Raw genomic sequence first — 122,605 nt, 5'->3', positions numbered from 1 at the left:
CTCTCTCTTTCTCTTTTCTCTCTTCTCTCTCTCTTTCTCTCTTTCTTTCTTCTTTCTTCTCTCTTTCTTTCTTTCTTTCTTTCTTTCTTTCTTTCTTTCTTCTTTCTTTCTTTCTTTCTTTCTTTCTTCTCTTTCTTTCTTTCTTTCTTTCTTTCTTTCTTTCTCTCTCTCTCTCTCTCTCTTTCTTTCTTCCCCCCCCCTCTCTCTCTCTCTCTTTCTTTCTTTGCCACACTCGGTGGCGCTCAGGGGTTATTCCTGGCTATATGCTCAGAAATAGCTCCTGGCAGGCACGGGGGACCATATGGGATGCCAGGATTCGAACCAACCACTTTAGGTCCTGGATTGGCTGCTTGCAAGGCAAACACTGCTGTGCTATCTCTCTGGCCCCTGTTTTTTTTTTTAATACAATTTTATATATAAAAACAGACAGCAAGTTAAATTTCACCCAAAATATCTATTTGGTCTCTGTTTTTTATTAGCTCCTCTGTGTGGCTATTATGTATGTTCAAGGTTGAAATTTTGTCTATATCAGTTTAGAGAACACAACTTTCTTTGGAGCCCAATAACTTCTCACTTCCTCCTCCTCCTCCTTCTCCTCCTCTTTCTCCTCCTCCTCCTCCTTCTCCTCTTCCTCCTCCACCTCCTCCTGTTGTTGTTTTTGGGTCACACCTGGCAATGCTCAGGTTACTCCTGGCTTCACAACATTCCCATCATCAATGTCCCAAATCTCCCTCCTCCCCACCCGACCCCCACCTGTACTCTAGACAGGCTTTCCATTTCCCTCATACATTCTCATTATTAGGACAGTTCAAAATGTAGTTATTTCTCTAACTAAACTCATCACTCTTTGTGGTGAGCTTTCTGAGGTGAGTTGGAGCTTCCAGCTCTTTTCTCTTTTGTGTCTGAAAATTATTATTGCAAGAATGTCTTTCATTTTTCTTAAAACCCATAGATGAGTAAGACCATTCTGCGTTTTTCTCTCTCTCTGACTTATTTCACTCAGCATAATAGATTCCATGTACATCCATGTATAGGAAAATTTCATGACTTCATCTCTCCTGAGAGCTGCATAATATTCCATTGTGTATATGTATCACAGTTTCTTTAGCCATTCGTCTGTTGAAGGGCATCTTGGTTGTTTCCAGAGTCTTGCTATGGTAAATAGTGCTGCAATGAATATAGGTGTAAGGAAGGGGTTTTTGTATTGTATTTTTGTGTTCCTAGGGTATATTCCTAGGAGTGGTATAGCTGGATCGTATGGGAGCTCGATTTCCAGTTTTTGGAGAAATCTCCATATCGCTTTCCATAAAGGTTGAACTAGACGGCATTCCCACCAGCAGTGGATAAGAGTTCCTTTCTCTCCACATCCCCGCCAACACTGTTTATTCTCATTCTTTGTGATGTGTGCCATTCTTTGTGGTGTGAGGTGGTATCTCATCATTGTTTTGATTTGCATCTCCCTGATGATTTGTGATGTGGAGCATTTTTTCATGTGTCTTTTGGCCATTTGTATTTCTTCTTTGTCAAAGTGTCTGTCCATTTCTTCTCCCCATTTTTTGATGGGATTAGATGTTTTTTTCTTGTAAAGTTCTGTCAGTGCCTTGTATATTTTGGAGATTAGGCCCTTATCTGATGGGTATTGGGTGGATAGTTTCTCCCACTCAGTGGGTGGTTCTTTTATCCTGGGCACTATTTCCTTTGAGGTACAGAAGCTTCTCAGCTTAATATATTCCTATCTGTTAATCTCTGCTTTCACTTGCTTGGAGAGTGCAGTTTCTTCCTTGAAGATGCCTGTAGTCTCAATGTCCTGGAGTGTTTTGCCTATGTGTTGTTCTATATATCTTATGGTTTTGGGTCTGATATCGAGGTCTTTAATCCATTTGGATTTTACCTTCGTACATGATGTTAGTTGGGGATCTAATTTTAATTTTTTGCAAGTGGCTAGCCAGTTGTGCCAACAACACTTGTTGACCAATAACTTTCTTCTGATACTTGTTTCTCTGGCCAGTTTTCCACATACTATTTATTTATTTATTTATTTATTTACTTTAGAAGTTTAGATCTGGGGATGGAACCCAGGACCTTACAAATGCAAGGCCAAGTACTCTACTAGTGAGCTATATCCACACCTGGCCCTTTCCATCTTTTTAAACTGCTATTTTGTGCAGCTCAATTTTTTTTAAAAAGCAGTTTATTTATTAATTGACTGGTTTTTGGGCCACACCTGGCAGTGCTCAAGGGTTACTCCTGGCTCTGTGTTCAGAAATCACTCCTGGCAAGCTCGGGATGCAAGGAATCGAACCAAGTCTGTCCTGGATTGGCTGCATGCAAGGCAAATGCCTTACCACTGTGATATCTCTCCGGCCCCATCATTTTTTTAATAGAAATTTTAATCGAATTACCATGAAATACATAGTTACAAAGTTATTCACTATTAAGTTATAGTAAAAAATGTCTAGTACGGGCCCGGAGAGATAGTACAGTGGCGTTTGCCTTGCAAGCAGCCGATCCAGGACCAAAGGTGGTTGGTTCGAATCCCGGTGTCCCAGATGGTCCCCCGTGCCTGCCAGGAGCTATTTCTAAGCAGACAGCCAGGAGTAACCCCTGAGCACTGCCGAGTGTGGCCCCCCCCAAAAAAAACCCCCCAAAAATGTCTAGTACTCATCTATTTATAGTGCACCTTTCTTGCCACCAATATCCCCAGTTTCCCTCCTGCCTTACCCTTATCCATGCATGCCTCTATGGCAGACATCTCTCTCTCTCTCTCTCTCTCTCTCTCTCTCTCTCTCTCTCTCTCTCTCTTTTCCTTTTAGGCATTGTGGTTTGCATGAAATATTGTTATATAAGGGGTATCATGCATATCACTTGACCTCCTTTTAACAACCAGTTGTGATCCAGAGTGATCGCTTCCAACTCTCTTTGTCATAGTGGTCCCTTCTCTACCCAGTTTTTGTTGTTTGTTTTTGTCTTGGGACCATACCTGACATGCTCAGAGCTCACACCTATATTAGAACTCAGAAGTCACTCTGATTCTTGGAATTGAACCTAGGTTGGCTGTGTGTAAGGCAGGTACCTTACCTGCTAACCTGCTATATTATTGTTTCAGCCCTCTTTCTGCAATTCTGGAATTTCCCATGTCCAACATGTTGGTTCAATGTATCTATCAGCTCTGTAATTCTGAAAAACCTTTCCTGTTCACTTCTTCTCTTAGGTTTTTGAGTACTGAAGGGAACTTTACAGTAATTTATGACTTCTTATTGTATAGAGTCCTCAAAGCATTTGTTAATATGAGATTCCTATCCCATTTATTTGTTTGTTTTGCATTTTGGGCCACACCTGACAGTGCTCAGGGGTCTTTCCTGGGGTACCATGTGGTGCACGAGATTGAACCTGGGCCTCCTGTATACAAAGAAGTCCTTGGAATTCTCTCTCTGGTTCCTGATTCATATCTTTCCAATCATACATCTACCAATAGCCTACAGCTTGTTTTAATCTTGTAGCTTTCTTTCCTCCTGTATATATTTATTTCTTGTATATATTTAATTTTGTGTCATAGCTTAATTCATACTTTCCTCCTATTCTCACCAAATTTATCCCACTCTAGCTACTATTTGATTCCTTCCTCCCTCCCTCCCTCCCTCCCTCCCTTCCTTATTCCCTCCCTCCCTCCCTCCCTTCTTCCTTCCTTCCTTCTTTACTTTCTTCCTTCCCAGGTATTGCTACCTATCTCTATAACTCTTTTTGGTTTTGGGGCCACATCCCATGGTGCTCTAGGATTTCTCCTGACTCTACTCAGAGCTCACCCCTAGTGGAACTCAGGGACTGTATATGTTGCTGGGGATTGAACCACACACAAGGCCAGTACCATACTTGCTGTATCTTCACTCTAGCCCCTCTATTCACTCTATTCATTTACCACTAGCTAGAATTATTTCCTTCTACTCTCTCTACTCCTTGAATTTGCTTCTCTTCATTTTCATTTCCCAGAATATCATGCTCTTTCTTTAACTCTTTTTTTTTTTTTTTTGGTTTTTGGGCCACACCCGGTGACGCTCAGGGGTTACTCCTGGCTATGCGCTCAGAAGTCGCTCCTGCTTGGGGGACCATATGGGACGCCGGGGGATCGTCCTAGGCTAGCGCAGGCAAGGCAGGCACCTTACCTCCAGCGCCACCGCCCGGCCCCAACTCTTTTTTTTTTTTAAAGCTTCCATTGCCCTGCCTTTTTTTTTTTTTTTTTTTTGCTTTATTTCTCATTATTTGAGGAGAAAAGTTAGGTTCTATGTTCTGGTACTCAGGAAGCTTTTCCTGGCTTTGTGTTTAGGAGAGACCCCCTGGCCAAGTTAGGGGAAGTAGAGGATCAATCTGGAGTCAAAAACATGTTCCCCCATATCATCTCTTGGTGCCCCCCCAATAGACACTTCTGAAGATTTCTTTGTGTTCTTTCTCTTCTCTCTCAATTCGGTGTTGTCATTCTCTGTAATCAGTCTCTTCCAGGTTACATCCACCTTCTCTTTCAGACAGGTATCTTGGGAATTCAATGGCATTAAGCATGTTTACTTCAATGTACCATCAACTAATCCAACAACTGAACTTCAGCTTAACTTTATTTTGAATTTGTGATTAATACCCTTTTCTGTTATTGATACTATCCAAAAACCTTTGATAGCATAGCTTCCTTTCATTCCATATCAAATACTTAGCAAGCCTTACTGATTATTCTCTTGCAACAGTACTTGTAGCAAGGATTTTTGTTTGTTTGGTTTTGGGTCACACCCTTTAGTGCTTTGGGGTCACTCCTAGCTCTGTGCTCAGAAGTCACTTCTGGCAGGCACAGGGACCATATGGGATGCCAGGATTTGAACTACCATCTGTTCAAATCAGCTGCGTGCAAGGCAAATGCCCAACCACTGTGCTATCTCTCCAGCCCTAGTAGCAAGGATTTTTCTTTCTTTTTTTTTTTTTTTTTGGTTTTTTTTTGGGTCACACCCAGCGGTGCTCAGGGGTTACTCCTGGCTGTCTGCTCAGAAATAGCTCCTGGCAGGCACAGGGGACCATATGGGACACCGGGATTCGAACCAACCACCTTTGGTCCTAGATCGGCTGTTTGCAAGGCAAACGCCACTGTGCTATCTCTCTGGGCCCTAGGATTTTTCTTTCTTTTTTCCACACCCCTTTCTTTCTTTTAAAAAATTTTAAACACCGTGACTTACAAAATTGTTCATAATACAGTTGTTTCAAGCATTCAATTTCCAATATCAAGTCCTCCACCAATGTGGACTTCCCTCTCTACCAATGTTCCCAGTTTCCCAACCCCTCAAACTTGTCTCATAAGTAAGCACAGGAACAATTACTTGATCTTGTTTGTTACAACAAAATGATGGATGATGTTATTAAAAAATAAATCAGGGGCTGGAGAGAGAGCATGGAGGTAAGGTGTTTGCTTTGCGTGCAGAAGGACGGCGGTTCAAATCCCGGCATCCCATATGGTCCTCCGAGCCTGACAGGAGTGATTTCTGAGCATAGAGCCAGGAGTAACCCCTGAGCGCTGCCAAGTGTGACCCCAAAAAAACAAAAATAAAAAATAAAAATGTCGGGGCCAGAGAGATAGCATGAAGGTAAGGCGTTTGCCTTTCATGCAGGAGGTCATCAGTTCGAATCCCGGTGCCCCATATGGTCCCTTGTGCCTGCCAGGAGCAATTTCTGAGTCTGGAGCCAGAAATAACCCCTGAGCACAGCCAGGTGTGACCCAAAAACCAAAAAATAAATAAATAAATAAAAATGTCATGTGAAATATTTGAAACATATACTAAAATTAGTTATTTGAATTTCAAATTAACCTGGTCAATTGTTTTGTTATTGTTGTTTTTACAACCAGAGTTGGTGATGTCAGGACTCTTGGCTCTGTGCTCAGGAAGTACTCCTGGATGGGCTCAGGGGACCAAACAGTATGCCAGGGATTGAACCTGGGTTGATTGTGTGCAAGGCAAGCACCTTACCCGCTGTACTATTTCTTCTGCCCAACAAGCAGTATTCTTATTTGCTAACTCAGGCAACTAGAGATACTTAAAATATGCCTTATATGCAGTGTATCCTTTTTTTATTGGGGGGGGGGCACACTTGACAGTGTTTAGGCCTTATTCCTTTTCTGTTACCAGAAATCATTCTGCCAGAGTTTGGGGAACTTTCTGAGGTACCAAGTAGCAAATATGAGTTGGCAATGTGCAAAGCAAACTTCCTCTACCTGCTGTGTCTTCACTATATCTATGAGAATACAGCCATTTGTGTTTTTCTGGGGCTACACCAAGTGATGCTCAGGGGTTCCTCCTGGTTATGTGCTCAGAAATTGCTCCTGGCTTGGGGGACCATATGGGATGCTGGGGGATCAAACTGCAGTCACACCCTACCACTTGCATCACTGCTCTGGCCCCTGCCATTTTTTTTTCCCTTGGGTCACACCTCGTGATGCTCAGGAGGCACTTTTGACTTTGTCCTTGGAGTCATTCTTGTTAGTCTCAAGTGACCATGCAGTGTTAGGGACTCTTGCATGGAAAGCATATTTGCAGATTTATTGTGTCAACTCCTGCTACTGCAGATCAGCATTTCAATGAACTGAAAGAACTGCTCACCATAATGATTAATAGAAAACCTTTCATATGTGTGTGTGGGGTGTGTGAGCCACACCTAGCAGTGGTTTTGTGGACAAAATAGTAGTACTGGAGATTCAAACCTGGGTTGGTGGACTTCAGAGCTAGGACCATAGTTAAGGCTTGCATGTGGCTGATTCAGGTTTGACCTCCAGCATCCCATATGCCCCCCCAAGTCCTACTAGGAATGATGAGTGAAGAGCCAGGATTAAGTCCTGAGTACCATGGGGTGTGACCCCCAAACCAAACAAACCTGGGCTGGTAGAATGCAAGACAAGCGCCATAACCCTTGCGCTATTTCTCTGCCTCCAAAAAATTGTAATCATTTAAAAGAGTAGAAATATGGGGTGGGAGTGACAGTACTAGTAAGTAGGGCATTTGCATTGAAGATGGCCAGTTCAGGCTCAATTCCAATTCAGGTTCAATTCCCTGCATTCCCAAGCCCACTGGACTGATTGCTGAGAGGTCTAGGAATAACCTTTGAGCATCACTGTGTGGCCCCTAAACAAAACAAGCCAAAAAACCCTCAACAATATAAAAGAGTAGAATTAGTAATTCTTTTTTTTTTTTTTTTTTGTGGTTTTTGGGTCACACCCGGCAGTGCTCAGGGGTTTTTCCTGGCTCCGTGCTCAGAAATTGCTCCTGGCATGCACGGGGGACCATATGGGACGCCGGGATTCGAACCGATGACCTTCTGCATGAAAGGTAAATGCCTTACCTCCATGCTATCTCCCCGGCCCCAGAATTAGTAATTCTTAATATTTGTAAGCTCAAACTGAATCAATAACTGAGTTCATAGTCAATTTCTGCTTTCAGTTCCTCCTTCTCTTTGTTGCTATTATAATAATCTGGGCTAAGCATGTACATGGGCGGAGTAGCTTTGGTCTTGGCAGTGGTGCTTACACATTACTTAGGTGCGGTGTCCATTCACACCTGCTTGTCTTCCCGAGCTCAAAATTCTGTTGTGGCTCTACAGATTCCCCCAGGATGGTGCTTGATGCATACTGCTGGCATTGGGGACTGAACTCCTGTTCTTAAGTTTGCAAGACAAGCTTATGACAACAAATCTCGGTCTTAGACCCTCCACAATCAATTTCTTAATCTTTACTTTTGCCAAAAGCAGGAAACCTGAATTCATGATGAGCTTGTCAGGTATACAGTATTTAACAGTTATCAGATCATTAGTATTAAAATCATCCATTAGTATCGAGGCTATTATCAAGGAGACTTCCTAGCTGAAAACAGCTTCCAGCTTCAAAAGTTAAATCTTGCAAGTTGTGAGAGAACAGCTATTGTATTTAGGAACAAGTTGTATTCAATTTTGAAAGCATTTTCTCCATTCAGCTGCAACAGTTAGATGTGGTTTAAAATATGCGCAACAATGTCACTTTTTATTTTCTCTGATGAACATTTTCATTATTGGGAAATGAGCTCTTGACGATCCAAGCAGTTGCATAACAGTCCATTTTCTTACCAAATCCTGACACTTTGCCCTTAGAATAATAATGAAAAAAGGCATTAATTTAACTTTAAAGTATTATGCTCAGGTTAATGAAAGAATAAAGGGGGCCGGAGAGATAGCACAGCCGTAGGGTGCTTGCCTTACAGGCAGCCCACCTGGGACGGACCCGGTTTTGATTCCAGGCATCCCATTTGATCCTGTTCCTATCAGGAGCGATTTCTGAGCACAGAGCCAGGAGTAACCCGAGCGCTGCTGGTGTGCACCCCCTAAAATAATAAAAGAATAAAAATATCACCCAGATAACGATCTTTGGAAGCCTGCTTAAAATTAAATATGGTGTTTGTGTTATTTTATAATTAAAAAAAGCATTTTCATTCCAGCCGTTTTTATTTTTTGGTTTGTAAAGGAGTTTATAATTCTAGCCTTTATTTATTTAATTTTGGTTTTTGGGTCATGCCTCCTGCCCGGCAGTGCTCAGGGGTTACTCCTGATTCTATGCTCAGAAATCACTCCCGGCAGGCTTGGGGTACCATATGGGATGCTGGGATTCGAACCACCGACCTTCTGCATGAAAGGCAAACACCTTACCTCCATGCTATCTCTCCAGCCAATTCTAGCCTTTATTAAAAAAAATGTGAGATTGGGGCTGGAGAGATGGCAAGAAGGTAGGGCGTTTGCCTTGCATGCAGAAGGGTGGTGGTTCGAATCCCGGTGTCCCATGTGGTCCTCCGAACCTGCCAGGAGGGATTTCTGATCTTAGAGCCAAGGCTGAGTGTGACCCAAAAAACAAACAAAACGAAACAAACAAACAAAAAAAAAGTGAGAGAATGTTCTCCTTTACTGGTCTCCAATATCAGTGTTGAAGGTTCAGTCTTCGGCCATTTGCCCAATTCTCAAGAATTATACTTATTGTCTGCTGGCATTATATTAGAGCTTGTACTACTTTATTTTATGAGTAGTCAGAATCAGAATGAATGCCAACTTACTTTTTTAAACTTTGGGCCACATCCAGTGGTGCTCAGGGGTTACTCCTGGCTCTGTACTCAGGAGTTGCTGTGGCAGTGCATGGAGGATTATATGGGATACCAGGATAGAACCCACGTTAGCTGCAGGCAAGGCAAGCTCTTTACCCCTCTGTACTATCAATCCAGCCCTCAATTTAGCTTTGAGTAGAACACAAAGTAGGTTGGCTTTTTTTTTTTTTTTAAACAGTGTTCATTCTATAGCCAAAGCTACAATACCATCAGTTTTAAAACCATTATCCCTTTTGGATTTTCTCACATCTTATATTTTAAAAATTGTATTAATTTAATTTTTGGTTTAGGACTATACCCACTATACCATAGAAAACTATTCCTGGCTCTGTGCTTAGGGGTCACTCCTGTCAGTCGTAAGGGGAAAGTGTATAATTTTTTTTTTTCTTTTTTTGGTTTTTGGGCCACACCCGGCGGTTCTCAGGGATTACTCCTGACTATCCTCAGGAATAGCTCCTGGCAGGCATGGGGGACCCTATGAGATGCCGGGATTCGAACCAACCACCTTAGGTCCTGGGTCGGCTGCTTGCAAGGCAAACGCCGCTGTGCTATCGCTCCGGCCCCTTTGTATATAGTTCTGGAGTAGGGACAGAGTAGAATCTAGGCTGGTATGTGCAATTGGTAAATCCCCTATCCACTGGTTCCATCGCTTACCAATTTTTAAAATAATGAGCTATTTTTAATCTTCTTTTTGGTGGGGGTTCGGGTCACATCTGGCTATCCTCAGTGTGTGCAAGGCGACTGTCTCACCCTCTGCATTCTCTGTCCAAGCCCACACACTGGAATTTTTTTGAATGTTCTCGTTAAATTTATTTGAAGCAGTGATCACCGTGTTGCAGTAAAAACGAGGAAATGGGTGGAACCCTGCCAGATGCAAGACTTACCTCCCTCCCACGCCATTTATTAGCAGGGTGGATTTGCTTTGACTTTCCTCACCCGTTGTAAGGACAAAAATCTACCTTCCAGTAGATTGTCAGGATCAAGTAAACATTAAGAAAGCAGTGTGGGGAGATAGCATAGCGGTAGGGCATTTGCCTTGCACGAGGTTAACCCAGGACTGATGGTGGTTCGATTCTCGGCACACCCATAGGGTACCCCCAGTCTGCCAGGGGTGCTTTCTGAGTGCAGAGCCAGGAGTAACCACTGAGTGTTCTTGCATTAAATAAATAACGATGGTGCTGGATGGCAATGGATGGAGAGATTCTTCTCTTTGCCACCCCAGGCCACGTGGCTTCGCATCCCCCATTTAGCCAGCGGGTTCCAAGTTAGGCGAACGGCGTAATCAGACTCACAGGCAGGCATCAGGAAGCAACAACTTTATTCATGCCCTATCCACCACATGTGTGTGGCCTACTCATAACCTTTCAAGCACAGCAATACTTTGCTAGCCCTGCGTCTTATCTCCTGTTAGCCATCTTTCCTTTTGGCTCCATGCTGGTCAAAGATCAGAACACAGAAACCCAAAAGCCAGAGCGCCCAGCAGCGCAGAAAAAAAGGCCGAATCCCCTTGGTCCAAGGCTTATCTAACTTTTCCAAGACCCCTCCCAGGAATGGGCAGGGTCTTGCAGGTACGGTAACACCTAATATTCAGTTTCCAAGACCCCTCCCAGAAATGGGTGGGTCTCAGGTAGCTACACCCAGATCCAGGGTCTCAGATAGGTACACTACAGAGTGTCACTGGGTGTGATCCCCAAAACAAACAAAAAGTGGTGTGGGTAGTATCGCTTATGTTTAGAAAATGAGGGGCCGAAGAGATAGCATGGAGGTAGAGCGTTTGCCTTGCATGCAAAAGGACGGTGGTTCGAATCCAGGCATCCCATATGGCCCCTGAGCCTGCCAGGAGTGATTTCTAGAGTGCAGGGCCAGGAGGAACGCCTGAGTGCTGTCGGGTGTGACCCCCAAAACCAAAAAACTAAAATAATTCATTTCAATCCTGCAAACTTCTCTACAGACAAACTCGTGGCTGGGTGCCTTCCAGCTCCTCAAGGCGACGTCGGCATTGGGGAATCCAACTCCATCCTCTGTCCAGGCCTCTAGTTGGGTCTCTCAGGAGAGGGCTGAATGCTCAATCAGACCCTTCGCCTCTACCAGGCCATGATGAGGTGAAGTTTCTCAGAGCCCAGACCTTTAGGCGAAGTTCCCTCAGGGCTGGTGCTTGGAATGGTTGTTCTCCTACGTTGTTGGCCTTGAGGAATCCAACTCCATCTTTGGTCCAGGCTTCCTGTTGGGCCCTCCAGTTGGGTCTGTTGAGGAGAGGGCGAACACTCAGTCAGACAGACCCTCGGCCTCCACAAGGCCATGATGAGGTGCAGTTTCTCAGAGACTCGATCTTTAGGTGAAGTTTCCTCAGGGCTCGTGCTCGGAATGGTTGTTCTACGTCAGCCGGCCGGTGAGTGGCTCCTGACTTGCCCACAGCAGACAAACTCCTCATGGCTGGGTGCCTTCCAGCTCCTGAGGGCGACGTTGGCCTTGGGGAATCCATCTCCATCCTCGGTCCAGGCCTCCTGCTGGGCCCTCCTGTTGGGTGTCCGGAGGAGAGGGCAAACTGCTCAGTTAGTCCCTTCACCTCCCCCAGGCCATGATTTGATGAAGTTTCTCAGAGACTAGACCTCAGGGTTGGTGCTTGGAATGGTTGTTCTTGTTCGTGCTGGCCTTGAGGAATCCAACTCCATCCTTGGTCCAGGCCTCCTGCTGGGCCCTCCAGTTGGGTCTGTTGAGGAGAGGGCGAACACTCAGTCAGACAGACCCTCGGCCTCCACCAGGCCATGATGAGGTGCAGTTTCTCAGAGAATAGACCTTGAGGCCAAGTTCCCTCAGAGCTGTGCTCGGAATGGCTGTTCTCCTAAGTTGCTGGCCTTGGGGAATGCAACTCCACCCTCCGTCCAGGCTTCCTGCTGGGCCCTCTTTTGGGTCTGTTGAGGAGAGGGCGAACCGCTCAGTCAGGCCCTTGGCCTCCACCAGGCCATGATGAGGTGCAGTTTCTCAGAGACAAGTTCCCTCAGGGCTGGGAATGGTTGTTCTGCGAGTGACTCCTGACTCGCCCACCCGAGACAAACTCCAGCTCCTCAAGGCGACAGTGTTGGCCTTGGGGGACCCGACGCCATCCTGGGTCCAGGCCTCCTTTTCGGTCTCTGAGGAGAGGGCTGGAAGCTCAGTCAGTCTCTCGGCCTCCACCAGGCCATGATGAGAGCGAGTGACTCCTGACTTGGCCACACCACACCAGCTCATCATCATGGCCTGGTGCCTTCTAGCTCCTGAGGGCGACATGGTTGGCCTTGGGGGACCCGACGCCATCCTGGGTCCAGGCCTCCTTTTCGGTCTCTGAGGAGAGGGCTGGAAGCTCAGTCAGTGTCTCGGCCTCCAGCAGCCAGGCTGAGGTGCAGCTTCTCAGCGCTGGACCCTGAGGCGAATTCCCTCAGGGCGCGCGGGGACCGTCCGCCGTGGCCAGGCCACGCCACGCCACGCCACGCCACGCCAAGTCCTCATGGTGGAGCCTTCCGCGCAGCCCCTGGGGGCGGCTTCGGGGGCCGGGGGAATCCGACGCCATCCTGGCTCCAGGCCTCCCGCTGGGCCCGCCGCGGGGCCTCTTCGGGCGGGGGCTGGACGCTCTTCGCCTCCGCCGGGAGGACAGGACGAGGGCGAAGTCTCCTCAGGGCAGGCGCGCGCGCTCGCACGGTCGCCCTCCTTCGTCCGCCGGCGGAGCGACACGCTCCGGAGCCGCGGTGGAGGCGGCGCGCCTCTCGCTCCTCCCGCGGACGCCGGCCCCGCGCCCGGCCCTCCCATTGGCTGGCTCCCGCGAGGAGGCGGGGTTTAGGAGAGGACACGCCCCTCGGTGGGCGTGGCCTCGCGCGCCGCCGCAGGACGTCGTGGCCGCCATCTTGCGTCCTGTGGCGGCTTTGGCGGCGGCTGAGGCGGCGGCGGCGGCGGTGGGGGAGCGCGGCCGCGTTCGGGGAGCGAGTCTCCTCCGTCCGGACGCCTCCCGGCGGCCACGGCGGCCTCCGCGCCCGGCCATGGCGGCGTCGGCGGCGAACCCCGGTGAGGGCGGGGACGGCCGGGCGGTGGGGGCGGGGCGGGGCGCGCGGCGTGGGGGAGGGGCGCCTGGGGGAGGGGCGGGGGCCTCAGTCAGCGTCGGTCCGTGTCGGCCAGCCAGCGTCAGTCAGCTTCAGTCAGAGTCAGGCAGTGTCAATATCAGTCAGCCAGCCAGCGTCACTCAGCGTCAGTCAGCGAGTTGGCATCAGTCAGTGTCAGTCCGTCGGCCAGTGTCAGAGTCAGCCAGCCAGTGTCAGCCAGCTTCAGTCAGTCAGTCAGTGTCAGCCAGTGTCACAAGCCAGTCAGTGTCAGTCAGAGTCAGTCAGCGAGTTGGCATCAGTCAGTGTCAGTCCGTCAGCCAGTGTCAGAGTCAGCCAGCCAGTGTCAGTCAGCTTCAGTCAGTCAGTCAGCCAGTGTCAGCCAGTGTCACAAGCCAGTCAGTGTCAGTCAGAGTCAGTCAGCTTCCGTGTCAGTCAGCCTGCATCAGTCAGTGAGTTAGCATCAGCCAGTGTCAGTCGGTCAGCCAGTGTCAGGATCAGCCAGTCAGCCTCAGTCAGTCAGCGTTGTCAGCCAGCCAGTGTCAGTCAGTGTCAGTCACTTGAGTTGGCATCAGTCTATTAGCTAGTGTCAGCCAGCCAGTCACTTGGCATCAGTCAGTCCAGCCAGTGTCAGTCAGCCAGCGTTGTCAGCCTGTCAGCTTCAGTCAGTCAGCATCAGCGAGCTAGCATCAGTGTCAGTCAGCCAGCCAGTCAGAGTCAGTCAGTGTCAGTTAGCATTCTCAGCCTGTTAGCTTCAGTCTGTATCAATTAGCATCAGCCAGCCAGTCAGAGTCAGTCAGCCAGCATCAGTCAGTGTCAATGAGTTCGCATCAGTCAGTGCCAGCCGATCAGCCAGTGCCAGTATCAGCCAGCCAGCATCGTCAGCCTATCAGCTTCAGTCAGTGTCAATCAGTCAGCATAAGTGTCAACCAGCCAGCCAGTCTGCACCCGTCAGTGTCAGCCAGCCAGCATCGTCAGTCAGCATCAGTCAGTGAGTTGGCATCAGTCAGTGTCAGTCAGCTAGCCAGTCAGTCAGCAGCAGTCAGCCAGTGTCAGTCAGCCAGCGTCATCAGCCTGTCAGCTTCAGTCAGTGTCAGTGAGTTAGCATCAGTCAGTGTCAGTTGATCAGCCAGTGTCAATGTCAGCCAGCCAGTCAACATCAGTCAGTCAGCGTCAGTCAGTCAGTGTTGTCAGCCAGCCAGTGTCAGTCACTGTCAGTGTCAGCCAACCAGCGTTGTCAGTCAGCATCAGTGAGTTGGCATCAGTCAGCCAGTGTCAATCAGCCAGTGTCAGTATCAGCCAGCCAGTCAGTGTCAGTCAGTCAGCGTCAGCCAGCCAGCCAGCCAGCGTCATCAGTCTGTCACCTTCAGTCAGTGTCAGTCAGCCAGCATCAGCCAGTGAGTTAGCATCAGTCAGTGTCAGTCGATCAGCCAGCCTGCCAGTGAGCATCAGTCAGTCAGCATTCTCAGCCGGCCAGTGTCAGCCGGCCAGTGTTGTCGGTCAGCTTCAGTGTCAGTCAGCTTCAGTCAGTGAGTTGGCATCAGTGTCAGTCAATCAGCTAGTGTCAGTATCAGTCAGCCAGTCAGCATCAGTCAGTGAGTTGGCATCAGTGTCAGTCAATCAGCTAGTGTCAGTATCAGTCAGCCAGTCAGTCAGCATCAGTCAGTGTCAGCCAGCGTCAATTGATCAGCCAGTGTCAGCCAGCCAGCCAGTCAGTCAGCATCAGTCAGTGTCACCATCGTCAGCCTGCCAGCTTCAATCAGTGTCAGTCATGTCAGTCAGTGAGTTAGCATGTGTCAGTCGATCAGCCAGCGTCAGTGTCAGCATCAGTCAGTCCAGCCAGTCAGTGTCAGCCAACCAGCATCAGTCAGTCAGCCTCAGCCAGTCAGTGTCAGACAGCAAGTCCGCATCAGTCAGAGCCAGTCAATCAGCCAGCCAGCCAGTCAGCTTTAGTCAGTGTGTCAGTCAGTCACTGGGGTTCTGGGACTCGCGTTAGCTCTCCGAGGCGAACATGCCACGTAGGCCTCGTCTTTTCTTTCCTCGAGGCTTGGCGGGCTGGCGTGGTCAGTTGCCCCGGGCAGGCCTGGCGAGGGTCAGGTCCAGTCCTGGTTCCAGTTCGTTCTCTGGGAACCAACAAACAGACAGTGGGAGCGTGGAATGTGAAGTGTGGAGCTAGAACAACCCGAAGCCGGCCAGAGAGAGATGGAGGAGTGGAGGTTGTGGAGAGCCAGTCCCGCCCTCCACTGGCTTGCACACCGCTGTCTGACTGAAAGGCCACTTTCCTCAGACGTCTGCGTCTCACTGGAGGAGGCCTGCCTTAAAGAGCTGGCCGACCCTGATCTCAGTCATTCTCTTTGAAAAGTAGGATTTCCCCCCTTCATTCCTTTCTCTGAAGACTTTTTCTTTTTATTGAAGACTTTATTAAAAAAAAAAAGAAAGCACAGGTGACTTTACTTCCAAATTCACAGCTCTGCCCACGTTGAAATAGAAATCAGATTGTTTTCTGGCCCCTGAGAGATTTATTTTGCAATGCTGACATTTTGCCGTTGGATCCTTGAAATTTACTGTCTTTCTACTAGTGTTCTGGTACTTAAAGAAAATGGGTAATTGCTCCCATATTACTGTTTTTTTCCTCCCCCCAAAGGTTACTCCTGGCTTGCTCAGGGGACCAGGTGGGATGCCAGGATCGAACTTGACCCTACCCATTGTACTAACCCTCTACCCACTGTACTGTTGGTGGCCTACACCCTGTGCTGTCACTCCGGCTCCATCATGTCAGAGTTTTTGAAGTAAAAATTTTAGAGACATAGGTGATAAGATTAGTGGTTAACGGTTCTATTACAGGAAATGCTGAGTAATAGACTGTTGGGAAGATGCTATTATAATGGCAAGCCTGACCTGTAGTAAAATAACCTGTTAACTAGGGAGCAAATAAGGCTTCGATTTTATAGTACCTTGCAAACTACTTATATAACCCGAGTCAAGCTGCAAAGCATTTCTCTTGAGATTTGCCCTAGTAAATAAATTTGATGAAGCTTTTCCCCCAGCAGTACGGGTAGGGCTGATTTATTTTTATGTTGTTTTGTTTTCTAAACAGTAATGAGAAACAACAATATGTGTGTGTGTGTGTGTGTGTGTGTGTGTGTGTGTGTGAGAGAGTGTGTGTGTGTGAGAGAGAGAGAGAGAGAGAGAGAGAGAGAGAGAGAGAGAGAGAGAGAGAGAGAGAGAGAGAGAGATACCAAGTGGTGCCCTGGCTTGCTCCTGGCTCTGTGTCAGTGCTACTTGTGGTGGGCTGGGGGTAGACTATTTGGGACATGGGGATTAAAGCTAGTCAGCCATTAGCCATAATCTCCTACCCGTTGTACCGTTGTTCCCACCCTCATGGTATGACAGTTTCTGGCCATATTTTCATTAGCTGGTCCATATCAACTTCAAAACCTATAAACGTATAATGTCGTTTATTTCTGCAGAATTCTTGTCTAATAAAACATTTGGTTCATTGCCTTTTGAGCATCTGTTCTGCAGTTTTTAGATTTCTTTTTTGATGTTGTTGGAACTTCTATTTGAAGTTATTTGATCCATGATCAGTACCTGGTAATCAAATTAGAAAACTTATATTCACCTTTCATTTCCTTTGTGTTCCTTCATTTCAAAAGGAGGAGATTATAGAGGGATTGTGAACTTTTAGCAGCCTGTCAAAGTTTTGGAAAATGAAGATCTTGAATGGAAATGTACTGTGTTTTCTGAAAAGAAAGTAAATGGTTTTGGGTGCAGAATTCTGTATTACATGGTCAAATTTTTCTTTTGTGCTGGTGGGGGAGGTGAGGATGGGGAAGTTGGGTGTGTGGAGTGGAGTGGGAGAGACTGGGGGGCACAACCCAGCCAGCCGTGCTCGGCGGTTACTCTTTGTTTAGTGCTCAGGGATCTCTCGTGCTTATTCTCAGGAACCATCTGTACACCAGGTTTGAACGTGGCATCCTGCAGGCACATTATGTGGCACACCAGCCAATTGAGCTTTCTAGCGACCTTATACTTATCTTCTAGAGTTTTTCCTTCTTTTGTCATCATTGATTTCAGCTTTGCCATTTTAGGGCTATAATCCCTAGTACCTTGAGTTTTCCCTACGTGGTTTTCTGCTCCTGGCTCGGTTCTTTAGGTGGCATGGTCATGAGTTACTGGAGATTGAAACAGGATTTCCTCTGTGCAGAGCTTGGCCTCGCCCTTGAGCCCAGCCCCTCTACTTTTGTCTTATTTTTGGTGTTAAGGTTTCCCTGTTACCCTTCTTAAGGGGGCGAGGGTTAAGGTATTGGTCAGGGGCTACTCCTCTCTCTTCTCAGGAGTGACCTTAGCAGTGCTGAAGGAATCCTATGGGGGCTGGGAAGAAAATATGGTTATTTCATAGATTTCTATTGTATATTTACAAATACATTTTTTTGGTTTTGTTTTTTGGGCCACACCCGTTTGCTGCTCAGGGGTTACTCCTGGCTAAGCGCTCAGAAATCGCCCCTGGCTTGGGGGGACCATATGGGACGCTGGGGGATAGAACCACAGTCATTTCTTGGCTAGCGCTGGCAAGGCAGACACCTTACCTCTAGCGCCACCTTGCCGGCCCCTACAAATACATTTAACAATTATTTAACTTTTCTTCCTGAACTTCATTTAAGTTAACCCTCAGATTTAATAACACTGCTTGCTAAGCATATTAATTGGATTTAGAAACTGTTGGTGGACCTTCAGTGTTTGCAGGCTATCTGTCGCTAGATCAAAAGAATAATTTTTCTAACCCCAGTGGCGCTTTGGGGCTACTCCTGGCTCTGCACTCAGAAATACTCCTGGCAGGCTCGACAATATAGGATGCCAGGGATCAAAACTAGATCTGTCCTGGGTAGGCCACGTGCGAGGCAAACCCCCTATCGCTGTGCTATCTCTCCCGGCCCCAGCATTCATATTTTTATATTCTTTTTTTTTTTTTTTTTTTGGGTCACACCTGGCAGTGCTCAAGGGTTACTCCTGGCTCCACGCTCAGAAATCGCTCCTGGAAGGCTCAGGGGACCATATATGGGATGCCGGAATTCGAACCAATGACCTTCTGCATGAAAGGCAAACGCCTGACCTCCATGCTATCTCTCTGACCCCAGCATTTATATTCTTTTTTTTTTTTTTTTTTTCGTTTTTGGGTCACACCCGGCATTGCTCAGGGGTTACTCCTGGCTGTCTGCCCAGAAATAGCTCCTGGCAGGCACGGGGGACCCTATGGGACACCGGGATTCGAACAAACCACCTTTGGTCCTGGATTGGCTGCTTGCAAGGCAAACGCCGCTGTGCTATCTCTCCGTGTCCAGCATTTATATTCTTTAACACTGATTCTTACCATTGGAAAGTCGCAGTGGGTGGGTGAAGCCTTAGGCTTTATCTTTGTTATTTGTAGAATGCTAATGACTTCAAGGAGCATTTTAATTACTTAAAAATCTTAAAAAATATTTTAAATTATTCATGTGATTTGTAATATGTTGACTAAGTTATTGATTGGAAAGAGATCAGGTATTTGACTTACTGTTAGAACAGTAAGCCAGAGATTAGAGTTGTTAAGAATATATGTATTGGGGCCGGCGTGGTAGCGCTAGAGGTAAGGTGCCTGCCTTGCCAGCGCTAGCCTAGGACAGACCGTGGTTCGATCCCCCGGCGTCCCATATGGTCCCCTGAGCCTGCCAGGAGCAACTTCTGAGCGCATAGCCAGGAGTAACCCCTGAGCATTACAGGGTGTGGCCCAAAAACCAAAATAAAAAAAGAATATATGTACCATGACTTGAGCTTGAGCTTGAGACTGTGGTAGAGGGCAAAGAAGGGAAACTTAAGTTTGTGGCAAAAAAAAAAAAAAAAATTAATATGGGGTAGGGTGGTTGCCTTGCTCATGACTGACCTGTGTTTGATCCCCAGCACCAGCAGGAGTAATTCCTGACTGCAGAGCCAGGAGTAAGTCCAGGGCATTGCCAGGTGTGACCCCTGTTCCCCGCAAAACCAAATCAAAACAAAACATATGGGGAGAAGATAGTACAGTGAATAAAGTGCTTGCCCGGCATGTGGCTGTCCCTGGTTCTATCACCTGCATCCCATACGGCAGGGGTCTCAAACTCAATTTACCTGGGGGCTGCAGGAGGCAAAGTCCGGGTGAGGCAAGGCTGTATAAGGAATTTTGCTTACCGAATATTCGCAATAAAAATCGCATTAGTAAGAAAAAATGTTTAATGTGATTTTTTCTTACTAATGCAATTTTTATTGCGATTATTCGGTAAGCGAATAATCGCGAATACTGCGATATTTGAAGGCTGGCCACGGGCCACAAAATGTTGTACGGAGGGCCACAGACGGCCCGCGGGCCGTGAGTTTGAGACCCCTGCCATACGGTCTCCTGTGCCCTCCAGGAGTGATTCCTGAGTTCAAAGTCAGGAATAATTCATGAACACCATTGAGTGTGGCCCCAAACCAAATATATATGAATTTACTTGATTTTTTTTTACTTAAGTTATATCTTTTTTTTGGGGGGAGGGGCTATCCTTTAGATCACACCAGAGGCCTGACACATGTGAAGACCAGTACTCTACTGCTGATCCATCTTCACCCATGACTTACAGTTTGAACAGCTTCAGTTAGCAAAACACCTAGCCTTACTTTTATTTGCTTTATTCCAAATATGAGAAAATGTGTAATTTACCTTTGTTTTTCATAATAAAGAAAAATGTAGACTTTATGCATTGTGAAATTAAGAGGTCAAATAATAAATAATTATGTCCTATTACAAGACCCATTTAAACTACTTTCTTTTTTTTTTTGTTTTTGTTTTTGGGCCACACCTGGCAGTACTCAGGGGTTACTCCTGGCTGTCTGCTCAGAAATAGCTCCTGGCAGGCACGGGGGACCATACGGGACACTGGGATTTGAACCAACCACCTTTGGTCCTGGATCGGCTGCTTGCAAGGCAAACACCGCTGTGCTATCTCTCCGGGCCCTAAACTACTTTCAAATTGTATTTCCATGTACATTTTTTTAAAACCTAGGTATGCAAATATATGTATATATATATATATATATATATATATTTTTTTTTTTTTTTTGATTGGGTCACATCCAGTGGCACTTAGGGCTTACCCCTGGGTCTGTGCTCAGGAGTCACTGCTGGCAGTGCTCAGGGAACTATATGTGGTGCTGAGGTTGAACCCAAGTCAGCTGTATGCAAGGTAAGCAAATTCCTTACCTACAACACTATCTCTGCAGCCCCTAAATTTATGATTTAACATTGTAATTAGAACTTAAGTGTCATGGCTAAAGAAACTGTGGTACATCTATTCAATGGAATATTATGCAGCTGATAGAAAAAAAATGGAACTCACGAAATTTGCTTATATGGATGGATTTGGAGACTATTATGTTGAATGAAATAAGGTCAGAGGGAGAGAGATAAGCACAGCATAATCTCATATGTCAGATTTAAGAAAAATAACAACAATTTAATAATAATACCCAGAGACAATACAGACCGAGGGGTGGAAGGACCAGCCCATGGTAACAAGCTTATCACAAAGAGTGGTAAGTGCAGTTAGAGAAATGACTACACTAACAGTTACCATGACAACGATAGAGAAATACACCTGTCTTGAAGACAGGCAGGGGGTGGGTGGAAGTAGGAAATGGGGGACAATGGTGGTAGGAAAGTTGCACTGGTATAGGAGTGTGTATGCATTTTATGACTGAAAAGCAATTTCGAACGTGTTTGTAAACAAGGTGCTTAAATGAAGAAATTATATATCAAATGAACGTAAGTACCATGAGCAGTACCTTTACTTTCCTTGTTTATTCTGGTGTTGGTTTGATTGCTTTGGTCGTGTGTGGTGTGAGTAAGAGCTAAAAAATGTTTGTTGAACAAATGAGTAAAGTTAAATTGCAACATTGGAGGTTCGTGTCTTTATTCATGGCTAACATGGGATATCTTTGGGTTTTTTTGGGGGGGGGCACACCTGTTTGATTCTCAGGGGTTAAGCACTCAGAAATTGCCCCTGGCTTGGGGGGACCATATGGGACGCCGGGGGGGTTTGAACTGCAGTCGCGATCTTTCCTTGGCTAGCACTTGCAAGGCAGACACCTTACCTCTAGCGCCACCTCACCGGCCCCAGATATCTTTGTTTCTATAAATCACTTTTTATTGAAGTACATGGACTTTCACGACTACTAAACCTACTTTTCATAGATACATCATTTCAACAGCACACTTACAACCAAGGTTCCACTTCCTTCCACCAATGTCAAATGGGACCCCACTTCCTTCTCCGGTGTAACCTCAGTTCTGTGGACAGAATCTTCAATTCTGTTGACTTTGGCCATTTGTGTTTACTTTGTTGTTACATTTGCTGTTGACTCTGCACTCAGAAATTACTCCTGGCAGGCTTGGGGGGACCATATGGGATGCAGGGGATTGAACATGAATTGGCTAATGCAAGGCAAAATGCCCTACCTGCTGTGCTATGGCTCCAGCCTCACATTTGTTGTCTCACATCTGGAATAGGTTTGTTACATTTTTTATTTGAAAGTATTTTAGTGGAAAAGTACATTAAAATTATCATTTGTCATGATAGGTGGAAAGTATATGTTACATTGGTCATCTGTGCCCACTCTTTTTGTTTGTTTGATTTTGAGCCACAATCGACAGTGCTCAGGGGTTACTTTTGGCTCTGCACTCAGGAATTACTCCTGAATGTGCTGAGGGACTACATGGGACGCAGAGGATCAAACCCAAGTTGGCTGCATGCAAAGTAAGTGCCCTACTTGCTGTACAGCTTTTGAAACATTTTTTTTTGGGGGGGAAGGGGTACACCCAGTGGTGCTCAGTGGTAACTCTGGCTCTGCATTCAGGAGTCATTCCTGGTGGGCTCGGGGTACTGTATGGGATGCTGAAAATTAAACTCTGGTCAAGGTATGTGCCCTAAATACTGCCTTGTAAAGCTTTAAGAGCTTTCTGTTTTTAAACTAGGGCCAGAACAGTAGTACTGTGAGTGGGTGTTCACCTCGCATGCAGCCGAGTGGGCTTAATCCTCAGTGTCCCCTAAGCACAGCAGGCGTGATTTCTGAGTACAGAGGCAGAAGTAAGTTCTGAGTAGCTTGGATTTGGGGTGTGGCTCAAATTTTTTTGTTTTATTTTGTTCTGGGGTCACACCAGTTGGCGTTCAGGGGTTACTTCTGGTTTTGCACTCAGAAATTATACCTGGCGGGCTTGGGGGACCATGTGGGATGCTGGAGATTGAACCCGGGTCAGCTATGCAAGCAAGGCAAATAAATGTGTACCCACTGTGTTATATTCCAGGACCTCCCTCCCCCCAGTTAATTTTAAATTGGGTCTGTGGTTCCATGCAAGGGCTTGAGGCTCAGTTGCTCAGATCCAGTGCTTCTGAGGCTACCTGGGGTCATTCCAGAAGTGCTTAGTGGCTTTCAGGATGAATCCAGCAGTGTTTGGACCTCGAATTGCTTAAGAGACCATATGAGGGGCCAGAGTGATAGCACAGTGGCAGGGCGTTTGCTTTGCACATGGCCAACACAGGACAGACACCGTACTGATTCTCGGTATCCCATATGGTTCCCCGAGCCTGCCAGGAGCGATTTCTGAGCGAAGAGCCAGGAGTAACCCCTGAACATAGCCGGGGTGGCCCCAAAACCACACACACACACACACACACAAAAGAGACCATGTGATACTAAGATGGAACTAGCTTCAGCCACATGAAAGGCATGTGCCTTAACCGTTGTATGTGCCTCTGGCCTTTTCCTTTCTTTTAAATTTTTTTTATTAACACACATGAGATACAGAACTAAAAAGTTGATAATTGTGGGACCGTGAGTGCACAGAAGGTAGGTTGTTTACCTTGCATAGATTCCCATATGGTCCTCTGACCCTGCCAGGAATAACCCCTGAGCACCACTGGTGTGTCCCCCAAATGAAACAAAACAAAATAACAAAAAAAGTTGTTGATACTTGAGGTTTAGTCACACAATGTTTCAACACCCATTCTTTCGCCAGCTCATTTCCCGCTACACATTTCTTCTGTCCTTAAAGGAGCCCTTTTAATACTTTTTGCAAAACTGCTTTCAAGGCCATGAAATCTCTAAGTTGTTGCCTGTCCATGTATTGCTCTCTCAAATCTGAATGATACTGTAGCTGGGTAAAATATTCTTGATGAGGGAGTGTTCATTCCATTGAGTTTTTGTGTTATATCCTTCCATATTCTTCTGTTGTGTAGAGGTTCATTTTCTAGATCTGCTGTCCATCTCATGGGCTTGCCTTTTTAAATTTCTTTTTTGAGCTTGCTTGCTTTCAATATTCTATCTCTTATCATTAGCTTTATCGTTAAATTTTTTTTATCGAGTGCTCACTTTGGCATCACATATACTAAAATTGGAACGATACAGAGAAGATTAGCATGGCTCCTGCACAAGGATGACACGCAAATTCGTGGAGTGTTTCAATTTTTTTTTTGGCCACACCCGTTTGATGCTCAGGGGTTACTCCTGGCTAAGTGCTCAGAAATTGCTCCTGGCTTGGGGGGACCGTGGATTGAACCGCGGTCCTTCCTTGGCTAGCGCTTGCAAGGCAGACACTTTACCTCTAGCGCCACCTCACCGGCCCCAGCGTTCCATTTATTTAAAAAATTTTTTTATTGAATCTCTGGGAGATAAAGTTAAAAGTGTTTGATGGTTGAGTTTCAGTCATATAATATTCCAGCACCTTTATTAGTCCATTTCCCATGACTAGTTTTCCCAGTTAGCATCAGTGTTATGAAGAGTTCTTTTTTTTTTTTTTTTTTTTTTTTTTGGGGGGGGTTTTGGGCCACACCCAGTAACGCTCAGGGGTTACTCCTGGCTATGTGCTCAGAAGTTGCTCCTGGCTTGGGGGACCATATGGGACACCGGGGGATCGAACCGCGGTCCGTCCAAGGCTAGCGCAGGCAAGGCAGGCACCTTACCTTCAGCGCCACCGCCCGGCCCATGAAGAGTTCTTCTATGTTGTCCATATACTTTATGGGTTTAGGTCTGATATCAAGTTCTTTATTCCATTTTGATTTGATTTTTGTGCGTGGCATTTTCTAGAAAGAATTCTTTTTTTGTTTTGTTTTGCACATAGCTGATCAGTTTTTCCATCACCACTTGAAGAGGCTTTCCTTGTTCCACTTTATTTTTTGTTCTATTATCTGATAATATTAACTGTATATCTCAGGGTCTTTTTCAGGATATTCAGTTCTATTCCATTATCTGAAAGACTATTCCAATAGCATGTTTTTAAATTACTGTTGCTTTGAGTACAATTTGAAGTTGAAGAAGATGCCCTCACTCTTCTTTTTCCAAAGGTTGTTTTAGCTGTTGGGTATTACTATTACTTCAGGAGTTGCTCTTTTCCTCCCCTGCCTGTCCTCACCCAGTAATAGTAAATATACCAGTAGATCAGTGTGAAATTTGATGAGGAGCTGTTTGATGGCCTCATACTTGGCTTTGTGCACTCAGAAGATTTGGATCTGGGTCCATTGAAATAGTGAAGGTCAGGTGAGGAGGCTGCTGGAGCCTCACCAGAGAGAGGGATCCCTACCCAGCCCTGGTACTAAAAGGGCGTTGGTGTTAATATTGAATATCTCTGCTATAATTAAAAATAAATGTTGAGCTAATTTATAGTAACTAATATCTTAACATTTTTATGCCTTCTGTTCTAAATATGTAATCTCACTTAATCTATGTATTATCTCATTTAATTTTAAATCTTGAGGATTTATCATATATACTGAAGATATAGCTCCTGGTAGGCAAGTGGGGGGACCATATGGGACACCGGGATTCGAACCAATCACCTTAGGTCCTGGATCGGCTGCTTGCAAGGCAAACACCGCTGTTCTCTCTCTCCGGCCCCCCAAATTGCCATTTTTTAAAGAAATGTTTGTATTTGACAATTTAACATATGTTGTAAGTATAATCCAGTTAGGACTAAAGTCTGTCGTCCAGGCTCTTCACTTTGTTCCTGGAAAGAGTTTTCGAATAAATCAAAGAAGTAAAGTACTGAGGTGGGAGCCATAGAACATGTGATTGCTTTGCACGTGACTAACCTGGGTTTGATCCCCGGCATCCTTAAGGTCCCCTAGCACTCCCAGGGCTGAGCACAGCCAAGTGTGGCCCAAAAAAGCAGTAAAATAAAATAAAATAAAATGAATTCCTTCCTCTTAAAAAAAAAAGTACTGAAAGTAGTTTCTAAAGAGAATATCATTGTTTCTAAGTGAGGCTGTTTACGAAAAGTAAGGGCACATCTAAGAGAATAATATTCAGCCTTTTCTTTCATAGCTATAAACTGGAAAATAGGAGAAACTTTTTTTTGACTTCCTCTTGGCCAAGACTAAAAGAAACCAAAGTAGGTGTTCTCACCCCACAGCACTGTAACTTCAGAACCCTGCATGGTTCTGCTGCATGGTTGGGGAAGTTTTTTTGTTTTTCGGGCCACACCCATTTGATGCTCAGGGGTTACTTCTGGCGAAGCACTCAGAAATCGCCCCTGGCTTGGGGGGGACCATATGGGATGCCCGGGGATCGAACTGTGGTCCTTCCTTGGCTAGCGCTTGCAAGGCAGACACCTTGCCTCTAGCGCCACCTCGCCGGCCCCATGGGGAAGTTTTTGATGAACCTTCAAGAGGTTTCAGTGAAAAGGCTCTGATCCACAGACTGCAGAATCACAGACCAGTATTTCTAGATCAGAAGTTCTCATTATTTAAGCTACCACCCCTTTTTAGGAAAAAAAAAATATCACGCAGTAGTCCCTCCAGCCCCCAGTTGCATTTGAAGCCATTACCAATACCCTTCTGGATGGATAGTTAGTTCTGGTGCTTAGGTAAAAGAGTGCTATTATGCACAAGTTTCCCAATTATATTGAAATGGAGTAAATTAGACGGGGTGGAGTGTAGATGGGATTTCAGAAAAGGAGAGTTTTGGGGTGATGATTTCCTGGAGTCAGTATCTTTCTTGTGTAACCTTTGCAGTTGTAAACTGGTAAGATTTGGGTATAATTTTTTACCATATAAGTGTTTTGTAATGAACAAAATGAATCTGAAAGTTGTCACTTGAGACTTATCTTGAATTTATTTCTCCAGCTGCTACTTGGGGGGGGCACATCTGGCACTGCTCAGGATTTACTCCTGGCTCTGTGCTCAGGGATCACTCCTAGAAGGGTTCTGGTTCTCCCTAACTCTTCAGATTTCAGCTGGTCTCAGCCTTATTGCTCTCACCTTTTGAAATATCCAGCATCAGTAACACATTAACTTCTGTGGCAAAACATTTTTTTTGGGGGGGTCAAACCTGGCAGTGCTCAGGTTATTCCTGGCTCTGCGCTCAGAAATCACTCTTGGCAGGCACAGGGGACCCTAAGGGATACTGGGATTTGAACCACTGTCCGTCCTGGATCAGCTGCGTGCAAGGCAAATCCCCTACCGCTGTGCTTTCTCTCCGGCCCTGGCAAAAACATTTTTAAGATTCCAGGCATTGTATGTAGACTGGCAAAAATTGGATCCAACATTTGAAAGGGGGATGGTGATGTTGACATCAAGTAAAAGGTAAATCTTTGTAAAAGCTTCTAGATATTTGCTTAGGGGAGTGATAAAAAGTTGTGGTTGTTTAACTTTGTGATGTCTTCACAAAGGGATCTTTTCCCGTAAGAGGCAAAGTTTTTTTTTTTTTTTTTTCCTGCCACACTGAGTGCCTGAGTGGTACTCAGGCATTACTCCTGGCATTGTTGGGGAACTATATGGAATGCCAGGGATTGAGCCAGTTTGGCTACATACAGTTTGGCTACAAACACCCTATCTGTTATGTTACCGCTCTGTCCCAAGGCAAAATTTTTTTATTCTTAACCATATAGGCCAATTTTTTTTTGGCCTTTTTTTCAGGGGGCACACCTGGTGATGCTCAGGAGTTACTTCTGGTTATCCGCTCAGAAATAGCTCCTGGCTTGGGGAACCATATGGGATGCCGGGGATCAAACTGCAGTCCATCCTAGGTTAGTGCATGCAAGACAAACGTCCTACCTACCACCTGCTCCACCGTTTCGTTCCGGTCCTTTTCCTTCTTTTCTTATTCTTTCTCTTTCTTTGTCTTTCTCTTTATATATCATCAGTGCTCAGGAGGTCTCAACTCTGCTTAGGGGAGAGTTGCTTCCTTTGGTGCTAAGGGGGCCATATAATCCTGGGGATTGAATTTAAGCCTGCAAAGCATGTATTCCCGAACTATCTAGTCCCAAAGGTTAGTTTTTCTCACACTTCAGGATAGGTAAATGAAAGTGTTACATTTCACTGTGTATTTATGATTGATTGTACTTTTTTGGAGCATAAAATGATTGTGCGTGAGATACACACATTTTAGACACAAGAAGATAGACAAAATAGGCCATATTGGGCAGGTAAGAATGTGCTTTGAACGTGGCCAATGTGGGTTTGATCCCCGGCACTTTGGCACTTTGTATCATTGCCTGATCCCTTCCTGGAGTGAGACCGGGTGCAGAGCCAAGAGTAAACTGAGCACAACCAGGTGTGGTCCCAAAACAAAAGCAAAAAACAAACAAAAAAAATTAAACACAACAAAAAAACCAACCCCAAAGAAGTGGCATATACACAAAGGAAGTCTGTGTAGTTCCAAGAAAGAGCAAAATCATGCAGTTGGCCCTCAACAGCTTTGTTTTAGTTTTATTTTCAGAAAAGAGAGTGATATGTTTGGGAGTTTCTGGTCTATTTTATTTCCATACTTCTATTACTTCCAACTTTAAATCTGTCACACGAATCTTTTAATCTACATTCTCTTTATTCTGACTTAAAGGTATTTAGTTTTATCTTGAATCAGATTGGAAAGTTTTATCTTGGCATTCGAGGCCTTCTCATAATTTTGCATCTGCCATCTTTCTTTTGAAATTTGTGTTTTTCCAATAGTTCTCTTTTGATATTTTTATACTTCCCTTTCAGATTTGCTCTTTTGGTGGGGACACACTCAGCCTCGCACAGGGATTACTCCTGACTCTGCGCTCAGAAATGTTCCTGATAGGCACTAGGGACCACATGGAATGCTGGGATTCAAACCACTGTCCACTACCTACCATGCCCTACCACTGTGCTATCTTTCTGGCCCCAAGATTTGATCTTTTGTTTTGTTTTGTTTTGTTTTTGAGCCACACCTAGTGACGCTCAGGGGTTAACACCTGGCTAGGCACTCAGAAATTGCTCCTGGTTTGGGGGGCCATATGGGACGCCAGGGGATCAAGCCACGGTTTCTTAGGCTAGCACTGGCAAGGCAGATGCCTTAACCACTTGCACCACCACTCTGGCTCTGATTTGCTCTTTTTTTTTATGGAATGCCTTTTCCCTTCTCTTTACTTATGTAGAGACTTCACTTTGTTTGACCTAACCTTTGGAAACTTCCTGCCTGGCTGTTTGGCTATTTGCTTGTTTCCTTTTGTTCTTCCTTCCTCTTGAGTACTTCATCAGTACAAGGAACAGTACAAGATTTTAATTCACCCCAAGTTAAAAAATCATCTCTTCTCTCTTGAAATTCTTCTACTCTTCGAGTCTGTATATTCTTATTATTAGAAATATAAACTTTATTTGCTTATTTTTGGTTTGGGGGCCGAACCTGGCAGTGTTGGGACCTATTTCTGGCAGTGTTCTGGAGATCATGTCATGCCAGGGATTGAACTCTGAGCTCACAATGCTAAGTAAACATGCTGGCTTTCTTTTTGTTGTTGTTTTTGGGTCACACCCGGCAGTGCTCAGGGGTTCCTCCTGGCTCTACGCTCAGAAATCGCTCCTGGCAGGCTTGGGAGACTATCTGGGGTGCCGGATCCGAACCACCATCCTTATACATGCAAGGCAAACACCCTACCTCTGTGCTCTCTCTCTGGCTCCAAACATGCCAGCTTTCTGAACTTAATTTTTTCCGCAATGAAAAACAACTGCCCTTCCAGTGCAAAGCAAGTGCTCCCTGACTGCAAAGCAAAATGTGGCCACCCTTCAGAACAAAACAGCAACTCCCCCAAAATTAATAGCAACAAATACTGACATTTGTCAGTCTTACTAGTAATAGAGAAATTTACATTGAACAAAATGATATTTTGGACTGTTTGATACTTTATTGAAAGAAACTTCCTATTGAAGCAAAATGGGTAAAGTTTTTTGATTTGTTTCTGGGCTATGCCTAGTTGTGCTCAGGGCTTACTCTTGGCTTTGCACTCCAGAATTATTCCCTGCTCAGTTCAGCTCTGCTCAGGAGACTATATGGGGTACAAGGGATAAAATACTATATGGGGTACAGGGGATAAAATGCTGCATACACCCTCCCTACCTTCTGTATTATCTTGTTGGCCCCTAATGGGTAAAGTTTTAAAATGTGCTTTTATGGAGAGAGAGGGAGAGGGGGAGGGGGAGGGGGGAGGGGGAGAGGGGGAGGGGGAGGGGGAGGGGGAGAGGGAGAGGGAGAGGGAGAGGGAGAGGGAGAGGGAGAGGGAGAGGGAGAGGGAGAGAGGGAGAGGGAGAGGGAGAGGGAGAGGGAGAGGGAGAGGGAGAATTTTCAAAGTCTAACTTTGCATGCTGGATGGATCCCAGGGTTTGATCATTAGTACCACATGGCCTATTTGGTCCCTCTGAGTAGTACCAGATGTCAAAAAAAAAAAAAAAGCCCCCAAATCATTTTCAGAAATTTGTTATAGAGAAATACAGGTGTGGGGCCAGACAGTACAGTGTGCAGGATACTCACCTTGCATGCGGATGACTTGGGTGTCCCCAGCACCCTGAGCTTCAGCAGTTGTGATCCCTGAGGCAGAGCCAGTCAGTAATAAGTCCTGAGTACTGTTAGGTTTATAACCCCTCCAAGGATGAAAAGCATTATTTATGACAGAGATAGTATAAATGTCATATGCTGTTTAGATTATAAAGTACTATATAAATATTAAAAAGATTGGGGTAGGGCCTAGAGCAGTGGTACAAGTGCTAGGGTGTTTGCCTTGCACACACTAATCTAGGATGGACCATAGTTCGATCCCCCAGTGTCCCATATGGTCCCCCAAACCAGGGGCGATTTCTGAATGCATAGCCGGGAGTAACCCCTGAGCGTCACTGGGTATGACTCAAAAAGCAAAAAAAAAAAAAAAAAAAAAAAAAAAGATTGAGCTAACATTTACTGACATGGCACATCTTTAAGATATGTTGTTGGAAAGAAAATATTCAGAAGACAGGGCTGGAGCGGTGGCGTAGCAGTAGGGTGTTTGCCTTGCATATGACTGACCTAGCGTGGTTCGATCCCCGGCATTCCCATATGGTCCCTTGAGCCAGAGCAATTTCTGAGCACAAAGTCAGAAGTAACCCATAAGCATCACTGGGTGTGGCCCAAAAAACTGTTAGACAAAACAAAACAAAAAAGAAAATATTCAGAAGAATTGTAGCATGAACTCCCCCTTTTAATATAAATTTTTTATTTTTACTTATTTAAAAATTTTTTTTTGGTTTGGGGACTACAGGGCTTACTCCTGTCCCTGTGCTCAGAAATCATTCCTGGCAGGGTTGGGGGACCATATGGGATAGTAGGTATCGAAACCAGTTTGGCTACATGCAAGGCAAATGCCCTACCTGCTGTGCTTTTGCTCCAGACCTAAAAATTTTTTTTCTTTTTTTTTAGATTTTTTGGGCCACACCCAGTGGCGCTCAGGGGTCACTCCTGGCATGCGCTCAGAAATCGCTCCTGGCTTGGGGGACCATATGGGACACTGGGGGATCAAATTGCGGTCCGTCTTAGGGTAGTGCCAGCAAAGCGTAGATGCCTTACCATTCTGCACCACTGCTCTGCTCTGGCCAGCCCTAAAATTTTTATTTTTATATTACCATGTACTAATACACATAGTAGAAAGAAAGAGGGTTGAGAATATTTGTGTGAAAATATTAGTTCTGGGGGCTGGAGAGATAGCATGGAGGCAAGGCATTTGCCTTGCATGCAGAAGGATGGTGGTTTGAATCCCGGCATCCCATAGTGTCCCCCGAGCCTGCCAGGAATGATTTCTGAGTGTAGAGCCAGGAGTAAGTAACTGACCCCGGAGCGCTGCTGGGTATGACCCAAAAAACAAAAACAAAAACAAAAACAAAAAAAAAGAAAGAAAAAGAAAAGGAAAGGAAAGAATGAAAATATTAGTTCTGGAGAGAGAATACATTAGGGGAGGCATTTGTCATGAATGTAGTGTGTCAGCTGCAACCATTGCCTGAATTGCTGGCTTTACATGTGGTTTCGAATCAGGACTAGTTCCTGAGCGCTGTCCAGTTGACCCAACCTTCCTCACAAAATAAAACGAAAATACTTAAAAAACTGTTTATAGTGCTCGCTTCGGCAGCGCATATACTAAAATTGGAACGATACAAAGAAGATGAGCATGGCCCCTGCGCAAGGATGACACACGAATTTCATGAAGCGTTCTATATTAAAAAATGTTTATAGCAATTATGCATGGGGATGAGTGGGTTTGAGGTCTTACGTCTAAAACTGCTTCTGCGTTACTTGGAAATTTTTAGAAGTTTTATCTTTTCAAATGAGCCTGAGCACTGCACGTGGAGTAGCCCATAAGCGGCGTCATAGATAGCCCAGGAAACAAGTGGTGATTATGATTTGAAAGATTGAGCTAAATTCTTTAAGATCCCCCTTATGTAACACATACAACTGACTTTCTTTGTGTGTGTGTGTGTGTTAAGGAAAAAACAATGGCATTAATTGTGACATTTAATAAATAATAATTTATTATGTAATAAATGTATTTAGTAATAAATAATAAAATTTATTCAACAATTTATTAATTTAATAGACAGTTAATTATGGCATGTAATAAACCTTCTCTAGTTGTTTCGAGCTACTAGGACACAGGTCCCTCCCACTCCCTTAATCTCAGCTCTGCTGCTGGAGAACTTGGCTTTGGCAACGATAGGTTGCTTGGGAGCGGACCCTTCCCCACAACTTGGTGGTAGCCCAGTTGTGCCGTATCATTGATGGAGCCGCTCCAGGTTTGTGTTTGGCCGTATTACTGCTCACTGACCATGGTTTCAGAATTTGTCAAGGGTATCCAACAGTTGGGCAGGAGTTTTGATTTCTAAGCGGCAATGCCTCTTACCACTTTCCCACAGTAACCTGGATGATACTTGTTACAGTCAGTTGTGTGGTAATGTGCAGACATGCGTTACCTTGATTGCTTCTGGTGCTCACCTACGCAGCTGGAGCTCACACAGCCCCTTACTTTTCAGATTGTTAGTGTAGATGGCATGTTGACTGGTGAGACAAACGAGCAATATGGCTTTTTTTTATTTCTTAGGTTTTACAACCATAAACTGGTGCCTAGTGGGAGGGTGGCTGCTCCCAGATTGGTGTTCAGAGGTGATGGTGATGAGACCCTACACTTAGACACACACTCACACACACACACACGCACACGCACACGCACATACACGCACACGCACATAGGATCATTGGGCAGAGGCAGAGAGATAGCGGTTTGAATTGGAATAAGTATTTTGCCTGCAGGATGCCTGAGTATAATTCCTGGTACCGTCTGGCTCTCCAAAACACTGTTGAGGAAACAAGTGAGCGCAGACCCAGGAGTAGCTTTTGAACAATGCTGGCTATGTGTGTGCAAACACCTCTCTCTGCAGGTAGGATCATGTATTTATGTATCATCTGGTTAAAGAAGTAGGACTGGAGCAGTAACACAGTGAGTAAGATGTTTGCCTTGCATGTTTGCATGTGGCCAACCAGGCTTTGATCCTCGGATCCCGTATGGTTGGTGCCCTGAGTCTGCCAGGAGTAATTCCTGAGCCACACGGTCCCCTGGTTCCTCCAGGACGGATCCCTGAGTGCAGAGACAGACAGAAGTAACCCCATTTCCCCCACCAAAAAGAAACATTTTCACTGTGGCACAAACTGACAGAATTAAATGTTGCCATTTTAACCGTTTAAAAATGGACAGTTCAGTGACTTCAGTGTATCCACAGTGTGGTGCAGCCATTTCACTTTCGCTTCCACAGTTTTTTGGGGGAAGCACGCAAACTGAAATTTGCATCCATTGAATCAGTTCTCTGCAAACCAGCACTTGACTGTTTCTTTTATAAATGGATTACTGTCACAGTATCACTTCTTTTGTGACTGCCTTCTTTCACTTGGTACTATAGCTTCAGGACGTACGTACCTATATTGTAGTAGACTGGAGAATGTCCTTGATTTTTCAAGACTCAGTAATAACTTACTCCATTCCTCTTGCTGCATATAGTGTGTGTGTGTTTGGCCATGTTTTGGGCCGGAGATTGAAGCCAGGATCGCCTGCAGGACAGGCATGTGTTATCCTGTAGAACCACATGCTCTGCCCTGACACTACAGTTTTTGCAAGCTCTTTAGTTGCCAATGGACACTTAGGTTGCTCTTTTCCTTTCTATTGTGAATATTGCCCTAATGCTACTAAGAACACGTTGAACTAGTATCTCTTTGCTATCGCAGTTTTAAATTCTTTTGAGTGTATATCTAGAATTAAAATTGCTGAACCATGTAATGATTCTGGTTAGTTTTTATTTTTGAGGAATCTCCTACTTTCTATATTGATCACACCATCTTATTTTACAATCAGTAGTGGACATGAGGGGCTTGGAGCAATAGTACAGTTGGTAGAATATTCGCCTTACACATGGCTGACCTGAGTTCAACCCCTGCCATATGTGGTCCTCAGAGTACTACCAGAAATGATCCCGAGTGCTCGCTTCGGCAGCACATATACTAAGATTGGAACGATAACAGAGAAGATTAGCATGGCCCTTGCGTAAGGATGACACGCAAATTCGTGAAGCATTCCATGATTAAAAAAAAAAAAAGAAATGAACCCGAGTACAGGGCCAGGAGTAAGTCCTGAGCATCATTGGGTGTGGCCATGAAATGGAAAAAAATAAGTCCCACATCTTCCAACACTTTCTTTGTTGTTGATGGTGACACACTTAATGGGTGTCAGAGGTGATTCTCAGTTTTAAGTTGTATTTTTTTTTTTGAGCCACACCCATTTGATGCTCAGGGGTTACTCCTGGCTATGCGCTCAGAAATCGCCCCTGGCTTGGGGGACCATATGGGACCCTGGGGGCAGACACCTTGCCTCTAGCGCCACCTTCCCGGCCCCTGAATTTGTATTTTTCTAGTGAGTAGTGATCATTAAACTTTTTCAACTCTCGTTGGCTAGTCATTTTGTTGAGCGTGTGTAATATCTATGTTCTTGCCCTTTTTTTTGGCACACTGATGGTGGAGCTCAGAGCTCATTCCTAGCTCTCTCTTTAGGGATCATTTCTAGCAGGTTTGGGGGATAATATGTGGTTCAGGGGATTGAACTCAGATCAGCCACATTCAAGGAAAGTGTCTTATTTGCTGTATTACTTTCCATTTTTTTTTTAATTTCCAGAGGGAGAAAAAGCATTTTTTCCCAAATCTTCATAGAAAGGAGTGCTACTTTATATGTTCAAAATAAAGAAAATTGGGTCTAGAGAGAATTTAATAGGTTAAATTTATGCTTTGAATTTTGCAGGCCTGTGTTATGTAGTTTACACCATAGAATCTCAGAAGTGCCAGAGCCCTGTGCACAGAACCCCAAGTACCACTGAGTGTAGCCCCCAAACAAACAAAATGATTCCTATAAATATGGGCAAGAAAAGTAGTATATTACCCTTTATGACATTAGCATGATATATTTGTGATTTGCAAATATCTATAACATTCCATTTTTGTTTTGTTTTGTTTTTGGGTCATACCCTGCAGCACTCAGGAGTCACCCCTGGCTCTGCTCTCAGAAGTCGCTCCTGGCAGGCATGAGGAACCAGTTGGGATTCGAACCATTGTCTGTTCGTTGTGCAAGGCAAATGCCCTACTGCTGTGCTCTCTCTCAAGCCCCACATCCCAGTTATCTTGAGGGGGTGGCAGACACCTGGTATCGCTCAGGGCTTGCTCCTGGCTTAGTGCTCAGGGATCACTCCTGGCGGGATTGTTAAACCTAGGGTCAGCTTGTGTCAAGCATTACTCTGCCCTTTGTGCTACCTCTCTGGCCTCTCATGGTTGTCTTTTGTTTTGCTTTATTTTGTTTTTGTTTGTTTTGGGGTCAGACCTGCAGTGCTCAGGGGTTCCTCCTGGCTCTATGCTCAGAAATTGCTCCTGGCAGGCTCGGGAGACCCTATGGGATACCGGGATTTGAACCACTGAACTTCTTCATGCAAGGCAAACGCCTTACCTCCATGCTATCTCTCTGGCCCCTAATGGTTGTCTTTTAAAATATTTTTATCTGTTTTGTGGCCTCACTTAGCTCTGTACCTGAGGTACTTAAGGGTATTTGAACCAGGGTCCAGATCACCAATGATTGTCTTTTAACTCTGTTGATAGTATTCTTTGATGTTGATAGTGTTCTTTGATACAGTTTGATGATAATTTGTTGATAGTTTGTAATTTTTTTGATAGTGTGTGATTTTGAAGAAATCCAATCTATTTAATTTTTGTTGTTTTTGGTATAATTAAGAAATTACTGGACCAATAAATGGTACAGTGGGTATGATGTTTACTTTTGTAAGGGTTCAGTCCTGACCAAACCATGCTGGGAGTGGTCCCTGAGCTAGGAATAAGCTAGGAATGAGCACCATCATGTAAAGATCTCCCCCCACCAAAAAAAACAAAAATAGGGGCCGGGCGGTGGCGCTAGAGGTAAGGTGCCTGCCTTGTCTGTGCTAGTTTAGGACGGACCGTGGTTCGATCCCCCGGCGTCCCATATGGTCCCCCAAGCCAGGAGCGACTTCTGAGCTCATAGCCAGGAGTAACCCCTGAGCATCACCAGGTGTGGCCCAAAAACCAAAAAAAAAAAAACCCCCAAAAAATAAAAAAATAAAAACCACCAACAACAAAAATAATGTAGAAGAAATTGCTAAATCCAGATTTTGGAGTTTATCTTTAGTGTTTTCTTATGAGACTGCTATACTTGGGGCTGGAGTGGTGGTGCAAGTGGTAAGGCATCTGCCTTGCCCGTGGTTCAATCCCCCAGCAGCGTCCCATATGGTCCTCCAAGCCAGGAGTGATTTCTGAACGTAGAGCCAGGAGTAACCCCCTGAGCGCTGCTGGGTATGACCCATAAACCAAAAAAAGAAAAAAAAAGACTGTTATACTTTTAGCTCTTAGATTTAGCCCTTACGTTAATTTTGTTTGTTTGCTCTTGGCTTTGAGATTACATCCTTCAATTCTCAGGGTTTACTTCTGGCTTTGGCTCAGGATTGCTTTTAGCAGGGCTCGAGGAACCAATCAGATGGGATGCTGGGTACTCAGTGGCCAATTCACTGGACTCTGGCCCTGATTTATGTGCTTCATTTTGAGGTGGTTTTTTATATATGATGTAAGGTAAGAAAAAAACATTCTTTTGCCTGTAGGTACTTGCTTTTCCTAGCACCATTTTTGGTTCATTTTAGGTGATTTTTGTTATGATGTAAGGTAAGATAAACATTATTTAGCCAGTAGATACCAAGTTTTCCTAGTACCATTTGTTGGAAAGATTGTCCTTTCCCCACACGTGGTCTTGGTATCTGTGTTAAAGATAATTTGATCTTGGGGCCAGAGCGGTGGCGTGGAGTGGCATCTGCTTTGCTAGTGCTAGCCTAAGACAGACTGCAGTTCAATCCCCTGGCATTCTGTATAGTCCCCCAAGCCAGGAGCAATTTCTGAGCGCATAGTCTGAGTGTCACCGGGTGTAGCCCAAAAAAACCTCCCCAAAAATTGTTTTTTTGATCAAGAATGTTAATTTTTAGACTCTGTTCTACATGTCTGTCCTTATTCGTGTTCCATGCTATTTTGATTTTACTGTAGGTTTGTATGGCATCCTTATTTTATTTTCATTTTTTGTGATAGCAGTAAAACCCAGAACATCAAATAAGTGAGACAGCTGCTTTGCGGTTGGGCTGGATCCCCAGATCCCCGCAGTGCAGTTATTTAAACCAGAACTTCCCAGACTTGTTTGGCCCACCACTCCCTTTGCAGGAAAAAAAAAAATCTCTACTGCCCTTCTGGAAATAGAACTTTAAGAAAGCAAACAGAAAGCATCTCTTTACATTGTACCCAAAGCTACTTTAAACCTGTTGAATAGTTTCGGCGTGTCCCCCCCCCCCCTTGCCCCATACAAGAATGCCAGATCTCTCACTTTAGGAAACACTACTTAGTGGTGGGTATAAAGAATATTCAGCAAGGTCATTTCCTTTGCATGTGGCCAATCCTTTGCTTGTTTGATCCCAGCACCAGGAGTAACCATTAAGCACTGCTGGGTGTGGCCCCCAAAGCAAACAAACTAAAAGAATATCTAGTATTAATGGTATTTTGACGGGCTAGCAGGGGTCTCAAACTCGCCAACATTTTGTGGCCCTGCCCTAGAGGAATCTTTGTTTTGTTTTGTTCTAGTTGTTTGGGTCACACCCCCAATGTTCAAGGCTTACTACTGACTTTGCACTCAAGGATCGCCCCGACTTTGCCTCCTGCGGGCCCCAGATAAATTGAGTCTGAGACCCCTGGGAGCGATAGCACAGTAGGTGAAGCATTTACCTTGTGTTCTGCTGACCAGGTTTGATCCCCAGCATCCTCTATGGTCCTCTGAGCCTGTCAGGAGTAATTTGGAGTGCAGAGCCAGGAGTGACCCCTGAGTGCCTCTGGGTGTGGACCAAAAACCAACTGATGGGAAACTGCAGTGGAGAAGAAATTTTACTTCCAATTGCATTAAGGATCATAAATGTAGAAAATATGTAGAAGAACGATGTTCGAGAGGGATTTAGCTCGGTCGGTGAGTGTAAGGCTTAAATGTACGAGACTCGATTCAGTGTGTAACACCCTCCATGTCTCCCCCAAATAGAAGAATTTTTTTTTTTTGTTTTGTTTTTGGGCCACACCTGGTAACGCTCAGGGGTTACTCCTGGCTATGTGCTCAGAAGTTGCTCCTGGCTTGGGGGACCATATGGGACACCGGGGGATGGAACCGCGGTCCGTCCAAGGCTAGCGCAGGCAAGGCAGGCACCTTACCTTTAGCGCCACCGCCCGGCCCCGAATTTTTCAATCTATGTGAAGGGCGAGGGATGTTAGTCAAAGCACATGCTTTGCCTGTGAGACGGGGGTTCTCAAAGAGAACGGCATGGTGAAGAGCCCCAAACCATAAAAACTCATGTGAAGACATGGCGGCATTTTATTAAAGAACATTAGAAATGATCTTTTGTGTTTGTTTGTGTTTTTATTTTTGGAGGTTGGCACACCTTTCTGTGCTCATGGGTTACTTTTGGTGTGTGTGTGTGTGTGTGTGTGTGTGTGTGTTGTTTTGACCACATTCGGCGGTCCTTAAGGTTACTCCTGGCTCTGAGCTCAGAAATCAGAAATCACTCCTGGCAGATTCGGGGGACCATATGGGATGCTGGGGGTTGAATCTGGTTTGGCCGCATGCAAGGCAAATGCTCTGGCCCCTCAGGGCTTACTTTTGACACTACCATCAAGTGATTACTCCTGTGGCAAGCTTGGGGAACAAATGGAATGTTAGGGCTTGCACCCATGTCAGCTGCCTCCGAGGCAAGCAACTTACCCCTGTGTTATCTGTCAGGCCCTAAGCTCTGAATTGGTATTAAAATAAACATGTTCTGTTCCTAGATGAGTGTGGGGAGAGAAGCCGGGAAATAAGGAGATTTCTGCAAGCTGGCCTTGACTATAAAAGAAAGTCTCTGTTTAGAGATGTGTCCCTGCTGTTTTGAGTGCAGGAGAAAGTTTCCAGGTCAAACAACCTGATAGGCTGATAGTGCCACAAGCATTACAACCTATATCTTCATATACTTCCTGATTTAATGATGCCATGGGCATTGTAACCGCTATCTTTGCATACCATCCAAGTCAATGATACCATGTACCTTGTGACCGTTGTCTCTGCATACCATCTTGTTGCGGTAATGTCTAAACTCTTATTACCTACGTTCTCTTCACCCTAAAAGCCTTGTCCCTCCCTTCAATAAACGAAGTCCATTGCTCTGACAATGTGAGTGGTCTGTGGCTCACAGTCTTCCCCTCTCTTTCCCGAGTCTGGCCTGGAGGCCATAGGCTGGAAGAGACCCTTACCCACCCTTGCATCGGCCAGAACCCTACATATGGCGCCCAAGTAGGTTGTCCTGATGACACCTAAAAGATGAGATAATAAAATATAATGCTATTATGGGGCTGGAGAGATAGCATGGAGGTAGGGCATGTGCTTTGCATGCAGAAGGAAGGTGGTTTGAATCTCCGCATCCCATGTGGTCCCCTGAGTTTGCCAGGGGCGATTTCTGAGCCTCGAGCCAGGAGTGACCCCTGAGTACTGCTGGGTGTGACCCAAAAACCGGGGGAAAAAAAAGGAAAGAAAAAAAATGCTATTGTTATTTAAAAATTAACATTCAGGGGTGGAAGAGATAGCTTAATGGACTGAGTGCTTACTTCGTGCTCAACTTGCTCTGCAACACATAGGTAGTTGCTCCAAGCACTTCTGGACGTGACCCAGGAGACCAAGTTGGGCGTGGCCCTTCAGTACCACCCGTGCGGGGGGTAGGGGGGTGGGGGGGCCCTTATAACAACAGGAACCATAAAAGCCATCTGGAGACGTCTAAAATAGGGAGACGCCTTGCAAGCACAGCCAGGCTTGTGAGACTCGTGGTTGGGATTCAATCACCGGCAGTAACTCCTGCGCTGCGATTCGGCAGCACCGTGGTTCGGGAACCCCAAAGCCACAACAAAGCGTGTGATCTCTAGCATACTGTGACCGAGTCTGTGCAGGCACCGTAACCGAAGCACGTGAACTTTTACTAAAGTGTGCACCAAGCAGTTGAGTATATGTGTGGACTCCAGCCATCATAACAGCAATAAAGGCAAAAGGAAGGAATATAAAACATTCATTTCTCATTTTTCTAAAGGAAAGCCCAGAATGCAGCGTTTGGTTGAATGCTTATTGTATCTGTAGTGTGGTTTTTTTTTTTTTTTTTTTTTTTTTGTGGTTTTTGGGTCACACCCGGCAGTGCTCAGGGGTTATTTCTGGCTCCACGCTCAGAAATTGCTCCTGGCAGGCACAGAGGACTATATGGGGTGCCGGGATTCGAACTGATGACCTCCTGCATGAAAGGCAAACGCCTTACCTCCATGCTTTCTCTCCGGCCCCCTGTAGTGTGTTTTTTTAAAAGACCCTCGAACTGTTCTTGTGGGGGAGTGACTTTACCACAATATGTTCTCAATAGCAGTGTATAAGTGATAAAGATTGTCTGTGTTCTTCATAGCCTCTGAGATATATTTCTTCCCCCCCCCTTGTATTAATGATACCAGTTATTAAACTCAGGGCCTCACAAATATACAGACATCTCAGACCTCTTTGGCAGTATCTGGTATTTTTACTTAAGCTGTTATTTTTTTTTGTTTGTTTTTTTGAGCAGTATATATGTATCTTGTGAGTTTCTTTTTTCTCTTGCTCCCTCTTCCCTGCCCCTCATTGTGGTTTTAAAATCAAAACTTTTTTCAAGGCTAATGATGTTGAACATCTTGTCATATGCTTTTATTTATCATTTTGTATTTCATATGTATTCAGATGTCTCTTTAGGTCTTTTGCTCATGTTCTTCTAATCAGTCTGATGTGTATATGATTTTTTCTTGCTGTATCCATGAATACTTCTCAGGGATTTACTCCTGTTGGTGTTCAAAGGAAAATTTGTGGTGCCTGGGTTCAAGTCAGGGTTGACGACAAGCATTGCGGTCTTAACTCCTGTTTTATCTGCTTTTTAACATTGAGTCTTTTTTTTTTTTTTTAAATATTCCTTTTTTGTTTGGTTGGTTTTTTTTGGGGGTCACACCCAGCAACACTCAGGGGCTACTCCTGGCTCTGCGCTCAGAAGTTGCCCCTGGCAGGCTTGGGGGACCATCCTGAATCAGCTGCGTGCAAGGCAAAGGCCCTACCTCTGTGCTATCTCCTCGACCCCCATTTTTGTTATTTGTGATTGTAGTTCTCTCTCATACTTTCTTTTTTTTTTTTTTTTTTTTTCTTTGGTTTTTCGGCCACACCCGGCGGCGCTCAGGGGTGACTCCTGGCTGTCTGCTCAGAAATAGCTCCTGCCAGGCACGGGGGACCATATGGGACACCGGGATTCGAACCAACCACCTTTGGTTCTGGATCGGCTGCTTGCAAGGCAAACGCCGCCGTGCTATCTCTCTGGGCCCTCTCATACTTTCTTGTACTTTGCTGACTATCTGTCCCATTGCTGTATTGAGCTTATTGAATTTCTCACAGTGGTGTCACTAAAGTCAGTTGTTGAGGATTTTAGGGCTGACTGGTACTGGCAGAGCCTTCTGTGCTACTGCTTTTTGCTCATTGGAGTTGGTGGGCTTCTCTTGGTCATCCCTGCTGGTTTGCTATGCTTCTATACTGATGGTGGCTCTGTCCCTGGAGATTAGGCTGTGATTATTTTTTTTTCCCCTGTGTATCTTCAATGAGGATAACTGTGAGCAGTGTGAAATTGAGGAGGAGAGCTATCCTTGAGTTCAGGAGATGTGGTGCTGAGCCTTCTAATATGGCAGAAGTAGGGCATGAAGACTGCTGTGACTTGTCTAGTAGGAAAGGGTGGGTGGGGAATCTGCCTCCATTCTGAGAAGGGTCCAGAGATGCTGGCTGGCAGATTCGTCTCATCTGGAATGGGAAGGAAGCAGTGAGAGAGGCTCAGTAGATTCGTTGGGTCATTCGTTCCATAGTCATTAGGGGCCTTTGTTTAAAAATGTGCCTTTCTTTTTGTCTTACAGAATTGACACCAGATGTGCCATCCCTTGGGTCAGCCATTGCCTCCGGGAACTCTGGGCCTGGGACTCAAGGTGGAGGAGCAGTTGTCCAGAGGGCTATTAAACGCCGGCCAGGGTGAATATGATTAATGTGTGTCACAAATGTCTTCTATAAATCACCCTAATTCGCTGTGTTGCTCAAGCTTCTTTGTACTTTCTAACCTTCTTGTTTTCTTCAACTGGTTATGTAATAACGTTGCTGTCCTATAACTTTCTTTAGGCATTGAAATATTTTTGCTTACATAGAATTCATATATTTTTGTTTTCTAATTTAAACTATTGTCTTTTGGGGGGTAGGGTAGGATTTGGGCCACATTATGGAACTCAGAAGCTACTCCTGGCTCTTTGTTTAGGTATCGTTCTGTGGTGCTCTGGGAACTGTAGTAGACTAGAAATTAAGCCAGGGTCAGCTCATGTAAGGCAAATGCCCACTGTACTGTCTCTCTGGCCTTTTGACATAACCATACAATAATTTCATTTGACATCTAGGGTACGATGTTCAACTACGTCAGATATTCTCCCTACGCCCAGCTTTCTATTTTCCAGTCAGCACAATTCCACAGTCTAAATATAGCTTAGAATGTCATTTTCATTTCTATTCAAGTTTGGTATTAGTCAGTCATTGAGTTTTTTTGCCCTGCCACACCTGGTGGTGCTTAGGGGTTACTTCTGGTTCTGTGCTTAAGAATCACTCCTGATGGGATTGGGGGTGTCTTATGGAGTGCTGGGGAAATAACCTTGGTCAGCCATGCTCAAGACAAATGCTGTACTATCTCTCTGGCTCTAGAATTTGACAAATTGATTTTGTTCTGTGTGTTTAAACAGTGTAATACAGCCTTTTTTTTTTTTTTTTTTTTAAGCATTTTAGTGGTAGGTGGTGTTTGTGGAGCTCCCAACTGTGCCCAGAGCCCAGAAGTTAATCCAGTTATGCTTTGTGACACATGTGTGTTGACTACGCAGTGCTGCTCTGGACAGGCAGGTGGTTCAGTGGCTACCAGCACCACAGCAATGGTGCTTACATTACATTGGATGAGCATGCAGTAACAGAGATTGAATTTTGGGGCCTGTACATACAGGATTTGCACTCTATACCTTTTAACTAACTTCCCTGGCCTCTTAAGCTTTTTTAAAATTTATGTATTTGTTTGTTTATTTATTTTAATTTTTTGCCACACCCAGCAGCACTCAAATTACTCTGGCAGGCTCAGTGGACCTTATGGGATGCGGGGAATCAAACCCGGGTTAGCCATGTGCAAGGCAAACCTACTCACTGTGCTATTGTTCCTGTTCTAAGTATTCTTTAAAATCAGAAATCTTTGAGGTAAACGATTATGACTATCTTTTGTTCAAGATTTTACTTTTGTTGCTCTAAATTTGTGTCTGCTCTTTTGTTTTGTTTTGTTTTGTTTTTTGGGGTCACACCCACCACACTCATGGGTTACTCCAGGCTCTCTGCTCAGAAATCACTCTTGGCAGGCTCAGGAGACCATATGAAACGCCTGGGTCGGCTGTGTGCAAGGCAAACGCCCTACTGGCTGTGCAATCTTTCTGGTGCTGTCTGCATTCTTTTCTTTTTTTTTTTTTTTTTTTGGTTTTTGTCCATACCCGGTGACACTCAGCTGTGCGCTTAGTCCGGCCTCCGTGTGTCTACATTCTTAAAATTATTTTTTGCTTATAGGATACAAAAATCAGTAAGACAATCCTTTAAGTTGTCTTTTTTTTTTTTTTTCTGGTTTTTGGGTCACACCTGGCAATGCTCAGGGGTTACTCCTGGCTCCACGCTCAGAAATCGTTCGTGGCAGGCACAGGGGACCATATGGGATGCCGAGATTTGAACCAATGACCTTCTTCATGAAAGGCAAATGCCTTACCTCCATGCTATCTCTCCAGCCTCAGGTCTTTAAGTTGTTTATGTTCTGACACTGATAATCATTACACACATAAATATAGTAGGTTATAAGTTTGCGAAAGAGGAAAAAAATATATATAGGGCCAGAGAGATAGTACGCAGGTAGGACATTTGCCTTGCATGAAGCTGATCGAGGTTCAGTCCCTGGCATTTCATAAGATTGATTCCCCTGAGAGCCCACCAAGAGTAATTCCTAAGTACAGAGCCATGAGTACCTCTGAGTGTTGCCCCAAAAGAAAACAAAAAACCCCGACTGTCTCATCTATCTAATCTATCACTCCTGTTACTCAAGTATATAGAAACACCACAAATTGAGTGGTAAGATAGGGAGAGGCTGCAGAAAGGATACTCTTTTATGGTCTTCTTGATTTTTGTTTGTTTGATTTTGGTTGTAGTTTGATTTTTGGGCCATGACCACCTGTGCTTACTCCTGGCTCTGCACTCAGGGATCACTCCTCATGGGGCTAAGGGACCACGTGAGGTGCAGTGTTAAAGCACGTGCCTGTGTGCAATCTCCCTGGTCCGTCCCAGATACTGTTTGATCCTTTGATCACTGGTGCAGCCCTGGAGTCCCCTGAGCACTGCTGGGTGTGACCCTGCATATCCCCCAGACGCCTGCTGCCTCGGTAGTCTGCGTACTTTCCAATACTATGGAACCTGAGCAGAATCACACACTTGGGCCTTTGCACTTATCTGCCAGAATCACTGGGAAGGCTCCCAGACTGCTAGATCACCACTTAGGCATCATTTAACTAATACTACATCCAGTCTTAAAAGTTTCTTCCCATGGGGCCGGAGAGATAGCATGGAGGTAAGGCGTTTGCCTTTCATGCAGAAGGTTTGTGGTTCAAATCCCGGCGTCCCATATGGTCCCCCGTGCCTGCCAGGAGCGATTTCTGAGTATAGAGCCAGGAGTAACCCCTGAGCACTGCCGGGTGTGACCCAAAAAACAAAAAACAAAAAAAACAAAAAAAAAAAAAAAACAAAAAAAAAAAGTTTCTTCCCACCAATAGTAATGCAAGAGTTATCCCTGTTGGGGCCGGGCGGTGGCGCTGGAGGTAAGGTGCCTGCCTTGCCTGCGCTAGCCTAGGACAGACCGCGGTTCGATCCCCCGGCATCCCATATGGTCCCCCCAAGAAGCCAGGAGCAACTTCTGAGCGCATAGCCAGGAGTAACCCCTGAGCGTCACAGGGTGTGGCCCAAAAAAAACCAAAAAAAAACCGAAAAAAAAAAAAAAAAAAAGAGTTATCCCTGTTAAAATGGGGAGGTGAGTAACATATGAAGACTTGCTCTGTCTCCGGAGCAAGGATATTGTTCAGTGCTAAAGTGTGTACCTTGCACTTTGAGGTCGGGGTTCCGTTCCCAGCCCCACACAAAAACATGCTGAGTCTCTAAGATCTTTAGCCGTTTAACTTGTCTTTTGAATCCTAGGGTGAATAATACGTAACATAACCAGGGTTTGAGATGGATATTCCCCAAATTGAGAAATGATATCCTCACTCACCCTATCTGGAACTAACCAGGGGGTCTGAGGGGGAGCACATGCAGAAAGGTTGGGATGGGTTTGGACGGAAACACTTGAATAACTGTTTCTGAAAAGAAGGCATTAGGCCAAATAAGTTCAAGTTCTCATCTTGGATAACGTGAGTGTATCTTGGGAATTTAATTTTAGTCTGTTCTCTCAAATGATAATGTTATGGTTATATATTAATAAACAATATAAAATGTCAAAGTCAGGATTTGGGCTGGAGAGATGGTACAGAGTTAAGGTGCTTGTCTTGTTCATAGCCCATCAAATTTGATCCATGGTACCACCTATAGTCAGTCTCCCAAGCACCACGAGGAGTGATCCTTGAGCACAGAACCAGGATTAAGCCCGGAGCCACCTACCAAAAACAAAACCAAAATTACGGCTGGGGCCAGAGTAATAGCACAGTGGATAGGGTGTTTGCTTTGTGCATGGCCGAAGCAGTGACCCAGGACTGACGTGGTTTGATCCCCAGCGTCCCTGAGCCTGCCAGGAGCGATTTCTGAGTGCAGAGCCAGAAGTAGTAACTCCTGAGCACTGCCAGGTGTGCCCCCTTAAAAAATAGAGTACTGCAATTAACATATCTGTATGAAAAAATAATAGTATGTTGATATGTTGCAGTATAATAATATATTATGGTATTGAGAAAAAATAGAAAAAATGTACTTATCAGATTTCTCTGGGTGGTAGAATACAAGAAAATATATTTCTTTTGTTTTTAATTATTTCTGGAATTAAAAATAGCTTGTTGGAGGGGCTGGCGAGATGGCACTAGAGGTAAGGCGTCTGCCTTGCAAGCGCTAGCCAAGGAAAGATTGCGACTGTGATTCAATCCCCGGAGTCCCATATGGTCCCCTCAAGCCAGGGGCAATTTCTGAGCGCTTAGCCAGGAGTAACCCCTGAGCATCAAATGGGTGTGGCTCGAAAAAACAAAAAAACAAAAAATAGCTTGTTGGTAATCAGGAAAATTTATTAAAAGAAGTAATAGAATTTCTTTTATAGAAAGATTAGAACATATGGCAAGTTAGAATAGCATTAGTCTTGCTATTCAGAGTTAATGCCCATCAGTTGGTTTTACAGTATAGTTTGTTCTTTATTCTGTATGTACATTTATTATAGCTATAATCATATTTCATGAAGCCTGGCTTTATCACTTGTGTACGATAATTTTTTGAATATTTTCATATTCTTTATAGACAGTAGCTGTATAAAGAATGTACTTTATTCCTATTTTGGTTCATGCAATCTTTTTTGGGGGGGCGAACCCAGTGACGCTCAGGAATTACTCCTGGCTATGCATTCAGATATTGTTCCTGGCTTGGGGCACTATATGGGACGCCAGGGGATGGAACCAAGGTCTATCCTAGGTCAGCATATGCAAGGCAAATGCTCTACCACTTGCGTCACTGGTCTGGCATCAGGTTCATGCAATCTTTTTTTTTTTGATTTTTGATTTTGGTTTTTGGGTCCCACCCAGCAGTGCTCAGGGGTCACTCCTGGCTCTACGGTCAGAAATCGCTCCTGGCAGGCTCGGAAGACAATATAGGATGCTGGGATTCGAACTAGCACCCTTCTGCATGCAAGGCAAATGCCCTACCTCCATGCATCTCTCCGGCTCCAGGTTCATGCAGTCTTTTTTTTGGGGGGGTGGTTTTGGTTCACACCCGGCGCCGCTCAGGGATTCCTCCTGGCTCTCTGCTCAGAAATTGTTCCTGGCAGGCTCGGGAGACCAAATGTGATGCCGGGATTCGAACCACCATTGGTCGTGGGTCGGCCGCTTGCAAGGCAAATACCCTACCGCTGCGCTATCTCTCCAGCCCCGAGGTTCATGCAGTCTTAATTTTTTTGTTATTTTCTTTTTGAGTCACACTGAGGCTACACTCTGGGATCAGTCCTGGAAGTGCCTGGGGTAGCATATACAGTGCCTAGGATCGGACTTGGGCCATTTGTGTACAAGGCAAGTGCCGTACCTATTGTACTACCGTATTTGCCGGCGTATAAGACGACCCCCTCATTTTGCAGTTAAAACATAGGTTTAGGCCCATATTCTCTGTATCAGACAGAACATTCCTGTGCTGCAACTGTATGTCCCACAGTGAGCCAATCCCAACAAGCAAAGGTTCCGAGGTTCTACTGTCATAGACTTCCTCTCGGACTCTGGCCCACCTGAGCAGACTTTTGACAGTGTAGATTCGGTTCCAGAACAGTGTCTTATTTGCATGTATCAAAAGCCTGCTTGGATTGGCTGAGTCAGAGAGGCGGTCCGAGCAGCCTGACAGTGATTGGTGCAGGATCGGGTTGGGAAATTCGTTTTGTGGCAATATTCAGACAATTTTCGTTTAGCGGCATAGTGAAACATTTTTCGGGATATACTCGGTGTATAAGACGACCCCCGATTTTTTGTTTCAAAAGTCGTCTTATACGCCGGAAAAGACGGTACTTCTCTAGCTACAGAAGTTTTCTTTGCGGGGGCGGGGGTTCATACCCAGTGGCACTCAGGATTTACTTTTAGCAGAGTTGTGAGTCAAATTGGATTGGCTGTGCAAGGAAGTCACCCTTCCTGCTATACTAGTCCCCTGACTCCTTAATGCCATTTTGGGATTATTTTTGGACCACCCCTGCCAGTGTTCAGGGCTACTCCTGGCTCTGCACTCCGGGATCACTCCTGGTGGCTTCAAGGACTGTACAGTGTGCTGGTGATCAAACCCCGGTTGACTGTGTGCAGGGCGAATGCCCTTTCAACTGTACTGGTGCTGCAGCCCTCCATATTTAGATGGTTTTTAAGATTTGGTTCCTATGTAGTACCTCGATGAACATCTTACATGTACGATTGTTTAGTTTACTCTTTTATTTTATTTATTTGGTTTTTCGGGCCATACCCGTTTGATGCTCGGGGGTTACTCCTGGCTAAGCGCTCAGAAATCGCCCCTGGCAGGCTCAGGGGACCATATGGAATGCTGGGAATTGAGCCCATGTCTATTCCAGGTTGGCCTATGTTGTATACATTCTTTCCCTGTTATATATATAAACTTTCCTTTTCCCCCTCCCTTGCTCACCACTTTACAAATTTTTTCCTTCCTTCCTTCCTTCCTTCCTTCCTTCCTTCCTTCCTTCCTTCCTTCCTTCCTTCCTTCCTTCCTTCCTTCCTTCCTTCCTTCCTTCCTTCCTTTCCTTCCTTTCTTTCCTTTCTTTTTTAATGTATTTATTTATTTATTTATTTATTTGGTCACACCCCTTTGATGCTCAGGGGTTACTCCTGGCTAAGTGCTCAGAAATCGCCCCTGGCTTGGGGGAACCATATGGGATGCCGGGGGATCAAACCGCAGTCCTTCCTTGGCTAGCGCTTGCAAGGCAGACACCTTACCTCTAGCGCCACCTCTCCGGCCCCTAGTTTACTCTTTTATAACAGGTCCATAAAAGTCTTAATGGGTACATGTTAAGATTTGGAAAACAAGCAGATGCTTTCAGGATTGATGCTACGTGCTTCACACCTAGAGATCACATTCAGTAGATAGCACTGGATTAAGGTGGTAACATAAGTAATATTTTCGCTTAATAGAGAATAGGTAATTGGTACACCTTGCTTATCTGTTATCTTCCCCAATTCTCAAGTGAAAATGACCTATTTCTGGGCTGTGAAGATACTGTTGAATCCCTGGCACACATAGTCTCATGGGCATCCCTGGGTGTGGCCTTGGCAGACCCTGAGCACCATCGGTGCAGCACTGGTGGTCTCTCGCACTATACACCGAAGCAACACCAAAATCTCCATACACTCGCCCAGACCACTGGTCTGGATGATTGAGAGTTAATGGGAAGGGCCCCTCAGGTTGCCTTAATACCAACAGCCACTCCGGTGCCCACCAAAATTAGTTGCTACACTAAATATTTATAGTATTTGTGCTTTCCCCTTCTTACTTGTTTTATATTTGTAGATGTCTACGTAGAGTTGCTTGAGTGCAAAACTTTTGTGTTACTTCATCTTTTGAATGTAGAACCTCTGCTCTCAATGGTACACATTGTACCATGGAGAACATGGTTTGAATGTATTATCATGATTTTTCATTGTTTCGTTTTGGAGCCACGTCTAGCAGTGCTCCAGGGTTACTCCTGGCTCTGCTCTCAGGAGTCACTATTGGCAGGCTCAGGAGATCATATGGGATGCCAAGGATTGAATCTGGGTCAGCCACATGCAAGGCAAACACCCTACTCGCTGTGCTCCAGCCCCTGTAGCATCATGTTTTTAATGTAGCACCTATTCCATACTTAGTAGAAGGAAAGAAACATAATTTGGGGGGAGGGGTTAGGGCCACACCCGGCGGTGCTCAGGGGTTACTCCTGGTTGTCTTCTCAGAAATAGCTCCTGGCAGGCACGGGGGATCATATGGGACACTGGGATTTGAACCAACCACCTTTGATCCTGGATCGGCTGCTTGCAAGGCAAACGCCGCTGTGCTATCTCTCCGGGCCCAAGAAACATAATTTAACTTTATGAGATTTTCATTTTGGGACCATATCTATTAGTACCCAGGATTTACTGCTGGCTCTGCACTTGGAGATCGCTCTTGGTAGTTCTTAGGACTCTATGTGGTGCTGATCTTGTGGTGCTGAGGACCAGACCGGGCCAGCTACATGCAAGGCAAGTAAGTGCCTTATGTACTGTACCATCTCTCTAGCACCAACTTCCTGAGATCTGAAGTTGCTGTTTTCTAATGTCACTGGGGTGGGGGCACACATGTCATGCTCGAGGCATATAATTCTTGGCTCAGGAGTTACTCCTGATGGCGTTCAGTGGCCATGTGAGATGCCAGAGATCAAGCCTGGGTCAACTGTGTGCAAGGCATGACTTCTACCTACTGTACATTCTCTCCAGCCCCTTTAGTGTCATTTTTGAATGAAATTTTCAGAAAACGGGTAATATAAGTAATATAGACAATAAAGATGAAACACAGTCATGAATTCTTCATACTGTCTCTTTTTAGCCGTTTGTGAGTGAATCCCTGGCCCTTGAATAGATGTTCTAGAATTCTAAATGGTAAAATAGTGTTCAGCTGCTTCATTTGACTCAAGTGAGGTAGAGGTGTAATAGAACTCTCTTCCTTTCATTCGCTTAGGATCAGGGGTCTCAAATTCAATTAACCTGGGGGCTGCAGGAGGCAAAGTCAGGGTGATCCTTGAGTGCATAGTCAGTAGTAAGCCTTGAACATTGGGGGGTGTGACCCAAACAACTAAAACAAAACAAAACAAAACAAAAAAAGATTCCTCTAGGGCAGGGCCACAAAATGTTGTATGAAGGGCCGCTTGAGGCCCGCAAGTTTGAGACCCCCGGTAGGTTTTCAGTTGATGTGAGCTGAGACTGTTTAATTCTTGTGTACTATTGTAGACTTACAGTATTTCTTGTTGGATTTTTCTAGGTTGGATTTTGATGATGATGGAGAAGGGAACAGTAAATTTATGAGGTAAGATTAAAAATTTCTCTAGTCTAGATCTTTATTAAAATGTATTAATTTGTGATATTTATATTTCCGATGTGTAATATTTTAGTCTTTAGATCTAACAAGATGCTTCATTTTAAGACCAAAAATTAATATTAATTTAATTATTAATTATATTAATATAAAGTTAATATTACTTTTTACTATATATATATATATATATATATTTTTTTTTTTTTTTTTTGGTTTTTGGGCCACACCCGGCGAAGCTCAGGGGTTATTCCTGGCTTTCTGCTCAGAAATAGCTCCTGGCAGGCATGGGGGACCATATGGGACAGGGATTCGAACCAACCACTTTTGGTCCTGGATCGGCTGCTTGCAAGGCAAACGCCGCTGTGCTATCTCTCCGGGCCCTTGCTTTGTTTTTTAAATAAGAAAGTACTTAGAGGGGCCGGAGAGGTGGTGCTAGAGGTAAGGTGTCTGTCTTGCAAGCGCTAGCCACGGAAGGACCTAGGTTCGATCCCCCGGCATCCCATATGGTCCCTCCAAGCCAGGGGCAATTTCTGAGCGCTTAGTCAGGAGTAACTCCTGAGCATCAAACAGGTGTGGCCCAAAAAACCGAAAAAAAAAAAGAAAAAAAAAAGAAAGTACTTAGAATCCTTGACTTTTTTCCTTGCAAAATTGAAAATGTTTCTTAGGTAGTACCCACATTGCAGAGTAACATTTATTTGACAACTGGAGCAGTTGTACACAGGTATTTAGGGGCTGGAGTGACAGTACACTCTTGCATGTGGCCAGCCTGGGTTCGATTCTGGCATCCCAGATGTTTCCCTGAACACCACCAGGTATCATTCTTGAGTGAAGAGATAGGAATAACTTCTTAGAGTTGCCAGGTGAAGTCTAAAACAAACAAAATAGTGGAGAATGCCAGCATGAAAGTCCTGGTTCAGTCCTTAGCACCCCATATGGTCTCCAGCCTGCCAGGAATAGTTCCTGAGTGTAGAGCCAGGAATAATCCCTGAGCATCTCCAGATGTGGCCCAAAACAAGCAAAATAATGGGGGCGGGGACTGGAACAATAGCACAATGGGCCTTGCATGTGGCCTACCAGTTTTCAGTCCCTGAAATTTTTTATGGACTCCCTGAGCCTGCCAGGAATAATTCCTTAGTACAGAGCCAGAAGTAACCCCTGAATATCTCAGGATATGTTTCCCCCAAAAAATAATAAAGAGGAGTCAGAGAGATAGTACAGAGATTAGGGTGGTAGCCCTGCATGTGGCTGATCCAGGTTCGATCCCCAGCATCCTAGATAATCCTCTGAGCACTGCCAGGAGTAATTCCTGAGTGATGAGCCAGGAGTAAACCCTGAGCATTTCTGGGGTAGCCCCAAAACAAAACATAGAAAGACTCCTATCAAAATTTTTATATAATTGCCCAAATTAAATTTTTGCTTACTAATTATTTTTTTTGCCACACAGTTCTGGCCATGAGCTCTCCCACTGGTCCATATTTATGACTAATTGAATTTAAAAATATATATTTTATCACAAAATTTTTTTTTTTTTTTTTGGTTTTTGGGTCACACCTGGCGGTGTTCAGGGGTTACTCCTGGCTGTCTGCTCAGAAATAGCTCCTGGCAGGCACGGGGGACCATATGGGACACCGGGATTCGAACCAACCACCTTTGGTCCTGGATCGGCTGCTTGCAAGGCAAACCGCTGTGCTATCTCTCCGGGCCCTTATCACAAAATTTTAAACAATCTGAAACTATATTGTTCCTTTCAGAGTCCATCATAACATATATAAACTGATACTCTTCCTATTTTAATTTTGATGTTATATGCTCTTATTTTAAACTGGTTATCATTATTTTTATAATGCTCAGTAAAGTCAATGACATTTATCATTTTTTCTTTTAATAGTCGTGTTTACAGTTAAAACCTTATATTCCTAGCTTCTGATTAGTTGCTGAATATTCCTTGAACCAACCAATAAGTTATTCAGTAGTATTTTGTTTATCCTCCCAAGTGTTTTCTTTCTTTCTTTGGTTAATTTCTACTTTCACAGCATTGTGATCCAGTAAGATATTTTCCATGATTTCTACTTTTGTGAGCTTATAAACTTGTGGTTATGTGTCTTGGCTTTTGGCTTATCCCAAGTAATGTGCTGTGTGTGCTGGGGAAGATTGTGAATTTGATGTTTTGAGTGTGGAGAACATGGTACATGTCTAGTAATTCCTCCGCAAATTTTTTTGAAATGTAAAAGACTTTGAAGTTACAAAGATAACCTAATACAAAGTGAAGTTACAAAGATAACCTTATATCCATTATGATGGACACATACACACAAACACACACACACACACACACACACACACACACGCGCACACATGCACACAAAAATGGTGACCTGTGAGGTTGTGTCGAAACTGGACCTCTTGTGGCCGATTAGTGGGATGGTAAAATGGTGCAGCCACTATGGAAGACAATGTGGGCATTCCTGAGCAATGAATAAGTAGAAGTATCAAATGATCCAGCAGTTCCACTTACACGTGTCAATTAACAATAGTTTCTTGGAGAGATAATTGTATACTCGTTTATTGTATTATTTTCCACCAAGAGGTAGAAGCAACGCAGATGTTGAATCTTCTGCTTTGATAAAGGAGAAGATCCTCTCGTCTGCTGCTGCATTGATTAACCTTGAAAACTACGCTAAGTGAAATATGCCAGTTACAGGCTGTAGAGAGAGCACAGTGGTAGGGCGTTCGCCTTGCATGCAGCTGATTCAAACAGACGGTGGTTCGAGTCTCAGCATCCCATATGATCCTCTGTGCCTGCCAGGAGCGATTTCTGAGCACAGAGCCAGGAGGAACTCCTGAGTGCTGCTGGGTGTGACCCAAAAACCAAAATAATAATAATAATAATAATAATAATGATAATAATAATAATGATAATAATAATAATGTTGTGAGTATAGTTAGCATTATTGAATGCTGCACTTTAAAATGATTAAGATGGTAGATTCTGTATTTATTTCTTTTTTACCACAATTAGAATAACCAGAATCAAACTGTTGCTCTTTGGAGTGTGATGCTGACAAGCTTTCATCTCTGAGTCACCTCATGAAAAAAATTTATTTTATTTTGTTTCATGCACTGTGGTTTACAATACTGTTAGTGGTAGCATTTCCTGTGTGTGAAACATTCCACTCCACTTTCTCCAGCAGTGCTTGCTTTCCTCCACCATTGTCATCTCTCCCCCTCCCCACCCCACTTGTGGTAAGCTTTCTAGCGGAGATCAGTTCTCAATTGTTATTGCCTGTTGGGCATCTGTTGCTCCTACATAGGAGAGAGATTCTGTGTTTGCCTCTGCCCCTCTATTTGATTTTATTCTCTAGATCCATCAATGATTATACGATTTCGTCCTTTCCTATGGCTGAGTAGTACACAGTTCAGTTATGTGTGTGAATACACACACATACACACACACACACACACACACACACAGAGCATAGTTTCTTTGCTCAGTTATAAGATCTTAGACACTTGGGTTGTTTTCAGATTTTGGCAAGTTTGAATACTGCTGCAGTTCACATAAGATTGTAGGTGTCTTTTTTGTTTGTTTTTGTTTTTGCGCCACACCTAGCTCTGCACTCAGAAATCGCTCCTGGCAGGCTCAGGAACCATATAGAATGCCGGAGATCAAACCCATGTCTATCCCTGGTAAGCTGCATATAGGCAAATGCCCAACTACTGTGCTATTGCTCTAGCCCCTGTAGGTATCTTTGGATCCTTTGGGGTAGATGCCAGAAGTGGAAATGCTAAGATGCTAGGTCATATGGTAGCTCAGTTCTTTGGTTACTGGTTTGTTGTTTGTTTTCAAATTGTCCACACCTGGTAGTGCCTAGGAATTAGTCTTTGCTCTATACTCACAGATCATTCCTAGTGTTGCTCAGGGGCCATATATGTTGTCAGTGAACCTGGACTGGCATTATATAAGGCAAAGCACTCTACTATGGTTCGCCTACTACCCCTCTGGTCCGTCAATTCCTAATTTTTTGAGAAGTGTCCATAGGATTTTCCAGCTCTGTACTGGACTAGTCAGCACTATTCTAAGATCTGATAGTAAGGTGATGCATGAGACTTTAGGAATCTAGTAAATGATAGTTGTGGGGTTATTGGTATTCTTTTGGTCATGTGTGTTTATATATATTTTGGGGGTGGAATGTCCCCCAAACAGTGCTCAGGAGACTCGGCCTCTCCTGCCAATTCTCAATCTACCAGGTCAGTCACCCAGTGCCTGAGGCTGTAGAGCTACTCTAGCTGTGCTGGGGATTACTTGGGCCACACTGGCAGTTCTTAGGGGTCTCTAGGGCTGTACCCATGATGGTCAAATAGCCTTAAGTTGCCAACTTCTAGAAGAAGTAAAGCTTCTCGGTTTTAAAAGTTCTGCAGGATGCTGTTCTTTCTGTTGATTTGGAATGCTTTGCCATTGACTTTATTTTTCCTTTTGGTGGCCTGGGAAAAGGGGGTGGTAGCCTGTTGGTGCTGGGGAGCCATTCCTAGGAATGCTCAAATGATCCCCATGACCATACCAAGGGATCCCACATGCAAGCCTACCCTCTAACCTCTGACTGTCTCCTTGCTTTTGTTGACTGATTTCTCTTCCTATTGAGTATTTTTGTGTCTAGTTTTTATTTTAAATTGAAATGTCCATGGTATGTCTGTCTTACGCTGCTCCTTTTGTCCATTAGGTGTGATGATGATCAAATGTCTAATGATAAAGAACGGTTTGCCAGGTAAGGTGGTAGATGACTCTATTCTACATTGGGGGGCCAATTCATGCATTCTGAGTTTAATTTTATCCCAGTGAGTTAATTTTTCTGTTCATTCTCTTTCCTATTCTGAAAGAGGATGACATGGAATTACTATTTTTAGATAATATGACTTCAGTTATTATAAAAATCAGGGCTTCCTATATGATATTTACTCACTGTGTTTTCAGGATGTCCACAGGGATAGATCTGATAGGGATTTATGGTTGCATTTGTCACTAATAGGGGTTTGCATAATCTTTTAATGATTTCCTCTTAAAAGTAGTAACCAGGGGGAATGTAGAGAGTACAGTGGTTAGGGAACTTAACCTGACCCGGGTTCAGCTCCCGGTACCACCTAGGAGTTGGTTCATCATACTGTTAATGATAGGGTTTTTGCATAACACAGTCCACTAGAGTGTCCCCTTCCCTCTAAGAATTGATCTTGAAAAATTTTAAGACTGAAAGGTTTTAAGATTAACGGGGCCGGCAAGGTGGTGCTAGAGGTAAGGTGTCTGCCTTGCAAGCACTAGCCAAGGAGTCCCATAGGGTCCCCCAAGCCAGGGGCAATTTCTGAGCACTTAGCCAGGAGTAACCCCTGAGCATCAAACGGGTGTGACCCAAAAAAAAGAGATTAAAATATGATATTATTCATAGATATTTGGGAAATCACTTTTTTTTTTTTTTTTTTTTTTGTGGTGGTGAGGCACAACCAGCAGTGCTCAGGGGTTACTCCTGGCTCTGTATTCAGAAGTTGACTCTTGGCAAACTCGGGACCATATGAAATGCCAGAGATCTGGGTTGGCTACGTGCAAGACAGACCAGGTGCCCTCCCTGATGTTCTGTTGCTGGGAAATCATCTTACTAAGCTAATAAAATAGCATTTTATTAGTGAAATTTAAAAACATGTGACATGTATTGTTTTAGTTTTTATTTGTGCGATTTATGTATACATGGATGGATTTCATTTGTAGCTATTAGGATGGGGCTGGAGAGATAGTACAGGGGTTCAGAGATTTTCCTTGCAACCCCAGCCAATCCTGGCCTTGGTCGACCCTTGGCAGATCCTAAAGTAATTTCTGCACCATACAGAACGGTCCTCTGATCATCGCTGGGTGTGGTTCTTCCTCCCCACACCCCTGCCCCCCCAAAAAAAACCCTAGAAATTTGAGTAAATAAGAGATGGGGAATCTCGAATAGTAGTATTCGGCATTTTAGCACCTTAAATTTTTAATTATAGCCTTTAAGATAACAGCTGTAAGATACAAGATTCGTTAAGCTGATTCATTTATATATTTTTTGGAAAATCAGTGGAGGATTTTGAGGAGCTATAAATATATGAATTTTCCCAATTGTTTGGAAAAATGAACATTTATAACTTGTTAAAAAGTTTTAGTAACCTGACAAACAAAATTTTAAGGTTCTTAATATCATAAAGTTCCTGGTCTCTTCAGTATACATAAATGTATATGTGGTTCATTATTGTTGTCATTTTGTCTCTTTGTATCCTATGATAAATTTATAAATTTGTGTCATTTGGGGGGCTCGAGTGATAGTACAGCACGTAAAAGCGTTTGCCTTGCTTATGGCCAACCCAGGTTCAATCCTTGGCATCACATGTGGTCCTCTGATCATAGCCAGGAGTGATCCCTGAGCATAGAGCCAGGAGTAAATTTACCCTGAGCACCAGCAAGTGGCCAATTCCTTGTCATTTTTAATAGTTTCTCAGTTTGTTAGTGCTTAGGTAAGGGGAGATTTAAAAATCTCTTTATTTCTATATTTCAGTGGAATTGGTTACTGATAGACTGATCTTGATGTTGCTTCAGTTGCCACCAAACCAAGATCTTTGGAAATGTCATGGTAGTCCATTTGGGCTTAGTGCGTGCGTGCGTGTGTGTGTGTGTGTGTGTGTGTGTGTGTGTGTGTGTGTGTGTGTGTGTGTAAGAATTGTACTTTGTCAACCTGATTACAGTTGTGTAAACATTTATGGTAGTCCATTTGGGCTTAGTGCATGCTTGCGCGCTTGTGTGTGAGTGTGTGTGTGTGTGTGTAAGAATTGTACTTTGTCAACCTGATTACAGTTGTGTAAACATTTATACTTCTGTTGTACAAAGTTTTTGCACCTCCATTCACCATCAGCATTTTGCCAAAGCTCCACCTCCTTTACCTTATGTTACTTCTTCTCTGGAGAAGAGTTGGGGATCTGGGGTTCCAGTAGGCAGAGCTATGAAAAAGTGACTGAATAGAAATGAGTTACTTTGGGATCAAACCAGTGATAGGAGATATGGCAGAAGTCTAATTCTTGATTGTATTTATGTAGTTTCTCCATTGAAATCTGATTTATTTTGTCTGAAGTATGCAGGCATTTTTGTTTATATATGAATTGTATTTGCAATCACTTATTTGAGAATTTTATTATGATTTACTCTGATTTTTTTATTACACAAAAGCATATGTAAATAGTTATTTTAATATTGGGAAATATGTGAATGGTGTCTTATGTAAATGGTATATCTTTGGTCTCTGAAGATTGGTTATCAGGATTGTTTTCAGATTGTGTTAATTTCTAATGTGCCTTGGCTTTTCTTTCTTGTTACCTGTGTGAGTTACTTTTCCTTTTTCCTAAGAGATGACATTGTAGAGTTACAGTCAGGCTTTCTGTTTATATTTCTCTCTCCTCACCTCCTTCTCTCATCTTCCCTTTCCTTCTCCTTTCCCCCTCCCCACTCTTCTCTGCATCTGTTTTGTTCTGTTTCCTTTTCTCTCCCCTCCTCTCTTCACCCCTCTTTCTAATCTTCTGCTCTTTCTGTCCTTCCATCTTTCTTCTTTATATATATATATATATTTTTTTTGTGGTTTTTGGGTCACACCCGGCAGTGCTCAGGGGTTATTCCTGGCTCCATGCTCAGAAATTGCTCCTGGCAGGCACAGGGGACCATATGGGACGCTGGGATTCGAACCGATGACCTTCTGCATGAAAGGCAAACGCCTTACCTCCATGCTATCTCTCCAGCCCCTCTTCTTTATATTTTAATTTTAGCTTAGTTCATTAATTCTGTTTCTAGGTCGGATGATGAGCAGAGCTCTGCGGATAAAGAGAGACTCGCCAGGTAGGAGAATGGTGTCGGGAGCATGATGGAGCAGATGTGGCTGCTTGTTCTGCCCTTTGTCCCACTGCTTTCGTCTCTCCTCTCTTTATTTTTCTTATTTGTGCCAATAGAGAACAAGAATGTTCAGAAGATTATATATAATGGGAATTTTGGTTTTCCCATCCAATTCAGAAAGTGGGTATTTTGAGGGACATTACATTACAAAAGAATCCCAAAAAAGGTGTTATTGGTTTCTTTTTTTTACATTTTTTTCCTTTCTTCTTTATAAAGACATAATCTTAGAGTGAAAACTTTATTTTTTTTTGTTTTGTTTTGTTTTGGGGTCACACCCGGCAGCACTCAGGGGTTACTCCTGGTTCTAGGCTCAGAAATCGCTCCTGGCAGGCTCGGGGGACCATATGGGATGCCGGGATTCGAACCACCATCCTTCTGCATGCAAGGCAAAAGCCCCACCTCCATGCTATCTCTCCAGCCCTAGAGTAAAAGCTTTTAAAGATAATATAATTGTGCCAGTTGAAGCCTAAGCTGGGAGATATTTTTCTTTTTTATTCTATTACCAAATATTTAGATTAGTAAATCACATATCATACTCATACATATACCATACACATCACAATATACATAATAAATCACACATACCACGTCCTTGTTTTACCAGAGAGCCTTATTTCTGACCCAGAAGCACTCTTACCAGAAAAGTAATCCGTGCTCTTAGTTTTCAGGTAGTCCCTGCTCTCTGCTTTAGTAGCCCAAGACCCTTCTGTAAGTGTGTGCTCTTGTTCCAGTCCTGGATTCATGTACTGCATCACTATTCTGGCAATGCAAGGGCATTGCTTCTCAATTTTTTTCCAAGCTTGTTTGCAAACTGTGAAACACACCCCCCTTCTCCTACCACTTGGCCTCCTGTCTTAAGAAGTGACACCCTCCAATTTAGTTTTAACCTGTGACCCTCCCTTGAATATCCTAGGGGTACCAGATGGCCCTTGGTTAAGAAATGCTATTTTAACATCCTTGATAAGCCTCTTGGACTTTAGTGTCAGAAATTTGATCCTAAGAAGTACACTGCTTAGCACCAGGAATATATTTGTTTAAGCAGAGTAGCTAATGGCAGATCCCCTGTGGTGCTAGCCCTGTGCCGTTTGTCCAGTAGATTCGAGTTCAGGACTTCCAACACTGTGTGTCACAATCACTCGCAGGAACACCTTGGATACACACAGTTAGTCTTGAATGAATTTTTGGTCTAGCACATACACAAACTTTTGACTGTTGCCATTTTTTGGCGATTCATGTTGTGGTAAGTCACCTCAATAGGGTCACAGCCCGTAGTTTAAGAAGCTGGACTGGAAAGCAATCATTTCCAGCTTTTCGCACCTGCAGACTGGTGAAAATAGGAGAAACAAACATAATATTATTTGTTGAAAGAATATTATATCATTAGAAGTGAGCCGGACCGATAGTATAGTACGAAGGGCACCTGCCTTGCCTACAGCTAACCTGAATTCAATTCCCAGCATCCCATATGGTTCCCTGACTAATGCTAGGTGTGATTCCTGAGTGCAGAACTAAGAGTAACCCCTTGGGTGTGACCCAGAAGCGGAAATAAAAAAGACCCCCAAAACTGTCATCATCCAGGGCCATATGTGTGTGTTCAGTGGCGTAAGTTTTTATGGGCTGGCAGGAACTTTCTGCTAACTATGCTGATTTGCTTCAGCTTTTGTTATGACATGATACTTGTTAGTAATGTAGAAATACTGAGTAAGAACTGTTATGCCCCAGTGTTTTTGTTTTCTTTTGGATTTAATTTGGGATGACCACATTATTCCCCTCCCCGCTCCCCCCACAAAAATTACTTTTGAAATATGACACCACCTCTGTCTTTTTATTTTTCAGCTGAGCCACAAGCTGTTTTACTGCTATTTAACCTCATGTCTCATACTCTTTGACTTTTTCAAAGCTTGGAAAAGTTCTTAATAACTCCTTTTAATTTACTAAAACATTTATTATTTATTTGTTTTAAGTCAATAAATACACTGTGCTCAGCACTTAACTTCTTGGGTCTATGCTTAGGGATCCCTCTAGCAGGTCTTACATAGGAGCAGGAATCAAACTTGGGTCCATTGTGTATGAGGCAAGTATCTTATCTAGTCTAGCCTATACTGATGACATTATTTGGGGAGGGGGGTAATGGGGAGATGACTGTATGAGCCACATCTGGCTGTGCTTAGGACTTACTCCCAACTGGGGTGGCTAGGACTTACTAACTTCTTAAGCTTTTTCTTTTTTTTTCCTTCTTAATTTTGGGCCACACTTGGCAGTGCTCAAGGGCTTCTGGTTCTGCACTCAGTAATCAGTCCTGGAAGTGTTCCAGGGATACAGGTGGTGCTGGGCTGCAAGCATGGGTCTGCTGCATTTGAGGCAAGTGCCATGCCCACTGTACTAAAGCTCTGGCCTCGCTAATGTTTTTGCTTGATACACAAGGTTGTACTCAGGGATTATTCCTGGCAGGGCCAGGGGTCTCAAACTCAATTTACCTGGGGGCCGCAAGAGGCAAAGTCGGGGTGATCCTTGAGTGCAAAGTCAGTAGTATGTAAGCCTTGAACACTGGGGGGTGTGACCCAAACAACTAAAACAAAACAAAACAAAAAAAGATTCCTCTAGGGCAGGGCCACAAAATGTTGTATGGAGTGCTGTTTGTGGCCCGTAGGCCGCGAGTTTGAGACCCCTGGCTTAGGCCATCTGGATGCTAGGGATAGAACCAGCTTGGCAAGCACGTTACCTGCTGTCATATCTCTCCTGCTCTACTAATTTCTTTTGTTTGTTTGTTTGTTTTTTGAGCCACACCTGGTGACGCTCAGGGCTCTGCGCTCAGAAATCGCTCCTGGCTTGGGGGACCATATGGGATACGGGGGGATCAAACCACAGTCTCACAGTCTGTCCTAAGCTAGCACGAGCAAGGCAGATGCTTTATCCCTTGCATCACCTCACTGGCCCCTCTCACTAATTCCTTCCTTCCTTCCTTCCTTCCTTCCTTCCTTCCTTCCTTCCTTCCTTCCTTCCTTCCTTCCTTCCTTCCTTCCTTCCTTCCTTTCCTTCCTTCCTTTCCTTTCTTTCCTTTCTTTTTTCGTTTTTGGGTCACACCCGGCAGTGCTCAGGGTTTACTCCTGGCTCCACGCTCAGAAATCGATCCTGGCAGGCACAGGGTACCACATGGGATGCCGGGATTTGAACCAATGACCTTCTGCATGCAAGGCAAACACCTTACCTCCATGCTGTCTCTCTGGCCCCTCTCACTAATTTCTTAACTTTTCTCACAAAAGAGATGTGTTTGATTGTCATTTTAATTTTTTTTCTTTTCTTTTTGGGGGCTGGTTTTTGGGCCACACCTGGTGGCACTTGGGTTACTCCTGGCTGTGCGATTAGAAATTGCTGCCGGCATGGGGCCGGAGTGGCGGCGCAAGCGGTAAAGCCTTACAGGGTCAACCACGTGCAAGGCAAACAAACGCCCTACTGCTGTGCTGTCTTTCCAGCCCCTTAATTTTCTTTTTGTTTTGACAGAAAACTTTTGCGCAGATAGAATCCTTAAGTGATATGCAAGGAAAATTAAAAAGATAAAACAGCTCCAGTAGAAACAGAAGTATGTGTAGCGAGTTGTTTAGCCTCTCCTTGAAACGTCCCAGTGGTGGGTACTTGGAACCATCGGACTTTTCGAAAATCGAGAAGCTACTGGAGTTTTATTGTTATCACTGTTTTGTTGGGGAGTCTCCCCAGTGGCGTTCAGAGGGCCTGGTGCCCCTGTGACTTTTGCACAGCTGGGCTGGAATTTCAGTGCAAGGGTCCAAGGAGGCAAAGCTGCTCGGGCCGTGGGGTGCTGGAGTTGCCCAGGTCATGGCAGGTGCCTCCAGAACTGCTCTCCGGGGTGATGGTGGCTTCTAGGCTGCACCTCGCAGTGCGTGGGGGACATGTACCAGGAATCGAATCTAGGTTTAGGTGGTTGTTAGATATGCTAACCTCGGTACTGTCTCCTGGTCCCTGGATCATTATCTTTAAGCGTGATGCCATTTAGTCTTGATTTTGGAGGGAGGGATTTTTATTGGAGGGGTCTGATTCACTTTGTTCCAAACTGATCACCCCCAAGGGATTGGTGGATTGGCACCACAGACAGATAGAAAAGGTGCTAACTTTGTACATTGGTAAAACAAATGAAACTCCCAAATCTTCCATTTCTGCCTTTCTAGTGCCTCAAATAAAAAGAAACTTAAGAACAGACAGTGTACAATGCTAAGGAAATCTGTGCTCTCAGTTCTTGCATCAACTGCTGGACAATTTATCATAGAATACACATTCATTTTATTTTCACCCTTTAAAAATGGAATCAGTAAATAGGAGTCAGCCAGGCTAATTATTTGTTCCCTTGTAACTTCAGTGACTAAAGTTGTTTCACACCTCAAACTCGCAGTTGTAGGGGGTCACTCTAGTGGGTGACTTCGACTTCTTGCTCCACGCTCATCTTCAGTGGTTTTTTTGTTTGGTTTGGTTTGGTTTTTGAGCCTCACCTGGCGGTGCTCAGGGGTTACTCCTGGCTGTCTGCTCAGAAATAGCTCCTGGCAGACACGGGGGACCATATGGGACACCGGGATTCGAACCAACCACCTTTGGTCCTGGATCGGCTGCTTGCAAGGCAGACACTTCTGTGCTATCTCTCCGGGCCCATCTTCAGTGTTTTTTAAGTGAGTTATCTGGGCCCTTTTGAGCCAGGGATCCCACGCAGTGGAGCTCTGGGGATAATTTTGGTGCATGTGGGTGGGTTGGTGACATCAGGGTTTGAACTTTTAGCATGGAGCTTGCCAGTAGGCCTTTGTACTAAGCCATCTATCTCTCTGTGTGTGTATATGAGAGGGAGAGGGAGGGGGGGAGAGAAGGGGGGTAGAGAGAGAGGGAGAGAGAGAAAAAAAAAAGAGAAAGAGGGGAGAGAGAGGGGAAGAGAGAGGAGAGGGAGAGGGAGAGGGGAGGAGAGAGAGAATGTTAGTTGGGCTATATCTGAGGGGCTAGTCTTGATGCTTGGGGTTTTTTTCCCTGCCAGTACTTGGGTGACCATGTGTCCCAGGAGTTGGACCTGTGCCTCCTACTTGTATTGTAGTTTCCAGGGCCTAGATGGAATTTCAGGAATCATCTTGTTCTCACACTGCCTTTTTAATTTCTACTTCGTGCTTGCTCTGCATGAGGTTGGTAGCCTTGCTCTAATTTCTGAGACTTGAGTCTTGGTAATGCAGTTCTTCCAGCAGCTCACTTGGCATCCATCTTACTCGTACTCCTAGACAGCCAGATGTGACCACCTGGATGGGCTTCTCTTTTTTCTATGCAGGGAAAATCATAGTGAGATTGAACGGCGGCGACGGAATAAGATGACAGCCTACATCACAGAACTGTCAGACATGGTACCCACCTGCAGTGCCCTGGCTCGAAAACCAGACAAGCTGACCATCTTACGTATGGCAGTTTCTCACATGAAGTCCTTGCGGGGAACTGGCAACACGTCCACGGATGGCACCTATAAGCCATCTTTCCTCACCGACCAGGTCTCTGGCATGTACAGCTCTGAGACATTCTGGAATCTATTGAATATTGTGATCTTTTGGGCGTAGATGACCATAATTCTGAATAGGGCATTATTTTGGAGACAGCAGAACTGAGTCTGTAGATCTCAGCTCTTATGGAAAAACTCAGGCCATAGGAAAGTGAATTTTGATTTCTGGCCATGACATTACTACCATTACAACAGTGAGAAGTAGATAAAAACTCTTGGAGATCATTTATAATGTAGTTGTATGTGTTTTTAAAAGCATATAGGCACATGCATATGTGTATATATGTATATTCAGAAAGTTTACATGTACTTTAATGCCACTCAGGAATAGAGCATTCATGGTGGAGAAGAGTGGCATCATGGGAGAGGATATGACTGTGGCCTTTATCGACTTTAGGTTCCAGAAAATAAAAGGAAGTTTTCTTCCCCTGTCCGGACCTTTGCAAACTGTACCTGGCTCCTAGCTTGGCCCCCGGTTCATGAACTCAGCATTGCCTCAGAATCTTGCTAGGAAGCTAGTACTTCACTTCTGCGTGTCTCACAGAGAGCGTCACACCATTCGATTCTTAGCTCTAGTCATCGAGCCATACAGTGACATACAAAACTAGTTGTGGAAGAATTAGATTGCAGCTGGAATGATGACAGGGTCGAAGACACTGACAGGTCTTTGGAACCAGGCATAGTCTATCTAACAGTTTGTTCAAAACAATACATCTGGTTTAGATAGCTTGGACAGGAGAAAAGAGTAGGAGCCAGCTGGTTACTGCAAAGAACTCACAGGCAATAGGAGTGGCACAAAAAGTAAATGGAAAAAACACCCGCTCGCTGTAAAGTGGGAAAGCAGCGAAGAAGCCCCACGTGTAGTGAGCAGAAAGGGGTGGCCCCGAAGACTCAACCAGTAAAACCACTTTATGTCCCTCTGATAAGGACATTAGAAAGGATATGTTAAGAATGTTCAGTGAACTCAAAAAATCAATGAGGTGGTCAGCCAATAAAATAAAAAAGAGGATGGGGCTGGAGAGATAGTCTAATGGTAGGGCACATGCCTTGCATGTAGTCGACCTGTTAACCTAGGTTCGATCCCCAGAATCCCACATAGCTCCTTGTGCACTGCCAGGAGTGGTCACTGAGCGGAACCAGGAGTGAGCTCTAAGCACCGATGGGTGTGGCCTCCAAACCCTTAACAATCAGAAGAGGAAACAAAAATTCATTTCTTATCCCCAAACACCTTTCAGTTGTAGTGATAAAAGGAGTCTGACTAGCAATTACTGTTGGAGGTGGACTGTTACTTTTGATGTATGATAAGAAAAAATAAAACAAGCAAAAAATATTTCCAACCTTTTGGAAACTGAGTAGGAATATGTCGATGGAAAATAAAGATGAAAGGAAAATGCACATAAATACTTTTTACAGTAAAGCTTTGTGGCTGGGGAAAGAAATGGGTGGAATGTATGCTTTACATGCATCGAGCTCTGAGTTCAATCCCTGGCATCAAATACCCAGTACTGCTACGTGTGGCCTTGCCAGACCCCAAGTCTATAATGCTGGGTCCAATGCAAAGAGAGATAGCATGGAGGTAAGGCATTTGCCTTTCATGCAGAAAGACGGCGGTTCGAATCCTGGCATCTCATATGGTTGCCTGCCAGGAGCAATTTCTGAGCATAGAGCCAGGAGTAACCCCTGAGCACTGCTGGGTGTGACCCAAAAACCAAAAAAAAAAAAGGAGTAGCTTCTGGGTCTGCTATTTTGTATATGCCTCCCCCCTTTTTAGAAATAGTCAAGTCTAGGGAGGTAGATTTAGGTATAATTTCATAATTGGGAAGAATGACTGATTTATTAGAAAGAATATAATGTGAAAAATGAATTTAAGATAAAACATTGAAAAGTATAACATTGAAAGGAAAAGGAATTTGGTGGAATGTAGAAGGAATGTTGAGAAAGTAAGCAAAAAGAGTATTGTCATAGAAGTTAGGAGAAGATAAAATGTAAAGGATAGAATGAATAAGGCTGTTAGATTCTACAGAGGGGTTGAGTAAAATCATAGAACCAGGAAACAGAACTTGAGTTGGCAATGAGAAACTTAATTTCTATAGTTCATGGGGCCAGAAAGATAGCACAGTGGTAGGGTGTTTGCCTTGCACGTGGCCAACCAAGGACAGATGGTGGTTTGATTTCCAGCATTCCTTATGGTCCCCTGAGCACCACCAGATGTGGACCCCCCCCCCCAATTTTTTTTCTATAGTACAGTTGTTTCACTTGAAGACTGCAGTGGGATTGGGAAATAATGTAAAATAAAAGAATAGAATCAGTTAATATCACATTGCTCTTAATATAAGCTTAGCACTGAAAAAGTAGCTAAGTAAATTTGGGGAAAATTTACACATATTTGATCATGTTTCTAGAAAAGGGAAGAAAATAGGGGTTTGAGAGCTAGTATAATCTTAAGTCACTTGTCTAGCTTGCATGCACTTGTGGCTGTATTTGGTCCTCCAGCACTGTCAAGTGTGCCACCGCTCCCCCCCCAATAAAATCAGTAGTTATTTTAGAATGAGGTCTACTAAGAGACTGGAGAGTTTGGTAAGGAACTTGATTGTTAATAGTCTTGAGTCCTGAGATAAAGAAGAGGAGATAAGATAGAGAGACAGGAAAATGTTATACCAAGATGATCTCATCATTGAAGATGACTTTATTTAGGGTGCAGATCTCAGTCAGACAGGAATCAGCAACTATTGCAGAGATAAATAGATGTATACAGCCTACAATGTCACATATCTTCATGAGTAGTAAGTAATAATTGGTTTCTGGGTGATCAGCATTAAACTTGCATTTCCTTTTCTTGGACAGGAACTGAAACATTTGATCTTGGAGGCAGCAGATGGCTTTTTATTTATTGTCTCATGTGAAACAGGGAGGGTCGTCTATGTGTCTGACTCTGTCACTCCTGTCTTGAACCAACCACAGTCTGAGTGGTTTGGCAGCACACTCTACGACCAAGTGCATCCGGATGATGTGGACAAGCTCCGTGAACAGCTTTCTACTTCGGAAAATGCCTTGACAGGTGGGGATGAGATGAGTAAGAATTGAATGAGAAGGACCTGTTTGGTTTTTATATTTTTTCTTGAAGTGAAAAAAAATGTTTAACTCTTTAAATTGTATTTTATCCCTAGAAGATGCTTTATTGGCCAGATTTGCATCTTTAACATCGCAAAGATGTAAAAAAAAGAAAATGTTATTTTAGTGATAATGTTGGTTCAAAAGTTTGCTTTTATCTTTATATTAATGTAAGTAAATTAGTAAAACCATAGGTATAGTAATAGTTTTCCCCTTTCTAAGTGAGTTAATATCTCATTTTTCCTTTGACTCGTATGGGTGATTGGTTACCTGGCATTGTTTCTACCTATTTGTGTTTAACTCTGGCTTTGTACTATATTATGTGACTATAGGTTTTTGCAGAAGAGGCCTGTGGTTACCTGTGTGTAAATATGTAATACATTTTCCCCCTTCGTTTTTGTTTTTGGGCCACACCCAGTGCCACTGAAGAGTTACTCCTGGTTCTATGCTCAGAAATCAGTCCTGGCAGGCTTGGGGGAACCAGATGGGACCCCATTGGATGGAACCTGAGTCAGCTTTGTGCAAGGCAAATGCCCACTGTGCTATTATTCCGGCCCCAAGATTTTTTCTTAAACTCAAAAGTTGTCTGTTTTCTAAAGGGAAAGAATACTTTTGACTTAGGCACATGTGTGTTTTTACAGCAGATAAGTTTTATTTTTGTTTTTTGAACCATGACAGTGAATGTGTGTAAAAGTAAAAATAGAGAATTGTTTACCAACTCTACTTTCTACACCTATGTTCCTTTGTACAGAGTTAATTACATAACTTTTGCCTTTGAACTTAGGAGTAAAATTTGATGGGAATTTAGATATTTATGTTCAAAATTTTCATCTCCTTGACTTACTATAAACAAGAAGATTGGAGACATGAATAGAACATTTAGTTTGTCTCCAGTATTTCCCCCACTCCACACACAAGACTGCTTTCCTGACTGATCTTCACCTTTTTCAGGGCGTATCCTTGATTTGAAGACAGGAACAGTGAAAAAGGAAGGTCAGCAGTCTTCCATGAGGATGTGTATGGGCTCAAGGAGATCATTCATTTGCCGAATGAGGTGAGTGTCAGGGGGAGGATTTTGATTTGATACAGGAACTATTAAGAGTTGAGGGCTTGGGCCCGGAGAGATAGCACAGTGGTGTTTGCCTTGCAAGCAGCCGATCCAGGACCAAAGGTGGTTGGTTCGAATCCCGGTGTCCCATATGGTCCCCCGTGCCTGCCAGGAGCTATTTCTGAGCAGCCAGCCAGGAGTAACCCCTGAGCAACGCTGGGTGTGGCCCAAAAACAAAAAAACAAAACAAAACAAACAAACAAACAAAAAGTTGAGGGCTTAATTTCTTTTCTTCTTTTTATGGAGGGACCCCCTCTCAGCAGTGCTTAGGGATTACTTCTAGCTCTGTACTCAATCATATGGGATGCTGGAGATCGAACCTAGGTCAGGTGCATGCAAAGCATATGCCTTGCCCACTATACTATTTTTACACCCCTGAAGATTTAATTTCTGGTCAGTAATTAAACCTGAAGCTGAACTTCAGTTTAATTATACTTAACTCCCAAATAATTCAGATAACTTTGTTGTGGGTTTTTGTTTTTGTTTTTGTTTTTTGTTTTGTTTTTGGGTCACACCCGGCAGTGCTCAGGGGTTACTCCTGGCTCCATGCTCAGAAATTGCCCTGGCAGGCACGGGGACCATATGGGATGTCAGGATTTGAGCCACCGTCCTTCTGCATGCAAGACAAATGACCTACCTCCATGCTATCTCTCCGGCTCCCAATTTAGATAACTTTGGTGAGAGAAATAATATTAAGCAATATCCTTTTATGCCAAATCATCCTAATAGGTACTATATGTCTATATCATTTCCTAGAATTGCCCTAGAGATTGACTTCATGGTAACTACTTTGTCAATTAAAGAGAAAAAACCTCGGGCCTGGAGAGATAGCACAGCGGTGTTTGCCTTGCAAGCAGCTGATCCAGGACCAAAGGTGGTTGGTTCGAATCCCGGTGTCCCATATGGTCCCCTGTGCCTGCCAGGAGTAACCCATGAGCGTTTTGGTGTGGCCCAAAAAAAAAAAACAAAAAAAAAAAGAAAAAAGAAAAAAAGGAAAAACCTCTAAGAAATTAGCTAATCAGGGGGCTTGGTAGTACTGATGGTAGTTCTCTTGATTTCTGACTGACCCAGGTTTAATGTCTGGCATATCCCATCTACTGTGTTTTTTGCTCTATAAGACACACCTGACCATAAGACCCAGATAGTTTGAGATGCTCTCCTCTCCTGCACTCGAGCTTCAGCTCCCACTCCCAGCGTCATTTGCTCTATAAGAGGCATCTTTTTTGGGGGAGAGGGGTGGAAGTGTGTCTTAAGGTATGAAAAAACACGGTAGTTCTTCATGTACTGCCAGGAGTAATTCTTGAGTATAGAGTCAGGAATGACTCCTAAACATAACTGGGCGGATTCTAATGTAAAACTTAAAAGAAATTAATTTATCAGGATTTCATTGGTAATTTCTGATATAAGGTTCTATTTTAAATCATAGCATTTGGTCTCCAAATTTATCAGGATTTCATTGATAATGTTCGATACAAGATTCTTTTTTAAGTCATAACATTTGGACATCAAAATCTGTTTTTTCCCATTGCCTCATAAGACAACTTCAGTGTACTTAGATTTTTCTACATTTTGAAGAGTGAAAATTTATGTATCTGCTTTAGTAGATAGAAATTACATATATTTTAGGATTTTAAAAAGTATTTTGTACGCAGGTAGGAAGGACACATCTTAAAGTCAGAAAGTAAGTTCAGGTTGTGTAATGGAAATTGCATTATATTTTGAAGATGCTAATTAGGAATAATGAATTAGATGTTGAGAAAGTTTCCTGGGAAAAGTACAAAATTTAGTATTAAGTGGACATTTTATCTATTACTTTAAAGAAACAATGAGAAAATAGGATGGGATGGAGTGTTGTAGTACTTGGACACAGATAATACAGAGACATTGGCAGGAGAAAGATAAGTAATAGAATATCGTAAATGAATTGAGTTCATTTTTGAACTGGAGTCAGCAAACCATTCTTTTTTGTTTGTTTGTTTTGTTTTTTGGGTCACACCCGGCGGCGCTCAGGGGTTCCTCCTGGCTCTATGCTCAGAAACCGCTCCTGGCAGGCTCAGTGGACCATATGGGATGCCGGGATTCAAACCACCATCCTTCTGCATGCAAGGCAAGCACTCTGCCTCCATGCTATCTCTCCGGCCCCAGCAAACCATTCTTAACTATCCTGGAATACGCCTTTCCCATTTGTTGTTTGGCTGCTTCAGTGCTAAATTTAGTAGCAGACTAGTTGGAACAGATTATAAAGCTGAACATATTTACTCTCTGGGGGCCTAGAAGTGAGCCCAAAGGGTAGTATGTATGATACCTTTGCGTATGCTGGAGGCTTGAGCCAGCACCACATAGTCTCCTGAGTCCTGCTGGGTATAGTCCAAAAACAACAATAAAAATGTATATGTAGGGGACAGAGTGGTGGCTCAAGTGGTAGTGTGTTAGCACCTTGCACGCGCTAACCTAGGACAGACCGTGATTCCATCCCCCGGCGTCCCATATGGTCCCACAAGTGAGGAGCGATTTCTGAGCACATAGCCAGGAGGAACCCTTGAGCGTCACCGGGTCACCGGGTGTGGCCCAAAAAAATGTATATCTAGTTCTTTATAGAAAAGGGATACTGGGATCTTCGCATTTGAAGGGCATGGGCATGTTGATACTTTTATTTCAGTTCCTAGACAGTTGCTAGAAATAACACACATGGCTTCTGTTTTGATGGACATTGGTAGCATGATCATGCACCTAGTTGTCGTCAGCTTGTTCCTGACTGGCCTTTATGGATACCGAGTTTTTTGTGTGGTGTCATTGCTTTTAATGTTCGTTGATTCTTTGGAACAGGTGCGGCAACAGCTCTGTGGATCCCGTCTCCATGAACAGACTCAGCTTTGTGAGGAACCGATGCAGGTGAGGTCCCCAAGGGGCAGTCAGGCCGGTACTGAGGCGTCCGTCTCATTCGGCACTAGATGTCTTGTAGCAGCCTCATCCATGTTCTTCTACCTCCTGGTTCCTTTATTTTTTCCCTTCCTGTTACTTCCTCCACTTGACCTACTGATTCCTGCTGATTTATCCGTTGCTTTGCTTAGGCATATGTCAAAACTATGGTGGCCAATTTGGGGTGGAAAAGCCAAAGAAATAGTTGACTAAATTTCTAAATACCTCAGTACCTTAAAAGTCCAAGTTCAGGGGCCGGGTAGGTGGCGCTGGAGGTAAGGTGTCTGCCTTGCAAGCGCTAGCCAAGGAAGGACCGCGGTTCGATCCCCCGGCGTCCCATATGGTCCCCCCAAGCCAGGGGCGATTTCTGAGCACATAGCCAGGAGTAACCCCTGAGCGTCAAGCGGGTGTGGCCCAAAAAAAACCAAAAAAAAAAAAAAAAAAAAAGTCCAAGTTCATCAGCTGACATTGCCCTTTACCTGTTAGATTGGTCAGGGTTCACGCCTCTCCTTCTTGCAGGAATGGGCTTGGATCTGTGAAGGATGGAGAGCCTCACTTCGTGGTGGTCCATTGCACAGGCTACATCAAGGCGTGGCCTCCAGCAGGTAGGAAAGTTGAATAGCAATGGATTTATTCTCTGACATCATGGGTTCTTTAATAGTCCAGACACGTTCAATAAGATATGTGGCTGGAATAAGAGTACAGAGTCGTGCTTGCCTTGCATGCTACCAACATGGTTTTGATTCCCCTCCATATGGTCTCCCAAGTACAATCAGGAGTAATCCCTGAGCCAGGAGTATCCTCTCAGCACTACTACCCAGCATGACCCAAAACTTAAAGAAAAAGATTTATTTGGTATCTTGCGACTTAGAGATTTTCTCTATTTTGTTTGACATCAAGTTGTAATCAAAAAGATACAAAGAAACCAGGGATGATCTTTGTTTTGGGTAAAGCCGAGTTGTGAATTGTGAACCATGGATTCATGACCAAGTTTCAGTCCTAAAATGTTTCAACACCGTTTTCTTCACCAGAGCACATGTCACAAGTTTCCCTCCCTTTCTCCCTTCTTCCATATTCTTTCCCTAGTTTGCAGTACTGGACAGAATATCACTTTACCCTTCTCTGAATGGTTTTTAGTTTTCATTTGTTTGTTTGTTTCTTGCTTTTTGGGCCACACCCGGTGACGCTCGGGTTACACCTGGCTGTGCGCTCAAAAATTCCTCCTGGCTCAGGGACCGAATGGGGTGCTGGGATGGAACCGAGGTTTGTGCTGGATCTACTGCATGCAAGGCAAACACCCCACCGCTGTGCTATCGCTCCCGACCTTGGTTTTTATTTCAGTTTTTAGAAGACTCTCCCTTTTATATGGAGAGTCTTCATGTTACTGTGGCCTGGTGTCTGTTCTTCAGGGAAACTCTTCTGGCAAAAGGTTTAAATCAAGGTGTGAGCAAATGAACTTTATAGAACTTGAAGTTAAACAGAATGTTTGAAATGTGGTTGGGGTTCTAAGATCCCCCCTTGTTAGCTGGCTTCTCAGGCTGAGTGGATAACGGAAAAATGAACTGGCTTGTCACGACTTCCAAATCTTAGCAGCTTTTTTTTGCTCTGATTATGATAGAGGACGTAGGGGTTCTGGGGAAATTGAGAGTGGGTAAGAGAGTTGGTAAGAGATTAAATTTTGGGTTAGAAAAATGCTGGGTATTCTGGCGCTGTTATTTAGTAGTTGCATGATTCTAGGGGAGGTGGGAAGCAGGGATCTGGGAGGGGCAACTCAAAAGCTGTCAGGAATTGCCAAGACGCTCATTCGTTCTGAAGTTCATGATCAGAGATACAGTTTACCCATCACACTGCCATCTACGATGGGCCTCTCTTCAGACTCCAAGTGTTCAAACTTTAAGTTTAAGTTAAGCTTGGCGAGGCCTGAGATCTCCCTCTTCCCAGAGATGTGGCTCTTCTGATGGGCAGAGAACTTGTAAGTTGGCCCAATGTCGAGCTACAGCCCCAGGCTCGTTTGCTTTGTGGCGACTTGGCTAATGTGGGCACTGGCCACCGTTCCCTGAGCCTTTTCATAGGATCCCATGTCCTCTCTGAAGCTAAGATTAGGAGAAACATGAGAACAAATAGGAATTTCCACTGCAAAAGACTCTCCAGGTTCCCTTAAGCAGTGCTTCTCAATTATTTTCTGTCATGCCTCCCTAGGAAGAAGAAAACATTTTTGCACCCCTACCCCCACGCGACTGTAAATAGTATCTTTATTAAAAAAAAAAAAAAAAAAAAGGGCCGGGCGGTTGCGCTGGAGGTAAGGTGCCTGCCTTGCCTGCGCTAGCCTAGGACGGACCGCGGTTCGATCCCCCGGCGTCCCATATGGTCCCCCAAGAAGCCAGGAGCAACTTCTGAGCGTATAGCCAGGAGTAACCCCTGAGCGTCACAGGGTGTGGCCCAAAAACCAAAACAAACAAACAAACAAACAAACTTTAACCTGCAAACCAAAAATATATAAAATAATTTGAGCTGATTTTTGAATCAGAGGCGACGTCTGGATTAATGGCTCCAATGAGCATGTTTTGCAATGCACAGCTTTTCGAAGCGGGGTTTGAAGCAGGACACAGCAACTCTCAACTCCAAAAACATACAGAGACATAAACACAGGGTTTAGCTTATTAGGACAGTGTTTGCCGAGGTCAAACGTGCCCTCCTTTACAGAGCCCTGCGCCCCCCTCTGGGAGCGCATCCCACTATTTGAGAAGCACTGGCTTAGAGCAACCTGTGTAAGAACAAGCTGTGACCACTCCTTAGGGAGCTGCTGTTGGTAGCTGCTGCACACTGGGCCCCAGGAACCATTGGCATAACTTAAGGGAGTTGTGTATAATTTCAAAGAACCTTTCTCATGTAATTTGGAAGTAGTATATTAAATATATGGAGTGAAAATTAGATTTAGGGTGCTGGAGAGATAGCACAGCCGTGGGGCATTTGCCTTGCATGCAGCCGACCCGGAAGGAGCCCAGTTCGGTTCCTGGCATCCCATACGGTCCTCCAGCCTGCCAGGAATGATTTCTGAGTGCAGAGCCAGGAGTAACCCCGGAGCGCCGCTGGGTGTGATCCAGAAACCAATCAATGAATCAATAGTTTCTTTTTTAAAAAAAGAAAGTTAGACTTAATATAAGGAAAGTACAAAAACTGATAATAAATATAATTAATACATTTTTTATTTAATGTCATTTAACCTTTGTAACCTTTGTAGTTCGTCGCATTAAATCATACATTTGAAACCTTTCTGTTTTGTTTTGTTTTTGAGCCATACTGGTGTTGGCATTAATCTTTGTTGCTATTAATAAGTTGTTAGTTTGTTCTGGGTAAAAAAGACAAAACTAGAGAAAACCTGACCTTTTTATAGAAAGACATAAATATCTGCTGCTGTGTAATTAAAAATTTGGCCTATTTATTTTAAAAGTAATAGATTGTAATATTTAAAATAAGCAACTATTTAAGTCATATTTAAAAGTAATAGGAGTGATAGCTTAGTGCACCAGAGCACTGGTATGCAGGAGCCCTGGGGCTGATGGCTTGCACTGCATGTGTCCCTGACCATGTATGACCCGACGACCAAAATAATGTTTTTTAATTTTTCAGTTTACTTTATTTAAAGAACATGCATTATATAGTTGACCATACACATTTGTTTGCAGATAAGTGAGAACAAAATCATTTTAAAAGTAAGAATAATGTTCTCATAATTGAAAATAAAAAATTTAAAAAAAAAGTAAGAATAAAAAGAAAAAAGGAAATAGAAGGGAAGAAAGAAAAAAAATAGGATAGTGACAAGTAAATTTGTGAAAACTATTTATCTCCAATGAGGTCATTAAGACGTGGCAGAAGGTTTAGTGAGCGCTTGTTGCTAGCTGACCATTCTGTTGTTTTATTTACTTACTAATATTAAGTGACCTCAGCGACACACTGGAATTCCTATGGGGGTGAGAGCATCAAAGAAATTAAGTTGTTCAGGAACTCAAAGCACTATATATTGTGACTTTTGTGCGGTGTGTTCTCAGTTGCCAGTTCTCCCAGAAGTAAGAGAATTGGGAGGGTGGGTTAGGGGTACCTACACTCACTCAAAAAAGGCCCTTGTGGTGCTTGAGGCCACATATGATGTTAAACTGAAATCGATTGTGTAAGTACTTTATCGTACTATCTTTCCAGCCCTGACCAGCGTTGCTTTTTAGACTACTTCTGAGTCAAATCTTCCCTGTTCAGTCTTTAGGTTTGGTTTTGGTTTTGGTTTTGGGGCCATACCCGGTGGCACTCAGGTGTACTCCTGGCTATGCACTCAGAAATCACTCCTGGCTTGGGGGACCTTATAGTATGCTGAAGATCGAACTCAGGTCCATCCTGGGTCAGCCACGTGCAAGCCAAACTTCTACCGCTGTGCTCTTGCTCCTGCCCAACTGTGCAGTCTATTAATATGATAATATATATGAGTATATACAAAATTACTAAAATTGTTCGTGGCTGAACTATACCAAGATCTCATTAGACTGAATGCAGAGTGTGTTTCGCATGCAGAAGATTTGGATTCGGTCCTGACAACGCACAATTGCCTGAGCGCTGCTGCTTTGTTATGACTCCAAAACACTATTGGTATAGACAGTCCTCTGTAGTTGCTTACTTTTTTGTTCTTATTATTCATCACTTTATTCCTAGCCTCTTCCTACATGCATGCGCCTTAAATTTTTACTTACCTGACTGTATTTGAGTCTGTTAATTCTTTGTCTCCACCTTCCTGAAGGTGTTTCTCTTCCAGATGATGACCCGGAGGCTGGCCAGGGTAGCAAGTTTTGTTTAGTGGCCATTGGTAGATTGCAGGTAGGTGTACATTTTTCATGTTTACATAATTAATGACTGTCAGTTTAAAGAAGTCTTCAGGACTTGTTCATGTTACTTTCCTTCTACTCTGAATACTAATGAAGATGCCTCTACATTTTCCTGCGTTTGTAGTTGTCGACTATATTCAGAGTTGAATCACTTCTCTGTGGTTTGAAAGATCTGTGACTAGAGAAGGGAATTCTTTTTTCCCTATATCATTTATAGATTTATATACAGTGCTGAATTTTCTGCTCCCAGTTTATTTCTTTCGCTTTGAGAGAAAATTCATTTCATTCTGATTTTTGGTAACAAGAGAGAAGTGGAATTGATTGCTTTATTTCATAAAAATAAATATTTCCTAGGGCCAGTAAGCTTAAAGGACTGGAGCACATGCTTTGCATGTACCTCGTTGGATGTAGCTGATGTACCTTATTGGGAATCCCCTTCCATCCTACACCACCTTGCCAGCACTCCTGGTTGTGAACCCCCTCTCTCAAAGCAAAACAAACAAAAACATTTCTTGGTTTCTTAGGACTATAATTTTCCAATTTGAATAAGGAACACCACTTATATGAAGTAGGTGAGGGCCCGGGCAGTGGCGCTAAAGGTAAGGTGCCTGCCTTGCCTGCGCTAGCCTTGGACGGACCGCGGTTCGATCCCCCGGTGTCCCATATGGTCCCCCAAGCCAGGAGCAACTTCTGAGCACATAGCCAGGAGTAACCCCTGAGCATTACTGGGTGTGGCCCAAAAATTAAAAAAAAAAAAAAAGAAGTAGGTGGGTTTTAGGTTAAGTGATTTTTTAAAATATCTTTTCTTTAGAAGGCTGGTAAATGGCACTGTATATAGCTAGACCTCCCTCATTCATGGCCTTTCAGACTGTGGTTTATTTTTTCCTTTGTGGCTAAGCTGTGAAAGCTTGAAAATATCTAAAAACTCATAAGTCTTTGTGAATGGTCTTGGGGAGATGGGAAGTGCAACTGTAAGAAAAATGCTGTCATTGTATCTCATTTTTATATCTTTACATTCAGGTAACTAGTTCACCCAACTGTACAGACATGAGTACTGTTTGTCAGCCAACAGAGTTTATTTCTCGACATAATATTGAGGGGATTTTTACTTTTGTGGATCACCGTTGTGTAGCTACTGTTGGCTACCAGCCACAGGTGAGATCTGGACCTATGATTACACAGCTGAGATTTAGGCCTCTTTTCCTTGCCTATATTGAGATTATTTAGTCATGTAAATGAAAATATAACTATCAATTCAGATTTATATCCAGGTTATTGCCCTATCTAGGTAAATATGATCAAATATTAAGGTAGGATATTGTAAAACTAACTGGTGGGGCTCAAGTATGAAGATATATTTTTATTATTTATATGAATATGGATACTAATAAATATAAAGTTCTCACCAAAATGACTAATCAAAATGCTGAGAACACTGTGGAGAGATTGGATGTGTCACACTTTATTGACAAATGTGTGAAATGGTGCAACCTCTTTAAAGAATAGTTTGGCTGGGGCTCAGAGCAATAGTAGAGTGAGTAGGGTGCCGCCAATCTGGGATCAGTCACCCCATATGGCCTTCTGAGCAAAGAACCAGGGGTAACCCTGAGTTCTGCCAAGTGTGGCCCTAAAACAGAACAAACCAAAAATGTATGGTTGTTTTCTAAAAAGCCATTTTGTTCCCTTTTTGCATGTTTATTACTATATTTATAATCGCCAAAAAGTAGAAAGAAATTTAAATGTCTATTACTGTTGAATTGATATAAAAACCAATACATTCATGTTAAAATACTGATGAGTGCCAGAAAGAATACAGAGGGTCTTGTGTTTACCTTGCACGCAGCCAACTTCTCTTTGACCCCCTGCATCCCAAAAGGTCTCTAAGCCCCACTGGGAGTGATCCCCTAAGTGCAGAGCCAGGAGTAAGCCTGAGCACCGCCAAGTGTGGTCCCTTGCAAAATTAAAATAACAAAGTAAAAGTAATCTATCAGAAGCCACACTCAAATGACTGCAAGTATATGATTCCATTTATACATTTCTAGAAAAGTGCAAAACTGAGGCAAGCAGTAAGCAGATTGGTAGGGATTGGCAGTTGACTAGGGATTTGGGGGCAAGAGTTGACTATAAATGGGGACAAGGGAATTTTGAAGGGCAAGAACATGTTCTAAAACTTGATTTACTAGTGATTGCACAACTATATATTTACAGTAGTCATCAAACTATATTTTAAACGACTGAGTTATGTCAGTTATACCTCCAGTCTATAAAATAATGCAGCCAAGAAAAATGTACTAGGGCAGGAGCGATAGCACAGCAATAGGGCGTTTGCCTTGCACGTGGCCAACCCTGACACCTGTTTGATTCCCGGCAACCCATATGGACCCCTGAGCCAGCCTGAGTGCCGCAGGCTGTGACCCAAAAATAAAAAAAAATGTATGATATTTTGAAAAAGAAAAATCCTATAGGCATAGGCATGAGGGATGTCCAGCACAGGATTTGGTCCTGGTACATGATAGACAGACATGTGTGCTTCTCATTGGCTCCCACAACCCATCTGCCTATACCATGTACAGCCTATAACTGATGTTATGAATATCCAGATGGCCTTAGCAGGACAAAGGTTCCCCACCCTTATTCAAGAGGTATAGTATACTGCATTTTTTTTTTTTTTTTTTTTTGGTTTTTGGGCCACACCCGGTAACGCTCAGGGGTTACTCCTGGCTATGCGCTCAGAAGTTGCTCCTGGCTTGGGGGACCATATGGGACACCGGGGGATCGAACCGCTGTCCGTCCAAGGCTAGCGCAGGGAAGGCAGGCACCTTACCTTTAGCGCCACTGCCCGGCCCCAGTATACTGCATTTTTGGTTGCACCCTTCCACCCCCATATTCATTTTTAATTCTAGGATAAATGAAATCCAAGTTCTCTCCATGTGAAAGTATTGACGTTCTTCTCTCTAGGAACTCTTAGGAAAAAATATTGTAGAATTCTGTCATCCTGAAGATCAGCAGCTTCTAAGAGACAGCTTCCAACAGGTAAAATTTCTATCTATTTTAGCACTTAATCTGTTCACTTAATTTTAAAAAATCTGTTGCTGTGTTTTTGGATCACATCTGGTGGTACTCAGGGCTTACTCCTGACTTTGCATTCAAGGATTACACGGTGCTCGATAGACCATATGTACTGTCTGGGATCAAACCTAGGTCTCATATGTGTAAGGACTACTCCTGTAGCACATTTTGAAATTTGAAGAAACAGAAAAAAAAAAAAAAAAACTACTTGAAATTAGGAATCATGTCCAAGATACTCCCCTTTTAAGATAGCACCTCTTTTAAGAGCTTCTCCAACTGCCATTGGCTGCTATTGGCCACAGAGACCTATAAAAGCCTCCCTCCCACGATTTCTGAGCGCACAGCCAGGAGTAACCCCTGAGAGTCACCGGGTGTAAACCAAAAAAAAAAAAAAAGAAGCCTCCCTCCCCAGGAGGCTGAGAAAGGTCTTGGAGCAGTTAGTTCAGGCAGTTGAAGGAGCAGTTTCACTTTGCTGGGCAGACTGTTTCCACTCCTGGCAACAGCTCTTCTCCCTGATGTCAGCTGTGTCTTTTGGACTGGTTGCCCTTGATGTTGAACACTTGTTTTCCCATTACCTGGCCCTCAATCTGACCTTACCCCGGTTCCAAACCCAGCTCTGTCTCCCTCTTTCTCCCTCTCCCAGCCTGGGGGTTTTTAATAGGCCCCTGGGCTTCTCTATTAAAAACGCTTGAAGTATCTTGTGGCGTCCTGCCTGCAAGATCCTCACGGACCCTGGTAGTGCAGGTCCTTGTCTGGCAGTTGGCTCTTGCACCTACCCACTGTGCTGTCGCTCCAGCCCCTATAGGTGCCTTTTTTTTTTTTTTTACACTTTGCCAACTTCTTTTTAAAAAATTTTTTTAAATATCTTTATTTAAACACCGTGATTACAAACATGACTGTAGTTGAGCTTCAGTCACAAAAGGAACACCCCCCCCTTCACCAGTGCAGTGTTCCCACCATCAGTGCACCCCATCTCCCTCCACCCAAACCACCTGCCTGTATTTGTGACAGACATTCTCCTCCTCTCACTCATTAACATTGTCATGGTTGTTGGTGTTCTAACTGCACTCACCCATCCTTGAGGTGAGCTTCATAACATGAGTGAGTCCTTCCAGCCCTCAAGATGCCTTTTAATGTATGAGTTCACTGCTTATTTTAGTTGCTGATTGCCAGATTTTGATGTCTTTTTAAAGACTAGATGAATTCATATTTTAAAAATATTTTATTTGCTTTAGAACATTATTTTTAATAAAGCTTGTTTTCTCTTTAATTCCTTTCCATTTTAGCTACTGTAGTGCTGTTTCATACTTGGTTTATAACACTTTTATATATCTATTTCAAAGATACCTTTTTCTTTGGTTTTTGGGCCACACCCGGTGATGCTCGGGGTTACTCCTAACTATGCGCTCAGAAATTACTTCTGGCTTGGGGCATCATATGGGACACCGGGGATCGAACCAGTCAGTCCTAGGCTAACGCAAGCAAGGCAGATGCCTTACAGCTTGGCACCACCGCTCCGGCCCCATCAAAGATACCATTTTATTGTTTCTCATTAAAGGGGGCTGTGGGGACTGAACCTAGGGCCTCATACATACAAGGCTTCAGCCCTTTATTATTGCCAAGTGTCATACTTTTCCTGCTAAGATTATATCTCATATATAATATATTAGATATTAGATATATCTCTATATCATATATATGTATTTTTCCTTACATGCAGATGTTTATATCTGATTATTTTGTGTCATGTAATATATGTTGGTTTTTTTCTTTTGTGTGCATGTGTTGTATTTGTATTGAATCCAAGTGTCATGAACTCAAAGCATGTGCTTTGCCTCTGAACCACATTCTTAGCTCTCTTTTGACTTTATGCTCTTTTTATTTTTTTTTGGGGGGGGGGCACTCCCGGCGGTGCTCAGGAGTCACTCCTGGCTATCTGCTTAGAAATAGCTCCTGGCAGGCACGGGGACCATATGGAATGCCGGGATTCGAACCAACCACCTTTGGTCCTGGATCGGCTGCTTGCAAGGCAATTGCTGCTGTGCTCTCTCCAGCCCCCTAAAACATAAAACACATCAGATCAGAGAGATATCCCTCAACAAGTCAAATGCATGTTTGAATGCAAGAGGCCTGGGTTCTATTCCTAGCACCACATGGTCTCTAGAGCACTACTACTAGAGACCCCTGAGCACACAATTGAGAGTAGTCCAGAACACCACTAGTGTGACCACCCTTCCCCCCCAAACAAAACCAAACATATAATCGGTGTTTGTTACCCGATAACTCTAAAATTAAAGTATAAAAGTATCAGCTGCTAATATTTTTACTGAGTCAGTTTGTAGGGCTAGGATTCAAAACCAAGACCTCATGCATCCAAGGCATGCTCTCTACACTGAGCCATATCCCACACCCTAACAGTACATTTAGTTCTTAGGGAGGGAGAGTCAAAAGTTGGTTTTCTATTTTATTAGACAGAAACTAAAAGGATCTAAAATTGCTTTCTTTTAAAAGACAAAATCAGCAAGACTCCTTTGTGAGTGCTCTGACAATAAACGCCCAGGTTTGGGGTAGGTCGTTAGAATTTCAGGAACAGCATGTAAACAGTATTAAAGATTGATTGAGGGGCTGGAGCTATATAGCACAGCAAGTAGGGCATTTGACTTGCAAGTGATCAACCCAGGTTTGATCCCCAGCGTCCCACATGGTCCCCTACGCTTGCCAGGAGCATTTTCTGAGTGCAGAGCCATGAGTAACCCCTGGATGTGGCCCAGAAAACAAAAAAATTTTAAATACAATTTGCTTTATAAAGTTACATCAGCATATCTTTGAGGAATTTTTCAAGGGAAATAATTATTACTATTGTTTGACTAGAATGGAAAAATAACTTGGAACTATGATAAAAAAATATCTATTTAGTAACTTAATTTTCACCCGGTTTTATAATAATTTCAATGACTAACTTTTATTCAATAAAATTATGTCATTTCAGTTTTAGTAATACTGAATTACTACTTTAAGGACAGTAGCACAAGAATCTTAGGAACGTAGATATGCGAATTATTTTTTCCGCTAAAGGAAATACTTTCTGGGTTTCATTGATAGTATGAAAACTTTTTCAGGTGGTGAAGTTGAAAGGCCAAGTGCTGTCTGTCATGTTCCGTTTCCGGTCCAAGAACCGAGAGTGGCTCTGGATGAGAACCAGCTCCTTTACTTTCCAGAACCCTTACTCAGATGAAATTGAGTACATCATCTGTACCCACACCAATGTGAAGTAGGTACCTTACAGGCCTTTCCAGGGTCGGGGTTTCCCTTGGGCCAAGTTAGCTTAGCTTGGTCAAGCTACCTTCTCCTTGTCTGTTTCTCTAGTAGTAAATACTCGTTCGGAGATGTGACGGTTTGTATTTCAGTTTTAGGTTTTAATCCTTTCTAGAAAGAATCTTATTTCATGTGCCAGTTTATTGACATATTCATATGAGGTCAGTATTAACTATAGGCCACTGGGGAGATATTCAGTTTCATTCCATACCACCACAATAAAGTAAGTACCATAGTAAATTGTATTGGTTTTCCAATGCATGTAAAATTATGTTTACACTATACTGCAGGCTATTCAGTGTTCAGTAGCATATGACTAAAAAAATAAGAGGCATTTCTTTATTTTTTTTATTTTTTTTTTTATTTTTTTTTTAATTTTTTTTTTATTTAAACACCTTGATTACATACATGATTGTGTTTGGGTTTCAGTCATAAAAGGAACACCACCCATCACCAGTGCAACATTCCCATCACCCAAGTCCCAAATCTCCCTCCTCCCCCCCCAACCCCCGCCTGTACCCTAAACAGGCTCTACATTTCCCTCATACATTCTCAATATTAGGACAGTTCAAAATGTAGTTATTTCTCTAACTAAACTCATCACTCTTTGTGGTGAGCTTCCTGAGGTGAGCTGGAACTTCCAGCTCTTTTCTCTTTTGTGTCTGAAAATTATTATTACAAGGGTGTCTTTCATTTTTCTTAAAACCCATAGATGAGTGAGACCATTCTGCGTTTTTCTCTCTCTCTCTGACTTATTTCACTCAGCATAATAGATTCCATGTACATCCATGTATAGGAAAATTTCATGACTTCATCTCTCCTGACAGCTGCATAATATTCCATTGTGTATATGTACCACAGTTTCTTTAGCCATTCGTCTGTTGAAGGGCATCTTGGTTGTTTCCAGAGTCTTGCTATGGTAAATAGAGCTGCAATGAATATAGGTGTAAGGAAGGGGTTTTTGTATTGTATTTTTGTGTTCCTAGGATATATTCCTAGGAGTGGTATAGCCGGATCGTATGGGAGCTCGATTTCCAGTTTTTGGAGGAATCTCCATATCGCTTTCCATAAAGGTTGAACTAGACAGCATTCCCACCAGCAGTGGATAAGAGTTCCTTTCTCTCCACATCCCCGCCAACACTGTTTATTCTCATTCTTTGTGATGTGTGCCATTCTCTGTGGTGTGAGGTGGTATCTCATTGTTGTTTTGATTTGCATCTCCCTGATGATTAGTGATGTGGAACATTTTTTCATGTGTCTTTTGGCCATGCGTATTTCTTCTTTGTCAAAGTGTCTGTTCATTTCTTCTCCCCATTTTTTGATGGGGTTAGATGTTTTTTTCTTGTAAAGTTCTGTCAGTGCCTTGTATATTTTGGAGATTAGCCCCTTATCTGATGGGTATTGGGTGAATAGTTTCTCCCACTCAGTGGGTGGCTCTTGTATCCTGGGTACTATTTCCTTTGAGGTGCAGAAGCTTCTCAGCTTAATATATTCCCATCTGTTAATCTCTGCTTTCACTTGCTTGGAGAGTGCAGTTTCCTCCTTGAAGATGCCTGTAATGTCCTGTAGTGTTTTGCCTATGTGCTGTTCTATATATCTTATGGTTTTGGGGCTGATATCGAGGTCTTTAATCCATTTGGATTTTACCTTTGTACATGATGTTAGCTGGGGGTCTAAGTTTAATTTTTTGCAAGTGGCTATCCAATTGTGCCAACACCACTTGTTGAAGAGGCTTTCCCTGCTCCATTTAGGATTTCCTGCTCCTTTATCAAAAATTAGATGGTTGTATCTCTGGGGAACATTTTCTGAGTATTCAAGCCTATTCCACTGATCTGAGGACCTATCCTTATTCCAATACCATGCTGTTTTGATAACTGTTGCTTTGTAGTACAGTTTAAAGTTGGGAAAAGTAATTCCTCCCATATTCTTTTTCCCAATGATTGCTTTAGCTATTCGAGGGTGTTTATTGTTCCAAATGAATTTCAAAAGTGTCTGATCCACTTCTTTGAAGAATGTCATGGGTATCTTTAGAGGGATGGCATTAAATCTGTATAATGCCTTGGGGAGTATTGCCATTTTGATGATGTTAATCCTGCCAATCCATGAGCAGGGTATGTGTTTCCATTTCCGTGTGTCCTCTCTTATTTCTTGGAGCAGAGTTTTATAGTTTTCTTTGTATAGGTCCTTCACATATTTAGTCAAGTTGATTCCAAGATATTTGAGTTTGTGTGGTACTATTGTGAATGGGGTTGTTTTCTTAATGTCCATTTCATCCTTATTACTATTGGTATATAGAAAGGCCATTGATTTTTGTGTGTTAATTTTGTAGCCTGCCACCTTGCTATATGAGTCTATTGTTTCTAGAAGCTTTTTGATAGAGTCTTTAGGGTTTTCTAAGTTGAGTATCATGTCATCTGCAAACAGTGAGAGCTTGACTTCTTCCTTTCCTATCTGGATTCCCTTGATATCCTTTTCTTGCCTAATCGCTATAGCAAGTACTTCCAGTGCTATGTTGAATAGGAGTGGTGAGAGAGGACAGCCTTGTCTTGTGCCAGAATTTAGAGGAAAGGCTTTCAGTTTTTCTCCATTGAGGATAATATTTGCCACTGGCTTGTGGTAGATGGCCTTCACTATATTGAGGAAGGTTCCCTCCATTCCCATCTTGCTGAGAGTTTTGATCAAGAATGGGTGTTGGACCTTATCAAATGCTTTCTCTGCATCTATTGATATGATCATGTGGTTTTTATTTTTCTTGTTATTGATGTTGTGTATTATGTTGATAGATTTACGGATGTTAAACCAGCCTTGCATTCCTGGGATGAAACCTACTTGATCGTAGTGGATGATCTTCTTAACGAGGCATTGAATCCTATTTGCCAGGATTTTGTTGAGGATCTTTGCATCTGCATTCATCAGTGATATTGGTCTGTAATTTTCTTTTTTGGTAGCGTCTCTGTCTGGTTTAGGTATCAAGGTGATGTTGGCTTCATAAAAGCTATTTGGAAGTGTTTCTGTTTGTTCAATTTCATGAAAGAGTCTTGCCAAGATTGGCAGTAGTTCCTCTTGAAAAGTTTGATAGAATTCATTAGTGAATCCATCTGGACCTGGGCTTTTGTTTTTCGGCAGACATTTGATTACTGTTTTAATTTCATCAATGGTGATGGGGGTGTTTAGATATGCTACATCCTCTTCCTTCAACCGTGGAAGATTATAAGAGTCCAAGAATTTATCCATTTCTTCCAGGTTCTCATTTTTAGTGGCGTAGAGTTTTTCAAAGTAGTTTCTGATTACCCTTTGAATCTCTGTCATATCAGTAGTGATCTCTCCTTTTTCATTCCTGATACGAGTTATCAAGTTTCTCTCTCTCTCTTTCTTTGTTAGGTTTGCCAGTGGTCTATCAATCTTGTTTATTTTTTCAAAGAACCAACTTCTGCTTTCGTTGATCTTTCGGATTGTTTTTTGAGTTTCCACTTCGTTGATTTCTGCTCTCAGCTTTGTTATTTCCTTCTGTCTTCCTATTCTTGGGTCCTTTTGTTGAGCATTTTCTAGTTCTATTAGCTGTGTCATTAAGCTACTCAGGTAAGCTCCTTCTTCCTTCCTGATGTGTGCTTGCAAAGCTATAAATTTTCCTCTCAGTACTGCTTTTGCTGTGTCCCATAAGTTCTGAGAGTTTGTGTCTTTATTGTCATTTGTTTCCAGGAACCTTTTTATTTCCTCCTTGATTTCATCTCGGACCCACTGGTTATTGAGCATGAGGCTGTTTAACTTCCAGGTGTTAAAGTGTTTCTTCTGAGTCCCTTTGGAGTTCACAAATAATTTCAGAGCCTTGTGGTCAGCGAAGGTAGTCTGCAAAATTTCTATCCTCTTGATCTTATGGAGGTATGTTTTATGTGCCAGCATGTAGTCTATCCTGGAGAATGTCCCATGTACATTGGAGAAGAATGTGTATCCAGGTTTCTGGGGATGGAGTGTCCTATATATATCCACTAGGCCTCTTTCTTCCATTTCTCTCCTCAGGTCTAGTATATTCTTGTTGGGTTTCAGTCTGGTTGACCTGTCCAGTGTTGACAAAGCCGTGTTAAGGTCCCCCACAATTATTGTGTTGTTGTTGATATTATTTTTCAGATTTGTCAACAGTTGTATTAAATATTTTGCTGGCCCCTCATTCGGTGCATATATGTTTAGGAGAGTGAATTCTTCCTGCTCTACGTACCCCTTGATTAATATAAAATGTCCATCTTTGTCCCTTACAACCTTCCTGAGTATAAAGTTTGCATTATCTGATATTAGTATGGCCACTCCAGCTTTTTTATGGGTGGTGTTTGCTTGGATAACTTTTCTCCAGCCTTTTATTTTGAGTCTATGTTTGTTCTGACTATTCAGGTGCGTTTCTTGTAGGCAGCAGAAGGTTGGATTGAGTTTTTTGATCCATTTAGCCACTCTGTGTCTCTTAACTGGTGCATTTAGTCCATTGACGTTGAGAGAAAGAATTGTCCTGGGATTTAACGCCATCTTTATTTCAAAATTTGGTGTGTCTTTTGGGTAGTCTTGTCTTAGATTAGGTCTTTCAGTTTTTCTCTTAAGACTGGTTTTGTGTCTGTGAAGTTTCTGAGCTGTTTTTTGTCTGTGAAACCATGTATTCTTCCATCAAACCAGAAAGTGAGTTTTGCTGGGTATAGTATTCTGGGTGAAGCATTCATTTCATTCAGTCTTGTCACAATATCCCACCACTGCTTTCTGGCATTGAGTGTTTCTGGTGACAGGTCTGCTGTAAATCTCAGGGAAGCTTGCTTGAACATGATTTCCCCTTTTGATCTTGCTGTTTTCAGAATTCTGTCTCTATCTGTGGGATTTGTCATTGTGACTAGGATGTGTCTTGGGGTGGTTTTTCTGGGGTCTCTTTTGGTTGGTACTCTTCGGGCATGCAGGATTTGATCACATATATTCTTTAGCTCTGGAAGTTTCTCTTTAATGATGTTCTTGACCATTGATTCTTCCTGGAAATTTTCTTCCTGGGTCTCTGGGACTCCAATGATTCTTAAGTTGTTTCTGTTGATCTTATCATAGACTTCTATTTTCGTCTGTTCCCATTCTTTGACTAATTTTTCCATTGTCTGCTCATTTGCTTTAAGTTTTTTGTCCAATCTCTCCTGCTGTATGGAATTGTTATGTATCTCATCTTCCACAGCACCAAGTCTATTCTCAGCTTCTGATACCCTGTCCCAGAGCTTATCCATTTTGTCATTCACTTCGTTTACTGACTTTTTCAGTCCTGTTAGTTGACATGTTATTTCAGTTTGGAGTTTTGTCATTTCTGCCTTCATATTTTCTTGGTTCTTATTAGTGTTCTGTTCAACTCGATCCATGGTTTCTTGGAGTCTGTTGAGCACCTTCCATATTGCTAGTCTAAAGTCCTTATCTGAGAGGTTGATTAGTTGTTCAGTCATTATCTGGTCCTCAGAATTGTCATCTTCATTCTCTATGTCTGATGCTGGCCTGCGTTGTTTCCCCATTGTCACACTTGTATTGTGGGTTTTTCTACGTGTTGTAGTGGTATTCATTGTCTATATGATGTAGGCAGCACACTCCTCTGGCTCCTCCCTTTCTGGATGGGCTGACTTGCCTCTATGGGAGGGGAGTCCTCCGTGGATGAAGCCTCACACTGGGTCAAATCTTAGGCCCGAGCATGCAACAGAGAAGACAGTCCAGAGAGAAATGTTTGCTTCTGTGATATAGCGCCGTTCTTAGTGTGATTTTTCCTTCTTGTTGCAATGGAGTTCTTTCCTTAGAAAGAGTGCACGGCCGCGTAGCGAAGCGGAGCCTCTTTTTGCCCCACTCGCAAGAGTTTCACGCAAGAGGACAGTAGACAGACATAGACAGGTCACACTCACAGTCTTTCACAGCTGAGCCCCACTGGGCCAGTGTACTTTTGCGGATTTTCCCCGCCTGGTGTCACACACAGGGAGCCAGCTTTTGCAAAGGTTAGCCGGTTTTTATGCTCTGAAGTCCCTCCCTGAAAATGGCGTCTGGGCGAGCGAGGTTTCTGGAGGCTCTTTTTGCCCCACTCGCAAGAGTTTCACGCAAGAGGACAGTAGACAGACATAGACAGGTCACACTCACAGTCTTTCACAGCTGAGCCCCACTGGGCCGGTGTACTTTTGCGGATTTTCCCCGCCTGGTGTCACACACAGGGAGCCAGCTTTTGCAAAGTTTAGCCGGTTTTTATGCTCTGAAGTCCCTCCCTGAAAATCAGAGGCATTTCTTAATTTAAAATTTATCACCTATGTCTTTAGTCTTTGTTTTTTGAATAAAGGGTTTTGACCTGGTCTTGATGGTTGATCAGTCATAGTAATGGTTACCTAGGGTAGGGATAACGGTAACAGTTTTTAGAAATGAGTCAGGATGGTCTGGAGTGATAGCATAGTGATAGCATAGCTTTTGCCTTGCACACGGCCTACCCAGCTTTGATTGCCAGCATTCCATATGATCTCCCTAGTCTGCCAGGAGTCATTTCTGATCACAAAACTAGAAGTAACCCCTGTGTGTCGCTAGGTGTGGCCCCCAAACACCCCCAAACAAAATCAGTGAAGTTTGCCATGTTGGCTACCTCTTAACTTCTCTTAAGTGATCAACGTGGTATTTAATAGCCTTTACTTATCAGGGGTCCTCAAACTGTAAACAGGGCCAGGACAGTTCATTGTCCCTCAGGCCAAGGGAGGGCTGACTATAGTTTGAAAAATAACTGAACAACTGTGGCCTGCAGGCTTTAGTCTGGGGATTCCTGCCTGAGACTGAGAGGAAGAGTTAGAGACAGGGAGAAGGAGCAGAGTCGGAGAGTGCAGAGTACATTTCACATGTGCTCTGCAGCCCCAGATAAGTCCGCTGCTAAGCAGGACAGGCAGCGGTGGCAAGCACACCCAGTGGGCTGGATGAATGTCCTCAGCCAAAGTTTGAAAACCCCTGGCAGAGTAAACTTTTTAAAAGTTGGTCTCAGTCCTCTCAAGCTGTGGCTGTTTATTTGTTCTTTTGTTGTTGTTTTTTGGTTTTGGGGTCACACCCGGAGGTGTTCAGGGGTTGCCCCTGTGTTGGCTTACATGCAAGACAATCGCCTTACCCTGTGCTATCGCTCCAGCCTCTTGTTCAATTTTTGGTTTTTATTGTTGTTATTTGTTTTTCTGAATTAAAAAAGTGTGACTTCTCTAGTTGTATTCTTTTTAAAGATTGTTCTGGCTATTTGTTCAAATTTTATCATGAGGGGCCTGAGAAATAGCACAGTGTTGGGGCGTTTGCCTTGAAAGCTGCCGACCCAGGACCAACGGTGGTTCGAATCCTGACATCCCATATGGTTCCCTGAACCTGCCAGGAGTGATTTCTGAGCACAGAGCCAGGAGTGGCCCCTGAGCACTGCCGGGTGTGGTCCAAAAACAAAAACAAAAAAAAATTGTTTTAGCATGAATTTCCCCCAGTTCTTTGACATCTGGCATCTCTTCTAATTCTTGTTCCTTTATTGTTGTCATCACATCCGTTATTTCCTGCTGAAGGAAGACCTGTCACAGTTATTCATGATTCATAGAATCACCTTCACTCCTTTAAAAATTATTGTTTCTGGATGCAGGAAAGATAGCATAGGGATCAAGTCATTACCTTGTATGTAATCAGTCTTGATTTGAATCCCTGGCACGACTGCATATGATACCCTCAACACCTATAGTTGTTTCTTCTGAGCATAAAACCAGAGGAGCCCCTGAACACCACTGGATAGGACTAAAATAAAAATAATAGTAATACCATATTTTCTGGCCTATAGGTTGACTTTTATTTATTTACTTTTTTTGGTTTTTGGGCTACACCCGGCGGTGCTCAGGGGTTACTCCTGGCTGTCTGCTCAGAAATAGCTCGTGGCAGGCACAGGAGACTATATAGGACACCGGGATTCGAACCAACCACCTTTTGGTCCTGGATCGGCTGCTTGCAAGGCAAACGCCGCTGTGCTATCTCTCCAGGCCCCAGGACGACTTTTGAAACAAAAAAAAAAGTCAACCGAAAATCTGGGGTCGTCTTATATGCCAAGTATATCCCGAAAAATGTTTCAATATGCCGCTAAACGAAAATTATCTAAATATTGCCACGAAACGAATTTTCCAACTCGATCCTGCACCAATCACTTCCAGGCTGCTCGGACCCTCCGCCTCTCTGACTCAGCCAATTCAAGCAGGTTTTTATGCATGCAAATTAGACAATGTTCTGTACCGAATCTACACTGTCAAAAGTCTGCTCAGATTGGCCAGAGTCAGAGAGGAAGTCTATTACAGTAGAACCTTTGAACCTTTGCTTGTTGGGATTGGCTCACTGTGGTACATACAGTTGCAGCACAGGAACGTTTTGTCTGATACAGCGAATAGAGGCCTAAACCTATGTTTTAACTGCAAAATTAGGGGGTCGTCTTACACGCCAGCAAATATGGTAAATATAAAATTGTCATTTCAACATCTTCCCATTAATTATGATTATTTTTTTATTTTTTATTTTATTTGTTTTTGGGTTACACCCAGCGTCACTCAGGGGTTACTCCTGGCTCTGCACTCAGAAATCGCCTCTGGCAGGCACAGGGGCTATGTGGGATGGCAGGATTCGAACCACCGTGTGCAAGGCATATCGTCTCTCCTAGTTATGATTATTTTTATAGGTATTTAGGATTATAAATCTTTTTGTTTGGGGGTCATAGCCAGCATTGCTCAAGACTTACTCCTGACTCTATTCCGGTATCATTCCTGGTGGTATATGGATATGGGGTGCCAAGGATTGAATCTGCCTCCGCCATGTACACGTTTCCTATCTGCAATACTATCTCTCTGGCCCTGGGATAGTTATTCCTTTCCAGAAAACTTTTGGTTTACTTTGTCCAGATCCATCAGAGTAATGGCTTCTTTTGGCAGTGATAGCCTTAAGAAAATATATTTTTAAGTAAAAGTACTTAAAAATGGTAATTGCTTGTCTCTGGGTAATAGAATGCATCCCTTGTTAGTAGACTTGAAAATGTAACCTTTTTTGTATTATCTTCCCTAGAATTCTTGAATAAGGGGCTGGAGCAATGGCACAGCAAGTAGAGCCTTTGCCTTCCATGAGGCCGACCCGGGTTTGATCTCCTGCATCCCATATGGTCCCCTGAGCTGTTAGGAGTAATTTCTGGCAGTTAAATTTCTAGCAGTAAATTCCAGAACTAGGAGTAACCTTGAGTGCTGCCGGGCGTGACCAAAAACAAACAAACAAAAAGAATTCTTGAATGACTGGGTGAGTTTCAAAGAGCAATAATAGGAGCAGGAGTGATAGTTTAGGACAGTGGTCGGCAAGCTGCGGCTCTCGAGTCACATTTGACTCTTTCCACTTTTAATTTGGCTCTTCTGTGTGCCGGACTGCCGCTCCAGGAGTCAGGACTCTGCTCCTAGCCTCTGTCAGTGTGCACCCTGTGTGGCTCTCAAAATAAATTTCAATCGTGGTTTTGGCGAGATTTGGCTCCGTTGAAAAAAAAGGTTGCCCACCACTGGTTTAGGAGATAAGCTAGTTGCCTTGCAAGCAGCTGACCTTTGATCCCTAAACCTGCTGGGACTGAACCCTGAGCAAAGAGCCAGGAGTCAGCCCTGAACACTCCTATGTGTGGCTTAAAAACAAACAAAAAGAAGATGAAAAGAGCAGGACTACTTTGAAAAGAATATTTTTTGAGTATTAGGTATCAACAGTGGACTTAAACTATTCAGTACACCATATTGGAAACAGATGTGCTGCCCCTCCAGGCTTTGTAGTTCCCTTTATAGAGCATAAGTTTCAGATCATTCTTAAGGGTCCTAAAACGTTCAGCATGCTAAGTGTTCATTGGCAGTTTAAAATAATCAGTTGCACATTAGCCAGTTTGTAGCTTGAAATTAGGCACTGACTTCTTTCTAGCCGTGGAAGTCCTTGAGAGGATCTTCACTTCTTTTGTCATCAAAATTGAGAATCTGCGGCAGTTTAAGACCTAGCTTCTTAAGCTGTGGATTGGAACTCCAGATGAGATTGCTTAACTGAGCCTGGAGTTTGGAAAACATTGACAACAGTAAAGAGTTTTTTGAATGTGCCATTTGAAGTCATTCGCATAATAGAGTCACTGGTAGTGATCGCTCATTTGCATTTCTTGGCAAAAGAGGGTCACAAATGGACAGTTTTGTGTTTTTTTGTTTTTTTTTTTTTTTTTCAGCCCTGATTTTTTTAACTTCCTTGTGAGGTAGTGTGAGAGTGGGCCAAAGGAACAGAAAGAGGCAGAGGAGCAGTACACAAAGACAGTGGTGGAGAGTTTGATAGTATTGACGTGCAGTGACTGTGTATATCAAACCAGTAGCACTAATACCATTGGAACCATGTTGCCTAAAGCTCATCAGTAAATTAATTTTAAAAATAGCATGGGATATGAAGGGGGGGAGCGATAGTGCATTGGGTAGGATGCCGCATCCCTTACGGTTCCCTGAGTCTGACAGAAGTAATTTCTGAGTAGAGAGCCAGGAGTAGCCCCTGAGCACTGTTGGTTGTGGTCCCAAAATAAAGCAATCCCTGAGTCAAGTTCAATCCCCAGTACCCCTAATGAGTCCCTGAGTCCCACCAAAATGGTCCCTGAACCAGAGCCACAAATAAGTCCTGAGCACTGACCGATGTAACCTCTCCAAAATGAGTCATCCTGGTTGATCAATGATCCTAACTTGGGCCCGGAGAGATAGCACAGCAGCGTTTGCCTTGCAAGCAGCCGATCCAGGATCAAAGGTGGTTGGTTCGAATCCCGGTGTCTCATAGGGTCCCCCGTGCCTGCCAGGAGCTATTTCTGAGCAGACAGCCAGGAGGAACCCCTGAGCACTGCCGGGTGTGGCCCAAAAATCAAAAAAAAAAAAAAAATGATCCTAACTTCATCTTCTGATCCTAACTATATCTCCTAGATAATTTGTTCTCACTTCATCCTACTTTCTGTATTACCTTGAATTCATTTTGTTATGGAAGAAACAGTTTAACTTAAACCTATGAACCAAACTTCTAGCTTTGTTACCTTTTCAGTTTTCTTTTTTGGGGGGGGCAGTTTGGGCCCCACCAGTGATGCCCACGGGTCACTCCTGGCTATGTGCTCAGAAATCGCTCCTGGCTGGGGGAACCATATGAGACGCCGGGGATAGAACCCAGGTCCGTCCTGAGTCAGCTGCGTGTAAGGCAAATGCCATACTACTTTTTGGTTAGTTTCTGTTCTTTTATGCCTTGATTTTTTTTTTTTTTTTTTTTTTTTGTGGTTTTTGGGTCACACCCGGCGGTGCTCAGGGGTTACTCCTGGCTGTCTGCTCAGAAATAGCTCCTGGCATGCACGGGGGACCCTATGGGACACCGGGATTTGAACCAAGCACCTTTGGTCCTGGATCGGCTGTTTGCAGGCAAACGCCGCTGTGCTATCTCTCCGGGCCCGATTTTTTTTTTTTTTTTTTTTTTTTTTTTTTTTTTTTTTTTTTGGTTTTTGGGTCCACCCGGCAGTGCTCAGGGGTTATTCCTGGCTCCATGCTCAGAAATTGCTCCTGGCAGGCACAGGGGACCATATGGGATGCCGGGATTTGAACCGATGACCTTCTGCATGAAAGGCAAATGCCTTACCTCCATGCTATCTCTCCGGCCCCCGGATTTTTTTTTTTTTAATTTTTATTTTTGGGCCACCCCTGGTGACGCTCAGGGGTTACTCCTGGCTATGCCCTCAGAAATCCCTCCTGGCTTGGGGAACCATATGGGATGCTGGAGGATTGAACCAAGGTCTGTCCTAGGTCAGCCGCGTGCAAAGCAAATGCCCTATTGCTGCACTATCGCTCTAGCCCCTAGTCCTTAATTTATCTTAAGAGCTTGCTTTCTCAGCTTTCTAAAAAAGTTAATTAAACTTTATGTGACTTGGTTTGCTCACTTAAAACATGGGATGCCGGGATTCGAACCACCATCCTTCTGCATGCAAGGCAAACGCCCTACCTCCATGCTATCTCTCTGACCCCTGAGTTCAAGCTTTCTGACATTACATGGTCCCAAAACAAACAAAAGAATCCACCCATCTGGCATACAAAGCATGTATGCCATCTCTTTCATTGCCTACTGGTAGGTTTTTCTGTTTTGGGTGTGTTTATTTTTTGGTTTTTGGGTCTCACCCTACGGCTCTCAAGGGTTCCTCCTGGCTCTATGCTCAGAAATCGCTCCTGGCAAGCTCGGGACCATATGGGATGCTGGGATATGAACCACTGTCCTTCAGCATGTGAGGCAAACGCTCTACCTCCATGCTATCTCTCCAGCCCCTAGTTTTTTTTGTTTTTTAATTGCCACAGGGCTGTGCTGCAGCTGTTATTACAATGTAATTCCCTTACATTTTCATTCTCTTATAAATAAAATGCTGTGCTCACTAACAGTTATCTCCTCATATCCTAAGCCCCCTACAACAGCGACTGTCTTTCTTACACATTGGTATGTTTGCTTTCGTTTTGGGGGCTACACCCAAGGTGCTCAGGGCTTATTACTCTTGGCTCTGTGCTCAGAAATCCTTTATGGGACACTCTGGGTTCTAGGAATTGAACACCCAAGGTAAGTGCCTGCTGTACTGTCACTCTGGCTTGTCTACAGATATGACTATTTGGACCCGAGAGATAGCATGGAGGTAATACGTTTGCCTTTCATGCAAAAGGTCATTGGTTCGCATCCCGGCATCCCATATGGTCCCCCGAGCCTGCCAGGAGCGATTTCTGAGCGTGGAGCCAGGAGGAACCCCTGAGCGCTGCTGGGTGTGACCCAAAAAACAAAACAAAAAACCCAAATATGACTATTCCATATACTGTATGATTCCTTTGTGACTGGCCTTTTTACTTATATACTGTTTTCAGTTAGGTTCTTTCTCCTTGGTGTGCATGTTAAAGGAACCAGAGTGAGTGCAGTGGTCTAGGCCTCAAGCTGTAAATGCAGGAGGCCTGGAATTTGATTCCTGACACACATGGTTCCCCAGCCTTGCCAGGAGTGACCTCCAAGAATAGATCTAGGAGGAGCCCCTGAATATTGCTAGATGTGACCCCCATAAACAGACAAAAAGAGAAAATTGGAGCCAGAGTGATAGTATAGCTGGTAGAACATTTGCCTTGCCTGCCACAGATCCAGATTCGATCTGCAGCATCCCATAGGGGCCTCCAAGGACCACCAAGAATGATTCATGAGCACAGAGCCAGAAGTAACCCCTGAGCAGTCCCGGTGTGGCCCCAAAACAAAAAATGGCTGCTAAGCTCAGTGTGTCCCAGATTGTATCCCTGGCGCTCTAGGGCTCCCGAGAATCAGGATATGGCCCTGGGGGCCTCCAGCACAGCTGCGTCCAAGCAGCACTGCATCTTCCAGACATCGTGTTCAGCCATGAAATCGAGACATCCCGGCTGGATGTTGCTTGGGAGGTCCTTAAACCTAAGAAAGGAAATGAAGAGTACTGCTGGGAACAGTCTTAATGCTTCCAGATTTGGGGCAGATGCTTTCATTCTCTTCATTGTCTCTTCTGAGGGGTTTCCCAACTGAAGCTAAGGTTGCTCTATCAATTTACTGTTCCATGAGCAGTGTATGGAGGGTTTTACATTCTCCCTTTTCACTTTGCTGTCCTGGTGAGTTTCGAGGATCAGCTTTTGATTAAATACTTCATTATAATTGTTCCAGTTATTCCTGTGACAATGTTGCATCTCAGTGCAACCAAGGGAATTGAGTTAGAAACTAAGTTCTTTTAAGAGTTGTTTGTGGAAAAAGTGGATTGATTTATTTATATGGACAGTTTTTGCCATTGGAGTTAATTTTGGTTGTGTGTGTGTGTTTTTGTGTTGAGGCCTCATCCAGTTCTACACTCAGGAATCACTCCTGGCTTGGGGGACCCTAGAGGATGCTGGGGATCAAACCCCGGTGGGCTGCGTGCAAGACAAGTACCCCACCCACTGCTTCCTCTCCAGTCCCCTCTGTAGTTAATTGTAATTCTGAATATTTTATTTTGAGATGGGAGATGGTTTGCAGCATACCTGCTGCTACTCAGGTTTCACTCCTGACAGTGCTCAGAGGGCCATGTGTGGTGCTGGTCATCTGACCCAGGCCAACCTCATGTCAGGTAAATGCTCTACCCACTTTATTATTGCTCTGGCCCTTTTAAAGACATGCTCTTCATGGAGAACCTGGGAGGTAATGTAAACTGTAGAGAAAAGAAGAGGTGAACCTTCAGTTCAGGTTTTTACTCATGTTTTTAAGAATCACAATCTAGAGATGCACACATTCCGCTCAGTATCTACAACTACTAGACATTGAATACCCAAAAAGGACGAGCACTTGTGCAATTGAATATTGGATATCGCTTCCATTTGCATCATGTTACCATTGTAAATTACTGCTGAATCTGACGCTGCAGGACACCTGTAGGATTGGACTTAAAGAGTTTTATCAGTAGTTTCCTAACTATAGGTGAATTGATAGAACTTGATCAACCAAAGGAATCCAGCACTATACTTTTCTCTATGCTGTCTGTTCTCTGTGTTCTCAGGAACTCCAGCCAGGAACCCCGGCATTCGATGACCAACACAATTCAGAGGCCACAGCTGGGTCCCGCAGCTAATCTGCCCTTGGAGCTGGGCTCAGGCCAGATGACACCCAGGTGAGAAATGGTAGGGCCCATATTTATTGAGCAATGATTAGCCTATGGGTGGCCATCTGCAACTCCCTTCTTTTCTGTCTCCTTTGATTTTAAAATCTTTTATTCTTTTTCTTTCCTCACCGGCTTTGACATTCAGGCAGCAGCAGCAGTCGGAATTGGATGTGGTACCGGGAAGAGATGGACTGGCCAGCTATAGCCATTCCCAGGTTAGTGTGTCTTTTGAAGAGCACTGAATGTTTCTTTAGAAATGTCTCCCGGATGGGGCCGGCGAGGTGGCACTAGAGGTAAGGTGTCTGCCTTGCAAGCGCTAGCCAAGGAAGGACCACGGTTTGATCCCCCAGCATCCCATATGGTCCCCCGAGCCAGGGGCAATTTCTGAGCCCTTAGCCAGGAGTAACCCCTGAGCATCAAATGGGTGTGGTCTGAAAACACAAAAAAAAAAAAGAAATGTCTCCCGGCATGAGAGCGTTTTGAGCATTATATTTCCCACCACTTACTTCGAACGATGTGAATTGCAGGGCTGTCAGAATGACCTGTTGTATCATTAGTGGTTATTTTTCTCACTGTTCCACAGGTTTCTGTCCAGCCCGTCAGCACCACTGGTCCAGAGCACAGTAAGCCCCTTGAGAAGGCAGACGGTCTGTTTGCTCAAGAGAGAGACCCAAGATTTTCAGAAATATACTCCAATATTAATGCAGGTGTGTTTCTTCCTCGTTCTCCTTTAGATTTCTTTTTAGCTCAGGTACTGATTGGCCTGCTGCCACCCAGTCTATAGTCTCCCAACATATGCCACCAAATCCTAGTAATTCCTGAGTGTGCAGGGACTTCTGGGACGGATACTATTCTGCAGCCCCTTGACTGGCCCTTCCCCACTCCTTTTGGTCCACAGATCAGAGTAAAGGCATGTCCTCCAGCACTGTCCCTGCCACCCAACAGCTGTTCTCTCAGGGCAGCACATTCCCTCCTACCCCCCGGCCGGCAGAAAATTTCAGGTGAGCCCCTATGTGTGTGCTGCTTCACAGGGCAACTGAGGGATTCCCTGGCTAAATCCAAATCTCATTCTTTGCTGGCTTTCTCTGGTTATCTCAGACAAAGCTGTGGACTTCCAGGGCCAGGATGAGGCACGCTGCTTTTCTTCCTCTTTCTTCGCACCTACCCTTCCTACTGCCAGGGGCTAGGTGCCTTCTTTGTGTCCTGATCAGTGTGTGACTGTCAGTCTCTCTGTCTTTTCCAAATCCTTTGGCCAAGTTTCTTCACGCCAGGGAAGTCAAAGGAATGTAGGAACATCATCAGTATTATGTGTCTAAACCCATCCTTTTAATCTTTAACTTCTTTCCTCCTAGAAATAGTGGTCTGGCCCCACCTGTAACCATTGTGCAACCGTCGCCTTCTGCGGGGCAGTTGTTGCCCCATATTTCCCGCCATTCGAACCCCACACAGGGAGCTGCTCCAGCTTGGACCTCTAGCATCCGGCCAGGGTTCTCTGCCCAGGTGACGCTTTTCCTCTGCCTGTCCCCTGTAGATGGTTTTTGGTTTGTTGGTTGACCTTTGTTATTCGCTCTTTGACACATTCTCAAACTCCACTTTCTGCTTACCAGTTTTGGAAGGAGCAAGATAATTAAAAAACACAGTAATACAAAAATGTCAGTGCGTGCCCTTGTCACCATTCAGTTTAAATCTGAGTTGCTCCCACAGAACATCTTGAACAGGTTTGATTTCCAGATCTATTTTGGAAGGTAGTTTTAATGTTTCCACTGTACTGAAGGACACAAAATATAGGAACAAGGGAGAAAAGTAATTAATAATTTATAAATCATGATATCTCATGGTCTGTTTAAAAATTTGTGTGTGTGTGTTGATCCGGAGAGATAGCATGGAGGTAGGTCCTTTGCCTTGCATGCAGAAGGACCATCCCATAGGGTCCCCTGAGCCTGCCAGGAGTAATTTCTGGGCGTAGAGCCAGAAGGAATCCCTGAACGCTGCTAGGTGGGACACAAAAACAAAAACAAAAAATCAAACTGTGTGTGTGTGTGTGTGTGTGTGCGCGTGCGCACACGCACGCACGCACCACTTGGTAGACTTGTCTTTCCAACCCTCTTCCCCAGTTTGTTTGGTAAGCATAAAGCAAGTAGCCTTTCAAATAGTAATGGGTACTTATTTGCCTAAGTTAAGCTAACATCAAGCATCTAAACTAGAATCTATCATTGTTTCATTGTGCTGTGATTGCAGTTGTATTAAGGATGCCTAGCAAATAAAAACTGAGGAAGTTATCCAGAAATATTTATCACACTCTGTTGGTAAAATGGTCCTTTTGTCTTTATTTTGTCTTTATTTTGTCTTTTATTTGTCTTTATGATCCTTTATCTTTATTCGCTTTTAAGGTTTGCAAAGTGCACGTGCTTTGCTATTATGGTGACAGAAATGTTTCGTTTCCCTCAAAAAAAGACACCATTAGAAAATAAAGACTGTAGTACAAAACACTAAAGTGATGGGAAACATTTTTTCTATGTAGTCTACTGTTGATCCCTTAGTTTTAAATGTAATTTTACAGTGTATAGTACTTTCCTTCAAACATTTTTAATTTTCACAAATCTAAATGTAAACTTGTGTCAATCCCCAGTTGTTTTTTCTCAATCCCTGTTCTTGACTTTTTGCACTTTAACACAACTGCCTAGGAAGGGTGTTTGGGGAAATTGGTATTTATTGCAAGGAATATACTGTAAGTACACAGTGAGATTGATTTAGAAGTGTCCAGTCATTTGACAGAGGGCTGGCACTCTTGCAGAAATCATCCAGACTGTCGCAGTGCTGTTTCATGTGTTGTGTCTCCGTCTCTCTGACAGCAGGGGACTACCCAGGCTGCAGTCAAGACTCGGACTTCCCAGTTCGGGGTGAGCGGCTTTCAGGGTCCAGCTGCCTTCGGCTCCATGTCGCTCCCTGGTGCTCCTATTGCTTCCCCTGGTGCTGCTGCCTACCCCAGTCTCACCGGCCGTGGAGCCAACTTCGGTGGGTTGAGCCTGAGAAGAGGAACAGTGAACCCACATAGAGAGAAAGAGGCAGCATGGTCTGCTTGGGTCCTAGATGCAAAGCCACAGGACATCTGGAATTCGGACCCACTGGCCTGAAAATAATTTGGTCTAACAAATATCTAACAAAAACATCTAGGCAAATGCTGTCGCTTTCTTTGTCCTTTGTCCTGAGACTGTTATACTGAGTGAAATGAGCCGGAGGAAGAGCGATAGACATAGAATAATCTCACTTATATGTGGGACATAAGAAAAACAAAAGACAATATAGCAATAATATCCAGAGACAATAGAAATGAACATGAGGAGGACCAGCCCATGATATGAAACTTGCCACAAAGATAGTGAATGCAGCTAGAGCACTAATCACAATGACAACTTCCATGACATTGATAGTTAAGGAGAAAGGCAGGGGTTGGCGTTGGGGAGGGAAACAGGGGACATTGTTGGTGGGAAGATGGTACTGGTGAAGGGTGACATACATTTTATGACTGAGGCCCAGTCTGAGCATTTTTGTAACCATGGTGTTTACATAAAAAGATGAAAAGAAAGAAAGGTATTTTTAGTTGGAAAACTCAGATATTTTCATAATTATTATGTATATTTTAAAATAAATGGTAGACATAATCTTAAAGCAAAACAAAACCAAAAAGTCATCTAGGCATTATAATAAACTTAATATGCATATTTAGTCCAACTTGCAAAAGATACTTTGAAAAGGCTCCAGAAAAGAAAAGAAAAATTTTCCCCATTTGTTTCTGGGCCACTCTCAGTGGTGTTCAGGGCTAACTCTTGGCTCTGTGCTCAGGGATTCTCCCAGTAGGGCCCCGGGGACCACATACAGGAAGTGGCACCCAGATCACAGCCTACAAGGCAAGCACCTATGCTGTGCTCTCTCTCTCTAGACCAGGAAAAGTAATTTGGGACTGTATTTCAAAATAAAAGAAGCAGGAAGAACAGATGATAGCTAGAAAAAGTCATTTCTACCATAAAGTTAGCTGCTCATTTCTTACTTGCAGTGGAGTTGGTTGAAGTTGTTAATTTGTTATATTTATAGTTCCTGAAACCGGACAGACTGCAGGACAGTTCCAGACCCGGACAGCAGAGGGTGTGGGCGTCTGGCCACAGTGGCAAGGCCAGCAGCCTCATCATCGTTCAGGTTCAAATGAGCAACATGTTCAGCAGCCATCAGCACAACAGCCTGGCCAGCCCGAGGTCTTCCAGGTGAGAGGGCTTAAAAGACTTAGAACCTCAGAAACTAGGGTAGAAGGAAGGAAGGAACACACATACACACACACACACACACACACACACACACGAGCTAGTTTAAACACAGGTTACAACAAGGTAAAACTTGGGGCCACACACACACACACACACACACACACACACACACACACACACACACACACACACACACACACACACGAGCTAGTTTAAACACAGGTTACAACAAGGTAAAACTTGGGGCCAGAGGGCCCGGAGAGATAGCACAGCGGCGTTTGCCTTGCAAGCAGCCAATCCAGGACCAAACGTGGTTGGTTCGAATCCCGGTGTCCCATATGGTCCCCCATGCCTGCCAGGAGCTATTTCTGAGCAGACAGCCAGGAGTAACCCCTGAGCACCGCCGGGTGTGGCCCAAAAATCAAAAAAAAAAAAAAAAAAAAAAAAAACTTGGGGCCAGAGTGACAGATAGTACAGCAGTAGGTGCTTGGCTTGCACAGGGCCGACCTGGGTTTAATCTCTGGCACTACATATTGTCCTGCGAGTCACACCAGAGCCAGAAGTAACCAACCCCCAACCCACTGGGTATGGCCCCACAACAAACTAAAGAAAGTAAACGAACAGAAGCTTCAAATGTTTCTTTTTCTCTGGAAATACTGAGGTCCAGGAATGTGGAAGTAGGAGCAAAACACAGAAGATGGCACTAGGGAAAAAGTCTGTCACCTAGAGGAATTAGAATTGTTCCTGAGATCTCTCAGCTGAGACTAGTGGCCAGAGAGGTTGCTTGTGGAGATGTTGGGAGGGATCTTGGTGAATGCAGAGGAGTAGCTGTATGACCAAGTTTATCCTTCTTCTTTTTGAAGGAGATGCTGTCCATGCTGGGAGACCAGAGCAGCAGCTACAGCAGTGAAGAATTCCCTGACCTGACTATGTTTCCCTCCTTTTCTGAATAGAACTGTTGGGGTGAGGAGAGGGGTGGGGGGAGAAAAGTCACCATTTATTCTTAAAATCAACTATTTCTTTAAACAGAATAAAAGTTGCTCTCCCTTCCCTCCCCTCACCCCTAATATGCACTCTTGTCCTGCCACCTCTGAGATGACATCAGTAAGAAAAGGAAAGGATCCTCGCGACTTCGGAACCCTTGGGAAAACCAGCTGGCCAACGTGAAAAAGCCTTTCCACTGTTCCCTGACCAGACAGAAATGTGTGCAGAGATGGTTTGTGGTGGGGTCAGTTAGAGAACCTGAGTGCCACTGTTTGTCTTGGATACTGTGGGTTGTTCTGACAGATGGGAGAGAAGAGCAGTGTCCTCCTAGTCGAGGCCTCTGAGACATGGAAGGTGTGCCTGGAAATCTAAAGGTGCGCAGGCTCTTCCTGCCGCCTGTAAGCAGTGTTGAAGAAAGAAAGAGAGAAAACAAGAGACTATCTGTTTTTCTGTTGGTTTCTTCCTCCCTATTTGGGAGTTATGCAAAAATTGACCCAGATTTTGTCTTTGTCTTTCTTTGTGTTTTCAGAGTCCTAAGCAGTAAAATCTTCCAGATATTTTTCCACTTAGTATTGCAGCCAAAAGAATATTTAAATAAATGTCTTTGCTGCACTTTGGTCTGTGCCTTGCTAATATGCAACTGTAATGACAAGTTATGGTATTCTACTGATCTGGCTGATCTCTCTCAGAACATACTTAGTGATAAAGCCGGGTCAGTCCTGCTTTTGGTGCTCTTCCCTTTACGGAAAATCTGAAAACATGAACACATTCAGAAACCCCAGGTTGGCCATAAGGAAAATGCTGCATTTCACAGACAGTGTGTGTTCATAGAAGTTATTTCTGCATGGAGCGTCCACTTCTTGGGTTCACAGTCCCAGTAGAAATTCTCACTGCTGGAGTCTCCACTGATCATCAGGCCCAAGGCCTTGCAAATTCGCTTCTTCCAGCCCATCCTGAAAGTGTGCATCTGGCAATAGCAGATCCAATTCTCGGCAGAGCCCACAGTCTTCTTCTGGGATTGGATATTGTGTCATAGTGTCAATGTGAGCCTACATGGTATCTGGGGCTTGGACTCCCACCCCAACAGGGTCAAGAAGTTAAATTGTTTTAGCCATAGGAACCTAGTTCCCGGCTCCTGCCCTCTTCACCTCCCAAAGGTGACAGTCCCTTGTTATCAGCCTTCTCCCCTTCACCGCCTGGACTCCCCCAACCCACATTGTCTCCGCCAGTATCTTAAGTGCCAGAGGGAATTCCTGAGAAGATGCAGTAAACGTAGCCATAGGGTAAGGAGCACCGAGGCGGAGGCGACATTACTGGTCTCCCTCCCTTTGTCTCCAACATGGTGCCCGGTAATAGCGAAAAGGAGACCGTTTATTTTTGTATTCTATGTGCACAGATACAGTATACATTTATATTTATATCACAGTTTTAAGAAACCAAAAAGTTGAGTTTCCAGTGGAATTGTTTTTTAAAATAATCGACTTTTTAAGTATGAGCAGGACTACGATATTGTACAGTTACTACAGGGCTTAGGGTGGGGAAAGGAAGATGATGCTCTGGGGATTTGTTTCTGCTTTTCCTTCAGGGTTTTGTGTTTGATCGTTTTGTGCCTGTTGGTCATTTCTGTACTGCTAATATAATATCCATGCCAAGCCTTACAGTGGCAAAAAGAATGATGTGTAGCAAAGATTTTAAGAAAACAAAGTATTTTCCTTTTATATACTTTCTTGTGTTGTGTGGTCTTTATTATCGCGTCTTGATTATTCCTTTACAATTCATAAGCTGCTTAACCCTACAACTCGTCGTATCTATTGCTTGAGCTCCAGACATACAGACACAAAGCACAATGTCTTTAAGTCAAGAATCTGAAACTGGGGCCTCTGATAACTCAGTCCCTTTCCCGTCAGAGTCCCAGTCCTGACTCACGCCGCGTACAATCATTCTGAGCACATCTGACCATGGCGTGTCCTGGGGATCAGGTTTTCGGGGAAGGGGAAATTTGGATTCTTTTCTCCCCAAGTAATTAGGGGTGGGAAAATGGAAACTGCTCATATACGTACCTGGCTTCCCTCCTGTCCTAAATGATTGAACAAGTCTTAGAACTCAAGAGCTGTAGGATACCTGCACCAAGCTCGGCAACATCCCCCCAGCATCACCATATATTACCAATAATAAGACAAAAACATCAGAAAAAGCGACCCATAGATCTAAACCTATGTAGAATGTCCATACAAACCAGCAGGAAGCCTGTGGTTATGTATTCCAAATATCCTCTTGGACTCTGCTATGGAAGGAATGGGAGAGTGGGGGTGTAGTTTCGAAACCAAACAAGACTTGTGATCCGTCACATGCTCGGATGCTGGGGAAGCGTTTGGAGAAGTTCATGTGACTGGTCCTGAATCAGGCCATGTAATAGCTGAGACAGAGAATGGTCATCGGCATGCCCGTAGTCTGGAAAAGTTAGCCACCAATAGGAGAGTGTCATGTGAGCCCATCTGTCCTTGTGGTATTGATTACAGTCATAAATCACCAGGAGTACTGATGTTTATTTTTTTTCCTTATTTTTTTGGTTTTTGATTTTTGGGCCACACCCAGTGACCCAGTTACCCCACTCTGTGCTAAGAAATTATTCTTGGCACGCTTGGGAAAACATATGGGATGCCAGAGATTGAACCCTGGTTGGCTGTGTGCAAGACAAAAACCCTACCCATTGTACTATCATTCCAAAACCCATGTTTCTTTTGTTTCTGTTTTAATTGGCACAGCTTCATTTAATTTAAAAGTTAATTCCCTTCAAGGTGCCTCACATTTTTTGTAATTTATTTAAACACTGTAATACAAGTTTCATAATACAGTTGGGGTTTTTTTTTGTTTGTTTGTTTTTGGTTTTTTTTGGGTCACACCGGCAGCGCTGAGGGGTTCCTCCTGGCTCTATGCTCCGAAATCGCTCCTGCCAGGCTCAGGAGACCATATGGGATGTCAGGATTCGAACCACTGACCTTCTGCATGCAAGGCAAATACCTTACCTCATGCTATCTCTCCGGCCCCGGGTTTTTGTTTTCCAAATTGCAAAGTTGTCCATGATTGAGTTTCAGTGAGTGTACAATACCCTTCACCAGAGCACGTTGCCCACCACCAATGTTCCCAGTTTCCCTCACAAACCCGACCTTCTCCCCTTCCATCACCTCTCTCCTCTTTCCTCTCTCGAGTTTACTTTTAGAACGATCTCAGTTGGGCATGTCCTTCCTCAGCGAGAACATATTAGACCTGAGAGCTATTCCTTTACCTTAGAAATTGGATTTTAGCCAGCAAGCTTATAAAATACAAATAAATGACTGAGTATTCCTGTTGAATAAAACAAAACATATTTGGGGGCCGGAGAGATAGCTTGGAGGTTGGGGGTGTTTGCCTTTCATGCAGAAGGACCGTGGTTCGAATCCCGGCATCCCATATGGTCCCCCGTGCCTGCCAGGGGCAATTTCTGAGCATAGAGCCAGGAGTAATCCCTGAGCGCTGCCAGGTGTGACCCAAAAAAACAAAAACAAAAAAAATGAGTAGGGGAGAGAGTGGCAGAAAGTCAGGAAAAGAGGTGATTCCCCCCCCCCATATAAGGGTGGGAGAAGGGCCCACAGTATAGAAGGTAGGTAGGTGTTTGCCTTGCATATGGACTATGAAGGTTTGATCCCTGGCATCCTGTGTCATACCCCGAGTACCACTAGGAATAATTCCTGAGTGCAGAGACAGTATTAAATTCTGCGCACGGCCAGATATGGGCCCAAAACGTGTGGGGAGACTAATTGTGTTCTGATTACCTACCAAAGGTAAGTGGCACCAAAAATAGTATGTGCTCTTAGTTGCCCTTAAAGTAATTGTGCAACTGACTTCTTAGCAACACAGCATCGGTTCAGACACTTCTGGTCATCTTCCCTCCTCCCTCCCCCCTTCTCAGCACTTTGCTCCCGCCTCCCTTCCCTGTCCAAATTTTCCAGCCTATAGCTGGAGCTCATTTCCGCATTCCTGCCAGAATATATCTAGCACCCTGGTTATCCTCCCACAGAGTCCACACTTCCTTGCCGAGACAAGCCCAGAGAACAGATTGAATCAGGTAACATTTTCTGCTTCATAGGTTGAGCTTTGCATTTATTTCTGCAGTCCAGTTTCAGATATGTGTTTGAAATATCAACTGGTTGTGGATATGGAAGGGAATTAAGCAGGCTGCGAGGAAGAGCAGCGATGCCTTAGTCATTTCCTGCACTGCTATCAGCTGTCCAGGCTGCTAGGATTATTTAGGATTTGCCTGTCTCGTATGGATGATTGTTAATGAAAGCAAAGGATGTGGAAAGTCTTTTTTTTTATTATTCTTAAATGTCCACACCAAGAAGTTTTCTTGTGTTGCCCAAAGAGTTAACTAGCCAGAAAGGAAGTGGAGTAGCTATGGTACTCTCAGATACTTAAACATCCTACCCTCACTGTAGATACTAGATGTCCTCAGACATTTTGCAAGCTTGCAAAGATCACACACCAAAAAGATAATTAAAAATTAACGCAAGGCTCGCTCCAGACTACTTAAAATGGAGGACACGAAAGATTTGGATGCTAGAACTGGAAAGCTGAATTTAATGAGAATAGAACATGGGGTATTCTCCCACTTAGATGTTCTAACAACCTGGTTCGTCTGAGATTTGTTTTTTGTAAAGCAGGAAGTTTTTCCCTTTGTTGTCAGAAAAAGAAAGGAAAACCTCCTGGCCCATAGCAGCTGGCTGAAATTAGGACAATTTCCTGCCTGCTGAGGAGAAAGAAGGAAAAGCAAGTTAAAGCCAGAGAGTCAGGGAACAGAAAGGATTGTCAACTTTCTCTTTGCCTGCTCCTAGCAAGAATTGACAAGATAAATAGAGACAAGAAAAGAATACTTCAGAAAAACTAGCAGTGTGCAAAACTTGCATTTTGAATGTTCTTTTCACTCTATATGTTGGGATGTTGGAGACAGGTTCCAAGACCCATGTGTGTGTCTGTAACACAGAGAAAGGGTGGGGAAGGGAGTGTGTGGAGAGAGTGTCATTCATCTGGACTTCACTGTGTGCAATGGAAAAGTTTCTCCATGGAGAATTCATGTGTTTTGCAGGTGAAAAGGAATATAGTAAGTTGCAAAATCCCATTGACTTTCCAGAAGGATTGCTGCTGACTCCCAAATGCCAAAAACTGCCGTTGAGAATACGATGCTTCCTACTTCCTTAGTCTATGAACCCCTTGGTCAAAAAAATAAATAAAAGTGTCTCCCCCTATTTCTACCCTCCTCAAGGATGTGGACCACATTGAAGGTTCTAGTGGTGCTGCCAGTGTTGAGTGTTGCTTTATACCCTGAGGAGATCCTGGACGTGCAGTGGGAACTGTGGAAGAAGACCCATGGAAAACAGTACAATAGCCAGGTGCCGGCCCTTCACCTCCATCTTGGTTCTCAGAGTACCTGCTCCCAGTCTTGTTCTTTTTTGCTTCCTCCATGTTTTTCCTTCCTATGCCTATTTTTTTTTTTTGTCTAGTTAGTATTTTTATTTTCCTTGAAAACTCAGATTGTTATTTATCCAGAAGCAGTTTTTCTAAAGATTATTCAATGTTAGGGCCAGAAAGATAGCACAGTGGTAGGGCATTTGCCTTGCACGTAGCCAACCCAGGACGGACTGTGGTTCGAATCCCGGCATCCCATATGGTCCCCTGAGCCTGCCAGGAGCGATTCTTGAGCACAGAGGCAGGAGTAACCCCTGAGCGCTGCTGAGTGTGATCACCCCCCAAAAAAAGAGATTACTCAATGTTGCAATGCTATTTGTATTTGTTTGAAAAAAATTTTTTATTTGTGGAGCACACCTGGTAGTACTCAGGGCTCTTGGTTCTGCTTTCAGGGATCACTCTTGGAAGGGCTCGATAACCTTATGGGAGGCCAGGAATTGAACCCCAGTTGACCATGTGTAAGGCAAACATGATACCTGCTGGACTATCTCTCTGGCCCATTTCCATATTTCTGTTTGCTTTTAATAAAGTCCCCTGACTTAGACTGTCAGGTGATAATTTTTCCTAAACACCATAGAATTGCCTAAGTTATGTCAGAGGACACATCCTGTGACATCCATCCTGACTGTGCTTTTATTTAGGTGCATGAAACTGCTCGGCGTTTAATTTGGGAAAAAAATCTAAAACATATTTCCAACCATAACCTGGAGGCTTCTCGTGGTATCCACACATACGAACTGGCTATGAACCACTTGGGAGACATGGTGAGTTGAGCCTCAACTTCAGATCCGCTGGTCGGTCATGTTGCTCTCGGTTCCCTGCTCACGCCTGGTCTCTTTCTTCTCCATCCCAGACGAGTGAAGAGGTGGTTCAGAAGATGACAGGGTTCAAAGTACCCTCCTCTCGTTCGCCCAGCAACGACACGCTGTATGTCCCAGACTGGGAAGGCAGAACCCCTGAGTCCGTCGACTACCGGAAGAAGGGCTATGTCACTCCTGTCAAGGACCAGGTACCTCTTCTGTCCTCGTCTGTCAGCTGCATGGCCTCTTCCATGTTCCTCAGCAGAGGCATCAAGACGAGGGTGCAAGAAATTAAGGATGCTTGCCCCTCTCTAAGAATTTTATTTAAGTCACTAACTATTTTGTTATATTCCCATTTTTGATTTTCTGTAATATGTTGCTGTTGCCATTCTTATGCATATACCATTCCTGGCCTTCCTCCTTCCCTCTTCTTTGCTTTCCCCTTCCGCCATCTTTCCTCCCTCCTTCCTCTTATCCTCACTCCTTCCTTCTTCCCTCCCTTCTCTGCTCTCTCCCTCCCTCCTTTCTTCTTCCCTCCTTTCATTGTTCCTTCTTTCCTTTCTCTGTTCTTTCCTCCCTCCCTTTCTTCATTTTTCCTCTCTTCATCCTTTCCTTCCTTCCTCCTCTTTTCTTTCCTTACTTCTTCCCTTCCTCCAGTCCTTCCTCCTTTCCCTCCTTCCTGCTTCCCTTCCTTCCCTTCTTCCTTCCTTCTATTTTTTCCTGTTCTTCTTACCTTCCTTCTTTACCTCCTTCCTTCCTTCTCTCCTTCCTCCCTCTTCCTTCCTTTCCTCCTCTCTCTTCCTCCTGGGTCTAGAAATAAAAAAAGAGGGGAAAAAAGCCTTTCCTAAATGCTTTTTAAGATCTTACTTTTTTTTTTTAAGTTCTTTTGGGGGAAAGCTGTTTGAACCACACCCAACATGCTTACTCTTGGTTCTGTGCTCAAGGACCATTCCTAGAAATGCTGGGCTATGGAATGGTTTAATAAAAGGCCAGAGAGATAGGGCTGGAGAGATAGCATAGAGGTAGGGCATTTGCCTTGCATGCAGAAGGACGGTGGTTCGAATTCCGGCATTCCACATGGTCCCCTGAGCCTTCTGGGGCGATTTCTGAGCATAGAGCCAGGAGTAACCCCTGAGCACTGCCGGGTGTGACCCAAAATAAAAGGGGGGGGGGGGCCAGAGAGATAGTACAGCAGAGAGGGCCAACCATTCATGTGGTCAACCCTGGTTCAATCCCTCCCACCCCAGATGGTATCCCCAATCCCACCAGGAGGGATTTCTGAGCACAGTACCTGCCTTTAATGCAGCTAACATAGATCTGGTCTCCAGCACCACAACCCCAATCACCACCAGAGTGATCCTAGAGCACAGAGTAAGCTATGAGCATTGCCAGGCATGGACTGAAAAACAGACAGCACCCTCTTCCAACACCCACACTCTGCTCATATGAATTAACTGTTGAAGTCTTCATTATCCCACAAATGTTACTATCTACTTTCTACACATAAGGAAACAGTGACACATAGAGGCCAAGTCACATATGCAGGGGTTGCAGAGCCAGTACAGCAGATTCTGGAATAATGGTGTTTTGTTTGATATCAGTGTGATAGGAAGTTGAGAAGAATGAATAAATCCCCTCTGCCTATGAAGGAAAAACTGTATCTGGGGACCTACTTTTCTGATCTAACTGCTTAAAATGGTACTTTTCAGGACAGAGAGATAATACAACAGGCAGAGCAATTGCCTTGTACATGGCCAAACTGAGTTCAATTTCCAGCATTCCATATAGTTCCCTGAGCCTGGCCAGGAGTAATTCTTGAGTGCAGAGTCAAGAGTAACTCTTGAGTGTATACTGGACATATCCCACCCCAACCAAAAAAAAAGTTGCACGTTTTAAGAACCTAGTAAGGTCTAAAGTGAGCACGAACTATCCTTTTGCTTTACTGCAGCTCATATTAACAGCTACAATAACAGCAATTTGGGACTGGAGTTATAGTACAGCAGAGAAGGTGCTTGTCTTGCACACAACTGACACAGATTCTTTTCTTTTTAGCTTGATTGATTGATTGATTGGTTTTCTGACCACACTCAGCAGCACTCAGGGGTTACTCCTAGTTCTGCACTCAGAAATCATCCCTGGTAGGCTGAGGGACCACATAGGATGCTGGGAATCTAAGGGGGTCCCTCCCAGTTCAGCCGTATGCAAGGCAAACAAACGCCCTACTGCTGTGCTATCTCTCCTGTCTCACAACACAGGTTCTATCTCTGGTATTCCATATGGCCCCCCAAGCCTGCCAGGATTTTTTCTGAGTGTGGCCCCCATCAAAAATGAAGCAAGCAAAACGATAACAGCAGTGTCGCAGGCAATACCTCGGCTATCAGATGCAGGAAATGCGAAAGTGAGATAGTCGGTGGCGTCTGGAATGCACTTGGGATTTAGCCAACCAGTGGGGGTAAGACATGGCCAGATATGGTTGGCAAGAAAGTGACAGTTTCTCTCTTGTGTGTCTCAGGGCCAGTGTGGTTCCTGCTGGGCTTTTAGCTCTGTGGGTGCCCTCGAGGGTCAGCTCAAGAAGAAAACGGGCAAGCTCTTAAACCTGAGTCCCCAAAACCTGGTTGATTGTGTTTCTGAGAACGATGGCTGTGGCGGGGGCTACATGACCAATGCCTTCCAGTATGTGCAAGAAAACCGGGGTATCGACTCTGAAGATGCCTACCCGTATGTGGGGCAGGTGAGTTGTCCTCTCTTTGGGACTAGACACTATTCCAGAAATCTTGTTGCCCTAAACTGCTCTCTTGGTGATCCGATTTCCCACTGCAGGTCATGGAGACCCCCACAGTCCAAAGAACTTGAGGAGCTTAGGCCTCCAATCTCTTATCTGTGTCAGTCCTAGAGAAGCAGCTGAGGATAGGTTACCCAGGATGGATCTCTGAGCAGGTGTCTAGGACCCTCCACACAACCCACTAATTACAGATCCCCAACCTCAACATGATTCTTTTGTGAATCATGTACCTTTGTTTTGTATAACCTCAGGGTAGATTTTGAGAATGTTTCAGAAATTATATACATCAGCATGCTACCACGTATAAAAGGAGAGAAAAGAAACAAGTTACTTCCAATTTATTGTCATTTTGGAGAGCTAACTATGTTCCTGCACCTCTAAGATTTTTAGTAATAAGAACATTCTTTTGATCTCAAAGAAAGAAGAACTGAGGGGTTGATATAGATTTGAAGTTGGTAGCCAGTAGACTATGAGCTCATTGCATTGCAGCAGGACTGTTGAAAGCGGGAAGAGCAGAGCAATCAAAATATGGGTTGCTGTGTTAAGTGTCCTTTCTTACTTCCCTCCGTCAACCTGCAGTTAGATTTATCCTGCTTTATAGGCAAGGAATTTGATATAAGGAGGTTAGATAGCACAAGGAAAAGGAGATAAGAGAGCATAGTCAAGTCTCCCCTCCATTACATAGCAGAGTCAAGATTTATCTACCATATCTGTGTATCTACAGAAAATATTCCCAAGCTGGTCTCCAATTCATATATTCTTGAATTCTTTACTAGAGCACAATATCTTAAAGAAGAATTGTACCTGCATATTCAACTTTGCTAGAATTTGGAAAAATGTGACTCTAGGTGTGTGACTCAGTGGTAGAACATATCTTATACTTGTGAGTCATGAGTCCAGTTCCTGGAACCACCAGGAAAAAAAAAAAGAATGTGGATAAAATAATTACCTCTTCCCTGCAGTATATAATAAATCCCATTCACTCGTGTCTTCCTAGATATGTCTACCTGACCATCCTCATTTCTTCTTTGGCAAGTTGATTATCTCTTTTGCCTTGTGTTAATTGACTTGTTTTCTCTTGCTGAGTTTTAGGCATTTGAAAAGACGGGTGGGGCACACTTGACAGTTCTCAGGGTTATTCCTGTCAGTGCTTGGGGGACCATATGGGACACTGAGGATCGAACCTGGGTTGGCCACATGCAAGGCAAGTGCCCTACCCACTGTGCTGTCTATCTGGTGTTAGATGGATCCTTTTGGGCTTGTGAATTGTTTTTAAAAAGTTAATTAAGCCAACTTAGGATGGACTAAGGTTTGATCCCTGTTATCCCATATGGTCCCCAGAGCCTGCCGGGAGTGATTTCTGAGTGCAGAGCCAGGAGTAACCACTGAGCACCACTGGATGTGCCCCCCAAAAAACACACACACACATCAATTAGCTCTCTTTAAAAAAAGATATTTGATACTAATACTGTATCTATTACAGGTATTTTTTTTAACTTTTATTGATTGATTGATTGATTGATTTGTTTCTGGGCCACACCTGGCAGTACTCAGGAATCGCCCCTGGCAGGCTGGTGGACCATATGGGATGCTAGGAATCAAACCGAGCCCTCCCAGGTCAGCCACGTGCAAGGCAAACAAATGCCCTACCACTGTGCTATCTCTCTGGCCCCTATTATAGGTTAATATTTATCTTTTCACTCCCTTGATGATGTCTTTCAATCTAGAAGGTTTTTTCTGATCTTGTAAAATTAATTTTCCTTTGCAGTTTGTACTTTTGAAAATTGCAATCACAGTGAGTTCTACTTATTCATTCTTAGTCATCAGTCATCTGAAATGTCTGCTACAACCAAATTCCTGGAACGACTGAACAAACCCAGGTCACTGAAATATTCAGCTGCCTACGCAGCCAGCTACTTTCAACACTTCCGCCTGGCAGCGATTACAGTCAAACAGGACTGGAGTCTCTCTATTTCAGCTCACTGTTATCTCGTGTTACGGGTTTCTTTTTAACTAGAGATATGCAAAGCAAAGAACTGGAAGATTCTATCTAGGAAAAAAGCACTTATCCCTATAACTGTTGGGTAATACAGATCTCATCTACATGTGAACTCGGGGTGTGCTGCTATTATGGAGATGAATGGGATTATGCTGGGTTTCAGCGCGCCTCCCCCTCCTTTTGTGGTCACGCCGTCTAACCCGTCTCTGCCTTGTCCCTTCCAGGATGAAAGTTGTATGTACAATCCCACAGGCAAGGCGGCAAAATGTAGGGGCTACAGAGAGATTCCTGAGGGGAACGAGAAAGCCTTGAAGAGGGCAGTGGCCCGAATCGGACCCATTTCCGTGGCCATTGATGCAAGCCTCACCTCTTTCCATTTCTATAGCAAAGGTGAAGAAGGGCTCTTCCCGTTTGGAACAAGCCACAGGTGCTGGGGACCCCGAGCAAGCTCAGTGTTTAGCTGCTGTTCTCAAAGTCAGCTAGAGAGATGCTGTAGCCGCCGTGGTAGACACTCTCAAACCCTTGGAACTGGGTCAGGATTCCACAGGGAGTCTTCTATTCTGGGGCACCCCACAGGGCGAGCATTGGAATTGCAGAAAGCTTAACTGTCATGCTCCTCCCGTAGGTGTGTACTATGATGAAAACTGCAATAGTGATAATCTGAACCATGCGGTACTGGCAGTCGGATATGGGGTACAGAAGGGAATCAAACACTGGATCGTTAAAAACAGGTACCCAGGAGGACTTAACTTTCGTCACTCAATACCCTATTATGCACACGTCTCTAACTTCATATATTCCTCTGTGTGTGTGTGTGTGAGAGAGAGAGAGAGAAAGAGACAGGCAGACAAACAGTAAGACAGAGAGAGACAGGGATTATTTGAGGGCTTTTAGTTCTATGAGAGAAAGAGAGAGAGTATTTGCAGGCTTTTAGTGCTACCTTCCTGGCCACAGGCTACAGTCTCTGGCCAAACTGTTAGTTTGGCCAAGCATCTGAGCTCTGTTCTTGAATTTCCACGTGCTAATTACATGCACAGTACATAACTGTGTATCCTCAGGGATCTCCAACCCCTAAGACTGATAGACCCCAGGGGCCGGAGAGATAGCTAGAGGTAAGACATTTGCCTTGCATGCAGAAGATCAGTGGTTCGAATCCCGGCATCCCATATGCTCCCCCAAGCCTGCCAGGAGTGATTTCTGAGCGTAGAGCCAGGAGGAACCCCTGAGCGCTGCTGGGTGTGACCCGAAAACCAAAAAACAAACAGAAGCTATCTCTCCAGGTCAGAGCAGTGGCTCAGCAGTAGGGCGTTTGCCTTGCACGCACTGACATAGGACGGACTGCAATTCGATCCCCCAGAGTCCCGTATGGTCCCCCAACCCAGGAGCAATTTCTGAGCGCATAGCCAGGAGTAACCCCTGAGCATCACTGGGTGTGGCCAAAAAACGAAAACAAATAAACAAAACAACAAAAAGAAGCTACCTCTCCAATCTTTGAGACCATTTTCTTCATTTTCAGTGTGCATGTTTTTTTTTTCCTACTTTAAGCTCGGAGGCCAACTGTTTTATCTCTAAATCTCTAATATCATTAATACCTAACACTACACAATATCTACTGAATAAATGATGATACTAAGGACTTTATTTGATCGATCCTACAGCTGGGGAGAAAGCTGGGGCAACAAAGGCTACATCCTCATGGCTCGGAATAAGAACAACACCTGCGGCATAGCCAACATGGCCAGCTTCCCCAAGATGTGACTTCAATCAGCAGAATGCATCGCGCCCCTCCCTCCTTTCTCCTTGGTGCTCATGTTGATGTCTTTTGGAAGGGGGGCAGTGTGCCTCCATCGAAGGCACTGTAGAGGTAGAGACTGCTCTGCTCCCCTGTGTATAAGTTAAAGAATATTCCATTAACTCCTTTCCCACACGGTCCTGCCCTCATGGTGTGTGTTGAAGCTGCGGGCCGGCTTTGCTGTTGTGGTTCTGTTGCTGTGTCATCGCAAGTGGCCACGTCTTCACCCAACACTGGCTTGTGTGGTCTGTTCAAGATGACTCTGCAAGCTCACTTCTGGTCTTTTTGTACAGCCTCAAAGTAGAAATGTTGGTTGTGTTCGTTCCAAATCTGAGATGTATTCCTGTATCTTTGAGGCAACAAATATGTTTCCCCCCCCTATTTGGCATTTTCAAGTAAACCAAGTATTTACTTTCCCCCCATAATTTCATTAAGTGGCCATTTCATGGCATTTTTCTGTGCCAGATGCTATCCTCTGTTCTGGAAACAAAAAGATGAATAAAACATATTCCCTTGTCATGCTGTGCTTGTAATGTTCTTGGAGAGACATGACATAACAACTCATTCTATCCGTTTCTTGGTTGATTCATGCAACCAATATTCAGTGCTTGCTTCCTCTGTGGTAAGAATCATATTAAGGAGCTGGAATATTTTTGCTTTAATTCTACCTGCAGCTATATTATTAAGTGACAGGGGAATTTGGGTCTTGATAAAGATCTTAAGGCTCTTTCTGAGGTTCTACCACCTAAATATTTGCTATAACCAACAGAAGAAATTGAGACAGTATCTTTTCCAAGCAGAGTTTTTTTTTTTTTGTGAAAGAACGGAGCAGCTAGGCAGGCAACTGACTGTGCTGAGCCTCCTTCCCTAATCCTGCGAGTCGGGCTTGATATCCAAGATATTTTCACTCCCAACCTCAAGGAGCCCCAGAGACATGGCCCTTACCTACACTTGTTGGGGGTGGGGTGTTTTCGTTTTGTTTGGGGGCCACACTCGGCCATAATCAGGGCTCACTGCAGACCCTGCACTGAGGGTCACTCAGTCCTGATGGGGCTGAGGGAATCAAACCCAGGCCAAGTAAGGTAAGTGCCTTCCCCAGGGTACTATCATTCCAGCTACCTGGTAGGGTTTTTTTTATCCTATGTTATAAATCTTACTATTACAAACTGTATGCTGTGAAGCATAAACTTAAGCAAAGGAAAGAACAAAAAAAGTATGGGGCTGCATATTGTTATCATCTAGCTCTTCATTTTTTTAGCATTGTTTTAAACCAAAATTCTTTGTCGCACATGTTACACTTGAGTGAGGAAGGTTTTCCTTATATAACCAATCATCTCGGCTTTGGCACACTCGGAGAAATTAAAAATTGTTTCTGTAAATAGTAAAATTCCATTTGCTACTTAGTCCATTTGGAAATGTCTCCAATTATTTCAAGATGTCATTTTTTGGGGCCGGGTAGGTGGCGCTGGAGGTAAGGTGTCTGCCTTGCAAGCGCTAGCCAAGGAAGGACCGCGGTTCGATCCCCCGGCGTCCCATATGGTCCCCCCAAGCCAGGGGCGATTTCTGAGCGCTTAGCCAGGAGTAACCCCTGAGCGTCAAACGGGTGTGGCCCAAAAACCAAAAAAAAAAAAAAAAAAAAAAGATGTCATTTTTTGGTTTGTTTTTTTGGGTCACACCCGGCGGTGCTCAGGGGTTATTCCTGGCTCTGTGCTCAAAAGTCACTCCTGGCAGGCTCGGGGGACCATATGGGATGCCGGGATTCGAACCACCGTCCTTATACATGCAAGGCAAACGCCCTACCTCCATGCTATCTCTCCGGCCCAAGATGTCTTTTTTTTTTTAAACTACTCTCAGTGGTGCTCAGGGGTTCAGTCCTCAGGAGGGACCCTGAGTGGTTTGGAGGGAGCACATGTGGTGCTGTAGATTTAAACCTTGGTCAGCCGAATTTGAGCTAAGTACCATAAGCCCTGTGCCCTCTCCAATCCCTGCGGTATTCCTGGAGCCTACTCAAGTCACTACCCAACCATTTACTGGGCTTAACATTATACTGAGCTGTTAGTAGTCTGTTTTGCAGAGGCACCTCCTTGCCTTCTCTCAAACCCAACACACACACACACACACACACACACACACACACACAGGCCCTGTCTGAGTTGAAGGTATTTAAGTTCTGAACTAGTGCAGGAGATAGAAGGAAGAAATCAAATAGCCTTTTAAAGTTTGAGTCATACTGGTAATCCTGGGAAGCTTTGCCATTCTTTCTTTTATTTTTATTAGGATTATCATAATCCATAAAATATAAATTTTATGATTTATTATGAATTATAAGTATTTTTGTGGGGGTTTTTGGGTCACACTGGTGGCACTCAAGGGTTACTCCTGGCTCTACGCTCAGAAATCGCTCCTGGCAGGCTCGGGAGACCCTATGGGATGCCGGAATTCGAACCACTGTCCTTCTGCACACAAGGCAAATGCTTTACCTCCATGCTATCTCTCCGGCTCCGAATTATAAGTATTTTAAATTAATTTTTATTATAACACTATGATTTACTAAGTTCATAATACAGTTGTTTCAGACTTTAAATGTCTCAACACCAATCCCACCACCATTGTGGCCCTTCACCATCTCCAATTCCCTCCCCACCATCCTAGCCCCCTTGCAGGTACAAACACATTTACTTCGAATCTGTTTGTTACAAACAAAAAGGTGAATGGAATGACCAAAACTTAGATCAATAGGCCAATTTGTGATCATTGTTGTATCTCATAATAGTGTCAGTAAAGTCAAAGGATTTACTGATTGGAACCAGTTGAGCCTTCTGTGCTATTGTTTAGGCTCCTGGAGCTTGGTGGTCTTTTGTGCAACTTTCTCAGCAGATTTGCTCTGATCCTTCTGGGCTAACTACTAAATTTTGGAGTTATAGCTGCCTAGTCTGAGAGCTATTGAGCTGGAATGTTTTGGTGACTTGGCAGTTTGAGAAGATTCAATTGTGTAGCTGAGCCCAGAAACCCAATATCCAATACAAAAGAGTATTAGAGTAAAGACTGGGGGCGGCTATGCCTCCTGGCAGAAAAAGGAGTCTAATGCCCTCATCCTGAGAAAAACCCAAAGTTGTCAGCTCAGACTACTCGACTTGGGAAAAATCAGCAGCAGCATGATCAGTTGTGCTGCTGGGCCATTTCTCTGCCAGCAAGATCCGTGTGTGGGTGAGATTTTTTTTTACATAAGACCCACTCCAACAGGTGCTGGCGGGTATTTCTCTGCCAGCAAGATGTGTGTGTGTGTGTGTGTGTGTGTGTGTGTGTGTGTGTGTGTGTGTGTGTGTGATTTTTTTACATAGGACCCACTCCAACTGGTGCTGGCGGGTACCTGAATACTATTCTTGGTGCCATTGGGCCCAGCATGACAATGGGCCCAGCCCATTACTCGGGCTGTATTGTGCTGTGCTCAAGCTCAGAAATGTCTTGAAGGGCCGGAGAGATAGCATGGAGGTAAAGTGTTTGCCTCGCATGCAGAAGGTTGATGGTTCGAATTCTGGCATCCCATATGGTCCCCTGTGCCTGCCAGGAGCGATTCCTGAGCATAGAGCCGGGAGGAACCCCTGAACACTGCCGGGTGTGACCCAAAAACCAAAAAAAAAAAAAAAGTGTCTTGAAGTCAAGAGGCTCGCTAGGGGGTGCTCAGAGGACCATGAGGCCCAGTGACCACAGAAGTACTTACCAAGCAATGCTCGGGGGTTCCTCCTGGCTCTTTGCTCAGAAATTGCTCCTAGCAGGCCCAGGGACCATATGGGATCCGGGGGTCAAACTGGGTCTGTCCTGGATCGGCTGCATGCAAAGCAAATGCCCTTCCACTGTGCTATCACTCCGGCCCTTTACCAGATTTGATTTAATTTAATTTTTAGCATTAAATTTTTACAATTTAAATTAAAATAAAAAAAAGAGGAGCTGTATTTTTCTTCTGTTTTTGTTTTGGGGCCACACCAAGTGGTACTCAGGACTTTACTCCTGGCTCTGCATTCAGGAATCACTCCTGATGGGTTCAGAGGACCATATGGGATGTTGAGGATCAAACCTGGAGCACTTTACCCACTGTGTACTTTCATTCTGGCCAAAGAGAGGAGCCTTAGTCACCATTGAAAATTTGTTATCAGGGGACTGGAGAGATAGCACGGAGGTAAAGGCGTTCGCCTTGCATGCAGAAGGACGGTGGTTCGAATCCCGGCATCCCATAGGGTCCCCCGAGCCTGCCAGGAGCAATTTCTGATCGTAGAGCCAGGAGGAACCCCTGAGCACTGCTGGGTGTGACCCAAAAAAGAAAAGAAAAGAAAATTTGTTTTCGGGCCCGGAGAGATAGCACAGCGGCGTTTGCCTTGCAAGCAGACGATCCAGTACCAAAGGTGGTTGGTTCGAATCCCGGTGTCCCATATGGTCCCCCGTGCCTGCCAGGAGCTATTTCTGAGCAGACAGCCAGGAATAACCCCTGACACTGCTGGGTGTGGCCCAAAACCCCCCCCCCCAAAAAAAAGAAAGAAAGAAAATTTGTTTTCAGGTCATATGACTCATTGCTCAATTGCTGTTTTGTTTTATTCCTATTTTCGCTCCTTGTTTGCAAATTCTGTTCCTTTTTCTCCAAAGTCATATGTGGCCACCTCTTCACTTCTTCTATGACCCCAGTTTATGACCCTGTTGACTCTCCCCTAGAATTCTGGGTTCATCTCCCTTGCCTGTTGCCAAATGACATTTTGCCTGTGAGTATGCTCCACTATTTTCTGCACAAAGCAGACAGCCTGTTAACATTTGCATTTTAGTTAGCAAGGGGAATAATACGCTAGGAATTCAGCAGTAAAAAAAAATCCATGGTCTCATGAAACTTATATTTTCTTTCTCTTTTTTTTTTTTTTTTTTGGTTTTGGTTTTTGGGTCACACCCGGCTGCGCTCAGGGGTGACAGGTGACTCCTAGTTCTATGCTCAGAAATCACTCCTGACAGGCTCGGGGGACCCTATGGGATGCCGGAACTCGAACCACCATCCTTCTGCATGCAAGGCAAATGCCTTACCTCCATTCTATCTCTCCAGCCCCAAAAACTTATATTTTCATGAAGTTAAAATATCATACACTCGGGGCCCGGAGAGATTGTACAGGGGCGTTTGCCTTGCAAGCAGCCGATCCAGCACCAAAGGTGGTTGGTTTGAATCCCGGTGTCCCATAGGGTCCCCCGTGCCTGCCAGGAGCTATTTCTGAGCAGACAGCCAGGAGTAACCCCTGAGCACCGCCGGGTGTGGCCCAAAAAATCAAAATATCATACACTCTTCAAGAGTAGCCTCTAGGCATGATTAGTCCCCATCTACTGTCTGATGTGTTTTTTTTTCCTAGAGAACAGGTAAACTGAGTAACTATAAAGTTAATTAATTTTCTGGTCTGTGTTCTTTTTATATCTCCTTTGTGAATTTCTTTATTATCTTTTTTTCTTTTTGGTCACACCCTGTGATGCTCAGGGGTTCCTCCTGGCTCTGTGCTCAGAAATTGCTCCTGGCTTGAGGGACCATCTGGGATGCTGGGGATTGAACCAAGGCCTGTTCCAGATCAGCCACGCGCAAGGCGAATGCCCTACCACTGTGCTATCCCTCCAAATGAGTTAATAATAAGGGGTTATTTCACAAAGGAAATTATGTCTGTTATAAAACTCACAGCACTGGGGCCGGGCAGTGGCGCTGGAGGTAAGGTGCCTGCCTTGCCTGCGCTAGCCTAGGACGGACCGCGGTTCAATCCCCCGGCGTCCCATATGGTCCCCCAAGAAGCCAGGAGCAACTTCTGAGCGCATAGCCAGGAGTAACCCCTGAGCGTCACAGGGTGTGGCCCAAAAACCAAAAAAAAAAAAAAAAAAAAAAAAAAAAAAGCACTGAGGTAATTAGCTGAGTTAACAGAGAGCGTACAGGCAGAACTGATACCAATCTTGAAATCCATCCACCGTTTTTCTAGTTGCTGAATCAGACACTAACTTTCAGAGGGTATCCAGCTGAGTTCTGACTTTGAAACTGAGAGAAAGCGTTTTCATTTCTCTTTTCCCATCACTTGTTTCGCCATCTGTAAGTGCAGAAATACATGCGTTCATTATTATAATAGTAAGTAAATTTATAATCTCAGTTGCTTCCTCTGTTCAGCCCATTACTTCCTTCTTGGGAGAAGGAAAAACTGAAATACTCTAATTTTTTGTTGTTTTATACTTTTTTGTTTGGTTTGGGTTGTTTTTTTTGGGGGGGTTGGTGTTTTTTGTTTGTTTGTTTGTTTGTTTTTGAGTCACACCCGGCTGTGCTCAGGGGTTCCTCCTGGCTGTAGGCTCAGAAATCGCTCCTGGCAGGCTCGGAGAACCACATGGAATGCGGGATTCAAACCACTGTCCTTCTGCATGCAAGGCGAATGCCTTACCTCCATGCTATCTCTACGGCCCCTGGTTTGGTTTTTGTTTTTTGTTTTTGGGCCATACCCAGTGGTGCTCAGGGGTTACTCCTGGCTCTGAGCTCAGAAATCACTCCTGGCAGGCTCGGGGAGCCATATGGGATGCCGGGAATCAAACATGGGTCCAGATCAGCAGCATACAAGGCAAATGCCCTACCACTGTGTTATCACTCCGGCCCCTGCTTTTTTGTTTTGGGGTCACACCTGGCCATGTTCGGCTAACTCCTGGCTCAGCACTCAGAAATCACTTCTGTTAGGCTCGGGGCCATATGGGATGCCAGGGATCAAACTCAGGTTGGCCACATGCAAGGCAAACTCTGCTGTCCTATTCCTTCAGCCAAAGAATCATCTAATCTTTATACTGTCACTGTAGGTTTGTTTTTTCTAGAATGTCATTTCCTTGCAGTCATAGAGCATATGAACATCTCTCACTCAGAAACATGCATTTT

At 44.0% G+C, this 122,605-nt stretch overlaps 2 protein-coding genes and 3 non-coding genes across 6 annotated transcripts; all 5 read left to right on the top strand.

The window, feature by feature from the left end:
- The first annotated feature begins 13,117 nt into the window (after positions 1-13,117).
- ARNT (aryl hydrocarbon receptor nuclear translocator) lies at positions 13,118-102,983 on the top strand. 2 transcript variants are annotated; one of them, XM_049765911.1, is made up of 22 exons: positions 13,118-13,175; positions 42,098-42,209; positions 50,985-51,029; positions 55,757-55,801; positions 58,882-58,926; positions 64,289-64,502; positions 67,355-67,568; positions 68,573-68,675; positions 71,556-71,621; positions 72,168-72,253; positions 76,432-76,508; positions 77,537-77,671; positions 79,475-79,549; positions 82,705-82,856; positions 97,476-97,586; positions 97,723-97,792; positions 98,161-98,284; positions 98,476-98,578; positions 98,930-99,077; positions 100,433-100,592; positions 101,670-101,836; positions 102,700-102,983. In XM_049765911.1, the coding sequence occupies exons 1-22, from the start codon at positions 13,151-13,153 to the stop codon at positions 102,787-102,789; spliced, it is 2,367 nt and encodes a 788-aa protein (XP_049621868.1). In that variant the 5' UTR covers positions 13,118-13,150; the 3' UTR covers positions 102,790-102,983. The 2 variants fall into 2 exon arrangements, with proteins under 2 accessions (XP_049621868.1, XP_049621867.1); XM_049765910.1 differs by having other exon boundaries at positions 13,119-13,175; positions 100,430-100,592.
- Positions 23,616-23,722, top strand: LOC125997662 (U6 spliceosomal RNA). Its single transcript, XR_007491701.1, has one exon. It is a non-coding gene; the product is annotated as a U6 spliceosomal RNA (small nuclear RNA).
- On the top strand, positions 31,616-31,723 carry LOC125997693 (U6 spliceosomal RNA). The gene has a single exon (XR_007491729.1). It is a non-coding gene; the product is annotated as a U6 spliceosomal RNA (small nuclear RNA).
- Positions 34,022-34,129, top strand: LOC125997694 (U6 spliceosomal RNA). Its single transcript, XR_007491730.1, has one exon. It is a non-coding gene; the product is annotated as a U6 spliceosomal RNA (small nuclear RNA).
- Positions 102,984-106,834: 3,851 nt separating the features above from the next.
- On the top strand, positions 106,835-116,212 carry CTSK (cathepsin K). The gene is made up of 8 exons (XM_049765940.1): positions 106,835-106,925; positions 108,120-108,246; positions 108,964-109,086; positions 109,176-109,331; positions 111,635-111,853; positions 114,128-114,293; positions 114,529-114,634; positions 115,562-116,212. Exons 2-8 carry the CDS (start codon positions 108,121-108,123, stop codon positions 115,659-115,661), a joined length of 996 nt encoding a protein of 331 aa, XP_049621897.1. The 5' UTR covers positions 106,835-106,925; position 108,120; the 3' UTR covers positions 115,662-116,212.
- Positions 116,213-122,605: the final 6,393 nt, after the last annotated feature.

This window comes from Suncus etruscus, chromosome 19, assembly GCF_024139225.1.
Source record: "Suncus etruscus isolate mSunEtr1 chromosome 19, mSunEtr1.pri.cur, whole genome shotgun sequence".
Lineage (NCBI taxonomy): Eukaryota > Metazoa > Chordata > Mammalia > Eulipotyphla > Soricidae > Suncus > Suncus etruscus.
The sequence above is the reverse complement of the archived record's forward strand: the minus strand, read 5'-3'. Positions and strand labels throughout refer to the sequence as shown.

Coding starts and splice junctions, on each gene's coding strand:
- ARNT (XM_049765910.1), top strand. CDS start 13,151: ATGGCGGCGTCGGCGGCGAACCCCG. Junction 68,676..71,555: donor TCATTCATTTGCCGAATGAG/GTGAGTGTCAGG, acceptor TCTTTGGAACAG/GTGCGGCAACAGCTCTGTGG. Junction 97,587..97,722: donor TCAGGCCAGATGACACCCAG/GTGAGAAATGGT, acceptor TTTGACATTCAG/GCAGCAGCAGCAGTCGGAAT.
- CTSK (XM_049765940.1), top strand. CDS start 108,121: ATGTGGACCACATTGAAGGTTCTAGTGGTGCTGCCAGTGTTGAGTGTT. Junction 108,247..108,963: donor GAAAACAGTACAATAGCCAG/GTGCCGGCCCTT, acceptor GCTTTTATTTAG/GTGCATGAAACTGCTCGGCG. Junction 111,854..114,127: donor CCTACCCGTATGTGGGGCAG/GTGAGTTGTCCT, acceptor TGTCCCTTCCAG/GATGAAAGTTGTATGTACAA.